This window comes from Xenopus laevis, chromosome 2L (genome assembly GCF_017654675.1).
Source record: "Xenopus laevis strain J_2021 chromosome 2L, Xenopus_laevis_v10.1, whole genome shotgun sequence".
NCBI classification, from domain to species: Eukaryota; Metazoa; Chordata; class Amphibia; order Anura; family Pipidae; genus Xenopus; species Xenopus laevis.
Genome location: NC_054373.1, coordinates 188,122,873 through 188,267,051, shown reverse-complemented (window position 1 = coordinate 188,267,051; position 144,179 = coordinate 188,122,873). Strand labels below are relative to the sequence as shown.

The following is a 144,179-nucleotide window of genomic DNA, read 5'->3' as shown; positions in this document are numbered from 1 at the left end:
TAGAAGAGTGATTGGCATTGTTGTGAGCGAATTCCGCCCACAGGAGTAGATCTGACCAGTCGTCTTGGCAGAGGGAAACATGGTTTCTCAGAAATTGTTCAAGAGCTTGATTCACTCACTCCGCTGCCCCATTAGTCTGAGGGAACTGAACTGAATAGAAACTCCCAAAGACTTACATAGGGAACACCAAAATCTGGAGACAAACTGGGATCCCCTATCGGAGACAATTTCCACAGGGAAGCCATGTAGACGGAATATATGCTGTATGAACAGACAGTTCCACAGCAGAGGGGAGTTTCTTTAAGGGAATGAAGTGTGCCATCTTGCTGAAGCAGTCTATTACCACCCAAATGACAAGTGTTTCCACAAGAGGGCGGCAACTCCACAATGAAGTCCATACCCAAATGAGTCCATGGACGAGAGGGTACTGGTAGTGGTTGTAGAAGACCGCAGGGTAGAGAGTGGCTAGCCTTAGTGGTGGCACAAACAGTACAAGCTGCGACAAAGTCTCTGACATCCTTGCGGATGGTCGGCCACCAAACTAGGCGCCGAAGGAGCTCAAGAGTCTTTTCTGAACCAGGGTGACCGTTTTGTTTGCAGCTATGAGTCTGCTGGAGGATGGGAAGGCGTAACTCAGGGGACACAAACGCCATTCCAATGGGGGTATCTGGAGGAGCGGCAGACTGGCAAGACATGATTTGTTCAGCGAATTGGGGTAAAACAGCAGCGATGATCCTGGATGGAGGGATGATAGGATCTTGCTCTATAGGAAGGCGGTCCTCTGGGGAGAAACTTCGAGACAGGGCATCTGCCTTCCGGTTCTTGGTCCCAGGATGATACGTCAGGACAAAATTGAAACGAGAGAAGAATAGAGACCATCTCGCCTGACGGGGGTTTAGTCTCTTGAGGGATTGTATAAACTCTAAGTTCTTATGGTCAGTGTAAATCGTGACCGGATGAGGTGCACCCTCCAAGAGATGACGCCATTCCACGAGGGCGAGTTTGATAGCCAGAAGTTCACGATTCCCAATGTCGTAATTCTGCTCGGCGGAGGAAAACTTCTTGGAGAAGTATGCACACGGATGGAGCTTACCATGTGCAGAATGTTTCTGGGAAAGGATAGCACCTGCCCCGACATCAGAGGCGTCATCTTCAATGAAGAAGGGTAGGTGAGGCTCAGGGTGCCGAAGAACTGAGGCAGAAATGAAGGCATCCTTCAGGGACTGAAAGGCTTCAAGGGCCACAGGAGGCCAACAATTGGGCTTCCCTCATTTGCGGATGAGGGAGTGGATAGGAGCGATGCGGGAAGAAAAGCCTTTAATGAATTGGCGGTAATAATTCGCAAAGCCTATGAACCTCTGGATCGCCATGGTACTCTGGGGGAGTGGCCATTTCTGGATAGCTGATACCTTGGCAGGATCCATCTCGAAGCCCTCAGACGAAATGATGTAGCCAAGGAAGGAGATCTTAGGAACTTCGAAGGTACACTTCTCCAGCTTGGCGAAGAGGGAATTCTCCCTAAGACGAGAAAGAGCCTCTTTGACTTGGGAGCAATGGGTTTCCAAATCTTGAGAGAAGATGAGGATGTCATCCAGATACACAACAACCGACTTCCCCAGGAGGTCCCGAAAGACATCATTAACGAACTCCTGGAAGACGGCAGGGGCGTTGCAGAGGCCGAAGGGCATCACAAGGTACTCATAATGCCCATCACGAGTATTGAAAGCTGTCTTCCATTCATCGCCCTCTCGGATCCTGATGAGGTTGTAAGCCCCGCGGAGATCCAACTTGGAGAAAACCTTGGCCCCTTTAAGCTGTTCGAAATGTTCAGAAATAAGGGGTAAGGGGTATCTGTTCTTGACAGTTATCTTATTGAGACCCCTATAGTCAATACAGGGGCGGAGACCACCGTCCTTCTTTTCCACGAAGAAGAAACCAGCTCCGCTGGGGATGTGGAAGGACGAATGAAACCTCGCTGGAGATTCTCTGAGATATATTCCTTCATGGCAGTAGTCTCCGCAGGAGACAAAGGGTAAGTCCGCCCACGGGGAGGCATGGTTCCAGGAAGGAGGTCAATGGGGCAGTCATACTGCCGATGCGGGGGGGAGGAATTCTGCTGACTTTTTGCAGAAAACATCGGAGTAGTCCCTGTAGACAGAGGGCAAGGAGGATAAATTCGTTGAAGAAACTGTAACCCGTTGGATGGGCTGAGAAATTAAACAATGTCCTTGGCAATGTAGACTCCAACGGGAGATTTGACCGGAGGACCAGTCTATGGAAGGGTTATGTAGTCGGAGCCATGGTAAACCCAGCACGACCGGAGTGGAGGGACAAGGGATGATCAGGAAGGACATCTTCTCCCGATGTAGTGCTCCAGTCTGAACAGATTCTTCACCAGTAGACAGAGTGATGGTGTCAGTGGAGAGGGGTCTGCCATCAATGGGAGGAGACACGGAGGATAGAGGAGCTCCAATCTTTTTAGCAAAAGCCAAGTCCATAAAGTTTCCTGCAGCACCGGAGTCAAGGAAGGCCGAAACAGGAATTGACTTGGAGGTTAGCAGGATCTGCAAAGGAACACGAAACTGATGAGAGTTTTCAGAGGACTTGGAACAAACACCACTGATAAAAGAAATTCCAGTCTTACTCTGAGTAGGAACATTCTTCAACTTTACAGGACAGGAGACAGCTAAGTGGGATTGCCCACCACAGTAGAGACAAAGTCCAGCCGTACGTCTACGGAGCCTTTCTTGTTCAGAGAGACGAGCCCTTCCAACTTGCATCGGTTCCTCCGGAGGAGAAGTAGAAGCTTGAGTAGCTGGAGTATACAAGAGAGGCCTTTGGAAGCGGGGTGCCAACAAGGGTTGAAATCTTTTACAATGCTCCTTCTCTACTTGATGCTCTCTGAGACGAGTGTCCACCTTAATGGATAGTGCAATCAGATCTTCTAGCAGGTCAGGGAACTCCCTGGAGACAAGATCATCTTTAATGCGGATAGACAGTCCTTGATAGAATACGGCCTTAAAGGCATCGTCATTCCAGGAAGTCTCAGCCATCAAAGTTCTAAAGTCAATAGCATAGTCACTGACACTGCGGTTTCCCTGCTGGAGTTGCAGAAGATGAGAAGGGGCATTAGTGACCCGACCCGGGGCATCAAACACAGTACGAAATGCTTGAAGAAAAGCCTTAGCATCAAAAGTCAGTGGAGAATTCTTCTCCCAAAGAGATGTTGCCCACTCAAGCGGTTTGCCCATCAAACGAGACATTACATAGCCCACCTTGGAGAAGTGCGAGGGTTGAAACTCAAACTGGATCTGGCACTGTGTAGCGAAACCTCTGCAGGCCTGTGGGTCCCCACTGAAGCGAGGAGGAGGTGGAATACGAGGCTCAACAGACGAGAAACCTGCGTTGGACGAGGCGACTGCCATGGGAGGATTTACTGCAGCTTGGGAAGCAGGGGGCGCTGGAGGCACACGAGAGAGAAGTATCGAGTGCCTGCCCTATGCGGTACTGCTGGGCTTCATATTCCTCCATGCGGGATGCCAGTCCGCGGGGCGCACGTCCGACATCAGGCGTAGCTTCCTCAGTAGGATCCATGGCCCGAGTATAATATCAGTGGGGGCCTGCGGCACCCACAGGGGGGTGTAGTAAGGATCAAGGAGGAAGTCCTTTTCCAGTGAGTCCAGGCAAAGTACAATTCAAGGGAAATCTAGTCCAGGCAAGGGTTTGAGATGTCAGGCAGCAAGGTTCAAATGTCAGGAAATAGGCAGAAGATCAATAACAGGAAAAACAGGCAACCAGGGAGACCCAGGAACACAATATAATATTGAGCTATACTCGGGCATCGAACCCAGGTTTCCGGCGTCCTTTTAAGTTTGAATTTGGCGCCACGGCGCGTGACGTCACCGCTCCGGCACCGGCGTCCTTGCGCCCACGTGTAGTCCTGGGCGTCGCCATCTTGGATCCGCCGCGCCGGGAGTAAGGTAGGGAGCGCCGAGCGCTCATCGTGTCAGTCGGTCAGGATTCATCCAAAAAAGGCAGGTAACAGATAACATCTACAGACTAATTAACATATGACACATAGCTAAAACTAAGGCTATACCCTCTATGCTCCCATCTTTAGATCTGGAGAAGGCTTTCGATACATTCTCATGGTTATATTTACTTAAAGCCCTCTTGCATTATGGTTTCCCAGAGCCCTTTCTCAATGTTATTTTGGCTCTCTATGATAATCCAACAGCGCAGGTTCAGCCCATTGTCCCCCCTCCTGTTTGCCCTAGCCATCGAACCCCTTGAATTCTCATGTAAGTCTAATTTGATTGGGAGAGCAGAACCACCAGAACTATCAAAAGTATGCTCAGCAGAAACCCTATTCATTGAGCTCACGTTAAAAAGGGGTTAAAGAGAGAATGTCTCTTTAACCAGAGGAAATTATTCTGCAAAATCAATTCAGTACCAATTAAAATAAACTCTCTCAGTAATATAATGTAATATTTGAGTAGGAAAAAATCTTTTCTTAACGAGATTAGTACCAATAATTTAAATTTAAACTTAAATACCCTGATAGTGAACAGATAATTTTTCTTGATCTCTTAATAATATCCCAAGGGGGCCAGTTGAGAAAGTAAAAATAAACTTAAAGAATTAAGATTCTGTAGGACATTAAAAGAGACTAGAAGGATATATCAAAGATAAAGGATATAACCAGAAGTTATAGACATAGGAAATGTGAAAGAGGATATAATATAAAAAAGGAGATATGTTAAAAGATAGAATAAAAGACAGAATGTGTAAATTGTTTTGAGACAGATTCACAATACATCTATTTATCAGGGGAGATAAGTGTATGGCGTGTAAAAGAATAAAAGTCGAATTAAAAAAGAAGTACACAGGGAGGGTTATTCACTAAAATGTAAATGTATCTCATTTTTAAAAAAAAAAACACAACAAACTCTCATTCACGATTTTACCTTATTTATTATTAAAAAAGCTTGATGTATCCCAAACCCAGAACAAACCCCAAGGTTTCCGGTCACGGCCAACACTTCTGCCTGAAAAAGACAGAATTTTATGTAATAATGTATGTTGGTTAATAGTTAGTTAGTTAAATTGGGTAGAAAATTTTTTAACTTGCCTGATAGATTTTCTGCATGATTTATTGGCCTCCTTGTACCTTATAAATGTTTCGGCTGTCCCAGCTACAGTAACTTGAAAACCTTAAAAGCAGGTCTTTTCTTACCCACCTCAACACCAACGCTTCTATTGCTTTGCTTCCTTGCTTACAAGGGGAATATACTGACATGTATATTTATTAAGCAGCATTTTAAAGACTTCCCATTTTATTTCTGTGTTTAACCCTGTAAAAAGCATTTCCCACTTAATATTTTGCAGAGATGCCCTTATACTGTCAAAGTTTGCACGTCTGAAATTTAATGTTTTTTTTTTTTTTAAAGGTTTTTACGAAATGTAATGTTTTAGTTGGTCCCTTATAGAATTGCTTCTGCAACAGAATCTCAAAGGAGACCATGTTATGATCACTATTCCCTAAATGCCCCTCACCCACACAAATGTTAGAGATGAGTTCAGTATTGTTAGTTATTACAGGTCCAAAAGAGAGTTATTCCTAGTAGGTTCTTGAACGAGCTGGAATAAAAAGTTGTCATTCAGCATATTTACAAACCTACTAGCTTTTTGTGTCTTAGCAACCCCATTACCCCAGTCAATGTCTGGATAATTGAAGTCACCCATAGTAACAACTTGACCCAGCTGTGAAGCCGCTTGTATGTGCAAGAGTAGCTGGGCTTCATACTCGACACTTACACCAGGTGGTTTATAACATACACCAATGATAATTCTTTTTGTTACCTTTTGCCCAGTCAAAATCTCTACCCAGAGGGATTCTACACCCTCACCAGTACCAGCTATTGTTATTTCTTTAGCGCATGGCTTTAATTCAGGCTTTACATACAAACACACTCCTTTAATCCCTCTGTCCCTCCTAAAAAGGGTGTAACCATTTAAATTCACAATCCAGTCACATGTTTCATCCCACCAGGTCTCAGTGATACCAAATATATCAGAATGTTTAGAGCAATTAATTCCAGGTCTCCCATTTTACCTGACAAACTCCGTGCATTTGCAGCATACAGCGGAGGTTACTACTTTTACTTTTTAAATTTGCATTACTTAGTGGAGAATTATATGTTAAGTTAGTATTATTCTGTTTTCCTTGTAACAGAGGGACCTCCTTAGCTGGTAAACTGTATGCCCCCCTCACTCCTCCCCCATGACCCCTTACTAACCCCACTGCCCTGTCTACCCTAGCTTCCCCATAATTCTTTATCTCACCCCCCCCCTTGCCTAGTTTAAACACTCCTCCAACCTCTTAGCCATTCTTTCCCCTAGCACCGTGGACCCCCTTTCATTAAGGTGCAAACCATCACGACTGTATAGGTTGTACCCCAAGGAAAAATCAGCCCAGTGCTCTAGGAACCCAAACCCTTCCTTCCTACACCAATGGGCAAATTCACAAAGCCGCGAAGCGCCGAACGCTAGTGTTAATTTGCTAGCGTTTGGCATTTTCGCTACTGTGCAAATTCATTAACGAACGCTGGCGTAGTTTCGCTAGTGTTACTTCGCAACCTTACGCCAGGCGAAGTTTCGCTAGCGACGTAACTACGCAAATTCACTAACTTGCGCAGTGTACTGAACGCTACCTTTTACGCTAGACTTCCTTCGCCACCTCAGACCTGGCGAAGCGCAATAGAGTAGATAGGGATTGTTTTAAAAAAAGTAAATTTTCTTTCTAAGTCCTAAAAAAACGCTGGCGTGTTTTCTGCATGATGGGTGATAGGCTGAAAAAGATCGAAAAATTTTTTGGGGCTCCCCTCCTTCCCCCCTACATTTCCTGACTCATGGCAACTTAACTATACAGTGGGCACATGTGTAGGGCAAAATACAATTTTTATTTGCTGATTTGAAGGTTTTCTAGGCATTTGTAGTGCTGATACGTATTCCTCCATTGAAATTTGAATTTCGCGCCGTATGCAAATTAGCCTTCGCTAGCGTAACTTCGCTTTATATAGCGAATCAACGCTAGCGCAACTTCGCAACCTTACGCTACCCCTGTGCGGAACTTCGGATTTTAGTGAATTTGCGGAGCCCTGGCGAAACTATGCCTGGCGAAGTGCAGCGAAGTTGCGCCTGGCGCAACTTCGCATCTTAGTGAATTTGCCCCCAAAGACTCAATAACTAAATAACTCAAAACACCATAAATAAAAAAAATGAAAATCAATTGCAAATTGTCTTGGAGTTCCATTCTCTATATGATACTAAAAGTTAACTCTAAGTTGAAAAACTCTTTAAGTTATATGCAACTCAATTGTGTATAATTGTGACTCAAAAGAGCTTTGTGGTTATTGCTGGTGCACACACGTTAATATATCACTTTAATATTCAGTTGAGTTTTCATGTAAGTCTATCGCAAACTTCTCTGCTATGTCAACTGTGATCGGGAAAGCAGAACCACCAGGTCAATTTTAATTAAGAAAAAAATCAAAGTTGATAGTTTGTCACATCGTTTTGCCCTAAATCAATTACCATGTCTAACGTTATCCCTTTCATCCCTCTGATACCATGAGAAGGACCAGATTGGGTTTCATCAAAGTCACTCATAGATCAATAGAAATGTCAGGAATATCTTGCTGCTAACATGAGTTGGGCCGTTGGTTACATCAACATCGCCCACAGATAAACGGCACATTGCATTCGAATTTGAAAGCCACAAGCGATGTCTAAAGTGAGTGTTCTTAGCAGGCTGTCGCATATAATACTTACACCCAGTGCTTATGTTGTTCTCATGTGTTTTTGTGAATCACAGTTTAAAGACATTATCAGACAGATAATTACACTTTGCTGTTCTTTATCTTTGCACTTTCAGGAGTCATTTTGGTTTCAGGCCAGAAACACATTAGAGTGAATTTAATATATCCCAGAAAGGGTGTGAACACTTCTTGTAATTCTTGTAAATACTGTATAAAAGCATGACATATGTTTGGATTCATGGAACATTATTGTGATCTAAAGAGGGGGGGCAAAAGGGAGGCTTATCCCAAAAAATCTGAAAACCACTGACTTCCCAACCATAAATACAGAAGGACCGATTTCAATGCACCACCAGTGTGCAATGTGCAAAATAATGGCCACAATCAGGTATTGTTTTGTACTTTGCCCACTGGGAGGGGCATTGTGCAAAAATCCATAGGCTAGATACATATAGACTGATACATTAGATAGGTATAAGGAAGGGTCGGATGCTTTATTCACCAGTAGCTCCTCCCAGCAGACAGGAGGGAGCCAATGAGATTAGAGGAGGGAAAGGGGTGTTACAGGGAGAGCTGGGAAGTGAATCAGGGGTACAGGCTGATACATTAGATAGGTACAAGGAAGGGTCGGATGCTTTATTCACCAGTAGCTCCTCCCAGCAGACAGGAGGGAGCCAATGAGATTAGAGGAGGGAAAGGGGTGTTACAGGGAGAGCTGGGAAGTGAATCAGGGGTACAGGCTGATACATTAGATAGGTATAAGAAGGGGTTGGATGGTGTTTAGCAAGTGAGGGAATACAGGGATATGGGAGAGAGCTCATAGTACAAGTTGATCCAGGGACTGGTCCCATTGCCATTTTGGAGTCAGGAAGGAATTTCTCTCCCTCTGAGGCAAATTGGAGAGGCTTCAGATGGTTTTTTTTGCTTCCTCTGGATCAACTGGCAGACAACTGGCAGATGTCTAATTAGATGTCTATTTAGATGGGGACGAATTGTGCAATGATCTCAGGGGAGGGTGAGAGGGACCAGTTTCGAACCTCAACCACTACCCATACGGCAATTTTTTTGACCACCCTATTTTTGTGACCACACGGCCCAAATACCATGTACATTTTGCAAAATTTGGAAGGTTATGAAAGTTTGAATATATTTCTATGTTTTTTTTCCCAGTTATTACAGTTTTGCTAATGAAGGTGAATTGCCCTTTAAGCTGTGAGTCTAAGTTCTCCCAAAGGACCTGTTATCTTATTATGTTACAATTACTTATTTGCTTATCTGAATTTGTTACAAAAGTATCTTATCTGTTGTTGTTGGGCCCTCTGCCAAAAGCCAATTAAGTTAGAAACTTTGTTTATTTTTCTGACTGTTCAGTGCAGAGAAAAAAATTTTTTTAAATACATGCTGGCTATCCAAGAAATGCATAAAGCTTGCTGATTTTTAAATTTTTGGTCTTATTTTAAATTTTTAGCAAATTTACAACAAATATTCAATGATTTTAATCTCTTTACTGCAGTTACTACTTAGCAGCTTTAGGTCAACATTCAAGGCATTGTGGGAGCTGGGTAGGGGTAGTTCACCTTTAAATTACCTTTTAGTATGTTACAGAGTGGCTAATTCTAAGTATCTTTTCAATTGGTCTTTAATAATTTATTTATTTTATAGTTTTTTATTTATTTGCCCTCTTCTTCTGACTCTTTTCAGCTTTCAAATGCTCTGTAATGCTACACATGTATTGTACTTTTTATTACTCATCTTTCTATACTCCTCTTCATAGTCCAGTCTTTTATTCAGGGCTGCTAGGGTAAATTTGACCCTAGCAACCAGATTGCTGAAATCACAAACTGAAGAGCTGCTGAATAAAAACCACAAATAATAAAAATTGAAAAATAATTGCAAATTGTCTCAGAATATGGCTCTCTACATCATACTAAAATATCAATTAAATTATCTTATCTTTCATTGTGCAAACTTGTTATGCCTTTCTGTTTTGAAGGACTTTTATGTGGCTGCATCACCCAAATTGTTATTGTTTTTTTTTAACAGATTTTCTTTATTGCATTTTAAACATCCAGTTACAAAGAAAAAGAAAGAGAAAGAGTCAAGAGAAATAGAGCCTCGGGGCAAACCGAGGAAAAGGAAGAGTAAAGAGGGGAAGGGTCACCCGCGTTCGGCTCAGAGTGTTACTAAAGTGGGCATGTCGAACTAGGCATCCCACCACGAGTAAAAGTGCAGAAGTCAGTTTCAGTCCGTATATATCGATAGGCCTCGGTCACATTTCACATGTTGCCTTTAGTAGAGAAAAGTTAGACGACCTTCAAACATTCTGGCCCACCCCCAACCAGGCATGCCATATCTTCCCAAATTTTCCTGGGCAGCCTCTTGCCATATATGTCAACTTTTGACTGGGAAGAACACCGTCGATTAGTTTTTTCCAGAAATTCAAAGTCGGAGGTGCCGTTGCCTTCCAAGTCATCAGGATGGCTTTTTTGGCGAAGTGCAGTAGCTGCAAAAGGCAGATCCGTTCGCTGGTGCTCAGAGCGAGACCTTCAGTTACACCCAGTCCAAATTGTTATTGTTACTTGCATTCCAACCTGTAGGAAGATTATTACATGTTTCTAATCGTTTAGTAAAAAATTCATCACATACTGCATCCAAAAACATCATAGACAACTATAGGATTTTGAAAGTTCATATCTTTGGCTGCCCATTGTAAAACATACCCTTGTTGTAATAGATGAGGATGTCACCTTGGGGTTCTCCAGTCTATATATAAGCACTTGGCCTGTGGATCTGTGTGGGTTAAACATGCACTTTTTTAATTCCTTTTGATTCACCATTCTGGTCCCTCTGATGAAGCAACAAATAGATCAACATTAGGCTGTTTACAAAATAACATGTGCAAAAGCCTTTTTTTGGCTCATAAAACACCTGTTTTTTAACAGATGTTCAGACTGTACCAATCCAAAGCTCTAATTTATTTTATATAATGCCTTCTGATGAGCATATTCCAATTTCTTTCATATGGCAATATTAATTATGATTCGGTAGTTAATATAATAGTAATCTCTCCCAGAGATGAACCCATTTGTTTCCCATTGTTATTATATCTGAAGAATAACACAAATCAAAGCTTTCCTGTATAACCAGAGTAAATAAGCAACAAACAGACCATTTTTCCCAACATAATCAAAGTTGAAAATACTTCAAAATACGACCATCGAATTTGAATACTTTGAATTCGAATATCGGATTCAAAGTTTTTTCATCAAATTTGGCGATGGTTCGATCGAATTAAAATCGTTCGATCGAATGATTAAATCCTTCGAATCGAACGATTCAAAGGATTTCAGCGATCAATCGAAGGATGCCCAGCTTGAAGTCCACTTAAGAGGAGAATGGCCATTTATTCCCCTCAATACACCTTAAAGCCCAACTTGACAGCAAGTTAGAGTGAGACTTGGGGTGAAAATCTATTTGCTGTCTCAAATATTACTGGAATTATTCATTAACATCCCTGAAGTATCCATCATAGCTAACAATTCCACTATCACCCCCTCTCCCCAGGCCCGGTGCCTTGGGGTTATCCTAGATTCTGCCCTGTCATTCACTCCTCATATCCAATCACTTATTAAATCATGTCACTTCCACCTAAGGAACATATGCAAAATACCATCATTTATCACCCAAGATGCTGCCAAATTCTTATTCACTCTCTCATCATATCACTTCTAGACTACTGTAACTCTTTTGTAATTGGCCTTCCCCTGCAGAGACTGTCACCTCTCCAGTCCATAATGAACACTGCTGCGAGGCTCATACACCTCAGCAACCGCTCCTCCTCTGCCTCGCCATTCTGCACTGGCTTCCGTTACCTTTCAGAATCAAATTCAAATTAATGACCCTGACATTCAAAGCACTTCATAACTCTGCTCCTTCCTACATCTCTGATCTCATCTCTATATGCTCACCTCCTTATTCAAGGCTTTGCAAGGGATGCACCCCTGCTCTGGAATTCTCTCCCACGGTCTGTCCGACTTTCTCCCAACCTTTCTGCTTTCAAGAAATCTCTTCTTTAGAGAAGCCTCCCCTCACTCTGCTTAACTACCAAATACAATACCACATACAGTACCACAACTCTCACCCACTTAATTCTAATCTTGCCCACTCCCACACCTTGTTTATTACTCCCTTCCCTTTAGATTGTAAGCTTTTTTGCACAGGGCCTTCCTCACCCTTTGTGCTGGTATTGGTTGTGATGTATGTAACTCCATATGTTCTATGTATGTAATTAATGCGATTTAGTTGTGTAAACACATTTACTTTACAGCGCTATGGAATATCCTGGTGCTAAATAAATAAATGTTAATAATAATTATGGCTGCATGCCAGTATTTAGTAATGAGCCAATCTGTCCTGCTTCACGTCACCAAAAAATATGCGAACTGTGTCAGTTTAAGTCAATGGGGTCAACATTTTTCCAACAGATTTTCTCATTTCAAATGCATTAAAGTCAATGGGCATTTTTAATTGTGGCAACTTTTTTTTTTCTTTGCGACTTTTTTGTCTAAATGCATTAAAGTCAATAGGCGTTTTTTCTTATGGCAACTTTTTTGTCTTGGTGACATTTTTGTCTTAGCGACTTTTTTGTTGCAGCAAATTTTTCCTCTAAATTTTTGACAAGGTTTCTCAGATGGCACAATATGGAATTTTGCATCAAATCCATGGCTGGTGAAAAAATTCACTCATCACTACCAGTGTTTTGTTAGATGAATGAAGTGGAACCTTTGGCCTTTGAGGTGGACCCTAACCAAATGTTGGACTATCAATGATGGCCAAAACTAAAAAGTTTGAGAATCACTGCTGTAAGGACACCTGAATAGTAGATAATTGCTCTCTAGGTGTGTCTGATCATATCACCTAGGCCAGAACAGTGGTCCTCAATTAGTGGTTCACAATCAACATGTTTCTCACCAACCCCTTGGATGTTGCTTCTGGTGGTCTCAAAGCAGGTACTTATTTTTGATTTCCTGGCTTTGAGGCAAGTTTTGGTTGCATAAAAAACAGGTTTATGCCCACAAAAGAGCCTCCTGTAGGCTTCCAGTCCGCATAGGGGCTACCAATATTATCCTTTATTTGGCATCCCCAGGAAATTTTTTCATGCTTGTTTTGCTCCCCAACTCTTTTTACATTTGAATGTGGCTTACAGGTAAAAAGTTTGGGGACCCCTGACCTAGAAAATGCTTTCCAGAGCACAACCTGGTGCCCCTGTTGATCTAGTATGTCTTTCAGAGAACAGGGGTAACAACCCCCTGACATGCCAAAAAATCACATGGCATTCCAATAAAAATATCAGCCTGCATTACAAAAATGTACAAATCTATCTACATTCTGCTCAAGTCTTTGACAGGCTGTCAATTCAATCACTGGGACTGTTTATCAGAGTAAAGAAGCATGAGTCATGTAAGAAGCTTTAGCATATCAATAATACATAACATTTAACTAAATAAAACTCAATCGATATTTCCTATTGACGAGAGGTGAGTAATTTCTTCATTTTGATTTTACATTATACATTTCCATCGGCCAATTTTGATAAGTTCTCTCTTATTCTAAATGTTTAATCATTTCTTCTCACTCTTTAATCTCACCGGTCATCTGTCCTTTTGTCAAATTACATAATATTTTCCTAAAATAAATTTACTGCACTTGATTGCTAGCAAAAAGCATACCGACAAGAGACCACTGGTACAAGTATTATTCAGCACAATGGTATTTTCGGCTGAATGCAATTTGCATATAAATTGATATGAAATAACCATTACTTTTACTGGCTACAATAAGGTTATATCCCAGCGTGGTCCTTAATAACATTTGTCTGGACACAGTTTCAATGACTCTAGAATTCTAGAAAAGGCTTTCATTTTAGCTTAAATGAATAGCCAGTCTGTTACGCTCAACCAGCCCAAGAACCAAATGATCTATTACGGCGATATGAAAATGCCTCTGTGAATTGGGAGGGCAGTTTTCAAAGAATCAGAAATATATCATCAATCATACTGTACGAATATAATTTACAGTTCCCATTTGAATAAAGCACAAGTGTACCAATTATTCCAAAGCCTGGCATGATATTCAATAAAAAGAATGTTGTATTGTGTTTATCAGAGCAGAATGACTCATTTACTTACAGTAAATGGGTGCTACATTGCACCAATGAAGTTGGAGAATGAAAGTATAGCTCTCATTGGTTGTTTTGGGTAATTGAAGTGATGGAGTTTATTTACACCTAAACAAATTATCCCTAAAACAGTTAAAACCCAGTATTGTATCTACTGCTTGGATTATAAAGTAGTCTTTTCATTCATATGTAACCCAAACATTGCATTGGAATGACATGTTTTGTATTTAAATAGTACATCGATGGCAGTCTGCTTACAGAACACAGCAGCCCTCATGCTTTATGTTTAAGATTGCCTAGGTCCTGATTGGTGCTGCAGGGTTTCAGTTAACAAACCAGGAAGTGTCACCTGTCTTAGACACCATCTCATTGGCCAGAGAGGCTGGACAAAATCATGAAGCACTGCTGAGAAGCTAGAAGAACCCTGGAGTAACATTGATGTATCACCCAACTGAGCAGAGGGCAACCAGAAGAGCCTTTACATACGATCCTGTATCAAGAGTGAGAAACCATCAAGGGGAGCTGGTAAAAATATGGACCTGATGCTCTACAATGAGTGGTCTGGAACTTCTCACAGGAAGACTTGATCCAGAGCAAAAAGACAAACCCACTGCCTTCCAAACTACCTGGATGAAGACTAAAGCCACTGCTTAGAATGTCAGCACATGAAACCGTCTATAATAACCTGTTGGATGGCCTCAGAGAGTGCCCCCACTGTGAGTATGTTTTCAGCAGTACAATTATGTGATTCCTGCATTAGAATCCTTCAGGGACAGGTCTTGTGTTTGTACTTTCTACTCAGTTGCAGCTGCCTTTTTCTGAACATAGTTGTTTTTACACAGATAGAGCTACCTGTTGACTGATACGTTCTCTAGAAATACTGATTGAATTTGAAAATTCAAATTTGTACACTGTAGTTTAAGAGGTTTTTTTGCAACCATGACTAAACTCTGTTGATAATTTTATTGCTATGACCTCGTTATATGGAAGGCAAAACATCGAGATAAGGCTATTTCAAATGGAATGAGGTTTATTGAATTTTTAATGGTTTTGCCTTGGGAAAATGATCATGTTACACCGAAGTGTCCCATGAGCATTTTGCCAAAGACAATCCACTTTTCACAGGCTTTTATAGATTGAAATGGGAGTACACATACATACGTTATATAACTTGAACCCTCCCAAAATGTTGGAAGAGGACTGAATGTTCTTAGCTACAGATATTGCACTGAAAATAGTTTCCTGCTTACAACTGTCCCTCAGCAGTTCTTTATCAGTTAAAATCAGACACAGGGAGGAACTCAGCAAATGAAGAAAGCACTTCCGTACAAAGGGGCCTCATCTAGTATTTGCTGACACTCTGAATTCTGTCAGTAACTTACAAAGTGACCTCTCATCACTGGGTGTCATTAATAAGAGAATAAATAAATAGGGAACATCACCCCTCCCTTCACCTTTCCTGCCTTGGGCATTTGGTTATTGTAGCATCAGAATGATAGGGGCATTTATTGTTAGATTTTATTATTCTTACACTCTGACACATAACCATTTGTCCGTCATTGGAATAGGCTGTTCTCATATAAATGTGGTCATATTAAAAATATATTATCAACTCAGATAAAAAAATAACACAAATGTCCTCTTATGTATTAAAAGAGCCGAATTAAAAAAAAAAAAAAACACAGAACAAATCCAAATAAGAATATGAGAACCTAAAAATCTTTAAATTTTACAAGCGAAAAAAACCTCAATAAATTCACAAACTTAGAAATAACTAATCATTTTAAAATTTGGAAAGGGCAGCTTCCCTTGATTTCTACATGCCCATGGAAGCTTTTAGATAGCATACTGTTACATTGGAGTTTTGCATTTTTTTTTACACTCTAAAATGTTTGAATTGAGAAAAAAATACAAGCAGTAATAAAACGGCCCCTGACCTTAAGTGCTGCCATTCAAGTGACCTTGCAACTTTTTGGCCAAGCACAAATCTTCTTCTTTATTAGTTTATGTTTGTAGCAAGAGTTTTGTAGGCTTTTGGGATCAGGGAACTATATTAACAGTGTTTACACTGAATGATAGGGAGGAAAAAGTTGCATAAACATCTACTGTATATAGACATTGGATATTTACAATTACAAAATCACACTATATGGGGTATAATGTCACTTCACCCCCCAAAAAATAACTGCATCATTTTCTTATTACAGGTATGGGACCTGTTATATAGAATGCTCAGGTTTAGGGCGTTTCTGGATAACAAATTATTTCGTAATTTGGATCTTCATACCTTAAGTCTACTAGAAAATCATTTAAACATTAAATAAACCCAATAGGCTGGTTTTGCTTCCAATAAGGATTATTTATATCTATATCTATATTATTATATCTATATGTAATTATATCATAGAAAAAGGAAATCGTTTTTAAATATCACGATTATTTGGATAAAATGGAGTCTATGGTGGACAACCTTACCTTAATTTGGAGCTTGGATAACAGGTTTCCAGATAACGGATCCCATGCCTGTTTTAAAGCTTTTGAAGCCACAATTAAACTCTATTTCTCTAAAACCATGAATGCCATGAAAGTTATTATAATATCTCAATATAAAAAGTATGAATGGAAAAAAGTGCTGAAAGATTTGAAAAAATACAAATATCTCTAAAACCTTGTGTTTTCAGTTAATTATGAGCAAAAAAAATTGAAAACCTCTGAATGGTTAAAAAAAAAGATCGGTGCAGCTTCGATTGACTTCTATGGGATCTAAACTACTTTTACTTGGAGAAGTTTTTTATTAGAGTTTTTTTTGTGATGTTTATACTTAATAAGTCGCAAAATTTTCAAATAATTTTTAAAGAAATTTCTGAAAACCACAATTTTTTTGAGAAAAAGTTAATGAAAAAAATGAAATCCAAATCTTATAAATAGGTTAGTGGGCTGCGGTGTATTCATTTTTTTAATGTATTTATAAGTACCAGGTTTCCCATTGTCTCTGACCTATATTGGCTAGAGCAGTTGTAATTTCATTGTAAAGGTATGGGACCTGTTATCCAGAATACTCAGGACCTGGGGTTTTCTGGGTAATGGATCTTTGGTTCTTCATATCTTAAGTCTACTAGAAAATCATGAAACATTTAATAAACCCAATAGGCTGGTTTTTCATCCAATAAGGATTAATTATATCTTAGTTGGGATCAAGTACAAACTACTGTTTTATTATTACAGAGAAAAAGGGAAATCGTTTTTTTTTTTTAAAAAAAAATTGGTTTATATAAAATTGAGTCTATGGGAGACAGCCTTTTATAATTTGGGGCTTTCTGAATACTGGACTTCCAGATAACAGATCCCATTTACTTTTAATAGCCTTAGAGTGCTCACACAGTCTGCTTTTTTGTGTATTCCTACCACCTGATCAGTATCATGTAATCACCAGAACAAAATCTACCTTAGAATAAAGCACCAGGAAAGGGTAACAGAACCTTACATAGGGGGCCCATAGAAATCTGATTACCACAATGCAGAGAATTCTGAAGGATGCCCCTGCCCTTTAGAGTATACATTCCATGAATTCTCGCTTAATGAGCCTCCAACTGTGTTGAGCTCCATCAACCATTGTCATTAAGAGTCAACTTGAGTGTGAATGACGTGCCCGTTTTTCCTTTCCTAGGATTAAATTACCATTCTGGCCTGGTTTTCAATGTTTAATGAATTCTGCAGTCAAAAACTAAAACTGTACTGATTAAAACATTAATTCAGGGGACTTTAGCAACATTAACTAGCCTCAAAATAAATCAGAATCACTACAATTACATTTCTGACAAGTGATGCCATTTTTTCTTTAATACCAACCAACCTCTTTGGCTTTCGCTGGTTTGATTTGAAGGGCACAAAAGGTCACTTTCCGAAGCAGAAGGAGGGGTTCAGCTGCTGCCATACATCTACAGTATAAAGAAAACTAATACAACTAAGGCAAAACTGCTGTTTACCTAAGCTGAAATATTGATTTCTAGGCATACACTGAATGCAAATTTCTGCATTAATCATTTTTTTCTGCCTGAATATTCAGACTAGCGCAGCACATGTTTCGATGGATTAATATATCATTGTTATACCAATATTAGAGCATTTAACTGTGGTGGAATGCAAATAATTCAAAGCAATGCAGCAGCTCATTTGCAATAATTGCAATTTAAACTCTATGAAAGCCGTTTAGGTGATAGCTGCAAATGGATAGTTAAAGCAAAGCAAAACAGGCCTCATATACAACTCATTGCTATTCAGGGGATGTTGGAAGTAAAGAATGCACAAGGGTTTACTGCTGAATTCATTGCTTATCTTAAATTGCTCATAGCTATATACGTGGAAAGGAAGGGGCACAGTGTGATTAATCCACATAGTTCAATATAGTAAGTAACAAATGGAAGGAGGACTTGGTATAGATTGACATTACAGAAATTAATAAATGGCCCTCACTCCTATTTTGCACAGTTGGCCTTCAGAAGGGTCTAGATCAATTTACAGTATCTTGAAAAGTTACACTTTTCTACAGGGTACTTCATTCTTGAGCCATTGTTCTAATGCTAATGCCAAGGACCCTGGTCTCGGCTTGGCTTCACCAGTAGTGTGACCACCTTTGGGCTTCTGGAGGAGCCCTCAGCTTAATTGGGTGCCACCTGGACTTAACGAGGGGTACAAGGCGAGGTGTTCTGGCTGGCAAAGGGGCACGACCGGATAGCAAGAGTCTTTGGGCAGAAGGTCAAGGACAAGGCCGGATCAGGACAGGCAAATAACAGAATTGTCAGGCAAGGGGTCAAAACCAGATAATCAGACAGACTGGATAAGGCAGAAGGATGGTCGGACAGGCTGGGTCGAGGCAGGCGGATAACAGAATCGTCAGGCAGGCAAGGGTCAATCGAGGGGTTAAGCAGGAAGAGTGGTCGCAGGCAGGCAAGGGTCAGGATACAGAATGCAGGTCAGGAACAGGCAGGGTCAAACACGGATAATCAGTCAGGAAAGAAAATTCAGGAACAGGTAGCACAAAGCTCAGGAAACCACAGGATATGATCCCATAACGGGCACTGGCTACAGGTCTGAATGGGCCTTAAATGTGGATCCAATTGGCGCCAAAATGTGCGCAAATTCGTGCCGTTGCGCGCTGGTGCAATGATGCCATCGTGCCTGCGCCTTTAAGAGACGCGCAGGTGCCCCGTGCACCCTAGGAATCCAAGATGGCACCGGCAAGGGCAGGACAAGAGTGGCGCATTGGGCGCCCATGCCAAGGATGCTGCCCACTAGACCACCAGGGCAAGTTTCTTACAGGTACAATTGGTGGGTTACATGTTATATTACACTTACTGCTAATGGTGGGGATGTTCTCATATAGAGACTAACGAGCAGTGGCAGAATATGGTGTCTACTGAAGATAAGAGATTGATTTTAAAAAGGGTATATCGTTCTACAGAAGTATGGTAGAATTTATGGTGGCCCCTATGATGATGTATTTGCTGGAATCCTGCGCAGCTTTATGTGATAGGATTCTGTGACTCTTTAGGAGTGTAAAGGGATTGGGGGTAACTGGTGTAAAGCTCTTGGATCACCCTCATAGAAGATGCAAAACGTGAAACCAGAGCCCTTTCTACAAGGTCCCGGAGAATGGGGCCTATCAGTGATAATGCTAATTGTCCTGTTCCAAGTGTTGTAAACACATCTGAGAGAACGGAGTCTTGTACAGTGGAATAATATTTGAAAATTCTCAAACTACAATGTCCAGATGTCTACGCTTGCCCTATCTCACAAAAAGATAAAGCGACTCATTTGATCTCATCTACGTCCATTGCTGCTGCAGTATCAAGTGGAAAATAGATAACCAGGGCCTGACAGGAGATAAGGTTAACCCCTAAACATTTCTCTATAATAATAATGTCTAGTGGCTGCTATTTAGTCCCGAAACTCATTTGATTACAGATCACAAAGTGTTTAACTCCACAAGGGCCTGTTTGCAGCGAGCTCTGGACCCTGTTGACCTTCACAATGAAACTAATTATTGCTTATCACAAAATAAAGAACAGTGTTTATGCAGGCAAGGTCTGGAGTGGAAGGAAACTGGCAATTTATATGAGAAGAGATTCATCTCTTGACAGTGTCACCTCTAGCTCTTACATTAAAATATATATATATATAACCCTTAACCTACATTACAGAAGGTCTTTTATGAAACCTGATAATCCAGTTTTTGAGAAATCTTTTGCTGTAACATATTAATCATGGGCTTACAGAGTACTTATTGTAACATGTTACCAAGAGCAACACTTAAGCTGCATCCAGTACATCATTGACAGGAACATTATCATCATATAAACATTATCTTTATCTTATATTTTTCCCCAAACAGATGTCTAGCAGAGCTCTTTCAAGTATACATAAGTGCCATCATAGCCGTATAGTGAATCTTCCAAGCAAGTTGTCTGATACACTGTGAGACCTATTTACCATGCCGGGTAAAATCACTTACAGTATGTTGGAAAAAGTAGCATAAACTAAATGGCAAATCTGTAAATCTGTGTTTTCTTTAATGCTCTCCCATCACCATATTTTATGTCATAACATAACCCATTATAGTCAAGAAAAAAAAAATATGGGGCAAGTACATTTCTGCAATAAAAAAGTTGAATTTTTTTGCTCAAGAATTGTTGTTTGACACAGTATTTTCTAGCAACTGCTTTTTTGCTGGAATTTTATCCCAAATGTATTGCGAGAATACCTTGTAGTCCAGTGGGCTGGAGGGGATACCCGCCACACCCCTTGTGAGGATGCCCGCAGCTCTAGTCTTCTGTGCGCTTGTTCCAATTTTGACGTGTGTGTAGTGATGGGCGAATTTATTTGCCAGGCTCGAATTCATGATGAATTCCAGCGATTCGCCGCCGGCAAATAAACTCGAGAAACCAGCGCGAAAATTCGATGGCGGCAAAAAAAAGTGGATGCCGGCATCCGTTTTTTTGGACGCTGGTGCAATTTCACCGGCGTCCACCGTTTTGCAAAATTTTCGCCGTTTTGTAAATTACACAGGATATTTGCGAATTTTCTGGGGAAGCGAAACGCCCCAAATTCACTCATCACTACGTGTGTGTCCTTTCTCTTTGGCTCACCTCCTGGTGTCATTGCGGTTGGGGTGAAATGTGAATATTTAAAGGTACCATGGACAATAACTCTTTGCCAATGTAGGTCTATTTTTAATAGTTCCAGGGTGTGATTACTAGGTTTTCTGATCTGTTCCTGACTCTGCCTGCCCCTGATCTTGTCTAGTCCACTGCCTGTCCTGACTATTCTTTTGGATCCTGCTTTGTACTGCCATATGCGTTTGGTGTTTTTGACACAGCCTGTGATCTAAACTACTCTCATGTCTCTTCTTCATGTCTCATTTTGTTTCTACAGAAAAAATTATATATCTTGTGCAGGAAAAAAATTTCATTGCCTTCAAGGCATTTGGCATGAGTAAATATTCACATTGACCCAATGCATTTGGTGCAAGAAAAAATGGCCATTGGCTCCAATGCATTTGGCAAAACTTTGCAAAGCTTTCCGAAGTGGTGCAATTTTGCTCATCACTAGTTCCAACACCTAATGAAAACCTTGCTAGAAGGGTAGAGAATGTTGGTGCAGAAGCAGCAGCATGGGAGGGCCAACTTCATGTTAATCATTGGGAATTAGACGTTGAACAGGTAAATGTCTTATAACCTTATAGTGTATTTCAGTGGGATACTCAAGTCAATAGTTATTTCCATCAATAGCTGTTACATACAATGCTACCTATCACCAGAGAAGGCAAAAATGTTCCATAGAATAACACCAATAATTCAGATCTTTTTCCCAGTTCTATGCCCAGTAGTAAGAAGTTCTTTATATTGGTTTCAACCTTGACTGAAATTTTCTAATACTACAAACATTTTCAATTTAACAACACTTTGTAATTCATTTTAGTATTCAACAATGTAGCTTTAATAATGGGATATGTACAAAACTTGTTCGACAAATGTCAGGCAAAAATACACACACAACAAAGCAACAATCCCAACTGCAATCTCTGCCATTGTTTTGATCCATTTCTCACCATGTACAAGTTGCTCAATCATTGAAAACAAATGAAGATTGAGGTCATTGTGCAGATCTGCTTCACTGTCTCATATGAATTTTAGAATTTATTTCTACATATTTACATTTTATAATATAAGAATGGCATGTTGGGGGGTTGGGTTACTGAACATTCACCAGAAAGGAACAATCAGTTCTTGCTTTCAGCACCTTCTATTTCTGGAGAGGATTATAGCATTTTATCTTGATCAGTGCCATTCTCCTCTTCAGAATGTTTTGATTGGACTTTTTTTTTATGATATCAAGAAAAACTGAGCTGTTGTGGACCGTAAAGGCCAGTAGTTATCTGCCCGCAGGTTTGAGACAATTGTAAACAACTAGAATAAATTAGGGGTGTATAGGGCAAGTACTTAAGTTCAACGGCACCTCCCTCTATAATAGAACCCAAATGCAAACCAGTTCAGGCAATGTCACCAAGTGTCTTATGGAATAACACAATAACGTACTGCATTAAAACTTTACCTTTAATGTTAAATATTAAAAACACTACAAATCACTGGGCCAAGCCCACACTGCAAACACCACATTCCCTTAACCAGACCCACTGTGACACACTATGTGTGCACAGTGCAGGACAGTTGCCTTAAAAAACATAAAAGGATAAAAACTATTAGCACGGTGGATGGTGAGGATAGTAATAAGCCTCTAAAAAAATTGGTGCTATTTCAAAAGGAGAGAATCTCCTTCAAAAAGTAGCCTATGGTTAGTGTATGGCACTACCCCCCTCCCTTTCCAATTCCGTTCCCTTAGGCCCAAATTCTGCCTGTCTACATGGAGAGCGGATGAGAGCTAGGTCTCCCACCATCCACCTATGCTGCCCTAAGCGTTTCGCCGTGAACACGGCTTCCTCAGGAGCACTATACATGTATGGACATTGATATTCTGTATAGAGATAAGACACATAGGTCACGTATCTTTATAGGGTGACCCATGTAACTTTACAAGTTTATAGATCATACAGAAAGTGAAATGCTAATTAGTAGAAATGTCTTCACATACAGGGAAGAAGGGAGCAGGGTGCAGAGTAATGGCTACAATCTCATAGTGTTTAAACAAGTTTATATGATGTTTTAAGGGTCTTTTGTAAATCTGTAGGGTTCCCTTTAATAAAAGCCATTGGTTTCAAGAAACAAACTTCAGGCAAGTATGGAAAACAGAAGTCTGCATCACAAAGTATATTTGTCAAAGTCAGCCCTGCAGCCTGAGAGCTTTATATGTTTTAATAAGAATAGTACAAGATACCTTAAATGTTCATGTTTTCCCCTATGCAGAATAAGGCCATTAAGTGATCATAGATACACAGCCGAGACCCTCCTCCCCAATCACACAGACCAGACACCCAGGAATGTTCGAGCTTCACTATACCTGACTTGTCTGAGCAGCTCTACCATTTGAATTTGGTGACCACCATATTTGGATGCATCACTGCTGGTTCCTGATACTGATGATCAACCAGAATCATATGTATTAGAAGCAAGGACCTGATCACCTTCCAGTGTTCATGCTTCATGCCAGTGATGAGCACCAGGGACCAGAAGTGATGCCACCAGGAATGGAGGTAGTGCCTTTTGCAGTAAGGTACAGGGGAGGAGGGATGTTCCTCAGAAGTTTCTAGGGGAAGAAGTGCTTGTGCAGGGAGACAATGTTTAAAAATGACTTTACTTCCTTCAAATGTGGGTTTAAATTCTTAAATACACAAAAGTGTTACCGAGTATAATAACTATATTTGTGTAGCCAACAAATATATTGTATGCCAGGTTGTCGTGGACCCAAAATGTACCCCTAGCCATTTGCTAGGATAACTGAAGCACTAGCATTAAATTCAGTTTAGATTTCAAACTGGCAAGCTGCAAAACAACAACAAAAGAGCTCAACTGCAAATTGCTGTAGGAAAGCCACAAACCATACTCCATAGTCATAGCAAATAGTTACGTAACTGCATGAAGGGCCTTAAGCTGGTGCAAATGAAACAGCATCTCGTCACATTGGACCATGTTCTCCAGAAGAATTTGCTGCTTCGCATTAATCAGACATAACAATTGTTCCCTCTCTGATGGATCACATGGGAGGATAAATACAGTGTCAAATCCATGTTTAAAATCCCAGAACACACAACAAGATAAACACAGTTCCAATTCAATGTATAATACCCAAGAACATGTTGTAGGATGAACACAGTGCCCATTGCACTTATAATAACCCAGATCACATGTCAGGATAAATACATGGCCACTTCCATGTAAAATACCCCAGAAAACACAGCAGGACAAATACAGTGCCAATTCCATGCATAATAACCCAAATCACAAGGCAAGATAAATAAAGTGCCAACTTCATGTATAATACCCTAGAACACACAGCAGATAAATACAGTGCCAATTCCATGTATAATACCCCAGAACACACAGCAGGATAAATACAGGGCCAATTCCATATATAATACCCCAGAACCCACAGCAGATAAATACAGAGCCAATTCCATGTATAATACCCCAGAACACACAGCAGGATAAATACAGAGCCAATTCCATGTATAATATCCCAGAACACACAGCAGATAAATACAGTGCCAATTCCATGTATAATACCCCAGAACACACAGCAGATAAATACAGTGCCAATTCCATGTATAATACCCCAGAACCCACAGCAGATAAATACAGAGCCAATTCCATGTATAATACCCCAGAACACACAGCAGGATAAATACAGTGCCAATTCCATGTATAATACCCCAGAACACACAGCAGATAAATACAGTGCCAATTCCATGTATAATACCCCAGAACACACAGCAGATAAATACAGTGCCAATTCCATGTATAATACCCCAGAACACACAGCAGATAAATACAGTGCCAATTCCATGTATAATACCCCAGAACCCACAGCAGATAAATACAGAGCCAATTCCATGTATAATACCCCAGAACACACAGCAGGATAAATACAGTGCCAATTCCATGTATAATACCCCAGAACACACAGCAGATAAATACAGGACCAATTCCATGTATAATACCCCAGAACACACAGCAGATAAATACAGTGCCAATTCCATGTATAATACCCCAGAACACACAGCAGATAAATACAGTGCCAATTCCATGTATAATACCCCAGAACACACAGCAGGATAAATACAGTGCCAATTCCATGTATAATACCCAGAACACACAGCAGATAAATACAGGACCAATTCCATATATAATACCCCAGAACACACAGCAGATAAATACAGTGCCAATTCCATGTATAATACCCCAGAACACACAGCAGATAAATACAGTGCCAATTCCATGTATAATACCCCAGAACACACAGCAGGATAAATACAGTGCCAACTTCATGTATAATACCAAGAACACATGAAAGGATAAATACAGTGCCAACACCATGTAAAATACCTCCGCCCTGTCTTTTGTAGGAAATAAATACTATTGTATTGTTAGAAAAAAAACCTCATCGTGTTTAGGGATATATAAAGATATCAGAAATATATTACGTACACTTACTAACCAGAGGCTCACTAGGAAGCTGCGCCGAGTCTCTCCCTGTTCTGCTCAATTCTGGCTCCATCTGAAAAAGGAAAGAAATCATGAAAAGTGAATAAAACGGCCAAACAGAATCCTGCTCCTTGACCCTAAAAAATTCCAGCAAACACAAAATATAACAGCAGGTAGAAAATCAAGAATGAAAAAAAGGGTTATTTTACAGAATAAAAGTTTTAGACAAAGTCATACTAGTGCAGAGATTGATGAGGATGGGGAACACCATCAGGCAACTGCTAGTTAAGATACAATTTCCGTTGCTGTCTGCCACCTCCCCCAGCTTTTATCATTAACTCTTAAAATGTGATCATTTCATTTATCAAGCCATCAGCCAAACAGCTTCAGTCCCACTACTTAAAGTTTAATGGGGTTAAAAGCTTTGTTTACCCCCAATAACTTATTAAATTGTCTGAACTTTTTATTTACTCTGCTTAAAATGTTGGGAGAAAGCAATTTTGCCAGTTTTAACTCCATGTTTTTTTTTATTGCAACTATGTCATTTTCTTCCGGGTCTTGCACAGGGTTTTGTGATTTCTAAAAAAAAAAAATTGAGCTGGAGGGAAAGAAATACTAGAGTTGCCACCTTACCCTTTAAAAGGTAATAGTCTTGCTGGGCCCACATGGGTACTAATAAGAAAGTTGCTCTTGTGTTTAACCCTTTCCCTTTGGCCATCTTTGACTTTTCCCAGTGTCCAGAGAGCTCACTTTGCTGCAGGGATCAAACACAGAGCAGCAGGAAAAATACTTGATTTCTTAGAATCTATGGCACCAGCAATCAGGGGTTTGACAGACAGTGACATTGATCCTACAGCCTGTGATCACACTGGTCAGGAAGTAGTTAACTAATATTATACAGGAATGGGACCTGTTATTCAGTACCTGGGGTTTTCTGAAGGGATCTTTCCATAATTTGGATCTCCATACCTTTGGACCGCTAAAAATCATAAAATAAAAAAAATAAACCCAATAGGCTGGTTTTGCCTCCAATAAGGATTAATTATATCTTAGTTGGGATCAAGTACAAGCGACTGTTTTATTAGTACACAGAAAAAGGAAATTATTTTGAAACATTTAAATTATAATGAAGTCTTAGGGTCATGCTCTTCCCATAATTCGGAGCTTTCTGGATAATGGATCCCATACCTGTATATATATAATCAATCAATAAAACTTTTTATGTTGAATTTGTTGACAAAAATGAACAGCTTGCAATAAAAATGAGTTGGCCTCTCACCTGTGACATAGGTAGAAGACTCCAGAGAAAAAGCTGCCTATGATCCTCTAAATAAAGAGCATGGTTCAGCCAGACCAGTAGCTAATTCACAAAATAAAGAACTAATATCACATTACAGCCCCCTCCAACTCCCTATATAATCCAGAAGCTACAGAACTGCTCAGTAATACATATATATGCACACTGCAGATTTTTGCATTTGTATCAGTGGTAATAGATGAATTGGAACAAGTAACTAATGGACTAACCTTACATTGCATATTAATGTAGAGGCTGAAGTCAGAGGCAGCTGTTGCTTAATTACTCAGATTACTCAGTAACCTTTTTCCAGGCATTTGAATTTAGCTAAATAGAATTCCTCATAGTCCCATGTAATAGAGTACTATCCCAAGCACCAAACAACGGGAGAGTTTTGTTATTGGTTAAATATAATTGTGTTTGTTTGCTATGGTGATAGCTTATGAGGTCTGTGTGGCCTGCCTCATAGAAAGCAATGGGACCTATTTTTAAATTTAAAGTTACAAGTCATTATTGTTTTGCTGATCTCAATCAGTTGTTTTTAACAGCATATGGCATTGCCAGGTTACACAGGAAGGTATTTTTGAATTGTGATGCATCCTGATGTGCAATGGTAGGGGGTTAAGCGTTCAGGCATTTATGTAAATGTAGGTTTAAATGCACCAAAACACGCTAAATCATTCTGTATAAGTGCTCCAGAGAACCTTGGGATGGAAAATGAAATGGACAAGAATCAGCAGTTTACATACAGTGATGGGCGAATTTCTCTTGTTTTGCCGAAAAATTTGTGAATTTTGCATGAGATTCTGGAAACTGTGAAAAATGTGTGATACTTGAAAATTGATGCCCTTTTTGGAATTGGAATTTCTGAAAAGTCACTCAGGTCAATTTCGACACCGGCGTTAAAGTCAATGGGTGTCTGAATAGTGTTGAAGCGCTGCAATTTTGACGCAAGCAACTTTTCAGACTCGCTTCCAAACATTTTGACGCTGGCAAATTTTTGCGGGAGATTCGCAAAATTTATTTGCCAGCGCTGAAATGTGGAGGTTCGATATTCGACTCCATGCAAATTTATTTATACACCATATCTTTCCTTAATTAAAGGGGTGACCTGCTAAGCATATGGCATCTGTTTCCAAAGGTTTGGGGGAGAGCTAAACTCCCATTGGCTAGCTACAGCAAAATAGTTATTTGACAGAGTACAAAGTGCAGCACCCTGTATAGGTTACATTTTATGGGGTGTCCCAAATACATTCTGTATACAAAACTATCCCTAATACACAGAATGAATGTTACAAAAAAATATACAAAAGACTTATTTCTATTAAAGAATGAGAAGAAAATCTGGTTAGTGCACAAAAGGATGTCATTATATCACAAACTCCATTCTGTACAGTTTAACAAGCAATCTGTCTCATAAATGTATAACCTCCATGTAACGGAAACACTTATGTGCAAAGTTACTTACAGAATGAATTATGTAAAAAAAACGTGGACATAATATATAATAGTGTAAGTAACTAGTGCTTGTCAAGCTAGATTTGAATGACAAAATTGATATTTGTAACAGAAAGCAAGATTTTATAGTACAGGATTCATTCTTTCCACAAAATGACAGTTTTGTTTCACAAAACAGATGAAATAACCATTCTGTGAAGCAACACTGTCAGTCACATTCCTGAACCAATAAGAACAAAGCGTATTGCCATATAACAAACAAGATGAGAAGTTGCCAGCTCTGCTCCACGTGGCTGCATCATCCCTTAAAAGAGCTGCTGTTAAACACTACAGGTTCATAATTGGAAGTTCTTACAACTGGCAGAGAAATATAATGCTGCACTTATTATGATTGCAGAGAAAGAAAAGTATGAAAAACATAAATATAATCATTTTAGGTGATATGACTATTCTTATTGTAGTAACCTGCTTGTGTGGCCATTTTGGTTAAGGGCATTGTCTTATGATTCATTCCTGTTCCTGTTTCCCTCTTCCTGTCTAAGCTGAGAGCAATAATGGGACAGGCCACACCTACCTGCCATGTTGTAATAAATGTACCAGAAGTTCCTGTGCTTGTCTGACTGTTTTGCCTGAACTAACGCAGCAGAATCCTTTAATCCACTACCAGCCAGTTTGGAATAATTTATCGAAGTCTGCCCTATGTGTCTGTCCTCAAGGGAGCAGGCATATTTATCAAACACATTCTTTAATTCTAGCTCACAACATCTTTTGCAAAGAAAGCATCTTTGTCCCTGGCCTGGAGCATCCAATGAGCAAGGTCAGTAATCCAAGAGCAAAGATTTAAAGACGCATAACGTCGGGCCATGCAACAACTCATTAACTGAAGTACTGTGAAACATATTTTTCATATTGCTTTGTTATAGAACTATGACAATAATGTTGCAGTTGTGATGCATTAGGGGTCTAGGGAATTACATTTATTAAAATGGTTTTCTATTTGGATATTTCAAACTCCTTGTTTTTTTTGTTTTTTTATGTTTCCGTAACCATTTGGGCATTTGTTGCCGTATCCGCTGGCATTTCTCAAGTGCTAATAAATTCGACACAGACCATTCAATTTGCATATTTTAGATTTTGAACAGCATTTTATATAATATGATAGACCTTAATAGCATCCGAAGGAATCAAGTGCAATATGTGATTGCAAATCTTTCATTTTTATGGTATTTTTATCCAAATAATGTAATTTAAAAAAAAACAACCTTATGTGGTAGCATGGGCCTAGTGATAAAGAAATTATTTTGCATAGGCCAACAGTTTTTCTTTTATGATCCATATATCTTTTCAATACCCTCTTTAAAGAAACCCTTCTATTTTTGATTCAAATACATCTTTTCATAAACACTGATAAAAACAAATAGAAACATGTCAATTTCTGTGAGAAAATCATACCAAAATATCATGATAGTATTACACAAATGTCATTATAGTAAATATTGCTCAGGAGTGGGGTTTATTATTTGGAAGCCCCTTATCCAGAAAGCTCAGAAAAGTAAATTGTGCTGTTTATAGCTTATCTGATGGCATTGTAATGTTAGGTTGTATGCATTAGTATTGGTTTAGCTGTTATGTGCTGCCACCTAGTGGACCATTTTAGGATAGCTGCCCACATGTTAATTAGACTTGTCATTCAAGGTTAAGCCTTCCCACTAAAGTTCACAGGAAGTAGAGGAGTATCCATTTTGAGCACACACAGACTGCTCACAAGCAGAGGGACAGAACTCCTTAGGATCTTTCACTTTTACACAGACCCCTGGTTACATAACCGTCTGTAAGTAAGATGATATGTTTCCTGTATGTGTTTACATGTGTGTATATGCTGTACAGGTTGTGATGCAATGTTATTATGTTTTACAGTTTTACAAAATAAATAAGAACCCATATAAGGATAAAGCATTCAAGTTTATTCAACTCACAGAGCATTCTGAGTATTCTTTGCTGAGTCTTATGTGGAGTGTGTTAAGCTGGCTGGTTAACCTATATTACGCAAAGGCACAGTATAGTGTGGAAACAGTACAGTAAAAAGACGGTTGCAGCAGACCTGCATACAGAAGTGACTGCGTTCCAAACATGAGTCTGAGATCAGGGAAGAAGTATATGCCTGAGGATGGGCCCCCCATGAGACAGCATGGCAGGGAGAAAGCTAGCGCCCAGCAAGATGAGTTATCGTCACATGCGTCAAAATCATCTAGGTCTAGCAAGATGTCTTCAGCAAGTTCCCTAGCACTCAAAGCACGAGCGAAGGCAGAGGCCGCACGTGTACAGCTAGCCTTTGCAGAAAAAGAAGCTAGTGTGAAAAGAGAAATGGCAGAAGCAGAAGCAGAACTGCATATTCTGCAGTGTCAGAGAGAAGCCGCCGCAGCAGTAGCTGAAGCCGCGGCCTACCTAGAAACATATTCATCAGAGAGTGAGGGTACCCATGAAGGTCCAGAAGTGCCAGGAAAACCTCTTTCCTCCGCAGAACGTGCAAGCGAGTATGTTCAGTGGTTTACTAGTATGCCAACTACTGAACGATCGATTAAAACTGAGCCAGCGGAAGTATACAGGCCTAAGCCAGCAGAAGCATACGCAACTAAGCCAGCAGCAGTTACAAGTACACCAAAGCAGCGCTACAGTGCCAGTGACATCAAACCAGCTAGAAAATATCCAGCAGAATACCCTAGAGACAGAATTCAGAGATTCCCATTGCCTCAGCCTAAAGATTGTGCACCTGAGCAACAATGCATACAAGATATCACTAAATATCTGCTACGCAAAGAAGCCGTTAACTCAAGCTTCATCAAGTTTGATGACTCCCCTGAAAATTACTGGGCTTGGAAGTCCTCCTTCCTGAATGCAACCAGAGATTTGAACCTTTCAGCCTCAGAGATGCTTGACCTGATGATAAAATGGCTAGGTACTGAGTCGGCCGAACATGCAAAAAGTATGCGCAGGGTGCATTTGTTTAACCCTTCAACAGGACTTGATATGGCTTGGCAGAGACTAGAGAAAAAATATGGCTCACCTGAAGTAATTCAGCAAACATTACAAAAAAGGTTAGAGGCCTTCCCCAAGCTGACCAGCAAAGATACCAAAAAACTAGAACAATTGGGAGACCTTCTCCTGGAGATAGAGTGTGCTAAAGAAGAAGGATATCTGAGAGGTCTAACATACTTGGACAATGCTATTGGTCTTAATCCCATAGTGGAGAAACTACCATACCACATGCAATTAAAGTGGGCATCTGTTGGAACTAAGTATAAAACAGAAGATTTTCCCCCTTTCTTTGTGTTTTCCAGGTTTGTGCAGCAGCAAGCACAGATGAAGAACGACCCCAGCTTTGCCTTTTACAGCAACAGTGATCAACCGCCTAAACCTGAAAGGCCTTCCAGATACCACGGTAAGACCTCTGTGTCCACACACAAAACATTCGTCCCTATGGGAAGCTCACACTCTCAAACCTGCAGCAAGGAGGGCAGTATAGAGAGCCCTGATAGACAATGTCCAATTCATCGAAAGCCCCATCCTTTAAAAAAGTGCAAAGGATTCAGAGGCAAACCTATTGGTGAAAGAATGTATTTTCTCAGACAGAACGGCATCTGCTTCAAGTGCTGTGAATCCACCAAACACATAGCCAGAGACTGTAAAATATCAGTGAAGTGCTCAGAATGTGGCAGTGAGAAACACATTGCAGCCTTACACCCTGACTCACCTGCGCCACCAGCAGAGACTGTACAAGCAGAGACAGATCACGGCAGGGAGCCTAGTGACAGCTCATCTCCTCCAGTAATGTCTAAGTGCACTGAAATCTGTGGCGCAGGTAAGAGCTTTCGATCATGCTCTAAAATATGTTTAGTGACTGTTTTCCCCTCTGGACAAAGAGAGCGAGCAGTGAAAATGTACGCAGTTCTCGATGAGCAAAGCAACCGATCTCTTGCAAAGTCAGACTTTTTCAACATCTTCAACATTAAAACTACTGTAGCTCCATACACTTTAAAGACTTGTGCAGGCGTTACAGAAACTGCAGGCAGAAGAGCCACAAACTTTATTGTTGAATCCTTTGACCGAAAAACACAGCTCCCTTTACCCGCATTAATAGAATGTGACATGTTACCAGATGACAAGGAAGAAATCCCTTCTCCAGAAGTAGCTTATTACCATCTCCATCTCCGTTCAATTGCTAACCTCATACCAGCTATTGATCCTGAAGCCTCCATACTTTTACTCTTAGGAAGAGACATTTTACAAGCACACAAGGTGCATGAGAAAATCAATGGTCCCTTTAATGCCCCTTATGCACAGAGACTTGAATTAGGATGGGTAATAGTAGGAAAAGTTTGCCTGGGATCTACACACCAGACTAATAGCGTCAGTACTTTAAGAACGTCTGTGTTACCGAATGGGCGTACCACCTCATTGAACCCATGTCAGAACAGGCTCATAGTCAAAGAAAGTTTTAATAACCTAACACATTTCAGTGACTCTTACTTGTGCAACCAAGAAGACATCAGCTTCAATCCAGAAACTGATAAGCTGGGGACAACAGTGTTTCAAAAATCAAAAGATGATGACAAGCAAGCTCTATCCATAGAAGATCAAGCATTTCTTCAAATCATGGACAAAGACACCCATCAAGATGACAGCCACAGCTGGGTCGCTCCATTGCCTTTTCGTACACCCAGATGTAAATTGCCTTCCAACAGAGAGCAAGCCATGATACGTATCGCCTCTCTTCGCAGAACTCTGCATGGTAAGCCAAGAATGAAAAGAGACTTCACAGAATTCATTAAGAAGATGCTGGACAATGACCATGCTGAGATTGCAAGACCACTGGAACAAGGTAAAGAACACTGGTATCTGCCGATGTTTGGCGTTTACCATCCACACAAACCTGATCAAATAAGAGTTGTATTTGACTCCAGTGCAGAGTGTGAAGGTGTCTCTTTAAACAATGTACTGTTAAGTGGCCCTGACCTAAACAACACATTGTTAGGGGTTCTCATACGCTTTAGGAAAGAACCTATTGCCTTTACAGCAGATGTGCAACAGATGTTTTACTGTTTCTTGGTGAGAGAAGACCACCGAGATTATTTACGTTTTCTGTGGTACAAGGACCATGACATAGACAAAGAAGTAGTTGAATACAGAATGAGGGTCCATGTCTTTGGAAACAGTCCCTCTCCTGCTGTTGCTATATACTGCATGCGTAAAGCAGCTCTGACAAGTGCAGAACAATTTGGACAAGATGCCAAACACTTTGTGTTGAGACACTTCTATGTAGACGATGGACTTGCATCTGCTAGCACCCCTGAGATAGCGATTGACATTCTAAACAAGACAAAACAGATGCTGGCAGAGTCTAATCTGAGACTTCATAAAATTGCATCAAATAGCACACAGGTCATGAATGCCTTTCCTGCTGATGACAGAGCTAAAGACCTCAAGGACCTTTGCCTGGGTACAGACACCCTGCCCCTTCAGAAAAGTTTGGGACTGAGCTGGGACCTAGAAAGAGACTCTTTTGTTTTTCAGGTATCTTCAGAAGAAAAACCTTTCACTAGAAGAGGAATCTTGTCTACAGTGAACAGCCTTTACGATCCTCTCGGGTTTGTAGCACCTGTAACTATAAAAGGTAAGGCCTTAGTACGTGAACTGTCATCTAAGAAATGCGATTGGGACGCATTACTCCCACAAGAAAAACTACATGAGTGGCTTCAATGGAAGGAATCCTTGCAAGCTTTGGAACACTTAGAGATACCCAGGTGTTATGTGTCTATTCCCCTGTCAGCAGCAAGTAGAAAAGAACTGTATGTATTTGCAGATGCATCCAACACAGCGATAGGTGCTGTAGCCTACTTGAAAACAATTGATGTTTGCAATGAGTGTTCGGTTGGATTTGTTATGGGGAAGTCTAAATTAAGCCCAAAACCAGCCCACACAATTCTACGTCTAGAACTATGTGCTGCTGTTCTAGCAGTAGAGTTGTATGAGCTCATCAGAGATGAAATAGATATAGATTTAGATGCTGTGCGATTCTTTACAGATAGCAAAACTGTATTAGGATATATCTGCAACACCTCCAGAAGGTTTTTCCTGTATGTTGCCAACCGAGTGAATAGAATTAGGCAAGTAACCCACCCTGATCAGTGGATTTATGTGCCCACAGAACAAAATCCTGCAGACTATGCCTTAAGACCCACACAAACTGTTCATCTGCAGAATTCTATATGGTTCTCAGGCCCTTCCTTCCTCTACCACACAGACAGAGAGGAGTTAGGCAATTCAGCAGAAAAACACCCACTTATAGAGCCTGAAGCTGATCCTGAAATTAAACCTACAGTTGCAAGCTTCAACACCAAAGCTTCTGACACTTTCCTCCATTCACATATCTTTGAGAGATTTTCTAACTGGGTGTCACTGTGTAAGACTATTGCCAGACTTATCCATGTAGCTAAGAGTTTCCAGAAAGAGCCAAGCAAAGTACAATGTAGAGGTTGGAAATGTTTCCCAGAGAAAGTCAACTCAGAAGAGATCTCACAGTCAAAAGCTACAATAATCTCTTCTGTTCAGCACGAATATTTTAAAAAAGAGTATACCTGTTTAAGTGAGCATAAAGCACTTCCGAAACAAAGTCGGCTTAATAAACTTAGTCCTGTTATAGATAGAGATGGACTAATGAGAGTGGGCGGCCGATTGTCCTTTGCTGCACTGACTGATCAAGAGAAGCAGCCTGTCCTTATACCTCATGATCATCACATTGCCAAATTGATTGTGAAACATTATCACAATAAAGTGGCTCACCAAGGGCGTCACATAACAGAAGGTGCAATCAGAGCTGAAGGTTTCTGGATCCTTGGCGGCAAGCGTCTGATATCTGCAGTGATCTACAAGTGTGTCATCTGCCGCAAATTGAGAGGGAGATTAGAAAGTCAAAAGATGGCAGACTTGCCTGAAGACAGAGTGACTCCTGAACCACAATTTACTAGTGTAGGCATTGATGTTTTTGGTCCATGGTCAGTGGTGACCCACCGCACAAGAGGAGGTAGTGCTGACAACAAACGCTGGGCGGTTCTCTTTACATGTCTGTCAACAAGAGCTGTACACATTGAACTGATCGAAACTATGTCAGCTTCCAGCTTCATCAATTCCTTAAGAAGATTCTTCTCAATTTGTGGCCCAGCAAAGTTGCTCCGCTCTGACAGGGGAACAAACTTTGTAGGAGCTTGTAAAGAATTAGACATTTGCATAGCTGATTCAGGAGTACAAGACTATCTCCAAAATAGAGGATGCACATGGGTTTTCAACCCTCCACATTCATCTCACATGGGAGGTGCCTGGGAAAGACTGATAGGTGTAGCCAGGCGTATTTTGGATGCGATGTTACTCCAAGATAAGTGTACGCGTCTGACCCATGAGACTTTGAGTACCTTTATGGCAGAAGTTATGGCCATTATGAACGCTAGACCTCTGGTACCAGTCTCTTCAGACCCCGATAACCCTATGGTTCTTACTCCAGCAATGCTTCTGACTCAGAAAGTGAACTCTTTGTCAGCCCCTTCTGGTAATTTTGAAACCGCAGGACTTCATGTAAAACAATGGAAGCAAGTTCAAAATCTGGCTGACACTTTCTGGAAAAGATGGAAAAGAGAGTACTTGTCTAACTTACAAAGTCGTAGAAAGTGGACCCAAAATCGTCCAAACATCCAAGTGGGTGATGTTGTGTTAGTGAAAGACAGTCAAGAAAGCAGGAATGAATGGCCTGTGGGACTCATCATCAACACTCTTCCAAGTAGAGATGGAAGAGTCAGGAAAGTAGAAGTAAAGATTGTCAAACAAGGGACTGCCAAAACGTATATGAGGCCAGTTTCAGACATTGTTGTTCTTGTTTCTGATAATACTTGAATTGTATTCTGCATAGCAGTAAGTTATATAGTGACATATTGAAATATGACAGGCAGGGAGTGTGCTGTTTATACCTTATCTGATGGCATTGTAATGTTAGGTTGTATGCATTAGTATTGGTTTAGCTGTTATGTGCTGCCACCTAGTGGACCATTTTAGGATAGCTGCCCACATGTTAATTAGACTTGTCATTCAAGGTTAAGCCTTCCCACTAAAGTTCACAGGAAGTAGAGGAGTATCCATTTTGAGCACACACAGACTGCTCACAAGCAGAGGGACAGAACTCCTTAGGATCTTTCACTTTTACACAGACCCCTGGTTACATAACCGTCTGTAAGTAAGATGATATGTTTCCTGTATGTGTTTACATGTGTGTATATGCTGTACAGGTTGTGATGCAATGTTATTATGTTTTACAGTTTTACAAAATAAATAAGAACCCATATAAGGATAAAGCATTCAAGTTTATTCAACTCACAGAGCATTCTGAGTATTCTTTGCTGAGTCTTATGTGGAGTGTGTTAAGCTGGCTGGTTAACCTATATTACGCAAAGGCACAGTATAGTGTGGAAACAGTACATAAATAAATACAATATCCCATAGGGGCAAATTCAATTCGCTAGCGTTTGGCATTTTCGCTACTGCGCAAATTCACTAACGAACGATGGCGTAGTTTCGCTAGTGTTACTTCGCAACCTTACGCCAGGCGAATCTTCGCTAGCGACGAAACTACGCAAATTCACTAACTTGTGGAGTGTACTGAACGCTACCTTTTACGCTAGACTTCCTTCGCCACCTCAGACCTGGCGAAGCGCAATAGAGTAGATAGGGATTGTTTAAAAAAAAAGTCAAAATTTTTTCTAAGTCCCAAAAAACGCTGGCGTGTTTTGTACATGATGGCTGATAGGCTGAAAAAGATCGAAAATTTTTTGGGGCTCCCCTTCCTCCCCCTTACATTTCCTGACTCATGGCAACTTACCTAGACAGTGGGCACATGTGTAGGGCAATATAAAATTTTTATTTGCAGATTTGAAGGTTTTCTAGGCATTTGTAGTGCAGATACGTGTTCCTCCATTGAAATTTGAATTTCGCGCCATATGCAAATTAGCCTTCGCTAGCGCAACTTCGCTTTATATAGCGAAACAACGCTAGCGCAACTCCGCAACCTTACGCTACCCCTGTGCTTCGGATTTTAGTGAATTTGCGAAGCGCTGGCGAAACTATGCCTGGCGAAGTGCGGCGAAGTTGCGCCTGGCGCAACTTCGCATCTTAGTGAATTTGTCCCATAGTGTCCGGGTGGTACCAGAAAGTACTTATCTGGTCAAATGAAAGAATGACTTACCAAATGAACATAAATATCATAACCTACCTATAAAATAGCAGCAGGGTCAGACTGGGCCAGTTGGACACTGGGGGAAAAAACCTGGTGGGCCCTGGACTTTTATGGCCCCTGCCAGCTGTTGGAGGGGAGTTGTGCCTGGAGTGGGGGGCCCTGGACCCCCAGTTTGATGCTGAATATCAGGGTAACCCTTAAGATCAAAGCAGCAGTAGTTCCAGGATAATGTCAATAGATGTGCTGCATACAATTCACAAATTTGATGGGGCAAACCAAGTTCAACCATTTGGAAGTGCCTTCTGACACATGTACCCTAAAGGAATGGGCCAGATTTTATACTAGAACTGCAGCAACTGCAACTTGGGTGACCGCAACTGCACTATGTGGCAGTAAACAACCCATAATGTTCACAATGCTTACACTGAATTATAGGAAATGGAGGAAAAAGTGACATAAATATCTACATTGAATATTTATTATTACAAAACCACACTATATGGGGTATAATGCCACCCACCCCCAAAATACAGCTGTGTCATTTTCTTATTACAGGTATGGGACCTGTTATCTAGAATGCTCAGTGCCTGGGGGTTTCCAGATAATGGGAAAAAAGGGCCTTTATAAGAGCCAGTAGAACTCTACAAGAGGCACTTTTTTGAGAAATACAAAAGACAAGATGCTTCCTGCAATTATATTAATAACAAAATTACTTTTAACTTTTAACATATAGTCCCCGATATAATGAAATCACTAATATAATTAAGAGAAATCTGACGATTCTAAAAACTGATCCGATGTTAGAAGTAATACTCCAAAGAGTGTGTTATTTTGTACCACGGAAATCAAAAACCCTAAAGAATATTCTATCCCTAACATCAAACATGAGAATGTGACGTGGTTAAATACGATGGGTTGTTTCAAATGTGGAGCACAGAGATGTGTTACCTGTCAATACATCACAATCAGGGACACCTTCCATTCAAACACTATGCAACGCATATATAAAATAAAGCTGTATAAAAATTGTAATACCAAGAATGTAATATATGTTATTTCATGTAAGAAATGCGGGAAACAATATGTGGGACAGACGAGTAGGTGTTTTAAAGAGAGTGCAAGAGAACATATTAATAATAAAGTGCAAAAAGCTGAAACCAATGTAACAAGACACATTTAGAATTTGCTTCCAGCAATCTAAACTATCTTTCAATACAAGACATTGAGAAAGTTGTTTTGCAAAAAAGAGGCGGAGATCAAAGCAAAACAATCCTACATCAAGAAACAGAATGGATTTTTACCATGGGCACAAGATTCCCAAAGGGAATGATTAATGAACATGATATATCATGTTATTTCTAATTAAGTGATTAAAAAAGGCAGGTTTATAAGTGTGATATAAAAAAATACCCATAAATAGGCCCAAAATCAAAAAATATTCTCTTTGTTAATGTAAATAAGATAAAGAAATACTATGTTTTTAAAGTTGTTTTTTCTTTGGTGCTTTTGTTAATATGTGACACTGTTCATAAAGTTGTTTTTGTTAAATCCTCACTTCACAAGGGGAGTACCAAGACGGAGACAAGGAGCAAGTCATGTGATAAATTAAATCACAGAAGGCCAGGCTTGTCCTTTCTCCTTTTTCCCTCCCCTTTTTAATGCAAGATCCAGTCAGATTGGTAGAAATTTGACTATGCCGCTGATTGGTTAATTACAATATGAATGTAATTGGTGGATATAAGTTTAAATACTGTGCATGAGTAATCTGTCAGTAGCCTATGATTAATTGTTGTCAGAACACAAAACTCCAGTGTGACTGCCTCTGAAAGCACCCCAGTGAGTGAGCCATCCAATGGAGGATATTGGCAAGAATACAAGTGTGGGGCCCTAGTTTGAGGACAGGTCTTGTGTGTTCGCTGCGGATTTCCAAAGGGAGAGGTACTTTTGGGAAAGGTATTGCTACCTGGGGCATAAGAACTCTTGGAAAGGGACCTTCCATTTGAAATTAACTGTGTGGTCATTAAACCCTTCCAGAGTGATTGGGACTGTGATAATAAAAATGACTGTGTTGGAGAGACAGAGTGATACCTTATAGTGAGTTAGGTAGGTCCCATGTATCCCCAGTGCAGGAGTGCATCTGTATTAGATTTCCCAAGTTATTTGATTACAGTTTTACAAAAAGTTTATATTTGTTATACTGCAAATGTGTGTTTTATTTTTCCTAGTGGAACTCCCCTGATGTGTGCTACTCAGTGTCCACTAGGTGGAGGCACTGCACTGTAAATCCCAGTTCCCAGTACTTTTCATACGCAAAAGGGATTCAGGGCCCTGAATTGCAAATGGTTAATTGCTACTAAAAGAGACAGTAACCAAATTAGGGTTACAGACATTTGTCTGAAATTCCAGTGCGCTCTTACAAAAAAAGAATAAACTACAAGCAAACTGGAAACAACAATAATAAAACAGCACTTTATAACTTTGTAGATAAAATTATTTTTATATGAAAACTTGATAATTTGACAGAAAATTAAAAAGTTCCACAACCAAAGCAATATTAAAAGATAAAAGAAGAGAAATTTATTGGGGGGAAATAAAGGCAATACTTTAAGGTTAAGGACACTTTTTATACACAAGGCTATTTTCTCCAAATGCAATAAAGTCAATGGGCGTCCGAATAATTATGACACGTGACAATTTTTATGCGTGCAACAATTTTGACGTGTGACAATTTTTTTTCTGTTGTGGCAGATTTTTCGTTGGCTAATTTTCGGTGCAGTTTCGCAAAAACATTTGTGGTTGGTGAAACATGGAAATTCATCACAAATCCATGCCTGCCAAATTTATTCACCCATCATTATCTAGCAGGGCAAACAGGTATTGTCTCCATATCCTCTCCTAATTAGCCTTCAGTCTTTGGTTGCCCTAGAGTGATATATATATATATATATATATATATATATATATATATATATATATATATATATATATATATATATATATATATATATATATATATATATATATATATATATATGAATATCTACCAAGGAAATGCACTTAATTGTTCAGCTGTGTGATTCACATGCCAGCCTTACTGGGGAGAATAAAAGTAATGTGGAACATTAAGGAAATAGATCAAGTTCAGATGTCTGTAATGAATCTTGTCATCGAGTGCATTTTCCCGCTCTGACAAGTATGAAACTTACATGCAGTATCTTCCCCCTTTAAATAGAAAGCAAAGAGCAACAGAGAATATGACCACGTGAATGTGAGCTCAGTGCCACTTTGTGCTCATTGCAAACTGAGCCACATATTTAAGGACATTAAAATGTAACAATACACCTTAATAAATAAGAGCAGAAGCAAATATATTTTATAAGCCATCAGGTACCAAAAATTAGCCTTTCCAAAATTTTCCTCCAAAGATAAGAATCTTAAAATTGCATTTTAGCATAGAATAAGCAAGATCACTTGTAGTGTACCAATGATGAAATACGTAATTATGGGGGAAATTCTTTACACTCAGGCTGGGAATTATCCCCAATCCCCTGTGGTTCTTTGATCATGAACATTGCTTTAAAGCAGCATGACCAGAATCAAAGCAACTCTCAAACAAAAAACCATAAAAGGCTAAGGAATTCCAGGGCCCCCTGAACAATAGGGATTGAGATTTAGCATTATCAAAAGGAGAAATGGAAAAAAGCACCTCCAGACACACAGTTTAACAAATGCACTTCCCAATTTTCTAATTAAAGAGTCAAATATTGCAAAATCAAATAAATTACAAAAAGCTTGGAGGCAAGATCAAGAACACTTTCTACATCATTGGAAACCATAACTCAGATTGAGCTCTCTTCCCTGCTCCTTTTCAGACAAAAACAGGAAACTCATCAATAACAGGTTAAATATGCAACCGCTCTTTTGCGCCATGATCTCTGATTTTTTAGGAAAGGCTGCATTTTTTTTTCAACATACAGCTTAACAAAAGCGCTCCCCAACTTTCTCTTTCAAGAGTCAAATTTCAGGAACCGAAAAAGTTACCAAAAGCTCGGAGGCAAGACAACGAACACTTTCTCAATCGTTGGAAACCACCACTCAGATTGAGCTCTCTTCCCCTGCTCTTTTTCAGAAAAAGAACAGGAATCTCATTGATTACAGCCAACCACTGCCACACAGCAGAGTTGCCAGTACACATCACGATAAGAAGAGAACACTCAAGCACATCATCATGGTGAGCGAGTTTGGACACTTTCAAGCACATTTCGCCCTGCAAATCCTATAGAAATGATCCCTGAAAACATAGTCCTAACCAAATGCCGGGTCGACTTTTCTGCACTTTCTTTTAACCCATGTTTAACTATAGGGTGACAAGCTTTTTCTAATTGTAAGCCAAAAAATTCAATTGAAATTTTTAATTTTCTTTTTGTTTTTCCCCCCTCCAAACTAGTCTTCTTCCATACATTCCATGGTAATGAAACATGGAAATGCCAAGCAGGTGCAAAGGTGTCTTTGCTGACATGACAGGCCTAAAGTTCCACCTGACGGTGATGGAAATGAAGGCAATCTATGTTTAAAATTGTCTCCGTCCTTCTCTTGGGTGAATGTGCAACTGCTCTTTTGCGCCATGATCTCTGATAGAGTTTTAGGAAAGGCTGCATTTTTTTTTCAATATCTGCATCCTGTACATCATTCCCAAAAACTGTCTTGGCTGGTAAACGTAGCTTTCCTTGTGTCAGATGCATCATGATGAACATCAATGTAACAAAATCAACCAATGTGCAGAGATGTGCAGAGATTGTTGAAAAATGTAGGATTTTCAAAAAAAAGGAAAGACTGGCAAGAGGTAATTCAAGTTCCAGCACCATCGTTTTCAAAAGGAAAATACATTTTGAGCATGAAGTGTCGCTCTAGGGTAGAAGAAAAGGCATGGCCTTTATATTTGTTTCCATTCGCATGCCCTATGGAATGCCTTAAATTCTAGACTATCGAGGTTTAGCGAGATCAAACGAGGAGACAGAAAAAATAACCACCAGATGCAAAGGTGGACAAAAGCACTCGACAATTTTCTCACTCTAGAGTCGCAGTTTGCAAAATCGAAAAGATTACCAAAAGATTGGGGGAAAGACCAAAAACACTTTCTCCGTTTTTCGCCAATCTCTGCACACGACTTTGTTGATTTTGTTAAATTGATGTTCTTCATAATGCACCTGAGGTCATTCAAATTCCAGCGCCACCATTTTCAAAGGGAAAATACATTTTGAGCAGGAAGTGTCGCTCCGGGGCAGATGAAAAGACATGGCGTTTACAGTTCTTTTCATTTGCATCACCCGTGGAAAGCCTAAAAATGCTAGACTTTCGCGATATCAAAAGAAGAGATGGGGGAAAAAACACCACCGGACATACAGCTTAATGAAAGCGCTCCCCAACTTTCTCTTTCAAGAATCAAATTTCAGGAAGCGGAAAAGTTACCAAAAGCTCGGAGACAAGACAACGGACACTTTCTCCATCGTTGGAAACCACCACTCAGATTGAGCTCTCTTCCCCTGCTCTTTTTCAGAAAAAGAACAGGAATCTCATCGATTACAGCCAACCACTGCCACACAGCAGAGTTGCCAGTACACATCACGATAAGAAGAGAACACTCAAGCACATCATCATGGTGAGCGAGTTTGGACACTTTCAAGCACATTTCGCCCTGCAAATCCTATAGAAATGATCCCTGAAAATATAGTCCTAACCAAATGCCGGGTCGACTTTTCTGCACTTTCTTTTAACCCATGTTTAACTATAGGGTGACAAGCTTTTTCTAATTGTAAGCCAAAAAATTCAATTGAAATTTTTAATTTTCTTTTTGTTTTTTCCCCCCCTCCAAACTAGTCTTCTTCCATACATTCCATGGTAATGAAACATGGAAATGCCAAGCAGGTGCAAAGGTGTCTTTGCTGACATGACAGGCCTAAAGTTCCACCTGACGGTGATGGAAATGAAGGCAATCTATGTTTAAAATTGTCTCCGTCCTTCTCTTGGGTGAATGTGCAACTGCTCTTTTGCGCCATGATCTCTGATAGAGTTTTAGGAAAGGCTGCATTTTTTTTCAATATCTGCATCCTGTACATCATTCCCAAAAACTGTCTTGGCTGGTAAACGTAGCTTTCCTTGTGTCAGATGCATCATGATGAACATCAATGTAACAAAATCAACCAATGTGCAGAGATGTGCAGAGATTGTTGAAAAATGTAGGATTTTCAAAAAAAAGGAAAGACTGGCAAGAGGTAATTCAAGTTCCAGCACCATCGTTTTCAAAAGGAAAATACATTTTGAGCATGAAGTGTCGCTCTAGGGTAGAAGAAAAGGCATGGCCTTTATATTTGTTTCCATTCGCATGCCCTATGGAATGCCTTAAATTCTAGACTATCGAGGTTTAGCGAGATCAAACGAGGAGACAGAAAAAATAACCACCAGATGCAAAGGTGGACAAAAGCACTCGACAATTTTCTCACTCTAGAGTCGCAGTTTGCAAAATCGAAAAGATTACCAAAAGATTGGGGGAAAGACCAAAAACACTTTCTCCGTTTTTCGCCAATCTCTGCACACGACTTTGTTGATTTTGTTAAATTGATGTTCTTCATAATGCACCTGAGGTCATTCAAATTCCAGCGCCACCATTTTCAAAGGGAAAATACATTTTGAGCAGGAAGTGTCGCTCCGGGGCAGATGAAAAGACATGGCGTTTACAGTTCTTTTCATTTGCATCACCCGTGGAAAGCCTAAAAATGCTAGACTTTCGCGATATCAAAAGAAGAGATGGGGGAAAAAACACCACCGGACATACAGCTTAATGAAAGCGCTCCCCAACTTTCTCTTTCAAGAGTCAAATTTCAGGAAGCGGAAAAGTTACCAAAAGCTCGGAGACAAGACAACGGACACTTTCTCCATCGTTGGAAACCACCACTCAGATTGAGCTCTCTTCCCCTGCTCTTTTTCAGAAAAAGAACAGGAATCTCATCGATTACAGCCAACCACTGCCACACAGCAGAGTTGCCAGTACACATCACGATAAGAAGAGAACACTCAAGCACATCATCATGGTGAGCGAGTTTGGACACTTTCAAGCACATTTCGCCCTGCAAATCCTATAGAAATGATCCCTGAAAATATAGTCCTAACCAAATGCCGGGTCGACTTTTCTGCACTTTCTTTTAACCCATGTTTAACTATAGGGTGACAAGCTTTTTCTAATTGTAAGCCAAAAAATTCAATTGAAATTTTTAATTTTCTTTTTGTTTTTCTCCCCCCTCCAAACTAGTCTTCTTCCATACATTCCATGGTAATGAAACATGGAAATGCCAAGCAGGTGCAAAGGTGTCTTTGCTGACATGACAGGCCTAAAGTTCCACCTGACGGTGATGGAAATGAAGGCAATCTATGTTTAAAATTGTCTCCGTCCTTCTCTTGGGTGAATGTGCAACTGCTCTTTTGCGCCATGATCTCTGATAGAGTTTTAGGAAAGGCTGCATTTTTTTTTCAATATCTGCATCCTGTACATCATTCCCAAAAACTGTCTTGGCTGGTAAACGTAGCTTTCCTTGTGTCAGATGCATCATGATGAACATCAATGTAACAAAATCAACCAATGTGCAGAGATGTGCAGAGATTGTTGAAAAATGTAGGATTTTCAAAAAAAAGGAAAGACTGGCAAGAGGTAATTCAAGTTCCAGCACCATCGTTTTCAAAAGGAAAATACATTTTGAGCATGAAGTGTCGCTCTAGGGTAGAAGAAAAGGCATGGCCTTTATATTTGTTTCCATTCGCATGCCCTATGGAATGCCTTAAATTCTAGACTATCGAGGTTTAGCGAGATCAAACGAGGAGACAGAAAAAATAACCACCAGATGCAAAGGTGGACAAAAGCACTCGACAATTTTCTCACTCTAGAGTCGCAGTTTGCAAAATCGAAAAGATTACCAAAAGATTGGGGGAAAGACCAAAAACACTTTCTCCGTTTTTCGCCAATCTCTGCACACGACTTTGTTGATTTTGTTAAATTGATGTTCTTCATAATGCACCTGAGGTCATTCAAATTCCAGCGCCACCATTTTCAAAGGGAAAATACATTTTGAGCAGGAAGTGTCGCTCCGGGGCAGATGAAAAGACATGGCGTTTACAGTTCTTTTCATTTGCATCACCCGTGGAAAGCCTAAAAATGCTAGACTTTCGCGATATCAAAAGAAGAGATGGGGGAAAAAACACCACCGGACATACAGCTTAATGAAAGCGCTCCCCAACTTTCTCTTTCAAGAGTCAAATTTCAGGAAGCGGAAAAGTTACCAAAAGCTCGGAGACAAGACAACGGACACTTTCTCCATCGTTGGAAACCACCACTCAGATTGAGCTCTCTTCCCCTGCTCTTTTTCAGAAAAAGAACAGGAATCTCATCGATTACAGCCAACCACTGCCACACAGCAGAGTTGCCAGTACACATCACGATAAGAAGAGAACACTCAAGCACATCATCATGGTGAGCGAGTTTGGACACTTTCAAGCACATTTCGCCCTGCAAATCCTATAGAAATGATCCCTGAAAATATAGTCCTAACCAAATGCCGGGTCGACTTTTCTGCACTTTCTTTTAACCCATGTTTAACTATAGGGTGACAAGCTTTTTCTAATTGTAAGCCAAAAAATTCAATTGAAATTTTTAATTTTCTTTTTGTTTTTCTCCCCCCTCCAAACTAGTCTTCTTCCATACATTCCATGGTAATGAAACATGGAAATGCCAAGCAGGTGCAAAGGTGTCTTTGCTGACATGACAGGCCTAAAGTTCCACCTGACGGTGATGGAAATGAAGGCAATCTATGTTTAAAATTGTCTCCGTCCTTCTCTTGGGTGAATGTGCAACTGCTCTTTTGCGCCATGATCTCTGATAGAGTTTTAGGAAAGGCTGCATTTTTTTTTCAATATCTGCATCCTGTACATCATTCCCAAAAACTGTCTTGGCTGGTAAACGTAGCTTTCCTTGTGTCAGATGCATCATGATGAACATCAATGTAACAAAATCAACCAATGTGCAGAGATGTGCAGAGATTGTTGAAAAATGTAGGATTTTCAAAAAAAAGGAAAGACTGGCAAGAGGTAATTCAAGTTCCAGCACCATCGTTTTCAAAAGGAAAATACATTTTGAGCATGAAGTGTCGCTCTAGGGTAGAAGAAAAGGCATGGCCTTTATATTTGTTTCCATTCGCATGCCCTATGGAATGCCTTAAATTCTAGACTATCGAGGTTTAGCGAGATCAAACGAGGAGACAGAAAAAATAACCACCAGATGCAAAGGTGGACAAAAGCACTCGACAATTTTCTCACTCTAGAGTCGCAGTTTGCAAAATCGAAAAGATTACCAAAAGATTGGGGGAAAGACCAAAAACACTTTCTCCGTTTTTCGCCAATCTCTGCACACGACTTTGTTGATTTTGTTAAATTGATGTTCTTCATAATGCACCTGAGGTCATTCAAATTCCAGCGCCACCATTTTCAAAGGGAAAATACATTTTGAGCAGGAAGTGTCGCTCCGGGGCAGATGAAAAGACATGGCGTTTACAGTTCTTTTCATTTGCATCACCCGTGGAAAGCCTAAAAATGCTAGACTTTCGCGATATCAAAAGAAGAGATGGGGGAAAAAACACCACCGGACATACAGCTTAATGAAAGCGCTCCCCAACTTTCTCTTTCAAGAATCAAATTTCAGGAAGCGGAAAAGTTACCAAAAGCTCGGAGACAAGACAACGGACACTTTCTCCATCGTTGGAAACCACCACTCAGATTGAGCTCTCTTCCCCTGCTCTTTTTCAGAAAAAGAACAGGAATCTCATCGATTACAGCCAACCACTGCCACACAGCAGAGTTGCCAGTACACATCACGATAAGAAGAGAACACTCAAGCACATCATCATGGTGAGCGAGTTTGGACACTTTCAAGCACATTTCGCCCTGCAAATCCTATAGAAATGATCCCTGAAAATATAGTCCTAACCAAATGCCGGGTCGACTTTTCTGCACTTTCTTTTAACCCATGTTTAACTATAGGGTGACAAGCTTTTTCTAATTGTAAGCCAAAAAATTCAATTGAAATTTTTAATTTTCTTTTTGTTTTTCTCCCCCTCCAAACTAGTCTTCTTCCATACATTCCATGGTAATGAAACATGGAAATGCCAAGCAGGTGCAAAGGTGTCTTTGCTGACATGACAGGCCTAAAGTTCCACCTGACGGTGATGGAAATGAAGGCAATCTATGTTTAAAATTGTCTCCGTCCTTCTCTTGGGTGAATGTGCAACTGCTCTTTTGCGCCATGATCTCTGATAGAGTTTTAGGAAAGGCTGCATTTTTTTTCAATATCTGCATCCTGTACATCATTCCCAAAAACTGTCTTGGCTGGTAAACGTAGCTTTCCTTGTGTCAGATGCATCATGATGAACATCAATGTAACAAAATCAACCAATGTGCAGAGATGTGCAGAGATTGTTGAAAAATGTAGGATTTTCAAAAAAAAGGAAAGACTGGCAAGAGGTAATTCAAGTTCCAGCACCATCGTTTTCAAAAGGAAAATACATTTTGAGCATGAAGTGTCGCTCTAGGGTAGAAGAAAAGGCATGGCCTTGATATTTGTTTCCATTCGCATGCCCTATGGAATGCCTTAAATTCTAGACTATCGAGGTTTAGCGAGATCAAACGAGGAGACAGAAAAAATAACCACCAGATGCAAAGGTGGACAAAAGCACTCGACAATTTTCTCACTCTAGAGTCGCAGTTTGCAAAATCGAAAAGATTACCAAAAGATTGGGGGAAAGACCAAAAACACTTTCTCCGTTTTTCGCCAATCTCTGCACACGACTTTGTTGATTTTGTTAAATTGATGTTCTTCATAATGCACCTGAGGTCATTCAAATTCCAGCGCCACCATTTTCAAAGGGAAAATACATTTTGAGCAGGAAGTGTCGCTCCGGGGCAGATGAAAAGACATGGCGTTTACAGTTCTTTTCATTTGCATCACCCGTGGAAAGCCTAAAAATGCTAGACTTTCGCGATATCAAAAGAAGAGATGGGGGAAAAAACACCACCGGACATACAGCTTAATGAAAGCGCTCCCCAACTTTCTCTTTCAAGAATCAAATTTCAGGAAGCGGAAAAGTTACCAAAAGCTCGGAGACAAGACAACGGACACTTTCTCCATCGTTGGAAACCACCACTCAGATTGAGCTCTCTTCCCCTGCTCTTTTTCAGAAAAAGAACAGGAATCTCATCGATTACAGCCAACCACTGCCACACAGCAGAGTTGCCAGTACACATCACGATAAGAAGAGAACACTCAAGCACATCATCATGGTGAGCGAGTTTGGACACTTTCAAGCACATTTCGCCCTGCAAATCCTATAGAAATGATCCCTGAAAATATAGTCCTAACCAAATGCCGGGTCGACTTTTCTGCACTTTCTTTTAACCCATGTTTAACTATAGGGTGACAAGCTTTTTCTAATTGTAAGCCAAAAAATTCAATTGAAATTTTTAATTTTCTTTTTGTTTTTCTCCCCCTCCAAACTAGTCTTCTTCCATACATTCCATGGTAATGAAACATGGAAATGCCAAGCAGGTGCAAAGGTGTCTTTGCTGACATGACAGGCCTAAAGTTCCACCTGACGGTGATGGAAATGAAGGCAATCTATGTTTAAAATTGTCTCCGTCCTTCTCTTGGGTGAATGTGCAACTGCTCTTTTGCGCCATGATCTCTGATAGAGTTTTAGGAAAGGCTGCATTTTTTTTTCAATATCTGCATCCTGTACATCATTCCCAAAAACTGTCTTGGCTGGTAAACGTAGCTTTCCTTGTGTCAGATGCATCATGATGAACATCAATGTAACAAAATCAACCAATGTGCAGAGATGTGCAGAGATTGTTGAAAAATGTAGGATTTTCAAAAAAAAGGAAAGACTGGCAAGAGGTAATTCAAGTTCCAGCACCATCGTTTTCAAAAGGAAAATACATTTTGAGCATGAAGTGTCGCTCTAGGGTAGAAGAAAAGGCATGGCCTTTATATTTGTTTCCATTCGCATGCCCTATGGAATGCCTTAAATTCTAGACTATCGAGGTTTAGCGAGATCAAACGAGGAGACAGAAAAAATAACCACCAGATGCAAAGGTGGACAAAAGCACTCGACAATTTTCTCACTCTAGAGTCGCAGTTTGCAAAATCGAAAAGATTACCAAAAGATTGGGGGAAAGACCAAAAACACTTTCTCCGTTTTTCGCCAATCTCTGCACACGACTTTGTTGATTTTGTTAAATTGATGTTCTTCATAATGCACCTGAGGTCATTCAAATTCCAGCGCCACCATTTTCAAAGGGAAAATACATTTTGAGCAGGAAGTGTCGCTCCGGGGCAGATGAAAAGACATGGCGTTTACAGTTCTTTTCATTTGCATCACCCGTGGAAAGCCTAAAAATGCTAGACTTTCGCGATATCAAAAGAAGAGATGGGGGAAAAAACACCACCGGACATACAGCTTAATGAAAGCGCTCCCCAACTTTCTCTTTCAAGAGTCAAATTTCAGGAAGCGGAAAAGTTACCAAAAGCTCGGAGACAAGACAACGGACACTTTCTCCATCGTTGGAAACCACCACTCAGATTGAGCTCTCTTCCCCTGCTCTTTTTCAGAAAAAGAACAGGAATCTCATCGATTACAGCCAACCACTGCCACACAGCAGAGTTGCCAGTACACATCACGATAAGAAGAGAACACTCAAGCACATCATCATGGTGAGCGAGTTTGGACACTTTCAAGCACATTTCGCCCTGCAAATCCTATAGAAATGATCCCTGAAAATATAGTCCTAACCAAATGCCGGGTCGACTTTTCTGCACTTTCTTTTAACCCATGTTTAACTATAGGGTGACAAGCTTTTTCTAATTGTAAGCCAAAAAATTCAATTGAAATTTTTAATTTTCTTTTTGTTTTTCTCCCCCCTCCAAACTAGTCTTCTTCCATACATTCCATGGTAATGAAACATGGAAATGCCAAGCAGGTGCAAAGGTGTCTTTGCTGACATGACAGGCCTAAAGTTCCACCTGACGGTGATGGAAATGAAGGCAATCTATGTTTAAAATTGTCTCCGTCCTTCTCTTGGGTGAATGTGCAACTGCTCTTTTGCGCCATGATCTCTGATAGAGTTTTAGGAAAGGCTGCATTTTTTTTCAATATCTGCATCCTGTACATCATTCCCAAAAACTGTCTTGGCTGGTAAACGTAGCTTTCCTTGTGTCAGATGCATCATGATGAACATCAATGTAACAAAATCAACCAATGTGCAGAGATGTGCAGAGATTGTTGAAAAATGTAGGATTTTCAAAAAAAAGGAAAGACTGGCAAGAGGTAATTCAAGTTCCAGCACCATCGTTTTCAAAAGGAAAATACATTTTGAGCATGAAGTGTCGCTCTAGGGTAGAAGAAAAGGCATGGCCTTTATATTTGTTTCCATTCGCATGCCCTATGGAATGCCTTAAATTCTAGACTATCGAGGTTTAGCGAGATCAAACGAGGAGACAGAAAAAATAACCACCAGATGCAAAGGTGGACAAAAGCACTCGACAATTTTCTCACTCTAGAGTCGCAGTTTGCAAAATCGAAAAGATTACCAAAAGATTGGGGGAAAGACCAAAAACACTTTCTCCGTTTTTCGCCAATCTCTGCACACGACTTTGTTGATTTTGTTAAATTGATGTTCTTCATAATGCACCTGAGGTCATTCAAATTCCAGCGCCACCATTTTCAAAGGGAAAATACATTTTGAGCAGGAAGTGTCGCTCCGGGGCAGATGAAAAGACATGGCGTTTACAGTTCTTTTCATTTGCATCACCCGTGGAAAGCCTAAAAATGCTAGACTTTCGCGATATCAAAAGAAGAGATGGGGGAAAAAACACCACCGGACATACAGCTTAATGAAAGCGCTCCCCAACTTTCTCTTTCAAGAGTCAAATTTCAGGAAGCGGAAAAGTTACCAAAAGCTCGGAGACAAGACAACGGACACTTTCTCCATCGTTGGAAACCACCACTCAGATTGAGCTCTCTTCCCCTGCTCTTTTTCAGAAAAAGAACAGGAATCTCATCGATTACAGCCAACCACTGCCACACAGCAGAGTTGCCAGTACACATCACGATAAGAAGAGAACACTCAAGCACATCATCATGGTGAGCGAGTTTGGACACTTTCAAGCACATTTCGCCCTGCAAATCCTATAGAAATGATCCCTGAAAATATAGTCCTAACCAAATGCCGGGTCGACTTTTCTGCACTTTCTTTTAACCCATGTTTAACTATAGGGTGACAAGCTTTTTCTAATTGTAAGCCAAAAAATTCAATTGAAATTTTTAATTTTCTTTTTGTTTTTCCCCCCCTCCAAACTAGTCTTCTTCCATACATTCCATGGTAATGAAACATGGAAATGCCAAGCAGGTGCAAAGGTGTCTTTGCTGACATGACAGGCCTAAAGTTCCACCTGACGGTGATGGAAATGAAGGCAATCTATGTTTAAAATTGTCTCCGTCCTTCTCTTGGGTGAATGTGCAACTGCTCTTTTGCGCCATGATCTCTGATAGAGTTTTAGGAAAGGCTGCATTTTTTTTCAATATCTGCATCCTGTACATCATTCCCAAAAACTGTCTTGGCTGGTAAACGTAGCTTTCCTTGTGTCAGATGCATCATGATGAACATCAATGTAACAAAATCAACCAATGTGCAGAGATGTGCAGAGATTGTTGAAAAATGTAGGATTTTCAAAAAAAAGGAAAGACTGGCAAGAGGTAATTCAAGTTCCAGCACCATCGTTTTCAAAAGGAAAATACATTTTGAGCATGAAGTGTCGCTCTAGGGTAGAAGAAAAGGCATGGCCTTTATATTTGTTTCCATTCGCATGCCCTATGGAATGCCTTAAATTCTAGACTATCGAGGTTTAGCGAGATCAAACGAGGAGACAGAAAAAATAACCACCAGATGCAAAGGTGGACAAAAGCACTCGACAATTTTCTCACTCTAGAGTCGCAGTTTGCAAAATCGAAAAGATTACCAAAAGATTGGGGGAAAGACCAAAAACACTTTCTCCGTTTTTCGCCAATCTCTGCACACGACTTTGTTGATTTTGTTAAATTGATGTTCTTCATAATGCACCTGAGGTCATTCAAATTCCAGCGCCACCATTTTCAAAGGGAAAATACATTTTGAGCAGGAAGTGTCGCTCCGGGGCAGATGAAAAGACATGGCGTTTACAGTTCTTTTCATTTGCATCACCCGTGGAAAGCCTAAAAATGCTAGACTTTCGCGATATCAAAAGAAGAGATGGGGGAAAAAACACCACCGGACATACAGCTTAATGAAAGCGCTCCCCAACTTTCTCTTTCAAGAGTCAAATTTCAGGAAGCGGAAAAGTTACCAAAAGCTCGGAGACAAGACAACGGACACTTTCTCCATCGTTGGAAACCACCACTCAGATTGAGCTCTCTTCCCCTGCTCTTTTTCAGAAAAAGAACAGGAATCTCATCGATTACAGCCAACCACTGCCACACAGCAGAGTTGCCAGTACACATCACGATAAGAAGAGAACACTCAAGCACATCATCATGGTGAGCGAGTTTGGACACTTTCAAGCACATTTCGCCCTGCAAATCCTATAGAAATGATCCCTGAAAATATAGTCCTAACCAAATGCCGGGTCGACTTTTCTGCACTTTCTTTTAACCCATGTTTAACTATAGGGTGACAAGCTTTTTCTAATTGTAAGCCAAAAAATTCAATTGAAATTTTTAATTTTCTTTTTGTTTTTTCCCCCCTCCAAACTAGTCTTCTTCCATACATTCCATGGTAATGAAACATGGAAATGCCAAGCAGGTGCAAAGGTGTCTTTGCTGACATGACAGGCCTAAAGTTCCACCTGACGGTGATGGAAATGAAGGCAATCTATGTTTAAAATTGTCTCCGTCCTTCTCTTGGGTGAATGTGCAACTGCTCTTTTGCGCCATGATCTCTGATAGAGTTTTAGGAAAGGCTGCATTTTTTTTCAATATCTGCATCCTGTACATCATTCCCAAAAACTGTCTTGGCTGGTAAACGTAGCTTTCCTTGTGTCAGATGCATCATGATGAACATCAATGTAACAAAATCAACCAATGTGCAGAGATGTGCAGAGATTGTTGAAAAATGTAGGATTTTCAAAAAAAAGGAAAGACTGGCAAGAGGTAATTCAAGTTCCAGCACCATCGTTTTCAAAAGGAAAATACATTTTGAGCATGAAGTGTCGCTCTAGGGTAGAAGAAAAGGCATGGCCTTTATATTTGTTTCCATTCGCATGCCCTATGGAATGCCTTAAATTCTAGACTATCGAGGTTTAGCGAGATCAAACGAGGAGACAGAAAAAATAACCACCAGATGCAAAGGTGGACAAAAGCACTCGACAATTTTCTCACTCTAGAGTCGCAGTTTGCAAAATCGAAAAGATTACCAAAAGATTGGGGGAAAGACCAAAAACACTTTCTCCGTTTTTCGCCAATCTCTGCACACGACTTTGTTGATTTTGTTAAATTGATGTTCTTCATAATGCACCTGAGGTCATTCAAATTCCAGCGCCACCATTTTCAAAGGGAAAATACATTTTGAGCAGGAAGTGTCGCTCCGGGGCAGATGAAAAGACATGGCGTTTACAGTTCTTTTCATTTGCATCACCCGTGGAAAGCCTAAAAATGCTAGACTTTCGCGATATCAAAAGAAGAGATGGGGGAAAAAACACCACCGGACATACAGCTTAATGAAAGCGCTCCCCAACTTTCTCTTTCAAGAATCAAATTTCAGGAAGCGGAAAAGTTACCAAAAGCTCGGAGACAAGACAACGGACACTTTCTCCATCGTTGGAAACCACCACTCAGATTGAGCTCTCTTCCCCTGCTCTTTTTCAGAAAAAGAACAGGAATCTCATCGATTACAGCCAACCACTGCCACACAGCAGAGTTGCCAGTACACATCACGATAAGAAGAGAACACTCAAGCACATCATCATGGTGAGCGAGTTTGGACACTTTCAAGCACATTTCGCCCTGCAAATCCTATAGAAATGATCCCTGAAAATATAGTCCTAACCAAATGCCGGGTCGACTTTTCTGCACTTTCTTTTAACCCATGTTTAACTATAGGGTGACAAGCTTTTTCTAATTGTAAGCCAAAAAATTCAATTGAAATTTTTAATTTTCTTTTTGTTTTTCTCCCCCCTCCAAACTAGTCTTCTTCCATACATTCCATGGTAATGAAACATGGAAATGCCAAGCAGGTGCAAAGGTGTCTTTGCTGACATGACAGGCCTAAAGTTCCACCTGACGGTGATGGAAATGAAGGCAATCTATGTTTAAAATTGTCTCCGTCCTTCTCTTGGGTGAATGTGCAACTGCTCTTTTGCGCCATGATCTCTGATAGAGTTTTAGGAAAGGCTGCATTTTTTTTTCAATATCTGCATCCTGTACATCATTCCCAAAAACTGTCTTGGCTGGTAAACGTAGCTTTCCTTGTGTCAGATGCATCATGATGAACATCAATGTAACAAAATCAACCAATGTGCAGAGATGTGCAGAGATTGTTGAAAAATGTAGGATTTTCAAAAAAAAGGAAAGACTGGCAAGAGGTAATTCAAGTTCCAGCACCATCGTTTTCAAAAGGAAAATACATTTTGAGCATGAAGTGTCGCTCTAGGGTAGAAGAAAAGGCATGGCCTTTATATTTGTTTCCATTCGCATGCCCTATGGAATGCCTTAAATTCTAGACTATCGAGGTTTAGCGAGATCAAACGAGGAGACAGAAAAAATAACCACCAGATGCAAAGGTGGACAAAAGCACTCGACAATTTTCTCACTCTAGAGTCGCAGTTTGCAAAATCGAAAAGATTACCAAAAGATTGGGGGAAAGACCAAAAACACTTTCTCCGTTTTTCGCCAATCTCTGCACACGACTTTGTTGATTTTGTTAAATTGATGTTCTTCATAATGCACCTGAGGTCATTCAAATTCCAGCGCCACCATTTTCAAAGGGAAAATACATTTTGAGCAGGAAGTGTCGCTCCGGGGCAGATGAAAAGACATGGCGTTTACAGTTCTTTTCATTTGCATCACCCGTGGAAAGCCTAAAAATGCTAGACTTTCGCGATATCAAAAGAAGAGATGGGGGAAAAAACACCACCGGACATACAGCTTAATGAAAGCGCTCCCCAACTTTCTCTTTCAAGAATCAAATTTCAGGAAGCGGAAAAGTTACCAAAAGCTCGGAGACAAGACAACGGACACTTTCTCCATCGTTGGAAACCACCACTCAGATTGAGCTCTCTTCCCCTGCTCTTTTTCAGAAAAAGAACAGGAATCTCATCGATTACAGCCAACCACTGCCACACAGCAGAGTTGCCAGTACACATCACGATAAGAAGAGAACACTCAAGCACATCATCATGGTGAGCGAGTTTGGACACTTTCAAGCACATTTCGCCCTGCAAATCCTATAGAAATGATCCCTGAAAATATAGTCCTAACCAAATGCCGGGTCGACTTTTCTGCACTTTCTTTTAACCCATGTTTAACTATAGGGTGACAAGCTTTTTCTAATTGTAAGCCAAAAAATTCAATTGAAATTTTTAATTTTCTTTTTGTTTTTCTCCCCCTCCAAACTAGTCTTCTTCCATACATTCCATGGTAATGAAACATGGAAATGCCAAGCAGGTGCAAAGGTGTCTTTGCTGACATGACAGGCCTAAAGTTCCACCTGACGGTGATGGAAATGAAGGCAATCTATGTTTAAAATTGTCTCCGTCCTTCTCTTGGGTGAATGTGCAACTGCTCTTTTGCGCCATGATCTCTGATAGAGTTTTAGGAAAGGCTGCATTTTTTTTTCAATATCTGCATCCTGTACATCATTCCCAAAAACTGTCTTGGCTGGTAAACGTAGCTTTCCTTGTGTCAGATGCATCATGATGAACATCAATGTAACAAAATCAACCAATGTGCAGAGATGTGCAGAGATTGTTGAAAAATGTAGGATTTTCAAAAAAAAGGAAAGACTGGCAAGAGGTAATTCAAGTTCCAGCACCATCGTTTTCAAAAGGAAAATACATTTTGAGCATGAAGTGTCGCTCTAGGGTAGAAGAAAAGGCATGGCCTTTATATTTGTTTCCATTCGCATGCCCTATGGAATGCCTTAAATTCTAGACTATCGAGGTTTAGCGAGATCAAACGAGGAGACAGAAAAAATAACCACCAGATGCAAAGGTGGACAAAAGCACTCGACAATTTTCTCACTCTAGAGTCGCAGTTTGCAAAATCGAAAAGATTACCAAAAGATTGGGGGAAAGACCAAAAACACTTTCTCCGTTTTTCGCCAATCTCTGCACACGACTTTGTTGATTTTGTTAAATTGATGTTCTTCATAATGCACCTGAGGTCATTCAAATTCCAGCGCCACCATTTTCAAAGGGAAAATACATTTTGAGCAGGAAGTGTCGCTCCGGGGCAGATGAAAAGACATGGCGTTTACAGTTCTTTTCATTTGCATCACCCGTGGAAAGCCTAAAAATGCTAGACTTTCGCGATATCAAAAGAAGAGATGGGGGAAAAAACACCACCGGACATACAGCTTAATGAAAGCGCTCCCCAACTTTCTCTTTCAAGAATCAAATTTCAGGAAGCGGAAAAGTTACCAAAAGCTCGGAGACAAGACAACGGACACTTTCTCCATCGTTGGAAACCACCACTCAGATTGAGCTCTCTTCCCCTGCTCTTTTTCAGAAAAAGAACAGGAATCTCATCGATTACAGCCAACCACTGCCACACAGCAGAGTTGCCAGTACACATCACGATAAGAAGAGAACACTCAAGCACATCATCATGGTGAGCGAGTTTGGACACTTTCAAGCACATTTCGCCCTGCAAATCCTATAGAAATGATCCCTGAAAATATAGTCCTAACCAAATGCCGGGTCGACTTTTCTGCACTTTCTTTTAACCCATGTTTAACTATAGGGTGACAAGCTTTTTCTAATTGTAAGCCAAAAAATTCAATTGAAATTTTTAATTTTCTTTTTGTTTTTCTCCCCCTCCAAACTAGTCTTCTTCCATACATTCCATGGTAATGAAACATGGAAATGCCAAGCAGGTGCAAAGGTGTCTTTGCTGACATGACAGGCCTAAAGTTCCACCTGACGGTGATGGAAATGAAGGCAATCTATGTTTAAAATTGTCTCCGTCCTTCTCTTGGGTGAATGTGCAACTGCTCTTTTGCGCCATGATCTCTGATAGAGTTTTAGGAAAGGCTGCATTTTTTTTTCAATATCTGCATCCTGTACATCATTCCCAAAAACTGTCTTGGCTGGTAAACGTAGCTTTCCTTGTGTCAGATGCATCATGATGAACATCAATGTAACAAAATCAACCAATGTGCAGAGATGTGCAGAGATTGTTGAAAAATGTAGGATTTTCAAAAAAAAGGAAAGACTGGCAAGAGGTAATTCAAGTTCCAGCACCATCGTTTTCAAAAGGAAAATACATTTTGAGCATGAAGTGTCGCTCTAGGGTAGAAGAAAAGGCATGGCCTTTATATTTGTTTCCATTCGCATGCCCTATGGAATGCCTTAAATTCTAGACTATCGAGGTTTAGCGAGATCAAACGAGGAGACAGAAAAAATAACCACCAGATGCAAAGGTGGACAAAAGCACTCGACAATTTTCTCACTCTAGAGTCGCAGTTTGCAAAATCGAAAAGATTACCAAAAGATTGGGGGAAAGACCAAAAACACTTTCTCCGTTTTTCGCCAATCTCTGCACACGACTTTGTTGATTTTGTTAAATTGATGTTCTTCATAATGCACCTGAGGTCATTCAAATTCCAGCGCCACCATTTTCAAAGGGAAAATACATTTTGAGCAGGAAGTGTCGCTCCGGGGCAGATGAAAAGACATGGCGTTTACAGTTCTTTTCATTTGCATCACCCGTGGAAAGCCTAAAAATGCTAGACTTTCGCGATATCAAAAGAAGAGATGGGGGAAAAAACACCACCGGACATACAGCTTAATGAAAGCGCTCCCCAACTTTCTCTTTCAAGAGTCAAATTTCAGGAAGCGGAAAAGTTACCAAAAGCTCGGAGACAAGACAACGGACACTTTCTCCATCGTTGGAAACCACCACTCAGATTGAGCTCTCTTCCCCTGCTCTTTTTCAGAAAAAGAACAGGAATCTCATCGATTACAGCCAACCACTGCCACACAGCAGAGTTGCCAGTACACATCACGATAAGAAGAGAACACTCAAGCACATCATCATGGTGAGCGAGTTTGGACACTTTCAAGCACATTTCGCCCTGCAAATCCTATAGAAATGATCCCTGAAAATATAGTCCTAACCAAATGCCGGGTCGACTTTTCTGCACTTTCTTTTAACCCATGTTTAACTATAGGGTGACAAGCTTTTTCTAATTGTAAGCCAAAAAATTCAATTGAAATTTTTAATTTTCTTTTTGTTTTTCTCCCCCTCCAAACTAGTCTTCTTCCATACATTCCATGGTAATGAAACATGGAAATGCCAAGCAGGTGCAAAGGTGTCTTTGCTGACATGACAGGCCTAAAGTTCCACCTGACGGTGATGGAAATGAAGGCAATCTATGTTTAAAATTGTCTCCGTCCTTCTCTTGGGTGAATGTGCAACTGCTCTTTTGCGCCATGATCTCTGATAGAGTTTTAGGAAAGGCTGCATTTTTTTTTCAATATCTGCATCCTGTACATCATTCCCAAAAACTGTCTTGGCTGGTAAACGTAGCTTTCCTTGTGTCAGATGCATCATGATGAACATCAATGTAACAAAATCAACCAATGTGCAGAGATGTGCAGAGATTGTTGAAAAATGTAGGATTTTCAAAAAAAAGGAAAGACTGGCAAGAGGTAATTCAAGTTCCAGCACCATCGTTTTCAAAAGGAAAATACATTTTGAGCATGAAGTGTCGCTCTAGGGTAGAAGAAAAGGCATGGCCTTTATATTTGTTTCCATTCGCATGCCCTATGGAATGCCTTAAATTCTAGACTATCGAGGTTTAGCGAGATCAAACGAGGAGACAGAAAAAATAACCACCAGATGCAAAGGTGGACAAAAGCACTCGACAATTTTCTCACTCTAGAGTCGCAGTTTGCAAAATCGAAAAGATTACCAAAAGATTGGGGGAAAGACCAAAAACACTTTCTCCGTTTTTCGCCAATCTCTGCACACGACTTTGTTGATTTTGTTAAATTGATGTTCTTCATAATGCACCTGAGGTCATTCAAATTCCAGCGCCACCATTTTCAAAGGGAAAATACATTTTGAGCAGGAAGTGTCGCTCCGGGGCAGATGAAAAGACATGGCGTTTACAGTTCTTTTCATTTGCATCACCCGTGGAAAGCCTAAAAATGCTAGACTTTCGCGATATCAAAAGAAGAGATGGGGGAAAAAACACCACCGGACATACAGCTTAATGAAAGCGCTCCCCAACTTTCTCTTTCAAGAGTCAAATTTCAGGAAGCGGAAAAGTTACCAAAAGCTCGGAGACAAGACAACGGACACTTTCTCCATCGTTGGAAACCACCACTCAGATTGAGCTCTCTTCCCCTGCTCTTTTTCAGAAAAAGAACAGGAATCTCATCGATTACAGCCAACCACTGCCACACAGCAGAGTTGCCAGTACACATCACGATAAGAAGAGAACACTCAAGCACATCATCATGGTGAGCGAGTTTGGACACTTTCAAGCACATTTCGCCCTGCAAATCCTATAGAAATGATCCCTGAAAATATAGTCCTAACCAAATGCCGGGTCGACTTTTCTGCACTTTCTTTTAACCCATGTTTAACTATAGGGTGACAAGCTTTTTCTAATTGTAAGCCAAAAAATTCAATTGAAATTTTTAATTTTCTTTTTGTTTTTTCCCCCCTCCAAACTAGTCTTCTTCCATACATTCCATGGTAATGAAACATGGAAATGCCAAGCAGGTGCAAAGGTGTCTTTGCTGACATGACAGGCCTAAAGTTCCACCTGACGGTGATGGAAATGAAGGCAATCTATGTTTAAAATTGTCTCCGTCCTTCTCTTGGGTGAATGTGCAACTGCTCTTTTGCGCCATGATCTCTGATAGAGTTTTAGGAAAGGCTGCATTTTTTTTCAATATCTGCATCCTGTACATCATTCCCAAAAACTGTCTTGGCTGGTAAACGTAGCTTTCCTTGTGTCAGATGCATCATGATGAACATCAATGTAACAAAATCAACCAATGTGCAGAGATGTGCAGAGATTGTTGAAAAATGTAGGATTTTCAAAAAAAAGGAAAGACTGGCAAGAGGTAATTCAAGTTCCAGCACCATCGTTTTCAAAAGGAAAATACATTTTGAGCATGAAGTGTCGCTCTAGGGTAGAAGAAAAGGCATGGCCTTTATATTTGTTTCCATTCGCATGCCCTATGGAATGCCTTAAATTCTAGACTATCGAGGTTTAGCGAGATCAAACGAGGAGACAGAAAAAATAACCACCAGATGCAAAGGTGGACAAAAGCACTCGACAATTTTCTCACTCTAGAGTCGCAGTTTGCAAAATCGAAAAGATTACCAAAAGATTGGGGGAAAGACCAAAAACACTTTCTCCGTTTTTCGCCAATCTCTGCACACGACTTTGTTGATTTTGTTAAATTGATGTTCTTCATAATGCACCTGAGGTCATTCAAATTCCAGCGCCACCATTTTCAAAGGGAAAATACATTTTGAGCAGGAAGTGTCGCTCCGGGGCAGATGAAAAGACATGGCGTTTACAGTTCTTTTCATTTGCATCACCCGTGGAAAGCCTAAAAATGCTAGACTTTCGCGATATCAAAAGAAGAGATGGGGGAAAAAACACCACCGGACATACAGCTTAATGAAAGCGCTCCCCAACTTTCTCTTTCAAGAGTCAAATTTCAGGAAGCGGAAAAGTTACCAAAAGCTCGGAGACAAGACAACGGACACTTTCTCCATCGTTGGAAACCACCACTCAGATTGAGCTCTCTTCCCCTGCTCTTTTTCAGAAAAAGAACAGGAATCTCATCGATTACAGCCAACCACTGCCACACAGCAGAGTTGCCAGTACACATCACGATAAGAAGAGAACACTCAAGCACATCATCATGGTGAGCGAGTTTGGACACTTTCAAGCACATTTCGCCCTGCAAATCCTATAGAAATGATCCCTGAAAATATAGTCCTAACCAAATGCCGGGTCGACTTTTCTGCACTTTCTTTTAACCCATGTTTAACTATAGGGTGACAAGCTTTTTCTAATTGTAAGCCAAAAAATTCAATTGAAATTTTTAATTTTCTTTTTGTTTTTTCCCCCCTCCAAACTAGTCTTCTTCCATACATTCCATGGTAATGAAACATGGAAATGCCAAGCAGGTGCAAAGGTGTCTTTGCTGACATGACAGGCCTAAAGTTCCACCTGACGGTGATGGAAATGAAGGCAATCTATGTTTAAAATTGTCTCCGTCCTTCTCTTGGGTGAATGTGCAACTGCTCTTTTGCGCCATGATCTCTGATAGAGTTTTAGGAAAGGCTGCATTTTTTTTTCAATATCTGCATCCTGTACATCATTCCCAAAAACTGTCTTGGCTGGTAAACGTAGCTTTCCTTGTGTCAGATGCATCATGATGAACATCAATGTAACAAAATCAACCAATGTGCAGAGATGTGCAGAGATTGTTGAAAAATGTAGGATTTTCAAAAAAAAGGAAAGACTGGCAAGAGGTAATTCAAGTTCCAGCACCATCGTTTTCAAAAGGAAAATACATTTTGAGCATGAAGTGTCGCTCTAGGGTAGAAGAAAAGGCATGGCCTTTATATTTGTTTCCATTCGCATGCCCTATGGAATGCCTTAAATTCTAGACTATCGAGGTTTAGCGAGATCAAACGAGGAGACAGAAAAAATAACCACCAGATGCAAAGGTGGACAAAAGCACTCGACAATTTTCTCACTCTAGAGTCGCAGTTTGCAAAATCGAAAAGATTACCAAAAGATTGGGGGAAAGACCAAAAACACTTTCTCCGTTTTTCGCCAATCTCTGCACACGACTTTGTTGATTTTGTTAAATTGATGTTCTTCATAATGCACCTGAGGTCATTCAAATTCCAGCGCCACCATTTTCAAAGGGAAAATACATTTTGAGCAGGAAGTGTCGCTCCGGGGCAGATGAAAAGACATGGCGTTTACAGTTCTTTTCATTTGCATCACCCGTGGAAAGCCTAAAAATGCTAGACTTTCGCGATATCAAAAGAAGAGATGGGGGAAAAAACACCACCGGACATACAGCTTAATGAAAGCGCTCCCCAACTTTCTCTTTCAAGAGTCAAATTTCAGGAAGCGGAAAAGTTACCAAAAGCTCGGAGACAAGACAACGGACACTTTCTCCATCGTTGGAAACCACCACTCAGATTGAGCTCTCTTCCCCTGCTCTTTTTCAGAAAAAGAACAGGAATCTCATCGATTACAGCCAACCACTGCCACACAGCAGAGTTGCCAGTACACATCACGATAAGAAGAGAACACTCAAGCACATCATCATGGTGAGCGAGTTTGGACACTTTCAAGCACATTTCACCCTGCAAATCCTATAGAAATGATCCCTGAAAATATAGTCCTAACCAAATGCCGGGTCGACTTTTCTGCACTTTCTTTTAACCCATGTTTAACTATAGGGTGACAAGCTTTTTCTAATTGTAAGCCAAAAAATTCAATTGAAATTTTTAATTTTCTTTTTGTTTTTTCCCCCCCTCCAAACTAGTCTTCTTCCATACATTCCATGGTAATGAAACATGGAAATGCCAAGCAGGTGCAAAGGTGTCTTTGCTGACATGACAGGCCTAAAGTTCCACCTGACGGTGATGGAAATGAAGGCAATCTATGTTTAAAATTGTCTCCGTCCTTCTCTTGGGTGAATGTGCAACTGCTCTTTTGCGCCATGATCTCTGATAGAGTTTTAGGAAAGGCTGCATTTTTTTTCAATATCTGCATCCTGTACATCATTCCCAAAAACTGTCTTGGCTGGTAAACGTAGCTTTCCTTGTGTCAGATGCATCATGATGAACATCAATGTAACAAAATCAACCAATGTGCAGAGATGTGCAGAGATTGTTGAAAAATGTAGGATTTTCAAAAAAAAGGAAAGACTGGCAAGAGGTAATTCAAGTTCCAGCACCATCGTTTTCAAAAGGAAAATACATTTTGAGCATGAAGTGTCGCTCTAGGGTAGAAGAAAAGGCATGGCCTTTATATTTGTTTCCATTCGCATGCCCTATGGAATGCCTTAAATTCTAGACTATCGAGGTTTAGCGAGATCAAACGAGGAGACAGAAAAAATAACCACCAGATGCAAAGGTGGACAAAAGCACTCGACAATTTTCTCACTCTAGAGTCGCAGTTTGCAAAATCGAAAAGATTACCAAAAGATTGGGGGAAAGACCAAAAACACTTTCTCCGTTTTTCGCCAATCTCTGCACATGACTTTGTTGATTTTGTTAAATTGATGTTCTTCATAATGCACCTGAGGTCATTCAAATTCCAGCGCCACCATTTTCAAAGGGAAAATACATTTTGAGCAGGAAGTGTCGCTCCGGGGCAGATGAAAAGACATGGCGTTTACAGTTCTTTTCATTTGCATCACCCGTGGAAAGCCTAAAAATGCTAGACTTTCGCGATATCAAAAGAAGAGATGGGGGAAAAAACACCACCGGACATACAGCTTAATGAAAGCGCTCCCCAACTTTCTCTTTCAAGAGTCAAATTTCAGGAAGCGGAAAAGTTACCAAAAGCTCGGAGACAAGACAACGGACACTTTCTCCATCGTTGGAAACCACCACTCAGATTGAGCTCTCTTCCCCTGCTCTTTTTCAGAAAAAGAACAGGAATCTCATCGATTACAGCCAACCACTGCCACACAGCAGAGTTGCCAGTACACATCACGATAAGAAGAGAACACTCAAGCACATCATCATGGTGAGCGAGTTTGGACACTTTCAAGCACATTTCGCCCTGCAAATCCTATAGAAATGATCCCTGAAAATATAGTCCTAACCAAATGCCGGGTCGACTTTTCTGCACTTTCTTTTAACCCATGTTTAACTATAGGGTGACAAGCTTTTTCTAATTGTAAGCCAAAAAATTCAATTGAAATTTTTAATTTTCTTTTTGTTTTTTCCCCCCCTCCAAACTAGTCTTCTTCCATACATTCCATGGTAATGAAACATGGAAATGCCAAGCAGGTGCAAAGGTGTCTTTGCTGACATGACAGGCCTAAAGTTCCACCTGACGGTGATGGAAATGAAGGCAATCTATGTTTAAAATTGTCTCCGTCCTTCTCTTGGGTGAATGTGCAACTGCTCTTTTGCGCCATGATCTCTGATAGAGTTTTAGGAAAGGCTGCATTTTTTTTTCAATATCTGCATCCTGTACATCATTCCCAAAAACTGTCTTGGCTGGTAAACGTAGCTTTCCTTGTGTCAGATGCATCATGATGAACATCAATGTAACAAAATCAACCAATGTGCAGAGATGTGCAGAGATTGTTGAAAAATGTAGGATTTTCAAAAAAAAGGAAAGACTGGCAAGAGGTAATTCAAGTTCCAGCACCATCGTTTTCAAAAGGAAAATACATTTTGAGCATGAAGTGTCGCTCTAGGGTAGAAGAAAAGGCATGGCCTTTATATTTGTTTCCATTCGCATGCCCTATGGAATGCCTTAAATTCTAGACTATCGAGGTTTAGCGAGATCAAACGAGGAGACAGAAAAAATAACCACCAGATGCAAAGGTGGACAAAAGCACTCGACAATTTTCTCACTCTAGAGTCGCAGTTTGCAAAATCGAAAAGATTACCAAAAGATTGGGGGAAAGACCAAAAACACTTTCTCCGTTTTTCGCCAATCTCTGCACATGACTTTGTTGATTTTGTTAAATTGATGTTCTTCATAATGCACCTGAGGTCATTCAAATTCCAGCGCCACCATTTTCAAAGGGAAAATACATTTTGAGCAGGAAGTGTCGCTCCGGGGCAGATGAAAAGACATGGCGTTTACAGTTCTTTTCATTTGCATCACCCGTGGAAAGCCTAAAAATGCTAGACTTTCGCGATATCAAAAGAAGAGATGGGGGAAAAAACACCACCGGACATACAGCTTAATGAAAGCGCTCCCCAACTTTCTCTTTCAAGAGTCAAATTTCAGGAAGCGGAAAAGTTACCAAAAGCTCGGAGACAAGACAACGGACACTTTCTCCATCGTTGGAAACCACCACTCAGATTGAGCTCTCTTCCCCTGCTCTTTTTCAGAAAAAGAACAGGAATCTCATCGATTACAGCCAACCACTGCCACACAGCAGAGTTGCCAGTACACATCACGATAAGAAGAGAACACTCAAGCACATCATCATGGTGAGCGAGTTTGGACACTTTCAAGCACATTTCACCCTGCAAATCCTATAGAAATGATCCCTGAAAATATAGTCCTAACCAAATGCCGGGTCGACTTTTCTGCACTTTCTTTTAACCCATGTTTAACTATAGGGTGACAAGCTTTTTCTAATTGTAAGCCAAAAAATTCAATTGAAATTTTTAATTTTCTTTTTGTTTTTTCCCCCCCTCCAAACTAGTCTTCTTCCATACATTCCATGGTAATGAAACATGGAAATGCCAAGCAGGTGCAAAGGTGTCTTTGCTGACATGACAGGCCTAAAGTTCCACCTGACGGTGATGGAAATGAAGGCAATCTATGTTTAAAATTGTCTCCGTCCTTCTCTTGGGTGAATGTGCAACTGCTCTTTTGCGCCATGATCTCTGATAGAGTTTTAGGAAAGGCTGCATTTTTTTTTCAATATCTGCATCCTGTACATCATTCCCAAAAACTGTCTTGGCTGGTAAACGTAGCTTTCCTTGTGTCAGATGCATCATGATGAACATCAATGTAACAAAATCAACCAATGTGCAGAGATGTGCAGAGATTGTTGAAAAATGTAGGATTTTCAAAAAAAAGGAAAGACTGGCAAGAGGTAATTCAAGTTCCAGCACCATCGTTTTCAAAAGGAAAATACATTTTGAGCATGAAGTGTCGCTCTAGGGTAGAAGAAAAGGCATGGCCTTTATATTTGTTTCCATTCGCATGCCCTATGGAATGCCTTAAATTCTAGACTATCGAGGTTTAGCGAGATCAAACGAGGAGACAGAAAAAATAACCACCAGATGCAAAGGTGGACAAAAGCACTCGACAATTTTCTCACTCTAGAGTCGCAGTTTGCAAAATCGAAAAGATTACCAAAAGATTGGGGGAAAGACCAAAAACACTTTCTCCGTTTTTCGCCAATCTCTGCACACGACTTTGTTGATTTTGTTAAATTGATGTTCTTCATAATGCACCTGAGGTCATTCAAATTCCAGCGCCACCATTTTCAAAGGGAAAATACATTTTGAGCAGGAAGTGTCGCTCCGGGGCAGATGAAAAGACATGGCGTTTACAGTTCTTTTCATTTGCATCACCCGTGGAAAGCCTAAAAATTCTAGACTTTCGCGATATCAAAAGAAGAGATGGGGGAAAAAACACCACCGGACATACAGCTTAATGAAAGCGCTCCCCAACTTTCTCTTTCAAGAGACAAATTTCAGGAAGCTGAAAAGTTACCAAAAGCTCGGAGACAAGACAACGGACACTTTCTCCATCGTTGGAAACCACCACTCAGATTGAGCTCTCTTCCCCTGCTCTTTTTCAGAAAAAGAACAGGAATCTCATCGATTACAGCCAACCACTGCCACACAGCAGAGTTGCCAGTACACATCACGATAAGAAGAAAACACTCAAGCACATCATCATGATGAGCAAGTTTGGACACTTTCAAGCACATTTCGCCCTGCAAATCCTATAGAAATGATCCCTGAAAATATAGTCCTAACCAAATGCCGGGTCGACTTTTTTGCACTTTCTGTTAACCATGTTTAACTATAGGGTGACAAGCTTTTTCTAATTGTAAGCCAAAAAATTAAATTTGAAATTTTTAATTTTCTTCTTGTTTCCCCCCCCCTCCAAACTAGTCTTCTTCCATACATTCCATGGTAATGAAACATGGAAATGCCAAGCAGGTGCAAAGGTATCTTTGCTGACATGACAGGCCTTAAGTTCCATCTGAAGGTGATGAAAATGAAGGTTTAAAATTTTGTCCGTCCATCTCTTTTGTGAATGTGCAACCACTCTTTTGAGCTCTTTTGCTCCGCAAAGTCACCCTAGGGGAGTTATACAGCAATCAAACCATGGCTATGAACAGTACTTTGTTCCCAATTTGCAGGCTGCCAGTACCTGCCATAGATAGGGCCATTCAACAGTATACTCCCCATGTTGTCACTTGGGTCCGTTAGTTAGAGGCACCTGGTGTTCAAGGCAGGGGTCTTTGTCAGTATGAACCCCATCTGATCTCGGTTAACTAATTGGGTTATAACTTTGCCCAGCCTTTGCCCAGCCTTCAGGCTATTATTATAGACCTTTACATTTGCAGTTAGGAGTGAGATTAGTCTGAAGGATTTGCAAAGATGTGGGTCTTTGCCAGGCTTTGGCAAAACGACAATGGCTGTCTCATAGAGCGATTACGTGAATTGGCCCTGTTGATTTGCTTCCTGGAATTGTTGTAAAAGTATTGGCGTTAAAGTCATGGAGTGCCTATTATAGATTTCACTTGGAATGCCATCTTAACCAGCTGCTTTTTCCTTAGGGAAGGATTCAATTGCCCTCTGTATTTCTATGCCAATGAAGTCTGCTTCCATAAAGTCACTAAGCTCTTGGGAGGGCCAATGGGGCCACAAATGCATTTATTTTTCTATATGTTGCTCTTAATTTGAAGGCATACAGGTCTAAATAAAACTTGACCAGTAACTCCTTTACTTTGTCAGGATCTGTGTGGAGTGTACCTTGGGGGTCTTTCATGGCAGGTATGGTTGGAGGGGAAGTATGGGCTATAGCTACTGTAGGTGATCTAATAAGTGACCAGCCTTTACACCATGTTCATATATATTTATTTTTAAAAAAGGATTGTTTGTGCTGCACCTTTTGGCTAAGGTGTTGTGATTAGGTTTCTTGTGCTTCTCACAGCCTTTTAAAGACTTTTGGTGTTAGGTTGGTGGCCACCTATGTATCTAGTTGGGAGATCTGTTCTTCTAGCACCTGCTCTGGTAGGTGGGTTTGTTTTTTATGCATGGTTATTTCGGCTGTGATAGAATCACGTAGGTAGGATTTTAGGTCTGAGTTCTGGTTTAGGTTCATGAATTCTTTAATATAGCCTTCTACAGAAGGTAGAAGTTGTCAAGTGGTTGTCAAGTATATTCAGCCGTACTGGGTTGACTGAAGGTCTTGGACATGCTAAGTTACTGTATATGGGAGTTGCAGTTGTATTGGAGCGTTGTCTGAGATAATCCTAGGCAAATAGATGACTTTACTTGTGAAGGGTACCATAGCAGCATTAATAAACACGGTATATTATTATTATTATTATTAACATGTATTTATATAGTGCCAACATATTGCGTAGCACTGTAAAGTAAATGTGATTATACAACTACATCACATGAATTACATATATAGAATATATGGAGTAACAAACATCACAATCAATACAGGTACAGAGAGGTGAAGAAGGCCCTATGCAAAGGCATACAGTCTAAAGGGAAGGGAGTAATACACAAGGTGTGGGAGTGGGCAAAATCGAAGTAAGTAGGTGAGAAATGTGGTACTGTATGTGGTGTTGCGTTTGGTAGTTAAGCAGAGTGAGGGTAGGCTTCTCGAAAGAAGTGCGTTTTCAGAGATTTTTTGAAAGCAGAAAGGTTGGGAGAAAGTCGGACAGACCGTGGGAGAGCGTTCCAGAGGAGGGGTGCAGCCCTTCCAAAGTCTTGAATGCGAGCATGTGAGGAGGTAAGTATATAGAGATGAGTTCAGAGATGTAGGGTGGAGCAGAGTTGTGAAGTGCTTTGAAAGTCAGTGTCATTAATTTGAATTTGATTCTGAAAGGTAACGGAAGCCAGTGCAGGGATTGACAGAATGGCGAGGCAGAGGAGGAGCGGTTGCTGAGGTGTATGAGCCTCGCAGCAGTGTTCATTATGGACTGGAGAGGTGACAGTCTCTGGAGGGGGAGGCCAATTAAAAGAGAGTTGCAGTAGTCTAGACGCGATATGATGAGAGAGTGAATAAGAATTTTGGCAGCGTCTTGGGTGATAAATGATCGTATTTTGGATATGTTCCTTAGGTGGAAGTGACATGATTTAATAAGTGATTGGATATGAGGAGTGAATGACAGGGCAGAATCTAGGATAACCCCAAGGCACCGGGCCTGGGGAGAGGGGGTGATTGTGGAATTGTTAACTATGATGGATACTTCGGGGATGCTACTGGTGTTAATTGGAGGAAAGAGAACCATTTCAGTTTTAGAGAGGTTTAATTTAAGGTAGCGTTGCGACATCCAGGTAGAGATAGCGGACAGGCAGGAGGAGACGCGAGTTAGGAGTTCTGGGTTGAGATCAGGAGATGAGAGATAGATCTGAGTATCGTCAGCATAGAGGTGGTAGTGGAAACCATACGAATTTATTAATTTGCCAAGGGAGGAAGTATAGAGGGAGAATAGTAATGGTCCCAGGACAGAGCCTTGAGGAACTCCAACAGAAAGAGGTAGGGGAGAAGATGATACTCCATTGTAGGAGACACTGAAGGAACGATTGGTGATGTAAGAAGAGAACCAGGACAGGGCTGTGTCACGAAGGCCAAGCGACTGGAGGGACTGGAGGAGGAGAGGGTGATCTACAGTGTCAAATGCGTCTGAGAGGTCAAGCAGTATTAGTAGTGAGAAATGATTGTTGGCTTTAGCGGTTAAAAGGTCATTAGTTAGTCGATTCAGGGCAGTTTCCGTGGAGTGTTGTGGCTTAAAACCAGATTGTAGGGGGTCCAGCAGGTTATTGTCAGAGAGGAATGAGGTAAGTCGGTTGTAGACTAGGCGCTCAAGTAGTTTAGAGATAAAAGGTAGCAGAGAGATAGGTCGGAGGTTGTCAAGATTGGAGGGATCAAGAGAGGATTTTTTCAGAATGAGAATATAGCATGAGAATTGGTGTGTATCTGGATTGGCTTGTCTCCACGGGTCTTTGAGAGCTAGTGATGGTGATGGAGATGGCATAAGTCATGCCAGCCGGGTTGTACTAGGTGGGGGGTCTGCCTGGGCATCTCTGGAACCTACGTGCGGGGATAGGACTTTGTTAAAGTCGCCTCCAATAACTACCAGGGCATGTGGATACTGAGTCAGCTGGTCCACTAATACAGTCTGGCTCAAATTGAGGTGGGATGTAAATGTTGACCGGAAATATCTTACATGATTGAAATAGCAGTGAAGCAACACATACCTTCCCTTACTATCGCATTTGAGGTTGCCAAATCGAAAGGGGACCGTTTTACCATCAAAATAGAGACTCCTGAGGCGTGGTAAGTGGAGTAAGTGGTGTGGTACACAGAGGGGCAAATTCACTAACCTCCAATAATTCGGCAGCGACAGCTTCACTCGCATTGCAACACTTCGCCAGGTGTAGATTCGCTAATTCACTAAAATCCGAAGTTGTGTCCAGGGCGCCAAATGCTGGCGAAGTTGCACTACCGTTTCTGTGGCAAGCAAACATAGTTACACTAGCTTAGCCTAAATTTACATACGGCGGGAAGTTAAAGTTGAATGGACGTATATGTTGCAGCAAATACATTACATTACACAACTCCAGGGAACCTTAATAAAGTGAAAGGAAAACTTTCTTTTTGTACAAACTGATGGGGAGAGGGGTCTATCCCGCCGGGCCAGTCTGACACTGTAGAGTTGTTATATTGCCCTACACATGAGCCCAGTGTATAGTTTATATGCCATACTGTATGTTAGGAAATGTAGGGGGGAGCCAGGGTACCCCAGAATAAACGTGTAACATTAATCAATAATGTAACTTAACTTTTCCCTGTAACCTTCCCCCCACCCCTTCTGCCCTTTCCCCAACAGGGGGCAGAATTTGTCCCTGTGATACAAATGTGATGTGTGTGTCTATGACTGACTAATTGATAGCCAGAATAGAAAGGACTGGGGTCAATACAATGAAGCATAGGCAATAGATATAATGATTAAGGCTCCTGTAGGTTACTAAAAGGCAAAAGAACAATTCATATAAACATGTTGTTGCAAGCGTGAATCATAGTCATGAGACTGATATTTGCTGCCAAATTCAATAGTTCCTGTAGGTTACTAAAAGTCAGACTCGCCTGATGTTGTTGTGCAACATCAGGCCCAATCAGTAATTGCCTTGTGGGATCAACCCCACGAATGAAGTATAAGGCTTGAGATTTTCTCATAATATCTAGGGACTTTGCCACTGCTGACGAGCTGTGTGATGTTGTTATGGTTTGCTGCCTCCAAAATGCCGCGTCCCCCGGTTGGAGTGATGATATAATATCTAGGTAACGTATTAATTCATTAACCCTGTATATATTAACTCTTTTCACTGATAAGTGTAAGTAATAAAAAGTGTTGCATGACAATTGATTTCCTGTTTTAACACAGTGAGGTGTGGGTGGGGTAGGTTAAGCTACCAATCATAGCAATACATTTAGTGGCGCTGCGAGCAGGGTAACTTAATCTTTGTCCGATATGTTTCGGAAAAAGGAGAAAGTTATCCACGAATCTGCAGAGGCATGGGAAAAGAGTTTACAAAATGCAGAACCAGTGAATGTAGTACGGACCTTAGAGAAGTTTCCCTGTAAATCAGGTGATGTAGTTACCCTAGCTCGTAGGAGTTGGGTGTTGGCTTCAGCATACCGTATTGTGCACACACGGCTATGTGAGGCAATCGAGGGAAAAAAAACAGCTTCAACGGAAAACGTTGAAAGCAGAAGGAAAGTGTTTAACTTTGGAATGTAATGTCAAAATCTTGCGAGATAAATTGGAACACTACCAGCACATAGCTGAAAAGACTTCTGTGTTGGTGGCTTAGCATAAATATAAAAAGCGTAAGGGAAAAATAGATAAACAAAAAGTCAGGAGATTTATTGCTAAAGCATCCGTAGATTGGGACCCTGAAAAATGGGATGGGGACGTATGGAAAACGTCTTCATCTGAGGAGGAGGAGTCGGATGATTGTCCCGGAGGATCTCATTGCCCCGACCCAGAGATAGATCCTCCATATAATAAGTCTTTCAAACCAATTATGCGACGGAAACAGAATGTTATATATGGACCTGATGAAAGAGACAGGGCTGATGGGGCCGGTCAAGAACCGGTACCCCATGTACAATTCAAGGAAACGATGGAGGATTTTAGTCAGGCAGAAGTAGATGATATCTTGGCCAGATTTAGACAAAAGCAAGAAGAAAGTGATATGAAGTGGTTGGTCAGGTTACATGAAACGGGTGCAGATGGGATTTCTACTTTAAAAAACATACATTTTCTTAAAGTATAAATATAAATTTTGTTGGCATTTTGCCAAAGTACTTAGAACTTTGCCAAGAGGCATAAAATTTGTTGGCACTGTGCCAAAAATATTTGGCGTTTTGCCAAATTTTTTGGCAGTTTGCCAAATAACAGAAAAAGAGAAGAATAATGTTTGGAAAAAGGGAGAAATCCAAAATTGTGAAAAAGAACCCCAAGATATACCCGGCTGGACCGAGTCACCTTATTGTATAGTGGCACAAGAATTATGTACACATGGGTAAGCAGAACAATGGGATGAGAAAGTAGAAGAGATAAACCCTCTAGATGTTGTAAATACTCTAGAGAAGATTCCCTGTAAATCAGGTGATGTAGTAGCACTAGGAAAAAGAGTTCCATTAAGATTCTGGAATAGAAAATTATCTGATGTAGGTGAAAAATATACGCCTTTTGAAAAACAGCTATTGGCATGTAATTGGGCATTGGTTGATACTGAACAACTAACCTTAGGACATGAAGTACTTTTAAGACCACAAATACCAATTATGCAGTGGATAATGTCTAATCCTAAATCAAATAGGATAGGACATGCTCAGGAACAGAGTATAATAAAATGGAAATGGTACATTTCCGAAAGGGCAAAAAAGGGAGGAGGACTCAGAATAGGGAGTTAGCCAAGCCTCCATATGGGTGAAACATGATTTTCGCCCATACGTCGATTTATCCATACATAGGAAGGGGGGGAATGTTCAAAAAGACATGTGTACCTTTTTGCAAAATACTGTTGTAACTGTATTTCATGTGGATGCTCATGTTACTCTTGACTCATTGGAACGTTTGTTTAATTCTCAAGCAGATGCTGAAGCAGCTATTTACAACATCCAACAAAGAAATCATTGAAAAAGAAACATAATGGTTCTCATTTCACTGGAAAACAAGTAAAGGATTATGCAACTGACAATAATATAGAATGGGTATATCATATTCCCTACTATCCCAAAGCAGCAGGGTTAGTCGAAAGAATGAATGGTATTCTGAAAGCAACCCTAAAGAAATTATCAATAATAGGCCTATAACTGATTCCACTACTCCATTGATGAGAATGTTAAATCCTAATTTAGTAGTATCAGCTGCAAAAATTGATAGTATGATCTATTGGAAATTACATAAGGATGCCCAAGCACCTTACCGAGGAACACCAGCATCGGCTGGACTAGATTTATGTTCTGTTGATACTATAATAATTGCACTTGGACAATTAAAAATGATTCCTACTGGTCTGGAATGCAAAATTCCTGATGGTCATTATGGCCAAATAACAACCAGATCTAGTTTTGCGCTAAAAAGAACCATAGTAGTAGGAGGAGTAATTGATTCAGATTATCAGGGAGAAATAAAGATACTAATGATGAATCTAGGATTAGATTCAGTAATTGTGTCCAAAGGAGAAAGAACCGCTCAACTTTTACTGATACCTATTTATTTATCAGAAATAAAGGAAGGTGAGCCACCAACAGAATTAACAGTACGAGGAGATAAAGGGTTTGGGTCCACTAATACTGTAAATGTAGGAGCTAAAATATGCGTACAAAATATACAAGGACCGCCCTCTCCCACCGAAGTTATAGCTCTTGGAAAGGATAGAACATTGTTAATCATGAAGCCTGGACAAGAAAGATGGGAATATGTCCCACAGGAAAAATGTTATCTATGAGAATGATTGATATTTGTTTATAATTACAGATAAAGAACCATTGGTCTTTCCTTGGAATCCTTGGAATCTGGTGTTTGGCATCAAACGGAAGCGCATGGACTCCGGGGATACGAGTGATTAATACCCACAATTCCGCTCGCAATTGGGGATGGAAAAATGATACTTCTAATCGAACAGAATATATGTACCAGTAAAGAAAAATGGGTATACAAAACGTAACTGGACAATATAATTGGACTTTTACTGCCAATAGTAAATGGATAATATGTGCAAATGCTACTAACATTGCTGGAAGAAGAGTACCTTGGCAATCTTTATTGCATGTCTGGAATATAGATTCTGCTACTCAAAACCTCGGACATATTAAAAGATTGACGGCTACCTGTATACCTGTTGCTACAATAGGACAAAAAATTATATTGCATATTAATATTGTATTTCCTGCCAAGAGATCATGTCATAATGCGAGACGTAAAAGAGCATGGTATGATACCCTTTTAGGGGGATATGGTACATTGGCAGGAACGTTAAATAGTTTTGACATAGAAACTTTAGCTAATAGAATGCACAAGGCAGGAGGCTTAACTAATGATGCTGTAGTGTGGCAAGCTAAATGGATGCCAACTATTTGGGCCCCATTACAACAACAAGTTGAAATTGATAAAAATATCAATAATATGGAATTGGAAGTTAATAATTTCAGTTTGAATTTTGATACTAACATGAAAAAATTTGTTAACTGGACAGTATGTACATTGCAGACTATTTATGAACAACAACAAAAAGATAATATGAAAACTTTATTAATGACGGGTAATGAACAAGTATGGAGAACCGTGTTTAATAGAACACAAGAATGGATACAAATATATCCACATCAAATGGTCTGCAATGACACCATATGTAAAGGAACTGTGATATTGTTTAATATAACACGTCCGACTATTATGTGTAAGGATATAGTAATGCCTTTAATTATCTCTGGATATTTTTGGCAGCCTCTATTTGTAGGAGCATATATAGATAACAAAAATAGAACACACAATTTAGAAAATTGTGAAGATACATATAATGGGAAAGTTTGTAAATTACAATCATCAGTATATGAACCATGTTTATTACAAAATTCTATTAATCAGTGTTTGTGGACTGTCCTTCCACTATCTTATGAATGGATGTTAGAAATCAGTCCACAAGTGATATGTGTAGTCACTAATCAATCTGTAATACCTAAAATGCAGACCCCTTTTGTTGGTTGCATACACAATGTTTCAGCATTTACATGGCAAAATCAAACATTTTTATTATCTCCAAATGAGATGATTAATATTACCCATATTTGGACCCCTCACGTACTAGATCCACCCAATTGGAATTTGTCTTTACATCGCTTAGAGCGAATTATGAATTCTTCGAACGAAGTACGTGATGTTATTGTACGATTGAATAACAGTTTGGCAGCTCACCAATTATATACTACCATAGTAGCTCAAAAAATTGTAAAGTTAGGTTCAACCATTGCAGATGCTACATCTCACCATTGGTATGATGTTTTCACTGGGTATAGCCCTTCTGCTGAACACATGTTCTCTGTCTTGATTCATCCCTTGCTCATCATCATGATATGTATGTGTATTCTAACTATTTGGAATTGTTATGTCTTCTATGGCATGTGTTGTAAACCAACAACACAACAAATTAAAATGGTAACCTACGGTCGCATTAATCATTAGGGGCCGAATGTGATACAAATGTGATGTGTGTGTCTATGACTGACTAATTGATAGCCAGAATAGAAAGGACTGGGGTCAATACAATGAAGCATAGGCAATAGATATAATGATTAAGGCTCCTGTAGGTTACTAAAAGGCAAAAGAACAATTCATATAAACATGTTGTTGCAAGCGTGAATCATAGTCATGAGACTGATATTTGCTGCCAAATTCAATAGTTCCTGTAGGTTACTAAAAGTCAGACTCGCCTGATGTTGTTGTGCAACATCAGGCCCAATCAGTAATTGCCTTGTGGGATCAACCCCACGAATGAAGTATAAGGCTTGAGATTTTCTCATAATATCTAGGGACTTTGCCACTGCTGACGAGCTGTGTGATGTTGTTATGGTTTGCTGCCTCCAAAATGCCGCGTCCCCCGGTTGGAGTGATGATATAATATCTAGGTAACGTATTAATTCATTAACCCTGTATATATTAACTCTTTTCACTGATAAGTGTAAGTAATAAAAAGTGTTGCATGACAATTGATTTCCTGTTTTAATACAGTGAGGTGTGGGTGGGGTAGGTTAAGCTACCAATCATAGCAATACAGTCCCTTAACAGTCACTGAGTAACATAATTGAACCCTTGTAATGGGGTTTCTGTGAAGTGCCCTTTGGGCTGTACCTGTGTTTGATAACTTTGGGGCCGTCAGTGTCCCCTGTGACCCGCTGTTGTCTGCAGCATTGGGTGCAAATAATTGTGACCCTTGTTAAACTGCTCACACTGGTACACCTTTTGCATCCAACCAGAAGTTCAGCTCCTGAGGTGATGTAAAGAAGTGTGAGCCTGTACCCGCAGTGTAGCATTGCGTATGTTAGCCCAGCAGATCGCTGACAATTCTTGCCTCTCTGGAAGACTGCTATCTGTCGTTGGATTTCCATTGAGTAGTCTGCAAAGATGGTGATGCTGGTAGCGTATTGGGCCTTGTGTTCTAGCTAGCAATAAGATTTTGTCCCAGTCTCTGGCATTCAATAGTCTGGCGATCAGAGGCCTAGGAGGGGCCCCTGGGGGAGATTGCCTCATAGGAATTCTGTATGCTCTTTCAATGGTGGAACATGCTGGAGAGATGCACTGCACTGAATGTATCCTATAGCTAGGATTCAAGGGCCTTACCTTCAGACAGTTCAGGGAATCCCACAAATCTTAAGTTATTCTGACACAGCTGGTTTTCAAGATCATCTGACTTCTGTTGGCAATCTGTGACTAGCTTGCGCATCATGCGGTATTGGTCCGGGAGGTCACGGCACAAGTCTTCCAGGCTGCTCACCTATGTTTCCACCTCAGTTGTCTGCTCTCTCAGCTTCTGGAGGTCACCTTTGATGATTAAAAGGTTGGTCTTAATTTCCTCAGTTTTGTTTTAGTGTATTAGGGCCGAGCACTTGGTGTTAGCAGCTCTTATCTCTGCCATTATATCTCGTAGCTTGGTTCCATGAGAGCTTGAGGGTCGTGCAGTGCACTTATAGTTGGGCCCTCTCCCAGTAGGCCAGTGGGAGAGCTGGGGCTACTTGCGACCTTCTCTGCTGCGACTCCATATTGGGAGGCTTCCCAGACAAATTTCTCCAGATGAGACCAGGCTTCAGACATTCTTTTTTGCGCTCTGATGTGCCCCATGATTTATCTCTGGGGTAAAGATTGCCAGGCAGAGTCTTCTGGCTCCATAGTTTAGGTTTAAATGCTGCTAAATCAGGATAATAGCGGGATCTCTGGAGGAGCTCCTGAGAAAGTGTGCTCTCACATCAGTGGTCAGACCACGCCCTCCCATGAGCATTTGATTTTTAGATGGGGTCAGTGACTCCCATTTGAAATTTGGAAGAATCAGAAGAAGAAGGCAAATAGTTTAAAAACTATAAAAAAAAAAAAAGAAAAAAATCAGGGCCACCTGAAAAGTTGTTTAGAATTAGCCTATAACATACTAAAAGTTAACTTAAAGGTGAACTAACCCTTCAATTACTTTTGTTGAGAGCTTAGGGGTGGTTCTAAATGTATCTCCCTGTATACAGTATGCATGCTTTTCCAAGGAGTAGAATTGCAGGGGGCCATTAGTCTGGGTGTCGGGTTAAAAAAAAAACAATTAATCATACCACAATATTTACTACAAGTAAATATAGGGGGTTGCTATGGGTATTTTGATACTCAAGACACATTACCAGTTTAAGATATTTTGAGTGACATTATGGGATTCTTCTATTTTTAGGGGGGTATTTTTCTTATTTTTTTCTCTCCCACAATTACATTTTTTGAGGTAAAAACCATGAATTTGAATAATAGTCTTAAAACACAAAAAGTAACGCTAATGTAAAACTTCATCATCTGAAGGCTTGCAAGGTCATGTAGAAGTCAATGTGAGCTGTCCAAGTCAAAATGTAAACTATTTATTCAAATACATTTTTCTTTTTTCTTTTTTTTTTTTGTCAACCCATTATAAATTCTGAATAAAAAAATGAATTTGAATATTCATGTTTTTCCCAGTTTTATTGGGCCACATTTTTTTGTTTTTTGTATTGTTTTAAATTGTAAGTTTTTTCGAGATTGGAAAAAACCTCCAAAATAACACAAATTTGAATTTTTTTATAACTAGGCAATTTTTTTTAATAAATCGTCACAGTTTATGTGGATTTTTCCATTCTTACTAATAAGTTCTACTGTAAAAATGATTTACTAGGAGTGACTCTTGTTGGTGGGATAGTACAAGGATATTAATAACAATAAATATAATAAACAATCATGCTCTACCTACATTTTTCTTTCCTACTTAAATTGCTGAGGAAATGGCATTTAAGGACAATGGTTTTTGTGGAGAGACATGTTGTATTGGGCAGTAATAACTGAATTATTGCTATCGAGGGACTTTATGTTTTATAGATTCTTTCCCAGGGCTTAGTACCTTCATAAGAACAATTTGTTGGGGAACAATTTATTTAATGTACTTATAAGGAATTTTTCTTTGCTCACAGCACTGAACTCTAGATTCCAAAAGACTGGAGTCTGTGTTCTTCTTTTTATTGCCATTGGATAAGCGCTTGAGCCAGAAACCACATTTATAAAAAAAAAAGTTTCTAAGAGAAAAGATTTCCATGTGTATAAAGTGAAAGAGGTATATTTCATGTGGAAATAATGAGAACTTTTTCAACTGCCAAACAATATAAAATGTATTTTCCAAAACACTTACGTTTGGTACAAAAGCATTCAATTATACTTGACTCCCAGGACAGGATTGTGTGTAGCAGATTGGGGTAGTGTATGACAAGTCAGAGAATGTTGTTTATTCAAGTGCTCTATATACACAGGGTTTCATTTTCCAATGGAGACAAAGTGCAAATAAACGTTCAATCCACCATGTTTTTTTTCCCGTAATGTAGCAGGTTACCCTTAAAGGGGACCCATCACCCAAAAAAATAATTCCAAATACTATTTTATCACATCAGTCAAGCAAAATGAACTTTAATTACACTGTTAAACTATTTGAATCTTGTTTCCTTCAGTCTGGGAATTCATTATTATATCAAGGAGGCAGGAGCCATTTTGTGGACACTGTTATTAAGACAAGCCTTGTATCATCTCAGAATCTTGTTTGTGCACCAGAATGGGGGACCTGATGTCCATCCCCATGTCCTGGCTACACAATTAAATGGTTAAAAGAACGAGGAAATATTGGGAGAGCAGTGACATCTAGGAAGTGCTGAATGGAAAGTGAAAGTAATTGTCTGCCCCACCTCTATGCCTCTAAGGCAATATTTGATTGACAGCTGAGATTTTTAAACAAGTTTACAACAGCTATGAATGCTTAAATTAAAAAAAATTATTTGGGTTTCATGTTTAATTTGAAAAGGACATTTTTTATATAGCATTTTTTATGTCTGGGTGACAGGTCTACTTTAAGAGGGTTCAATAGTCATTTGGGCATGCCAACACCCTGACAATTCACATTGAAATGGTAAACCTATGCTTGGTTCAACAAACATCTAGATCTTATCTTCACAGGCTGTAGCAAAATGCATTGCCTATGGGTCTGGTCTACTATCATTTAAAAACTTTGCATCTTTTAAGGCAAATGGGTTGCCAATTTTCCCCCCTCCAAACAAAAATGCCCATAGGTTCTATTGTATACTAAAAGAAAAAAGTAATGATGTATGAAAGATGTTGTAGGGTTTGAAAAAAGTAGCGTCCATTGACTTCAATCAGTTTCTCAAATTTTTGGTGTTGCTAAATGGACCAGATTCCCCCATCACTAGTTGCCAAGCAATTAATAATTTATTATAGTAACGCATTCTATGGTCCAATTTCTAGAGGAATTCCTTGACTCCACTCACCTGCATATTCAGGGATAGCCTAAGATAATACAAACTGTTTTAAGGTGGCCATACACTATAAGATCCGCACCTTTGGCAAAGTCTCCAAATGAGCGGATCTTAACCCGATATGCCCACTAACGGCTGGGCAATATTGGATGAATCTGAATGTTCGGCCCTAGGGCTGAAAGATCAGATTACAATACTACAAATGGGCTCTGACGGGTTTCAGGACCGCATCAACTAGCTGATTCGGTCCTGGATCATACAAAAAATCATACTTGACCGATCATTATCTGGCCGATTTTTGGTCTGATATAGATCGGGAGGACCCGTTGGGAGCCCCCACACATGGGCAGATAAGATGCGGAATCAGTCTAAAGGAGCAACACACTGCTCACCAACCCCTGGATGTTGCTCCCAGTGGCCTCAAAGCAGGTGATTATTTTTGAGTTCCAGGCTTGAAGGCAAGTTTTGGTTGAAGAAAGACCAGGTGCACTGCCAAACAGAGCCTCTTTTAGACTGCCAGAGGCTACCAAATAGCTAACCACAGATCTTATTTGGCACTCCCTGGAACTATTTTAATACTGTGTTGCTCCCCGACTCTTTTTACATTTAAATGTGGCTCATGGGTAAAAAAAAGTTGTGGACCCCTGCTTTAAGCCAATGTAGGAAACAAATTGAGGTAACATTACTCAGAGTGTTCTTCTAAGCTGGTTTCTAGTGATGGGCGATTTCATTCTCCAGGTGCAAATTCGCTGTAAATTTCCACGTATCGCTGACAGCGAATACATTTGTGAAATTGCGTGAAATTTTTTTTGGTGCTGGCGACAATTCTGATGCATCGACAATTAAAGGCACCCATTGACTTTAATGCGCAGCGGAATTGTTGATGGCATCATAAAAAAAAATTACGGCAAACTCGCAAATTTATTCGCCAGTGGTGAAACGTGCGAATTCGAGCCTGGAGAATAAATTTGCCAATCACTAGAAATGCCGGCGTAAAAATTCACATTTTACGAATTTTTGGATGTTTCGCGAATTTTGTGGGAAATTCACAAATTTTTCAGTGAAGCGAAACGGGAGAAATTCGCCCATCACTACTGGTTTACAATTTGCATTATGTTGTCTTTTACACTGCTAATGAATTGTACAGCACTGCCTGGTGTGTAACTACAGTTGGCTGAAAAATAATTTTATGAGAAAATGAATGCCTTGTAATGTTGCTGTGATTAAAACTGAGAAAGCTCAGATGACTCTTCTCTGCTCGATTATTTAAAGGTGTTTTTATCACAAAATGAACAGCAGGTGGTGCTGTTGTTTCAAATGGATTATACTTGTAATTTTAAAAAACTGCTATCTTGAAAACTAGAAAAACGAATCAATGTAAATTGAAAAAATACTTAGAAAAGTGCTCTATTTATTTTCAGGGTTTCTTTCTTTAAAACTACTAAAAATACTTTTAAAAACCAATAGGATTTAATTGTCCATTGGTGCGAATTTATGCCAGCTGAGTTAACGTAAAGCACACAGTACTGTTCTTACGATCACAGAAATAAAGTGAGGTGTGCTACAGGTATGGGATCCGTTATCTGGAAAGTTTACAGAAAGGCTGTCACCCATAGACTCCATTTTATCCAAATAATCCAATTTGTTTCTCTGTAGTAATAAATCAGTAACTTGTACTTGATCCCAACTAAGATATAATTAATCCTTATTGGAAGCAAAACCAGCCTATTGGGTTTATTTAATGTTTATATGATTTTCTAGTAGACTTAAGGTATGAAGATCCAAATCACTAGAAAGATCCAATCCCATGTCCTGATCATTCTGGATAACAGGTCCCATACCTGTAATAAATTAAAAAATTAAGTATTATTCGCTTATATAGGACACTATGGGAAATGGTATTTCCATTTTTCTTTTCACTCAGTGCCTTCACCTGTCAATGATGTCATCAGATAGTGAGCTCAAATTGAAATGTGGCGTGTATTGTCCCTTTAAGCAAACTATAATATAAAAAGGATACATTGGGGCTCATTTATCAACACCGGGCAAATTTGCCCATGGGCGGTAAACCATAGCAACCAATCAGTGCTTGGCTCTTTTCAGGCAGCTGTAGGTAGAACAATGAATAGTGACAGGTGAATAAATTTGCAATGAATTTCCGTGTTTTGCCGTCAACAAATAAATTTGCAAAACTGTTGCGAAAATTCATCAGTGAAAAATCCACTGCGTGGATTATGCCGCTCTTCGTGCATAATAATTGTCGCACATCAAAATGATTCAGATGCCCATTGGCTTTAATGCATTTGGACAAAATAGGTGCGCTAATAAAAATTGTTGTAGGTGTTGAAATTGATGCACGTCAAAATTATTTTCACGCCCGTCGACTTCAATGCGTTTCACTAATGTTTCAGCCTTTCGCGACAGTGAATTCACTAACAATGAATACAACAATTTAAATGGTTGCCATGGGTAACTGTCCACTGCCAAATTTGCCCAGTGTTGATAAATGACCCCACAATGTAAAATTAAAGTAAATTTTAAAATGAATAAACACCCCCTCCTTTATTCCTACCAACCCCACTGCAATATCCCCTCTGTAATCATCTCATAGGAAACATATTCTACAAATTGTTAATTGCACATAGTCTGGTATTCAAGTTAGGGCTCTTACAGATGAGCGTTTTCACCTACGCTTTCCTGCGTTCCAGTTTCATGCGTTCAACCGTAGAGAAGCGCAGGAGTAGAAGCACTGAATTCTTTTCAATGGGGCTGTACTCACACAGACGTATGTAAGCGCCAAACGCAGGTTGGGACGCAGCATGTTGCATTTTACCTGCGCTTGGCGCTTACATACGTCTGTGTGAGTACAGCCCCATTGAAAAGAATTCAGTGCTTCTACTCCTGCGCTTCTCTATGGCTTAACGCATGAAACTGGAAAGCAGGGAAGCGCAGATAAAACCGGTCCTCTGTAAGAGCCCTTAGAATTCTTAAGTTAGAATTTTGCACTTTTTAAAACAGAAAGTTTATGTCAAGAAGTAGCAAGATAAAAATGTTTGCATATTTCATTTTCCTCCTTGAATTAAGTGTGATAGCTCTCGAGCAATGACATCAACTGAAAAGGACATTACATTAATAGGCAATTGGAATTTCTTCTAATCTACTCACAAATGGCCTTTTCCTACAACACCCTCTTATCTAATCAGTGTTTCATTAAAACAGGGAAGCATTGTATTACGAGATCATCGTGAGACATGTCAGCCGAGGACCTAATCTGATATTGCATTAAAAAAAAAAAATTAAAGCCATTGGTTCTTTGTTAATATGAATCTCAGTGAACGTTGTACTGCAAGGATCAGGTGTCAATCAAAATGAATGAGAGAGTTATGGATATTGTCTATAAACATTAGAGCAGATAAAAATAAACAACAGGATTTAACATGGAAAAAAAGGCTTAAGGTGGCCATAGACATAAAAATTACATTCTTTCCATGAAAGATCGTTCATTTCAATACACACTTGTAGAGCTGCTCTGCTCTGTCATTCACTCCTCATATCCAGTCACTTATTAAATCATGTCAATTCCACCTAAGGAACATATACAAAATACGATCGTTTATCACCCAAGATGCTGCCAAAATTCTTATTCACTTTCTCATCTTATCGCGTCTAGACTACTGTAACTCTCTTTTAATTGGCCTCCCCCTCCAGAGACTGTCAGCTCTCCAGTCCATAATGAACACTGCTGCGAGGTTCATACACCTCAGCAACCGCTCCTCCTCTGCCTCGCCATTCTGTCAATCCCTGCACTGGCTTCCGTTACCTTTCAGAATCAAATTCAAATTAATGACACTGACATTCAAAGCACTTCATAACTCTGCCCCACCCTACATCTCTGAACTCATCTCTATATACTCACCCAACTACGCTCCTCTACTGACCTGCTCCTCAACTCTTCTCTCATTACCTCCTCACATGCTCACATTCAAGACTTTGCAAGGGCTGCACCCCTCCTCTGGAACTCTCTCCCACGGTCTGTCTGACTTTCTCCCAACCTTTCTGCTTTCAAGAAATCTCTTAAAACGCACTTCTTCCGAGAAGGCTCCCCTCACTCTGCTTAACTACCAAACGCAACACCACATACAGTACCACATTTCTCACCCATTTAATTCGATCTTGCCCACTCCCACACCTTGTGTATTACTCCCCTCCCTTTAGACTGTATGCCTATGCATAGGGCTTTTCCTCACTTTTTTGTACCTGTATTGATTGTGATGTATGTAACTCCATATGTTCTATGTATATAATTCATGTGATTTAGTTGTATAATCACATTTACTTTACAGTGCTACGCAATATGTTGGTGCTATATACATACATGTTATTAATAATAATAATAAAATAGAGCTAAATTGGTCAGATAAACAGACAGAAATAATAGAATTCTACCTGTATCTGATGATTCAGCATTAACAATGGCCAATGTTCAGGTGCCTTCAAAGTTGCCTGATCAAAATATTCTGGCCAGCCCAACTGACAAGTCAACCGATATCCAAGTCTTCTGCTGAAATTGGTCAGCTCGTCTCCCACCATACACACACCAAATATCATATGAAAATGTGTCATCTATGGCCACCTTTATTGTTGGTGCTTAAAGATGGTTATATGCTCCAACATTTCAGCTAGACCACCTAGACATACAATATATGTATCTTGTGGTTACAGAAGTTCTACCAGAGATTTCTTGTGCTGACGAGAAAGACAAATCAAACAAACAATGCACGTGGCATGGCCTTGTGTGTCAGTTATTATACAGGTTATTTATCAATGTATGGATGCATTCTACGTTGGTCAGTGAAAGATGCAGTTGCATCTCATAAAAATGCTAAAGTGAATTTATTTATCTAACACACTCATTTCCAATTCAAATATTTCAGGGTAAAAAATCATTAGAACTTTTTGTGGTTTTTACACAAGTATGTAGAGAAATTTAAAAACACGTTTTTAGAGAAAAACTTTGACTTTTGAAATAAATTGAATTTGAAGTGTACTTTTAGTTAAATTTAAGTATGTTATATAATGGATGATTCTAAGCAACTTTGCAATTGGTCTTCATTATTTATTCTGTAATAATATCTTTTTGCCTTCTTCTTCTGACTCTCTACAGCTTTCAAATGGGGGTCACTGACCCCATCTAAAAACAAATGCCTTGAAAGGCTATATATGTATTGTTATTGTTACTTTTTATTACTCACCGTTCTAGTCAGGCCTCTCCTATTAATATTCCAGTCTCTTATTCATATCAGTTCATGGTTGCTAGGGTAATTTGGACCCTAGCAACCAGATTGCTGAAATTTCAAACTGAAGAGCTGCTGAATAAAAAGCTTAATGACTCACAAATAATAATAAAAAAATGAAAACCAATTGCAAATTGTCTCAGAACATCACACTCTACATCAGTGATCCCCAACCAGTAGCTCGTGAGCAATATGTTGCTCTCCAACCCTTTGGATGTTGCTCCCAGTGGCCTCAAAGTAGGTGCTTATTTTTAAATTCCTGGCTTGGAGGCAAGTTTTGGTTGTATGAAATCCAGGTGTACTGCCAAACAGAGCCTCAATGTAGGTTGACACTCCACATAGGGGCTGCAAAATGGCCAATCACAGCACTTATTTGGCAAATCCCACTTTAAATATGGTCTTGAAAGGGGTCATCAAGACATTATTAAATAAACTATGTCCATATACCAAATGTAGCTAAATACAAATGATACCTTGATATATTTTTATATCAAGAAAAAAGTGATTTTGAAAAGTAGGACCAGAGGTACAGTAAATGTGAAATTTACCTGAGGGGGTATGGTGGTGTCACAGACGGCACCCTAAATTCTAGGCTCCCTGGTCTCGGCTCTGCCTCTGCCTTTAACAGCCGCTTTTCACTTCGGGAGGAGCCCTCAGCTACTTAGATGCCACCAGGTCTTAGTAAGAGAGGAGCCAAGCAAGAGTTCTGGACTAGCAAAGGGGCACTGTCATTATCAAGGTTTTGGACGGAAGGTACAGTTCAAGGAATAGACAAAAAGCGTAGTCAGACAGGCCAGGGTCGTGCGAGTTGAGTTCAAGCAATGTCAGACAGGCAAGGGTCAATACCGGTAGAATCGTCAGGCAGGCAGAAGTCAGGATTAGCTGAGTTCAGACAGGCAGGGAAATCAAAACTGGAATTCAAACACACAGAAATCACACCCAGGAAATTAGCAAGTAGACCTAACAACAAGCAATGAGTTTGAGCTCAAAGCCCCTTTAAATATTTGAATTGAATATCGCGCCACTCAGTGCATAAAACCCAGAAGTACGGGCAGCACATTCCCTAGTGATAATGACATCAGGCAGAACAAGTACCACATGGTGGTTGTCCCTGCCAGTCCACTAGACCACCAGGGTGAGTATTCCTTACAGGTGGCCTACCAATTTTCTCATCATAACTTTGCAAATAAAAACCCCTGTTTTTGAAATTATATGCACTTGCACGGATATTAAATTAATGAAACGGGGGGCCAGGGAAAATGCATTTAACAATCCCTGCTCTTTTGTATGTTTGTAGTTCATTTGACCAGATCAGTTGCACTTTCATTGTGTTTGTATATTTTGTTTCAGAGTGCTCCCACCACTAGGGTTGCCACCTTTTTGCTTTGTGGAGACGGGGAGGGGACGGGCCATGATGTGGAGGAGGACTGTGATACAGCTGGGCGGGTCGTGATGTCAGGGGCGGTGCTATGATGTGGCGAATGGTGATTGGCCGATCATCGTGTCGATCATGGGGAATTCTGCTCAGGTTTCCTAATTTGGAAAACCGGGCAGGAAGTTTTGTCAGGCAAACCTACCCACCACCCTCCTTTTTGTATATTTTTATTCTTGCAAGTCTAGGGCTATGTAATTGTTCAATACATAGACCAACAGATAACCCTTTAGATATGCTAATATACAGTAAGCATGATAATTAAAACATTTAAAAGTATACACCATCATAGAACCCAAAAGACACTCCTACATACTAGTATAGCCAAATGGGCAATAGCATTCCAGATATTACCACAAAACAAAGCCATAAGCCCTAATCATTGCTCCCCAACTCTTTTTACATCTAAATGTGGCTCATGTGTAAAAAAAAAGGTTGTGGCGTTAGAACATGCATTATGATTCTATCCCGGCCTGGAATGAGGATGAATGTACAAAACTAGAACAAAGACTTTTAAAATGTCACAATAGCCTTTAAAAATGGCAAAATACTTCCCCCTTACCCAAGAATGCACAGTCCTGGCAACAATTGCTATAGGTCATACCAGAGATGCTTTATCAATGCATATAAAACAATCTTAAATTAATAATAATAACTACATTAAATATAATATATTTGACAGTGAGGACCATTTCAAGTTGACCTATTACTTTATGAAGGGTTGGACCATTTCTCCATTCATCCTTGAAGAAGTGGTAGCAGAAGATACACTTTTCAATCTGGAAAGACATATTTCAAACAAGAAGGGTCACATAACAAGCTGTCAAGCCCAGTCTATCCCAAGGTGTTGATATTTGAGTACTTAGCTCATAATCAAACAAACTATCCAACCAAATCTAAGTATCTAAAACTAATGAAAGTAGAAACCTGGTCTGGTCTCAATAGGTTTCTTCTTGTTAAAGAAATTATAAATAAATAATAAATCTTGGTTTGCCACTTCCCATTCAACCATATTATACATTTATTTTAATCTTAAGTAATTTCTTCTAAATTTGGTGTAGGGATATCATAGTTACTGACAAACCCGACTCCAAAGTTTATAAAGACAAATTGTCATTGACATGAGTTGAATTGTCGGAAGCTTTCGCCTGCTTTAATAAACACTTGTAATGATTGAGAGAAGTTTAATTCTTTGTAGAGTTCCAGCACAGGATCTATCATGTCATATTGATTTTATGACAGACATCTTTATGGAGGCTGTTGCTTCATGGAGCAAATCTTGGTGAAATAATCACTTCTTAATTGATGAGCGAGTCTCTGTTTGGGAAATGATTGATATTGCTTTAAAATGATATTGTAAGGTATTAATGAAATAGAATATGAATTTGTACAATGAAAATTAAAAGTATTTGACACAAACAACAAACAAAATGATTCTGCCATCTGTACGTCTTTGACTAAAAAATGTAAAACAGGTAACCTGGATTTGATTTCAAATAAAATCAGAATGACACTTATCTAAAATGTTGACATATCTTTACAGTATATTACAGATTATCGACTACTTCAACTGCAATACACTAATGAGCCCCAACAAGGCCAAACTGATTGTCCTTGGCTTTAATTTAAGTATTATTGGTCAGGAATGCCATGATAATGAACTACGGAATAACATGTTCTTTTTTTCACCCAAATTCCTACTGTTTTTAATACAGACAGTGAGGGGCTTTGATTATTATTTGTGTTATACATTGGGAGGCTCTTTTTTTACACAACTAAAATCGTTTCACAAGGTCATAATTTTTATGTACAAAAACTGATCTAAACGGTCATATAAAAATCAGTGTTTATTGTGAGTAACAAGTTTTTTTCCTGTAGAAAGAATGTTCAAATATTGCAGTTTATTGCCCGAACGTTTAGCCATTATGGAAACTAGGATATTTATTATACTTGGCCAATACTTCCTAAGTCAGTTATTTCGTTTGCTTGACAAAATCCTTCATTCTTATTCACATTCTTCATTCATCTTTCTAACTGAAGCAATTACATATGAGCAGTTTCCTTACGATGACTGATGATATGAAAATATTTCCTCAGAGAGAATAATCATTTCTTATACACCACATTCTATCATCTTATAGTTCCTTTCTGGAACATTTACATCCATCTTCCCCACCCTCCCAATCCATTTGTCAGCTGTCTTGGAAGGAGAAGCATATATTAACTATGTATGAATTTATTCAGATAATTTACAGCATTACAAATTTTATTGTGTTGAAGGAACAGTAATATATATATATATATATATATATATATATATATATATATATATATATATATATATATATATATATATATATATATACATTTATATGAACCTATGTTCAGGAAAAGAAGGATATTTCCATGGGGTAGAAGTTGTGGGAGCCCTGCGAATGATGAAATATTGTGTATGAAAGTGGCCATTGTTTCATGTGATAGACTAGACAACCTTTTAATACAGTATATAAAAAGAGGAGGGAACTAGCTACCTCTCTTGGTTCTTCATGTGGCTAAAGGGTAAATCTGTAAAATTTGCGAAACAGCAAAAAAAATTGCGAAATGGCGAAAAATTGTCAGTACGACAATTTTGACACGAGTGACAATTTTTATATGCATTACTCTTACGCTAAACCATTAGTGGCCGGCGAAATGCAGATATTCACCCATCACTAGTGGATGTATATTCCTGAGCCTGGATTAGTGTAGACTCAAGAAGTCTACATTGTGGTCAAGGATTAGGCAGAGTACTCAATGTTGAGCTTCTCTTGATTGTATATGGTGGATGTATATGCCAGAACCTGAATTAGTGTGGTTCCCAGAAGTCTTCACTGCAGTTGGGGACCACCAAGGATTAGGTAGAGTGCTTCAAGATCCCAATGTTGAGATTCTCAATAAGCAAAAGGGATTTAGGATTGAGAAGACAAGCAGCCATGCTCCATTGTGGATTTTCACTACAGTATATAAGAAAGTGGAGTTACATAGTTACATAGTTACATAGTTAAATCGGGTTGAAAAAAGACAAAGTCCATCAAGTCCAACCCCTCCAAATGAAAACCCAGCATCCATACACACACCCCTCCCTACTGTCACATAAATTCTATATACCCATATCTATACTAACTATAGAGTTTAGTATCACAATAGCCTTTGATATTATGTCTGTCCAAGAAATCATCCAAGCCACTCTTAAAGGAACAGTAACACCAAAAAATGAAAGTGCTTTAAAGTAATGAAAATATCATGTACTGTTGTGCTGCACTGGTATAACTGATGTGTTTGCTTCAGACAAATACAAGAGTCCTCTGCACTCAACCCATTATCCATCGCAGGTAAAACTTAGTCCCTTTGTAAAATGTATAATGAAGCAATAGAATTCTTAATGAATCAGATGGACAAACAACCCCTGTTTTGTTTAAAGGGGAAGGCATTATAAGTAGCAGTATGCATTTTGTAGTCAAAGCCTCATTGCACCCCCGCCTAATTAGTGGTGAGCACAACTTTCCCTTGTGTGTTTGCTTCAGAAACACTACTATAGTTCTACTAAACACTACTATAGTTCATATAAACAAGCTGCTGAGTAGCGATGGTGGAAATTGAAAAAATGCTATATGGCACAGGATAACAATTTATTTTTTGATGTTACTGGTCCTTTAAAGGCATTAAAAGAATCAGCCAGCACAAAATCACCTGGCAGTGCATTCTACAACCTCACTGACCTCACTGTAAAGAACCACCTATGTTGCTTCAAATGAAAGTTCTAGTAACCTTGCTAGCCCTCTTGGATCCTCATGTGGCTAAAGGGTAGATGTATATTCTAGAGCCTGGATAAGTGTAGTCCAGACAAGTCTACTTTGGGGTAGGGGCTCAACATGGTCAAGGATTAAGTAGAGTACTCCTGTATCCCAATGCTGAGCTTCTCTAGAAGCTATACGATTGACGGATATTCAAGATCCTCAATTAGTGTAGTCCCCAGAAGTTTGTGTTAGGGTTGCAAACCACCATGGACAAGTATTCGGTAGAGTGCTTCAAGTTTCCAATGTTAAGCTTCTCTATAAGCAAAAGGAACTTAGGGTTGAGTAGACAAGCAGCCCCCAGCTCCATCATGGATTGTCAGTTGGGTTTTTACCATGGTGGTCAAGCAAGCAGTACTGTACAGTATGTCTATAGAATGTAATTCTATTGTTGCATTTGAGTTTATTTTGCCAATATTAGCATATTAGTGTATGTTGCCAATATTGCAGTGAAAAACAGTTTTTTCCCAAAGTCTAATGCAACTGCATAATCAGATGCAAGTGGCTAATATTTTGACAATCGGAATTGTGTCAATTCTATTGCTTGTCATTAAAATGATTTTTGGGGTGTTGCATACCCATTGATGCAGCCCACAGTGATAACCCTGGAATTCCTGCTACATTTAAGGGGATGGTAGCCCCAAGGTTCTCTTTTGTCAACAAGCACAATTGTACATGATTCGGCAGAAGAGGCAGGATGGACATAATAGCACTTGGTGCTACTTCACCAATGTGCAATGAACATGTTTAGATGTATGCACATTTAATGAATAGTGTTTATACATTTAATGATTGTGTCTATTTTAGCTGAGTTTGTAAAGCCCTATGGTCAGGCATGTTGTGTTGAGAAAGAATAAGACAATGGCAGCTTGGGGGACAGAAACTCCAATATGATCCAGTAATGGCCTTATATAAACGTGGGAAAATCACTATTTATTCACCTTTCAATAATTTCAGCAAATTAACATGGTAGACTGGTTATATATAACAATGATATATATTTATCATTGTTACAGAATGCTATTAGTTTTGTTTCCTTTTAAACCAAAATTTCCTTTATACAGCTTGAAACATAAAACCAGTATCCTTATTTCCCAGACAATGACCTCATAAACAAAACACTGAAATTTGACTTTTCCCATTAAAATAGGAAGATGCATCCTCGGTTGAGAAGACCTTTAAAAAGATTCACTTTTATTATTTTTGCTGCTTTGAGCTTATTCCATATTTGCAAAATGGTGTAGTTGCCAAAGCTCATAAAATATTAAGATAAACTGTGTTTACTGACCTGGAAGCAAAATGTTATGCAGTAGACAAAAAAACTTCTCACTCTGCACACTGATAAAAAATAATATTAAGTGCGGGTATATTTGAAGAGTCAGTTAATGCAAGCACTTCCAGTAAGTAAAAATAACCTATACATCTTGGTACTGTACATATATCAGATGTCCAAAAGGACAAAACAGAAGGGAGGATTCAATTATGAAGCACAATCGCCAAAGTTAGGCGGTCTCTTTTCAACTGGGATTACTAGAAATGCTACTTTACTGGAGTTGCCGCAACAGAAGTGTAAGCTGCAGGTCTACAAAGGAATGTTTTGGGGTGAATGTTTGGGTGGGCTATGCAAAGGACTATACAATGTGTTGCTATTAGCATACTGTATATTTTCTTTCTGGAATGTGCCAGTATTATATGAGTCATTGTACCTAGGTGTAACTCAGGATTTACCCATAACCATTTATGTCAACTGCCCAGTGCATGCTAAGTGCCCGCTTAGCCTCTGTAGAATGGCAGCTGCATAATTACTGATCAGATAGTTCTTTTGTTAAAGATGTTGTTGGTGGTACAGGTATGGGACCTGTTATTCAGAATGCTTGGGACCTGGGGTTTTACGGATAATGGATATCTTAAGTCTACTCGAAAATCACTGAAACATTAAATAAACCAAATAGGCTGGTTTTGCTTCCAATAATGATTAATTTTTAAAATTGAGTCTACGCCTTTCTGTAATTCAGAGCACTCTGAATAACAGGTTTCCAGATAACAGATCCCTTACCTCTACCACAGTACCTTAAAAATTTGATTTGTCTGCCAGTGCTCATTGCAGGGTGAAAATAATTTCTACTGTAGGTCATTTGATAAATGTATTTCCAACACATTCAGTGACTAGTTTTATCTTACCTTTTCTAGATCTGCTGTCCTCACTTACAGATGGCTTGAATGTATAAACCGGGGCATCATTTACAAAAATGGAGGCAGGTGGAAGGTGCATATTGTTCCAATTCATTTTGAATGTTGCACTCTGAGGTGCAAGTAATTTTTCTACTAGAATTGAAAACAAAACATTGTACTTATCTTTGACATTCTCCAGGTGTGTCATCAGTTCTTAGACTTAAAGGTGCATGTGGTATATTCTCCACTGGAAGCAAAAACACTGATCCGATCCTTACCGCCTGGTAAGAAGCACTGGCCTGAAACCATTCAATTGTTGAGGAAAGGGGTAGATTGGTATTTCTACCACAGTTTTCTCCCTGACAAAGTAAAGCCATTTTGCCATTGGCATATACATATATAAGATCTTTGTACTACTTGCATTGCCACAATGGGTACCAATACCCTATAAATCCTGATCTTAGAGCGTCTTAGCTACCTAACCCTAATGCCAATGCTCCTAGAGCAACTCAACTGTGAATCTAGCTCTGTACTGCAAAATCCGCATTCAAATCCTCAGAGACCACTGACCTGATTTATAACTCAATGACGTTTCCTGGTCAGTCTCTAGACATGTCTAGATCTATGTCAGTCCTGGGAATAATCCAAAAGAAAGGTCTAGAAGGTGCATGGTTATTCTAAATCTCCCAACTCTTCTACCCTTGCTCCCTACCCCTAATGTTTAAGGCTCCTAGAGGATCAAGCTCTGAACTGCAAAATCCTCATTTAAATTCTCAGAGGCAACCAACTTGATTTATTACTCAATATATTTACGCTCAGTCCTGAGAATAATACAAAAGAAAGGTTTAGAATGGCTTCCTATGGTGGTCCTGTTTGGCAAGCTGAGAATAACATGTATGGTAAGGCATGCTAGGGTTTGGCCACATCTTTCTCACATTCCTCCAATGTGTCACCCCTACAATAAACAATGTTGCTATGCACAGGCAGCATCATATAAAGAGACAAAATGCCTTACCACAATGTCAGTCCCCAAACACCCACCAATCATCCCTGCTCATCATTTTGGTTTGGCATCACCCATGCACCCTGTTTGCCACCTAAGTTTGGCATCCATTGCTGAGCTGGACTTACAGAAGGGCCAAAACTAAAGGAAGGCGGACAGAAGTGGTATGTGCTTAGCACCCCCATCCACTGCTGTGCCCTTCTGCCTTAAAATAACATTCTGGAACACAATTATAACCCAAAACATACTGCTTTCCCTTATATCTTAAAAATCCTTAGTGAATGAGCCCTCATGAATGCAGAAGTTTAAATCTGGGAACTTCAATAATTATTATAAAAGATTTAAAACCATAAACGTATTACCTTTTCTGTTCAATTGCCTTTGAATTCTTATCTCTGATGGTAGATGTTCAGAATCAATGGGCTCCGTCTTCACTTTGTGTTAAATTTGCTGATTATGGCAAACTTCAATCAGGATTGAAATTAGAAAGGTTAAAGTTGAGTAAGTCAGTGCTCCAGGGAAGTACGGCGGCATTATGATTACCATCATCATTGGATATAATTATTCAAAGGCAATGAGCATCACAAGAGATTAAAGTAATTTTCCCCGAACTGTGCACAGTGGATGTAGGGAGGGAATTTCAGATCAAAATCATCAAAAGAGAGCAATTACCAGCCAAAGTGTATAAGGACCTTACATTCAGGCACTTGTCTCTTTTTGGACTGGCTTTTGAAGTGTAGCATTTAACTGCATATTTTTTTTAAAAAAAAATATATATCTTTTCACATCTTTCATTATTTTTCTATCATGTCTCATTATGAGGAATAATGCTCAGGATTCTTAACTTGACCTTCTGTTACTCTCTTGAAAGCTATATAGGGGATGCAAAATCCTAATAACCCCTATTTAAGTTGTCAGCTACCATCATGTACTGTATATTGTAGACTATTGTTATCTACTTTATTTTCTCTCTGTACGATACAGAAGAGGCTGTGAAGTATTGTCAAAGACCAGTTTCCAATTCCCTTATATTTTAAAGAAGGTGATTTATTCCCATAATATTCACTGGGTCATGTGACACAAGAAACTAAATGCCAGGTTAGAGAAAAAAAATCCCCAAACCAATTCTAATTAAAACGGTAGCCAAATCTAAATTATAACAGCCCTACTGATGTACAGAATTTCAACCTATATTCTTAAATCTATATTAATTACATTCAGGGGGTTATCAACAGTTGAGTTTGTAAGGTTTTATATACAGTACCTCAAACAACTGAAATGTTTTCAGATTCATGAAAAAATTTGAATCAGTGTATTTGGGATGAAAACCCCAAATACTAAAATGTATCGAGTTTTTGCAGAAAAAAACTGAACTTGCTCAAATGTATTGAGTTTTCTTGCAAAACCCACCAAGAAAACCCCAAACATCATGAAGGCAACAAACATCTTCAAATGGTTCAAAGGACCTCTGCCATTCACTTCTAAATGACCTCGACAGGATTTAGCTGGATTCAAGCAACTTCCAGTATTGGGGCATAATAAATATTCTATTTCCCCAAAAATATGAGTTTTTACTGAAAATGATTGCTACAAAAAGTGAGCACACAATTACTTAAATAACCACTAAATAACCGGTAGTTTGCAAGTTAGCTAATAATATCTAGAATATTTGTACCAAAATTGAAACAGAGCAGAGTAAGACGTATTAAAATCACATCTTAATCTTATAGTTTCCGGAAACCAGTTCAGTCAGTGGTTATGATAGTATAACTAAAACATAGCTTTTAATCACCAATTAAAACATGCCGCCCATATTAAGACTCACTGCAATGGAACCTCAGTGCAGTGTCGGACCGTGACCTTAAAGGGATACTGTCATGGGAAAAAATGTTTTTTTTCAAAATTAATCAGTTAATAGTGCTACTCCAGCAGAATTCTGCACTGAAAGAGCAAACAGATTTTTTTATATTCAATTTTAAAATCTGACATGGGGCTAGATATTTTGTCAATTTCCCAGCTGCCCCCAGTCATGTGACTTGTGCCTGCACTTTAGGAGAGAAATGCTTTCTTGCTGCTGTTTTTCCTTCTCATTGTAACTGAATGTGTCTCAGTGAGACATGGGTTTTTACTATTGAGTGTTGTTCTTAGATCTACCAGGCAGCTGTTATCTTGTGTTAGGGAGCTGCTATCTGGTTACCTTCCCATTGTTCTGTTGTTTGGCTGCTGGGGGGGGAAGGGAGGGGGTTGCAGTACAGCAGAAAAGAGTGATTGAAGTTTATCAGAGCACAAGTCACATGACTGGAGGCAGCTGGGAAATTGACAATATGTCTAGCCCCATGTCAGATTTCAAAATTGAACATAAAAAAATCTGTTTGCTCTTTTGAGAAATGGATTTCAGTGCAGAATTCTGCTGGAGCAGCTCTATTAACTGATTCATTTTGAAAAAATTTTTTTTCCCATGACAGTATCCCTTTTAAAATACATATAGATGCATAAGGTGGAACGGTGGTGCCAAAATAGCCATACAATGTGATCCCTTCCCTTTTTTTCTTTCATGCAGAAACCTGCCTATCTACATTGGGAATCAGTGGGAGCTACTCACGACATGGTCCGCCTATGCCGGCTGCCCTATGTGTTTCGCTTATAATTCAGCTTCATCAGGGGCATAACTGATAGGCGTGTTTGAGAGTTTAAATAGGCATCTGCCGGTGTCTTCAGTTGCCGCGAGGTTCTGGGTTCCTCCCCCAACGTCACATCCGGTCGCAATGACTCAAACTACTTCCATGTACCAGAAGTGGACTACTTGCTCCTAATTGCATCTGTGCATGCTCTGCCCATACTATAGTAGCCTTATTAATTCATATGCTACTGTAATTGGAGTTTTATTGATAATTTAATGAATTGTATCCACATAAAGATTAAAATTAATTCATAGTGGCATCAACAATTAATTGTATTTACCCAGAGCCTTAATTTATTATCTTTGGATTAGTTTATCTTTTTAATTAAGTATATGTCTTATTGTGTTACTCATAATTATTATGTATATTAACATTGCCTTTTTACTTTATGTTGATGGTAATAATTGAGTAGTATTCAGCTGGTACAAAGAGTATAAATCCCACTTTGTAAATCATTTTTGATTTGATGTGCCTTTGTGCTTGTGGAGATACTCTTTTGGTAAATTCCGGCTTAGGTATTTTGATTTAATCATCATGCCTATTAAACCCATTAAATACTGGGAAAACTGCTGACTCATTTTTTAAAAATATAAACACATGTAATAATATAGTGTAATCTGGTAATGCATGCGACAATTGAATGACACTAACTGCTACTTATGACTTAAAAATGATCCTACAAAAACTTTTCAGTTAGAATTATTCGAAATATTGAAAAGGAATTTTGCTAATCAATTATTATCAAGATGAACTTGAATTTATGATGGTCAAGTCTCCAGTCATACCGACCTATCTATACTATTCCCAAAATACATAAAAACCCACAGTCACTGAACCATCAAGCATCTACATTGATGAAATCCTGAAACCATTAGTTTCTATTGTAACACTATCTTGGGCTATACCGGCCAACGGGGTTAATCACAAGCTATTGAACTAGACTCTAGAGCATTGGTTACATGTGACTCTAACACCTCAGACTAGGGCTTTCTGCTAAATGGAAGAATACAGGTGTGGTGTAGTGTAACTACAACAGGAAAATAATTGGTGACAGGAGGTTCTTGCAGTCAAACAGAATAAACTTGTATTTGTCAGAGACAAATGATTCACAGGTTACTTACATCAGTACAGAGGCATTTGCCGAATACATGTAGGTACACATATAGCTCATGCAGAGCTTCTGAGGCAGATGCAGGTGCATTCCCTGAGGCAATACAGCACCTCCAGGCAGAAATACCTCACACGTGGTCTAGATCTCACCCAGTGGAGGGGTCAGGGGGGAAAACCTAAAGCCTGACACCCTATCCACTGTGTCCCTTCATTGTAGGAAAATCTTACAGCCTGGGAAGCTCCTCCCTGTTACACTTCCTTGATGGAGCACAAAACTACTCTTTCTATCTTCCCTCTCTGCCTTACTCTACATAGTTAGTTACATGGTTAAATCGGGTTGAAAAAGGACAAAGTCCATCAAGTTCAACCCAAAGGAAAACCCAGCATCCATACACACACCCCTCCCTACTGTCACATAAATGATATATACCCATATCTATACTAACTATAGAGTTTAGTATCACAATAGCCTTTGTATTATGTCTGTCCAAGAAATCATCCAAGTCCCTCTTATAGTCATTAACTGAATCATCACCCGGCAGTGCATTCCCCAACCTCACTGTCCTCACTGTGATGAACCCCCTACTCTGTTCCTTTAAATGAAACTTCTTTTCCTCTAGTACGTGATTCTCTTTATGGGTAAAAAGGTCCCCTGCTATTTGTCTATAATGTCCTCTAATGTACTTGTAAAGTCTAATCATGTCCCCTCACAAGCGCCTTTTTTCCCCCAGAGAAAACAACCCCAAACTTGTCAGTCTCCCCTCATAATTTAACTCTTCCCTCCCTCTAACCAGTTTAGTTGCACTTAGTCTCTGCACTCTCTCCAGCTCATTTATATCCCTCTTAAGGACTGGAGTCCAAAACTGCCACCATACTCCAGATGAGGCCTCACCAGGGACCTATAAAGAGACACAATTATGTTTCATCCCTTGAGTTAATGCCCTTTTTTATACAAAAATCTCCAAGATCCTTCTCATTTAAGGAAACTCCCAACACACTGCCATTTAGTGTATAACTTGCATTTATATTATTTTTGCCAAAGTGCATAACCTGCATTTATCAACATTGAACCTCATTTTCCAGTTTGCTGCCCAGTTTTCCAGTTTAGACAAATCACTGTGCAAAGTGGCAGCATCCTGCATGGAACCTATAGTTCTGCACAATTTAGTCTCATCTGCAAAAATAGAAACAGTACTTTCAATGGCCACCTCCAGGTCATTAATAAACAAGTTGAAAAGCAAGGGACCTAGTACAGAGCCCTGCGCTACTCCACTAACAACACTGGTCCAATTAGAAAATGTTCCATTTACCACCACTCTTTGTAGTCTATCTTTTAGCCAGTTCTCTATCCAGGTACAAATACTATGTTCCAGGCCAACATTCCTTAATTTAACCAGTAACCTTCTGTGTGACACTGTATCAAATGCTTTAGCAAAGCCTAAGTAAAGTATCATTTGGTTTCCCTTCTTCCATTTGCATCCAAATTACTAGAAAGGCTTGTTTACAAACGCCTGATCCAGCATCTCACTCACAACTCCCTTCTTGACCCCCTGCAATCTGGCTTCTGCCCAACACACTCAACTGCAACTGCACTTACCAAAGTAACCAATGATCTTCTACTGACAAAGTCTAAAGGTCACTATTCCATAATAATCCTTCTAGATCTCTCTGTAGCCTTTGACACAGTCGATCAAACACTCCTCCTAGACATTCTACACTCAGCTGGTATTCATGACACTGCTCTTTCATGTTTTACATCTTATCTGTCTGACCGTTCCTTTAAAGTTGCCTTCTCTAACTCTACTTCTACTACGTTCCCTCTCTCTGTCGGAGTTCCCCAAGGCTCTGTTCTAGGCCCTCTGCTGTTCTCTCTCTATACAACTTCACAAGGAACGTGTAAATACTTCGAAAGAAAGGAAAGAATGATCCATTCAATTGCACTCCCCCCCCCCCAAAGTCAGATATTCCCACAGTGTGAACATGGTTAAAACATAACCTTTAATGATCAAAATCCTTTAATATTTACCCAGAAAATAGCAAGGTTGAAATAAAAATTAGGAGGGTAGTTATTAAGATCCAAAAGAGAGTTATTCCTAGTAGGTTCTTGAACGAGCTGTAATAAAAAGTTGTCATTCAGCATATTTACAAACCTACTAGCTTTTTCTGTCTTAGCAACCCCATTACCCCAGTCAAAGTCGGGATAATTGAAGTCACCCATAGTAATAACTTGACCTAGTTGTGGTTTATAGCATACACCAGGAGTGCCTATAGTTTAGTAACGCGGGGTCTACTTTTAGCGATGCTGTCCCATTATGATCTACATCCATAATATCACTATTAGCATTCTGTTCCATGGGAAATATTACTTAATTATTATATTGATTTACAACAGAATTTATATTACTATATTAAAAAAAACAACTATTTCTTGTGTAGCTTTAACAGAATAAATATCTGAATGAAAAGAATGAAACAGAAGGGTGATTTAGTTAAGCAGTTTGTTGACCATGCCTTGAGATCTACTGATCACCAACTAAACTAATGATAGATCCCGATCTACCTTTTGTGCAACCCTGGAATACACCAATGATAATTTTCTTTGTAACCTTTTGCTCAATAAAAATCTCTACGAAGAGGAATTCAATACCCTCACCAGTGCCAGCAATGGTTATTTCTTTAGCGGATGGCTTTAATTCAGGCTTTACATACAAACACACTCCTCCAGACTTTTTAATCCCTCTATCCCCCCTAAAAAGGGTGTAACCATTTAAATTCACAGTCCAGTCACATGTTTCATCCCACCAGTTCTGAGTGATACCAATTATATCATAATTTTTAGAGCTTGCAATCAATTCTAGGTCTCAATTCTAGGTCTAGGTCTAACTGACAAACTCTGTGCATAGCATACAGCTGAGGTTACTACTTTTACTTTTGAAATTTACTTAGTGGAGAAGTATATGTTAAGTTAGTATTAGCTGGTAAACTGTATGCCCCCCATACTCATCCCCCATGACCCCTTACTAACCCCACTGCCCTGTCTACCCTAGCTTACCCATAATTCTTTATCTCACCCACCCCCCTTGCCTAGTTTAAACACTCCTCCAACCTCTTGGCCATTCTTTCCCCTAGCACCGTGGACCCCCATCCATTGAGGTGCAATCCGTAATGACTATAAAGGTTGTACCCAAAGGAAAAATCAGCCCAGTGCTCTACGAACCCAAACCCTTCCTTCTTACACCAAGACTTGAGCTATGCATTTAGCTCCCTAAGCTCCCGCTGTCTTCCTAAACTTGCACGTGGCACAGGCAAAATTTCAGAAAAAGACATTGGAAGATCTTCCCTTAATCTTAGAGCCTAAATCCCTGAAATCACTCTTTAAAGTCTTCCATCTACCATTTATTTTGCCATTAGTACCAACATGTACTAAGACAGTTGGGTCATGCCCAGCCCCACCCAATAATTTGTCTATCCGATCAACCACATGCCGAACCCTGGCACCAGGTAGACAGCAAACTGTTTGGTTGTAGCGATAGGGACGACAAATTACCCTATCCACTTTCCTAATAATTGAATCCCCTACAACCACAAACTGTTTAGGCCTGACTCTACTCTCCTCCCCACCACTACTAGAGAAACTGGTCTCCCAGGTGTTGAGAGATCAGCCCCATCTTGAATTGCCAATCCAGAGTTCACACTCGAATCTTCTTCACAAAATCTGGTGAATCTGATGGGATGCATAATCCCCGGATCAGCCTCCATTTTCCTTTTGCCCACCTTAGATTTTCTGTCACCCAGCTAGCTGCCTCAATGTCCTGCTGCTGTTCTGTTCCCCCCAAACTATTTGACCCCGCTAGGTCCTGCTCAGTGAGCAAGAAACTCCTTTCAAGATTGTCAATCGACCGCAGTGTTGCAATTTGTTGCTCTAGTGCTCTAACTCAAACCTCCAAAGTGGCAATTTGCTCACAACCACCACAGAGGTAAGTATTGTGGATCTCTTGTTCCAAATCTGCATACATATGTCAGACTGTGCACTGAGTCAGACCTTCAATCTTGCTAGTGCTCATTATCCCAGTTACAGATCAAAACAGGAAGAAAAAAAATGAGGGTATAGAGCAAACCTATTGAAAAGCTCCTGACCTAGTTTAAACCTCCTTTAGTTTGAAATGCCGGTGTTTGTAATTCCACTTACAGATCTCCCACTTAACTCCTGTGCTTGTAATTCCACTTACAGATCCCCCACTTAAAGAGCAGACACTTAAGCGCAGCTAAACACTAGAGCAAGTTCCACTGGAGTCCACCAGGGGTTCTACTTATACAGTCTGTTCAGGTGCAACTAATCAAACCCCACCCCCTCAAACAGAGGGAAAACTGACTGCAAAGTAAAGCAGGTTGTGAAAAACTTGCTGTACGCACAAAAGCACCCAAACTTTGCTATTTAGCACCCAAGACAGAAAAAAAGACTCTCTCTTAAAGAGTCTATAACATTATATTCCTTCCAATCATTGGCCTCATTCACGGGGGCCCTGCTCCCCGACTTATCTCTCTCTAGATGTTTTCTCTAGGGCCTTTCTCTACCCAGGCTCTCCTTTGCACACCCAGCTGGATCAGCATCCAGAAGCCAAAGAAGAAGATCCACCCCTTCTCTCTCACTATACCAAAGTATGACAGGAAGTGGTCACAGCACCTCCTGGCCAAAAATACAACTATGCAAATTATATATAGATACATGGGCCTCTGCCCAGCAACTAGGGAGATCATGAAGTGTAGGGAATTAAAGCCATGGGGACACATTAACCCAATGGGTCCCTTCACTAATCTTCCCTCATTTGTTCAAGACTCTATAGGGTATATTTATCAAAAAGTAAAGTTAGAGATCACCACAGTCTGCTTGAGCGAAATACCGCCTCTCTCCATTCATTTCTATAGAATTTTTAAAGGCGCATTTATCAAAGGGTGAACTTTCATTTTCCACTTTTGATTAAATACGACTTTCAAAATCCCATAGAAATTAATGAAGAGAGGAGGTATTTCACTTTAGTGGACTGTGCTGATCTTTAACTTCACTTTTTGATAAATATATGCCTAACGATGCACTTAGACACTTAAAAAGGTATTACTCTAAAAAATAATGATAATTTCTTAGCCTGTTTGGATGTCAAATCGTTATACCCAAGCATTCTACATGAAGTGGGGCTGGTAGCAGTAGAAGACACTTGAAACAAAGGGGTCAGCAATTTTCAGAACATAATACATATGTGGTAGAACTGTTGTGGTTCATATTAAAACACAATTACTTTACATTTGATGGAAAGTACTATTACCAAATTAGAGGAACTGTAATGGGAATTACTTGCGCCCCCACCTATGCAAACATCTATTAAGGATGGTGGGAAAGTTATTTTGTATCTGGTGATAGTCTTATGGAATACACAGTGTATCCCATTATGGTTAGGGTACATCGATGATGTCATACTAATATGGTCTGAAACCCAGGAGAAGTTCTATGAGTTTGTTAACAAACTAAATGTAAATTACATTAACTTAAAAGTAACTGCAGACATTAACAAAGACACAGTTAATTTTCTGGACATTTGTATTTTTCGGGTGATTACAATAATATATTAACATCAATATATAGGAAAAAGACAGCCCCCAACAACCTATTACATGCTAAGAGTCAACATCCCCAGAATACAATCAAGGGCATACCATACTTGAAGATAAGAAGAATGTGCATCACCTTAGAAACATTTAAACATGAGGCTAAAAAACTATAAAGAGATTTAAACAAAGAGGCTACAGCCACAATTCCCACAAGAAAGCATACAAGAGAGCCTTGGAATCATATAAGAATAGTTTATTGATTAAACAAAAACATCTAATCTCCCATAACAAGGATAGACATATTAATGGCATTAGGTTAATTGGGTATACCTAGTTCAACTTTTTTTGAAAGTTCCCCAATCGCTTAAGAATCATGACAGCAGCAATAAGATTTATGTTAGAGAAGTGTCAGAGGGTATTTGCGTCTTCTCGGATTCTTCCTGTCAAATGATAGCATAAGGCTACGTGGTTACCATAGCAACGCGTACGAGCTAGGACCCGCGTTGTATGTATGGGCCAGCACGGGTGGTATGAAGTCTTGCGATAACTCCTCCTAATGACGCACCACACGGAAGTGATTTAAACCAGACGACAGGGGAGCTTTCTTATTATGCCTTGACAAAGCCAGTATTGCGAAACGCGCGTCTGCGTTTTGAGTCCTTTTAACCTATTTTTTAAAATACTACAAGTCTATTGAGTTTTCTACGGAATAGAAGGGGTGGGGAGGATTCAAACCTCAACCAGTGCGCGGTTCCTCACTTTTTTCTCTCTGATACTAAAGCTCACAAGAGCCCGTGGATTTGTGGTTTTTAGGGCTATATACAGTAGCTCTTTTCCAAGTCTAGGACTTAGATTAACAATCGAGACCACAGTCCCGGGTACTTTAAACTTTATGAATTAATTGTTAAGTTTTGAATTCATTTATACTGATTTACCAGTCATTATTAATTATTTAAAGCACTCGAGCACTTTAAAAGTATTGTAAATGAAATTGACTGGAGGGGGTTTATTAGTAACTTGTAGATTAACTGACCTTGGTGTATAAGGATACACATTAGTGTGAAATATAATTGATTGTAGCTACGATTATACTGTCACAAATTTTTTTTTAAAAAAACTCTATATACATCGAATGAACTATATCACATTTGTAAATATATTTAATTAAAATCAGTTTTTAAATAAATAAACTTTTTCTTAAATCCTTTGATTATCACTAATTAATTAGTAACTTTGCACTCAACTGAGGGTATATTTATTAGGTAGTTGGAAATTAACTTGAGACTGCTGAGCGAGTTTGAAACAAGTGGGGTACTCATTTATGTGTGTAGAAGTGGGGTTATCTAAAGAGGATCGGACTGGGCCAGTGTGATAATTAATAAACAAGTTGAAAAGCAAAGTGTAAGTCCGGTCACCCATCTCTTACCTTTAATTGCACTGACCGGCAGGTTTGGGTTGAGGTGCTTCTGGCGCACTCTCTTCCAGAGCCTCCCGAATAAGCGGTTTGTGTATTTTGTTCTGGCGCATGTGCACCTGGTGCATTCTTCTAAATAGAAACTGGAAGACGTTGATTGGTTATTTCCTCTGCTGATTGGTCCCCTTCTGCCTACTCATCTCCCATTGGTCTGTTTGCCTTTAAATAGCTTCTTCCCTTTTCCCTTCCCTTCAAACTTCTGTCTCTACCAATCGCCTTTTGCTTCAGGAGGAGCCTTTCGCTACTTGGATGCCGCCAGGTCATAAAGTGAGAGGACCAAGTGGGGAGGTCTGGGCAGGCAAGGGAACCATAACATACAGTATATCTATGTTGAACTCCACCTGCTGACCTGATTATCAATATAGCAAAAAAAAAACCCTTGCCAAGAAGTTGCACTTTGTAAATGATTAATAAATCTTAAGGTAGGCCACTTACAGCTAGCTCAATATGAGGATACAACGACTGATAATATCTTTCCATACACAATCTTTGGGCAAATTCCCAAGGATAAAGCAATTTTATTTAAAACAGTAATTATTTTTATAGCGCTGTATCAGCCAGAGTAGACCACATCATTGCAAATAATACTTACTTCAAAATAAAATAGATTCCATATCCCAAAGGGTAGATTGGATTACATCAACTTATTTAATGTATGTCTTCAGGATGCCCAGTCAAGAGGAAAGAGGCACAATAAAGCAAAGATCTGGTAGGCTGCAGCTGAGATACACATACTGTAGGTATAGGGAATTCTTTGTAAGTCTGAGTATGCTGGATATATTTTTTACTTTAATTGCTCACTCGGGATGATGATATACTCAACCACCAGCAGAGAGGATTGTTTAAATACCAGATGCCCGCAGAGAACTGAGCTTTCTTACATTCCTTGCCCTCCCAGGAAGGGGAAATCACTAACTTATTATGTTGTTTTACAAAACCCTATCCAGGAGCAAAGCTTTTAATAGCTTCTCTACTACAGATGTCTAACGTACATGAGAACCTCTCCCCTTTATGAAAACTGAAATGATATCAACATTCCACCTATCTGTCATCATACCATACAAGAGAAGTCAATACCTAAGAGATTCGCTGATCTGTATTCAATGCTCCATTCTTATTTGTGCAAATATCTTACATAAGCACCAAAAGTCATTACGTTGTTCTTGTGTGTATATACTGTACAGTTTCTACATAATATCAAGCCTGCTTAATGAACCCATATCTAATACAGGTATGACATCCATTATCCAGAACTTTTTTATTTAGAAAGCTCCAAATTACAGAAAGGCCATTTCCCATAGACTCAATTTTAACCAAATAATTCAGATTTTTAAAAAATATTTCCTTTTTCTCTCTAGTAATAAACCAGTAACTTTGTACTTGATCCCAACTAAAATATAATTAATTCTTATTGGGACAAAACAATCCTATTGGGTTTAATTAATGTTAAAATTATTTTTAAGTAGACTTAGGTGGTCATTTAATAACATAGAATTTTTAATTTTTCCATGCATCTCTAAAAAAAATTGTGGTTTTCTCATCTTCTCAAGTTTAAAAATCACAAAAAACACTAATACAAAACTTCACCAGGTAAAAGGTGTCAAGGTCCTACAGAAGTCAATGTGAGCTGAACTGATCTTTATTTGGACTGCTCTAAATCAATTAGGACGTTTAAAAGTTTTCAGATTTTTTTTGGAATTGTCTGAAAAGTTTTTTTTTTTTTTGATTTTTGAGGTATTCATATTTTTAGTGCATATTTCAGCAGAATTTTCTATTAATACTTTATTTATTCAAATTTGCTTGTGCGTTTAGTCATGGTTTTAAAAAAACACTGAAACCACAAAAATAAGACACAGGTTTTGAGATCCAAATTACAGAAAGACCACTGATCTGGAAAACCCCAGCAATTTAACTCTATCTTTGTATTATTAGAAGGCCAGAGAGACCTTATGTAAGAAACTTACCCTGGTGGTCTAGTGGGCAGCGGGGTCCACGCCGCGTCCCTGGCATGGACGCCTGCTGCGCCGCTCCTGTCCTTGCCGGCGACATTTTTGGATCCCTAGGGCGCGTGCGGCGCGCCTGTGCGTCTCTTAAATGCGCAGGCGCGCTGGCGTGATTGTGCCAGCGCGCAACAGTGCAAAATTGCGCACGTTTTGGCGCCAATTGGATCCCTATTTAAGGCCCATTCAGACCTGTAGCCAGTGCCCGTTATAGGATCTTATCCTGAGGTTTCCTGAGCTTTTTGCTACCTGTTCCTGAATTTGCTATCCTGACTGTTTATCTGTGTTTGACCCTGCCTGTTCCTGACTACTCTGCATTCTGTATCCTGACCCTTGCCTGCCTACGACAACGATTCCTGCTTAACCCTTTGATTGACAACCCGGTTTGACCCTTGCCTGCCTGACAATTCTGATATCCGCCTGCCTCGACCCAGCCTGTCTGACCATCCTTCTGGCTTATCCAGTCTGTCTGATTATCTGGTTTTGACCCCTTGCCTGCCTGACGATTCTATTATCTGCCTGTCCTGATCCGGTCTGTTCCGTTTCCACCTGACGCCTTGTCCTTGACCTTCTGCCCAAAGACTCTTGCTATCCGGTCGTGTCCCTTTGCCAGCCAGAACTCCTCACCTTGTACCCCTCGTTAAGTCCAGGTGGCACCCAATTAAGCTGAGGGCTCCTCCCGAAGCCCAAAGGTGGTCACACTACTGGTGAAGTCGAGCCGAGACCAGGGTCCTTGGCATTTGTTCTGGTATTGGGTGCCGGCCGTGACACCTTATACCCATGTCCATAGGAACCACAGCTCTCTTTTTATTTGATGCCAAGCTCCACCCACCAGTGGCATGATCTGGCCCTGTCACTGAGAGGGAAACAAATGATTAGGCGGAGAATAGCTGCCTAGACGATGCTGTGAAACCCAAGGGAATTTTGAGATGGAAGGAGGACATGGGAGAAGTCTGGTCTTCAAATGAGGCCAACACCACCAATGGTCTAATAACACGGTGCTGTACCACCCAAAAAAAAGGGGCCATGCACTCATTGTAACTACTTAACATGCCCCAACAGGTTTGCCTAATTGCCAGCAGGTAGGTACTCTGTGTATGCTGGAGTGTGATCTTGTTCTAGAAGGGTATACCAGAGAAAGGTTACATACTTAGATGGTGGTGATCTGGGTTTATTTATTCATATATTTTATTTTTCATTAATCACAATCTCACATTTTAAAACTGTCATTTTCTGTGGGTGGAAAATTGGTTCACAACTGAATCAGCCCATAGTTTTTGTTTCATAATTAAGCAAATGTGCATTAACTAATCACAGAGTTTATTTTACTATGCTAATTTTAAGAAAAGGATTATTTCCCCAATATTATTTTACATTTAGAAATGGCGAGTCATTTTCAGCACATGTAAACCTATATTAAATGGGGAGCTAAATGTGGATCTTACACTTCTTACATTTTAAACAAAATTAATAAATATAATATTAGTATAGTATTGTAAAACCACCCAACAATTTTTTTAAAGGTTTTAAAATATTATAAAAAAATAAATAAATAAAGAATTTGTTTTTGTGACCCACCTCTGGGTCTGGGACAAAACATCAGTTTAGAAAACAATACTTTTTGTGTGTTTTTATTTTTCTAAAAAATATATCATTTAAATAAACTTTTTTGGCACTGCAAAAATCTTCACTTATAAAATGTGCATTTTGAATTCTTTTTGAAAAATGAAGGGCATTTATGCCTTTCATGGCTAAGACTTGCCAGAGTTTATCTAGCAAAAAAATATTTTACAAATCATGTTAAATAAGCTTCTAAAAGTGGTGATTAAATATATATTGGGGCATCGCAGGAAAGAGGCTGAAATATTTCCCAGTTTTCCGATGACACAATCAGGTAGCATAGTGTGGGCTCTCGGGATTTCATGTTTTTTTAATCAGCTAATGTTGTGGCAGAATATGCACAGGTACAAAACTCAGAGGAAAGAGTTAGAAGAAGAAATGAAATTGATTCTGACAGTTTTGTGATGCTTCAATGTCAAAGGAACTTAAACTCCCATAAGTAAGACAGGAAAAAAAAAGACATAAAGAAAACAAATTCTTCTTTCCCTTAATGCCTCGATTGATGTTATAAATTGGGACTGATATTTTATAAAGCTCTTACATATGATAAGCTGGTATCAGGGGCCATTATTAAATTTGATCAAGTGAAATGCGCAATCACATGAGCACAACAATAAATAAGGAGTGTGTCATTACAAGATAAAAGGGGTATTTGAACAGGCCAATTTATTCATACGAAATGTTATTGTAAATGGGATTATCTTCAAAATAAATAAACACAAATGCTTTCGTGAGAGTAAAAAGGAATATACAAATGAAAAGTATGACAATTAGTGATGGGCAAATTTCCAGCGAAATTCGCGAAACGGCGAAAAATTTGTGAAAGGGCGCCGGCGTCCCGATTTTGATGCTGGTGCCCGTTTTTGACGCCGGCACCCGTTTTTTTTACGCAGGCGCCCGTTTTTGACGCCGGCGTCCGTTTTGGCGAAATTTTTTTTGATACCGGCGAATTTTTCCGGGCGAATTTTCACGGGCATTTCACAAACTTATTCGCTGGCAGCGAATTGCGCAAATTCGCCGCAAATTCGCGCCTGCCGAATAAATTCGCCCATTACCATGACAATCCAGGGGTCTAAAATGCCAAAAATAACAATGAAAACCTCACCAGATGTTCAGCTTGGACTTAAATTGACAAAAGAAGATCGCAGCAGCTGAAATGAAGATGGTTGAATGGAAAGTATCATTTAAAATAAATTGGAATTTGCTAAAATTATTGCACAAACCCCTCATTATTTCCCCCAATCGTCTTCTCAGTGACCACCACATGTTTTCATTATGTTCTCTGCTCTATTTGCCTAGAGCCTTAAAGCTTTCCATGTGGGCTTTGTCCCTTCTCAATGTAGATCTCTATAAATTCTTACCTGGGTGCTGGGGTCATTTTCTGTAGTAACCAGGAGAGGAAAACAAAGGAATGACAAAATAGGAAAAAAAAAAAAAAATCAGTCATAAAAAATTGTGTATCTAAATCTGTTTTCTGCTTTTCCAGTTGACCACACCACCCAAATTGAAATTCAAGATTCCCTTCGGAGAAAGATTAAATTAACTTTTTGCATGATGTAGAGAGACAATTTGTAACTGGTTTAATTTTTTGTTTGTGGTTTTTAAATTATTTCGATATTTTTATGCAGCAGCTCTCCAGTTTGCAATTTCAGCAATTTAGTTTCTAGGATCCATATTCCCCTAGCAACCATGCACTGATATGAATAAGAGACTGGAAAATTAATAGGAGAGGCCTGAATAGAAAGATGAGTAATGAAAAGTAGCAATAACAATACATTTGTAGCCTTAGAGAACATTTGTTTTTTAGATGGGGTCAGTGACCCCCCATTTGAAACCTGAAAAAAGTCAGAAGAAAAAGTAATATAAAAATAATTTAAAAAACATGAAAAATAAATAATGACAACCAATAGTAAAGTTGCTTAGAATGTTGTTCTATAACATACTAAGGGGTAGATTTATCAAGGGTCGAATTTCGAATTTGAAATAAAGACCAACCAAAACTAAATTGAAGGGTTTTTGTCCGAATAGGTCTGTTTTTGATCGAATTTGAATCGTATGAATCAAAATAATAACGCATTCAAATCGTATGATTCACAGTTTTTCCCAAAGAAAACCCTTTGATTTTTCAAAGTCCACCAATTAACTACAAAAAGGTTCTAAGAGGTCCTCCATAGACTAAAACAGCAATTTGGCAGGTTTTAGATGGCTAATGGTCGAAGTCTAATTTTTAAAGAGACAGTTCATGATAAATTTCTAAATTAGAATTTTTTGGGTTTTTTTCAAATTCAAATCAAATTTGGACTAGTCGAAGCCCTAGTCGAAGTCCACAAAAGAATAGCTTGAAATTCAAATTTTTGGAATTCGAAAATTCACCTCGACCTTTGATAAATCTGCCCCTTGAAGTTAACTTGAAGCCAAACCACCCCCTTAATGGAACTTATATACATTAATTACTGTAAATGTTTTTAATGAGTTTAAAGTAGAGAAAGAGTATTTGGAAATGTAATTGCCATTGAAAGCAGCGTCCTTCTTCCCCATGCCATTCTCTCCAGAGATTATAATAACTAAATGACACATTAGAAGACATTGTGGGTACTGGAGTGAGAACTTTTTCATAAGCTCTATCATTTAAACTACTGCCTGGTTGCTAGAGTAAATTGGATCTTAGCTGCTGAACCAAATTTAAATAAAAATGAAAAAATTAAAGCCACTGCCAAACAGTCTTAGAATATCCCTGTCTAAAGGTTAATTTTAAGGTCAACTGCACTTTTAATTTGATGTACATAAAATGTTGTAGTGATGGTGTCCATTTAATCAAACAGAATTGAAATGTATGTTAAATCTTTAATAAAGCTCAGATATGTGACCCTCTTCACTGGGTGATTAATAGAAAGATTCACACGGAATGAACAGAAAAGAGAGAAAAGTCTTGGACTAACGATTCGTTCCTGCATTGCTCACTTTCTGTGTTGGGAAGTTCAATACGTTGCTATACCCGAGCTCCCAAACTGGTCAATGGTAAAGTAAATGGAATAAAGTCTCTCTCATCAACTAAAGTGTTTGGGAAAAACGGTCTCTGTTTCAAATGAATGTTGTAAAATCAATAACAGCTCAAACCTTTCTATTCCAGTTGACTGCGAGTATTGATTCTCCGGAGGACAATAAGCACAATGTAAAATCAGAACTAATATGATCCATAGAAATTCCCACATAATAATGACCTTGACCTGAATATACATTATTCTGTTTGAAAACATAAATGGAAAATCAATGTTTCAATCTTTTTGCAACTCTTGTAGGCATAATAAGCTATACCACCCGCCAACCTCACTGGCAGGACTTTAATTAAAGGCCAAGTTGTTATGGTTGAGAAAACAAAATGAGGAGAATGTTCTGAAAGTACAGCACCCAGTGGGTTGGGAGGGGCGTTTTCTGTCTGTGAATTATGATTGAATGGACAGTACTTGTTGTGTTGGGTGAAATATTGAATGAAATTGCCTTCACAACACTTTTAACTTTTTGTTTTTCAAGAAAAGAGGTAATTAAACCTTACAGGCCTACACACAAGTAATCCACATTTGGGGTCAGATTTACATAGGGTCGAATATCGAGGGTTAATTAGCACTATTCCTATGATCGAATGATCGAAAGGATTTTAATCCATCGATCGAAGGATTTTCCTTCGATCGGAAAATTGTTAGGAAGCCTATCGGGACCTTCCCCATAGGCTAACATTGGCCTCGGAAGGTTTTAGGTGGCAAACTAGGGGGTCGAAGTATATTTTAAAGACACAGTCCTTCGACTATCGAATAGTCGAACAATTTTTAGTTAGAATCGTTCAATTCGAAGTCGAAGATCGAAGTCGAAGGTCGAAGTAGCCAAAAAAACCATTCAAAATTCAACGTTTTTTTCTATTTTCTCTATTCCTTCACTCGAGCTAAGTAAATGGGCCCCTATATATACACAAATATATATATATATATAGCCCACTATTCCTGATTGAGATGCTGAGAAAAAAATATTGGCTTACCCAGCTAGTAGAAAATGTAGTTGGGTGCCCTCCCTCTAGATAGGGATGGGCGAATTTCGTTTCGCCAAAAATTCGCCGCCAGCGAAATGTTGCAGACGCCCATCAAAGACTATAGGCGTCACTAAAAATTTTGTCGCGCGGTGAAATTGTTTTGACGCAAGTCTATGGGCGTCATTTTTTTGGCAAAACAAGGCGAAAAAAATTTGCCCATCCCTAAGTTCTACATCTATCCCCAATGTTATCCAATCTCTGTGTGGGGCAGGTTCCGACTGGGCCAATGGGACACTGGGTAAAAAAAACAGTGGGTCCTCGTGGGACCTGCCAGCCCAGACCCACTCCCCACAGGTATGTGCTCCCTAACCTCCCCCCATCCCGATTGATAAGTGAAAAGCAGGTACACAGGGGAGAGTTGCATCTGGGGTAAAGGGACGTAGAGGTTGGAAGTGTTGGAGGGGGGTTGGGGACCGGGGTGGGTTCAGGGGGTCAGGTTTAAATGATTGAATAAACCCAATGTACCAACTACCCACAAGTCCAAAAAGTATACAAAATGTATACATTGATAAATAGTAGGGATGCACTGAATCCATTATTTTGGACTCAGCCGAACCCCTGAATCCTTTGCGAAAGATTCGGACGAATCCGGAACCGAATCCGAATCCTTATTTGCATATGAAAATTAGGGATGAATAGGGGACATTTTATTTTTTATTTTCTTGTTTTTGTGACAAAAACTCATGTGATTTCCCTCCCTGCACATAATTTGCATATGCAAATTAGGATTCGGATTCGGTTTAGCCTGGCAGAAGGATACGACCGAATCCAAATCCTGCTGAAAAAGGCTGAATCCTGGCCAAATCTCAAACCAAATTATGGATTCAGTGCATCCCTAATAAATAGTGATTGGGTTGTTGACCCTTTAACTGTTGTAACTGTTCTGCAACAAAAAATGGATTCTTAGTAAATAAATTACAATTACAGGGACGAGTAATGCCTATAAAAGCATTAGGCCTGGTTGTATAAGGATAATGTAATTGGAGGCTATTTTATTGAAAGTTCTAGGATGCAAAGTAATTTCATCCTCATTGCCCTTCCAAGAGCTAAACACAACCTTTGCTACAGAATGCAGTAGTTGCAGCAGAAAAGTGGACCCAGATAAAAATCATCAGAAGACCCTCTCCTTATCTGAATGCAAAGCAGAGGCATTTTAATGGAACACCTTAGAGTGAAGTCCCAGCCTTAATTAATTGTGAACCACATTTGGGGGCAGATTTATCAAGGGTTGAAGTGAATTAGAGAGAATTTTCGAGGTAAAAAAATTAGATTTTGGATACTTCGACCATCTAATAGGATACTATGACTTCGAATTTACTTCGACTTCGAATCGAGGTAAAAGTACTGTCTCTTTAAAATAACTTCGACTTCAATACTTCACCAAATTAAACCTGCTGAAGTGCTATGTTAGCCTTTGGGGACCTTCTAAATTTTTATAAGTTTTCGAAGTCAAATTAAAAATCATTTGATCGTTCGATAAAATCGTTTGATTCAAAGGATTTAATCGATCGATTGTTTGATTTTACTTCGACGGCAGAATATCAAAATTCTATGAAAAAAATTTTGAATTCGATATTCGAATTTGAAGTATTTTAATTCGATGGTCGAATTTCAAAGTATTTTTAACTTCGAAATTCAACCCTTGATAAATTTGCTCGCTTAAATGTAGAAAGTGATAAGTAGTCAGACATGCATGAGGAAATTGTTAGGCTATGATTTGCTGTTTGATAGCCTATGAGGACTGGCACCTTGCAGGAGGCTTGTCATGGCACTACACTAGAGTCATTATGAATCCAAACTTGCCTCTTAGCCAGAAATTCAAAAATGAGCACCTATTTTGAGGCCTCTGGAAACAACATCAAAGGGGACCACTGCCCTGTAGGACGAAGCTTACATACATACAGTGGTGGCTCTACATATGATGACCCATCACTACAATAATGAGTCCCAATATTGGAAGAACTGGTCTACTGATCAACAACTGTTTTGGGTTTGCTTTAAGCCCCAGTAGATACAATTTAGCCTCTAGGGTTTTCCAGGAAAATCGAGTGTTATGGAGATCCTTCTTTGAACAACTAGAGGGTGACCCCACCTCTAATTTCAAGAGGTATAACTAGAAATAGGTTAGATTGACTGTTGCAGTAAGTAGAAGCCCCTACTTTCTTCTTAGGATGATGCCACAATCACCTCTTTAATAAGAGACAAAGCTCCTAAAAATTCCTTGTCATTGGGACATGTGGGAATTGCCATGGATAAAACATGCGACTAGTTTTATCTAGTAAAAAAGTAGCAACTTCTTATCTCCCATTTTCACATACAGTAATTAGCGTTATATCCTCTGTCAAACCAACCAATCCTGTTATACAGGTATGTGATCCATTATCGGTAAACCATTTATCCAGCAAGCTTCCAAATAAGCAAAGTCTATCTCCCATAGGGGCAAATTCACTAACATTCGTAGTTTCGCCAGGCGCAACTTCGCCGCGCTTCGCCGCACTTCGCCAGGCGTAGTCTCGCCAGCGCTCCGCAAATTCACTAAAATCCGAAGTTGCGCACAGGGGTAGCATAAGATTGCGAAGTTGCGCTAGCGTTGATTCGGTTACAAATGGCTAGAAAACCTACACATGTGCCCACTGTCTAGGTAAGTTGCCATGAGTCAGGAAATGTAGGGGGGAAGGAGGGGAGCCCCAAAAATTTTTTAGATCTTTTTCAGCCTATCACCCATAATGTAGAAAACACGCCAGCGTTTTTTGGGACTTAGAAAAAATTTTGACTTTTTTTGAAGCAATCCCTATCTACTCTATTGCGCTTCGCCTGGTCTGAGGTGGCGAAGGAAGTCTAGCGTAAAAGGTAGCGTTCAGTACAATGCGCGCGTTAGTGAATTTGCGTAGTTACGCCGCTAGCGAAACTTCGCCAGGCGTAAGGGTGCGAAGTAACACTAGCGAAACTACGCCAGCGTTCATTAGTGAATTTGCGCAGTAACGAAAATGCCAAACGCTAGCGAATTAACGCTAGTGTTCGGCGCTTCGGCGCTTAGTGAATTTGCCCCATAGACTCGATTTTAATTGATTTTATTATTTAATAAAATAATTTCCTTTTTCTGTGTAATAATAAAACAGTCGCTTGTACTTGATCCCAACTAAGATATAATTAATCCTTATTGGAAGCAAAACCAACCTATTGGGTTTATTTAATTAATATTTAATAATAATAATATTTAATTTACATGATTTTCTAGTAGACAAGTTATGGAGATCCAAATTAGAGAAAGATCCATTATACAGAAAAACCCAGGTCCCGAGCATTCTGGATAACAGGTCCCATACCTGTATACTATTATTACTAAATCATTTCCAACTTCGGATACATACATATCCACTATTAATTCTTCATTTTTGTTTGCTCTGTCATGAATTCCTAAAAAGTTACAGAGTAAAATAAGAAATGTATTTGCGAGAATCACAATTATTCTATAAATGATTAAAAAAAAAAGAAAAACAACTCCTATAAATCCATTTTAATGTGTGATAAGAATGCAATCAGATGTCAGAAATCTTCAATTTATCTGTTGATACCCAATACATTTGTTTATCCAATAACTCAATGTGCTGATTAATGTTTAATCAATCCCCTCTCTCTCCGACACAACCCATAAAATATTCTAATTTTCAAATTATAGAGAGAAAAACAGCCATGAATATTAATCTGCTGACTAAAAGGAAACAGATTTCTCTTTTAATAACGTATTTAAACCATAAAATCAATTTTCTATGTATTATCTCATGATAAAACGCCATAAAGAATTGCTCATGTTTATGACTATGAATATCTCAGATGGAGCTTTTTGACAGCTCTCACTGAGGCATAAGCCTTTCTGACAACCATGGTTGGGATATTTTTATATTTCTTCCATGGGGAACATGTAGTTACATTAACAGTATTTAAAATAAGGGATAATGCTAGGTTAATGTAGGTAATGTACATTTAAAAATTCTTGATTTTAATACTGTGATTTAAATAGTTTTCAGGTAAATTAATCAATACTAGTTTGGACCTACAGGTAGTCTAATGTATTATTATAAGGGATAATGTACCCCCTACTGTAAATGATAAGGATATTAGAAGTCACTGAGGGGTTGTTCTGTGACCATATAAAGGCACAAGGCTGCAGGCTGAGTTATACAGGGAACTCTGAGTATCACTCATGTATTATAAGGGATAATGTACCCCCTACTGTAAATGATAAGGATATTAGAAGTCACTGAGGGGTTGTTCTGTGACCATATAAAGACACAAGGCTGCAGGCTGAGTTATACAGGGAACTCTGAGTATCACTCATGTATTATAAGGGATAATGTACCCCCTACTGTAAATGATAAGGATATTAGAAGTCACCGAGGGGTTGTTCTGTGACCATATAAAGGCACAAGTCTGCAGGCTGAGTTATACAGGGAACTCTGAGTATCACTCATGTATTATAAGGGATAATGTACCCCCTACTGTAAATGATAAGGATATCAAAAGTCACTGAGGGGTTGTTCTGTGACCATATAAAGGCACAAGGCTGCAGGCTGAGTTATACAGGGAACTCTGAGTATCACTCATGTATTATAAGGGATAATGTACCCCCTACTGTAAATGATAAGGATATTAGAAGTCACTGAGGGGTTGTTCTGTGACCATATAAAGGCACAAGGCTGCAGGCTGAGTTATACAGGGAACTCTGAGTATCACTCATGTATTATAAGGGATAATGTACCCCCTACTGTAAATGATAAGGATATTAGAAGTCACTGAGGGGTTGTTCTGTGACCATATAAAGGCACAAGGCTGCAGGCTGAGTTATACAGGGAACTCTGAGTATCACTCATGTATTATAAGGGATAATGTACCCCCAACTGTAAATGATAAGGATATTAGAAGTCATATGAAAGCATCTCAAGGTACCTGATTGGTGCAGAAGACAGCAGGAATTAACCCTTATACTTGCTGGATGAGGCAACATCAGTATCCCTAACAGTATGAAAAAAAAACTCAGCACTATAAACGACAGTCTCAAGGGCAAGACAAACAAACAGGGGGTCATTGCAAAAATAAATATAAATAAGTACAAAAATACAATGCACAGAAATATAAAGTACAGTTACAGTACAGATTAAGTGCTTAGTGTCAAGGAGACAAAAGGATGGAGGTCCCTGCCCTGTAGAGCTTACATTCTAATTTGTCATTGTCACTAGTCTTTTATATAACCTAAGTAGTCATTTTGGACAAAGAGATTTTACAATATATATATTAAAATGTGGTATTTTTCTAAGAATTACAAACAACAGACACAAACTTACACAGAGGTAATAAGAACATTTACTTAGACCCAGTTCATCACTGACAGCAAGTTTTTCATAGTTTGGCTAAATTCTTATGTAGGGAAGTGTTATTTGCCCTTTCCCTAACTGCATAACCCTGTGACTTTAAATCTGGATCCACCAAAAGCATGGCTGCTGCTTGCACTGCAGTGAGACAGTTTTCAGCCACAGCCTGTCCAATCAGCAAGAAGGATTTGCTTCTGACCTTGTGACCTCTCTGAAAGAAGTTTGGAGCCAAAATGAAAGTGAGGCTTAGGTTAACCAGGAAGAAGAGAAGAGGAAAGCATGGACTAATACACTGAGAGCAGCCTGCAATCTCTCCTTCTCTCTTGTAAGTGTTCCTGCTGATTTATCTGAGTAGGAAGCCAGGGATTTCACCTATAGAACATTTACCCATATAGGGAATCCTATAGCCCGAGCACAGGGAGTTAGTTAACCCTTTCCAGTCAGCCATCATAGTGAGTGGAACTAGTGCAGCTGCCTGAGCTATTGCTGGGGAAGTGATCCCTGTAGGATAGATAGGACTTCAGCCCTGTAGTGAGTTGCCAGCGTGTACACCCGATCTGGACTGTGGATTTCCCATGAGCCTCTGTGACACGTACAGTGGATCCTCATGAATTCAGGAAGCCTTTCCCTACACCAGCATTCCAAGCTCAGTGTGGATTAAAGCTGCCAGACTGCTTCCCTGTATCTGCTCTGCCTCACAGGATCTTTATTCTTTCATTATCACTGGGAGTTGGTGAGACCTTCACTTTACACACCCCGGGGTGCATCAATCTAGTGTTGCAACACATACCTCTTCTATTACTACTTTGGTATATCCCCTCAGACCCCTAGTGTGCACACTCACCATTCTTAAAGTGACAGTAGACATTTTCATACAAAAGGGTGATACTTATATTGTCTAATATTCATCGTATTATTGTTATTTCACTGTTCTTATTGCATTTGCATATATTGCATTTCTAATATTACATATTACTGCATATCTGCCTATTGTGTGGTTTATTGTCTGCTACAATTGGTACCAAAATCACTGCTATTGCAGTTCCCAGGGAGTTGTATGCCACCAATATCTGGTTTTAGCCCTGGGTGGAGGCACTTAACTTATCCAAACCCCACAAATCTCCCACTTAGCGGAGGCTTGGGATCTATACTGTTAGCGCCACAGTGTGGCCCTGGATATTCCTGCCAAGAAAGGGTTACACTTACTATTCAGATAACTTTCCCCAAAGCACTTTATGTCATGTTCTGTTAAAGCTTTTTTCTTTACAAATGATGAATTCTGTATAATATTGGATCTAGAGACTTATCTTCCTTCTCCCACTCCGGGAGATGTCTGTTTACGCTAAGGCTGTTTTTTTCATGACACTTGTAATAAATCACTTTTAATAAATCATTATTTGTCTCATTAGGCCGTATTATGTACTTTAAGATGACATTAAATCAGAGCACTTAATTGGGTACATAATTCTATGTGCTACTTGGGATTCACTTTCCGTTATCTCATCAAGCCTTTGTAGCCATCTACATACATGGTCTAGCCTGGGGATCCCCAACTTGTTTTTACCTGTGAGTCACATTCAAATGGGAAAAAAAGTGAGGCGCAACAAAAGCATGAAAAATTTTCCTGAGGTGCCAAATAAGGGCTGTGATTGGCTATTTGGTAGCCCCTATGTGGACTTGTAGCCTATAGGACACTCTGTTTGGCAGTACACCTGGTTTTTATACAACAAAAATTTGCCTCCAAGTCAGAAATCCAAAATAATCACCTGCTTCGAGGCCTCTGGGAGCAACATCTAAGGGGTTGGGAGGCAACATGTTACTCACGAGCTACTGGATGAGGATCACTGCTCTACACCTTAGACTGAAGTTATAATAGAACAAAAGATAAATATAGCGACTGCACACTCAAAATTTAAAAAGGCAACATTTATTACATTTACAAAATTACACTCACATATTCAGCTATGGCCGAGTATTGGCCCTACGCGTTTCGACCACAAGAGTGGTCTTCATCAGGGGCAAAATCCATAAGTTATTACAAAAAGGATAAAGTTTTTGTAATAACTTATGGATTTTGCCCCCGATGAAGACCACTCTTGTGGTCGAAACACATGGGGCCAATACTGGGCCATAGCTGAATATGAGAGTGTAATTTTGTAAATGTAATAACATTTTGCCTTTTTACATTTTGAGTGTGCAGTCCCTATATTTATCTTTTGATTGTTTTATTTTGGAGACTCTACTTGGGGGGTCTTCATGGGACAAGCACCTCACTATTAAATTGAAATAGGGTTTGCGCCTTCTAAAAATCTAACTTGTTATGAAGTTATAATAGAGCAAGGACTAATGTCTATGTATAAATATTCTATGTAAAGCTCTGAATAACATGTCAGTCATTATATATAAAATTAATAAAATGATCTGGGAGAGGTGGACGTTCAATATATCAATAAGGCAGTACAACTAAAGGTCCATGACCATTTGTTTTGTCATCTTCCAACAATCATCAGGGTCAGTAGGCCATCCACACTTCAAAGCACATTGTTTGGGGATGAGAAAATCAAGTGGAGTCTTGACCAGACAATTTTGTAAGGTGTTCATTGCACTGCCATTGGATCTGATAGACAATTTCGGACTAGAGAGTGTGAGGTCCTTCTGGGGCTTCCTACACAGGGGCCCCTGTCTCTGCTCCGGGTTCCCCTGCCCCAGCTGCAGCTCCCCTCCCAGACCCCTGACACAGCCACAGCCTCTCCACCAGCCCCCCAGCCGCACTCCCCCCCCCTCCAGGCCCCTCACCAAAGCAGAAACCCTCCACACATACACACCTGTTCTCTTGATTGGGGCTGGGGGGCTGCCCAGCTGCAACCCCCCTCTGGACCCCTGTGCATATCTGTTCTCTCGATTGGGGCAGGGGGCAGTGCAGTGGACTACAGGCAGCAGACTAGTGTGGGTCTGAGTTTTTACCTGGTGTCCCACCAGCCCAGTCCGATCCTGTTGATAGAATATAATGGGCCAGATTTTATTCGGTGAGAAAAAAATGGAATTAAGTCCAATATCTGGTTTGAACAGTGAGTGAGTAATCCTATAATGAGCCAGATTTAATTATAAGAAAAAAGTATTCAAGATGTATCACCTGATGAGTCTATGGGGAAATTTGGAATTGAATTTCCCATTAAATTAAATTTAAACTTAATATGATGTAGATTACATGAAGTAGTACATAAAGACCCATAAAATAGTAATGTTTAATACTTTCATGCACTTCCATAGATGCTGTAAATTACTTTTTATAAAGCTGCAAAAGATGTCAAAGTTCCATGTAGTAATAAAAGTCAGGGTTAGTAACTAAGTGAAATAAGAAACATATAAGGAGTAATGTATGAGCAGAAAGGCAGTGTGCAAACTGCAAATCACAATCCATGCAATTTAGTGCTTTTGCCCTAGTAAATGCCCCATAGAGGGTAACACATAGGTGCCAAGATGACTTCAGGATCAGTAACCCATAGGAACCCATCAGATGTTTCAATTCAAATGGAAGGTGATAAAATGCTGCATTCTGATACATTGTTTAATTCTAAATTGTCTTCTGACACAGTAGTGACAATATTGTATAATGGTAGCTAAACAGTAACCTGAAATTAAATTCTAATCTAGATCCACCTAGATCCTTCAATAAAGAAACCCTCCTTATCAAGTCAGAACACATCTTCTATGAAATCCGTGTGCTGCAATGCACTGCTGGTGGGACCCTGCTTCTCTTGCTGGTGCTTATAATGGACCTGGTTTGTATGGATCAATCATTCCTACGATGTATCGTGTATGAATGGAATAACAGAATTTCATGATGAAGACAGCAACAGGTAGAGCGTCTTTCTTGATTCAGATAAGATGAATCTCAGGCTGTGGAAGCCAGACAGACATGAGCAAGCAAGGAATTACATGCATTACAGAATATTTGAAATGGAAAACAAATCTGAATTACTTCCAACATGAAAAATTAATATTATAATGTGGATAGCATTGATAATGATGGAAGTCAGCAAGATCAAGTATCTATCACACTGGGTTTATCAAACTCATCATGAGTAGCCTCGTTATTGCCAGGTATCTTCATGAGCAATAATCAAAGGGACAAATGGAGGGTATTTAGTGCATCCTCACCCATACAGAGCCACTCAAATTGCAAGACCAAGACCTCCCAGCTTTTTTCCTTTAGTTGTAGCTAAATGGACGGTAGCAAACCTGGTGAGTAAATGAGCCTCAAAGTGTTCAAGTAAATCTATAACATTGATGACTATGTAGGGGACCCATGGTGTTAATTACCCCTACTAGCTCAGGAATCCTAGTTACTATTATTCAATGATCCTGTAAGGAACGCTTACCCTGGTGGTCTAGTGGCCAGCGGGGATGCCAGCCACGTGGTTCTTTTCCTCTCTTGTGCCGGTTCCTCTATGGCATGTGTGGCATGTACTTCCGGGTTTTACACGCCGGACTGATGACTTCATCGCACCTTGGCTTGAAAGGTATTTAAAGGGCTTTGAATGGAAACTCATTGCCCTTTCTTAGGTCTATCTTGATTAGTTCCTGGTTGCTTATTCTTTGTGAATCCCATTGTGTATGGGCGGTTTAGTGAATTTATTCGCCTGGGGCGAATCGCGGGAATAAATTCGCCCATCACTAATAATCAGGATAGCTTAAAACATGCACCACTTGATACAGTGGAGTATGCCATACCAGGCCAAACCTTGCCTAAAGTGAAGGAACACTCAGTTGGAAAGGTACTCTGACTCCCTGAGAGCTTATTAAAATCCTAAAATTTGGATTATAGCTAATCGGAGGCATTCCAGATATATTCAGACTATACTTTCCAGCTGAGTGAACCTTTGGATGACCAAAGACATTCTATACTACACCGTAACAAAAATGTTATATGCAACCTTAAATTAATGTTACCTTATAACAAGACACCCCAAGATTCTGCTAGCAAGAACAGTAGATCTTTACTTGGTTGTGGAATTGACATATTTTAGAGAACTGATGAGATGAGTAGAGTTACCCCTAGCTGCAATTATTTTATCAAATACTGAATCTCCATCACTATCCAATGAGATCCATTCTAATTCTATGTTCTCTGATCCTCTACCTGCTGAAAAGACTCATCTCACAGGAATGTACAGGATTAATCCAGTACAAGCCCAGGGCTGCTCACTAGATAACAGCTGCCACACAAACAATAACGTTCATGCTTGGGATAGTTCATGAGTGATGCTACGATGTCTAGTACTAACCTCATACCAACCAGAAATCAGGTAACACTTACTGGTTTAAACCTTGAAAGCAGCAAGTAAGTTGCAGGTAAAATGTCTAATGAAGCAATAGAATTCTTAATGAATCCGTGTAGAACTGGTCATACTAGGGTCGACTTTGATTTAGTTGGGAATCTTAAATATATTGCAATATATGGACAAACAATCCCTGTTTTGTTTAAAGGCCATAGAAAAAAGAAAAGAAAGCAATTTACTGGAAAACAATGGGTAAAAACCTACGAGGATTGGGTTTTTACCCATTGTTTTCCAGTAAATTGGTTACTAACCCCATCCATGCCCTGCGGTTATCCCAAGACCTTATGATTGGTCTATTCTCTACCTCGCGTGTTGTATATATCGCGCAACTTAATTACTGTCCGTTTATCCCCCCTGTTCTTAACAATCATTTAAATTTTTTCTGGACTTTTGGTTTTTATCTAATTATTAATAAAAGTTACGTTTTAATTGGTTCTTTGAGTCATTGGATCCAACGATGGGGAGGTGCACCTTCTAGGGTTTGCTTTCTTTTCTTTTTTCCTATTACAATTTACAATTTAACCCTGCACACCATCTTACTGTCTCTTGAGTGTGATTGATAGTGCTCCCTTAACCTGTATTTATTTTTATTGTTTAAAGGCCATTTTTTAGTAGCTTAAGACCCAACATGTCTCAATGTCCTAAATATATTGATAATGGGTTGAGTGCAGAGGACTCTTGTATTTGTCTATATGTATTTTGTGGTCACAGCCTCATTGCACCCCCGCCTAATGGTTTTTAAAAAATAGTGGTGAGCACAACTTTCCCTTGTTTGTTATAGTTATACAGGAGCAGTGACCAACTCCATGTTGTAGCTCCAACTCTTTCCAGCTATAATCAGGTGATCCCAGTGCTGGCCAATAAAAGGGCAGCCAAGTTTGGGAGTTTTAACCTCGAAAACAGCAAGTAAGTTGCAGGTAAAACTTGTCCCTGTGTAAAATGTATAATGAAAGTTGAGTGTAGGACTGGCCATACCAGGGATGACTTTGACATAGTTGGCTATTATAATGATGATTATTATGATAATATGCAAGACATACATGGAAACAATTTGAGGTTATTATGAATAAGAAAAGTAAGAAAAGTCCCACTCTTCCCTGTACAGATTTGCTCAGCTTCATTGGTAATCTCAGAGCCACCATACGCATAGCCCAGAGAGAGAAACTGTACAAGAGCGATAAATAGCAAATTTACTGTACTTAGATCTCAGCTATTATAGATATTTATATATCGGATAAACCAACAACGACTTCATCTGAAACTTGTGGCCGCTTACTATGCTTCTCCTACATTACAAATTTAATATCTATTTGTTATACATTTTGTAAAACAGAATTAATAAAACATGATTTGGATTTCATATAAGATGATGTTTTTATTTTAAAACTGAATTTGTCTCCGAGGGTTTCAGGTTTCATTTCCTGCTGTCTGCTGACATCTACTGGCTGGACTCTCCTTTAGACTGGTCATGGGCTAACAAGTATTGCAGAGGAAACACAATATGTATCATTTTGGTTATATGGTTGATATGGAAGAGTGCTGGTGCCGGCAGAAAAAAAATGGGGGTTCTGAATTTGAACTTTTTGAGGCCCATTAATCAACATTCTCTGTTTAGTGGTTTTAGAGGTCCTTGAAACTATAAATAAAGTCATTTTCTCTAAAACAAATGCCATATTATTTATTTATTAAAATATATAAAAAGGGCAAATGAAAAAAAAATGCAGAATAATTGCCCAAAACTCAGAAAAACTCTAATAACTTGAGTTTTTCAGACAATTACTATAAAAAAAAATCTGAAAACCACTAAATGTCCAAAGAGCTGAAGAAAAGAGCTAATAGGATTAGTGTGGTAGCTCTCATTGAAGGAACAGAGGGCTTTTTATGTCTTTCCGCCTTTTCTGGGTAGGGGGCTAAATATTTATTCAACTATCCATTAAAAATGAAATTCTTACACTGTTCTGTAGACCTTTGTAATGGATAAGCAGGGTCAGACCTGGCTGGTAGGACACAGGGAAAACCTTTGTGGACTCTGCCAACCCAGACCCACTCCCTGCGCTTCTCCCTGCCCTCCCCTAGTCGGCCCAGCATGCTACATCTAGGAGAATTAAAGGTACATGCAGGGTGGAGGCTGGTGGAGGGGGGATACGGCTATGGCAGAAGGGAGGAGGTAATTGCACCTGGGACTTAAAGGAGAAGGAAATTCCCTGGGCGCAAAAAACCCTCCCCTGTGTTGCCCCCCCTCCCTCCTCCCCCCTGGCCTACCTGTCCCACCGGGCAAATGCCCCTAACTTGTTACTCACCCCTCTGCGCAGGTCCTGTCCACGGAGCTCACAGGCGCCATCTTCTCCCAAGCGGTCTTCTTCCTGCTTTGATCTGCGTTTTTGGCGCATGCGCAGTAGGAGCATTTACCGGTACGGATCTACTGCACATGATCCAAAAGTCACAAAGTTTTCCGATTTCACTTCGTGACATTCGGCGCATGCGCAGTAGATCCGTACCGGTAAATGCTCCTACTGCGCATGCGCCAGAAGATGCAGATGAAAGCAGGAATAAGACGGCTTGGGAGAAGATGGCGCCCAGGGCTGGATTTACATAGTGGGCGCCCCTAGGCCCACTACCGTTCGTCGCCCCTGTCCCCTCCAGGGGGACTGGAGCAATGGGGATTGGAGCAATGGGGATTGATGCATGGGAAATTAAAAAAATTATTGTATCTCCAGTGTTTTTGAACCAATGTGGGTGTGGTTGGGCAGCCTGCCACCCCCCTAAGATCCTGCCGCCCTAGGCCCGGGCCTAGGTGGCCTTTCCACAAATCCGGGCCTGATGGCGCCTGTGAGCTCCGTGGACAGGACCTGCGCAGAGGGTGAGTAATAAGTTAGGGGCATTTGCCCGGGAGGACAGGTAAGCCAGGGGGAGGAGGGGGGGCCAACACAGGGTAGGGGAGAGGGATTTTTGCACCCAGGGGGTTTCCTTCTTCTTTAAGGCCAGGAAGAGTAGGGAGGCACCTGGACCCCTAGTCTGACTCTGTAGTTAAGATATCAGGTCCAAATAAAACAGAGAATGCAGTTTTATCAGGGTAAACTGAGGAGGAAGAGGTTGCAACTGTTGGGGGGGGCAGGCAACTGGTCCGTTCTAAGCGTAGCAACGTAACAAGACTCTCCTTTGCTCAACCAGCTCAAATGAACAGCAGGTGATGCTATGATTTCAACTTCAAAGCAGTTTAAAAACAGCTAACATATTAAAAACTATAAAAAGAAATAATAAAATAGTGCAATATGAATTTGTTTTGAGGATGTGACAATGGATTCTGTTACTGCAAATTTATCAAGGGTCAAATTGAAAATTCACGTGTAACCTCATGGATGAGATTCAATTTGAGGAGACAAAACTTTTCTCCTAATTCAGTTCCAGTTTTTTATTAGTATTCAATGGAGTTTTCACGCGGTCAACTGTTTTTCTGAATTGAATTGCATCTCTAATTGAATCTCGTCCATAAGTTCCCACGTGTTCAACCTTTTTCTCACTGAACTGAATCTGGCCCATAATCAGGGGCCCAGATCTGAGACTTTTGAATTCCCTATATCTATAAGAATTATCTATGAATCTAAACATAGAATAGTTGTAAAAAAGTGGGTCAGTAAAGACTTAATGCTTGTGTTACTGCTCCAAATTAGCCAATATTAGAAATAACTTCACTGTCACTTCACTGTCAATTAAATGAAACTTGATTAATGTATTGTCCATAACTCGTGATGGGTGAATTTGTCCCGCAAAAATTTGCGTTAAAGTCAATGGGTGTCCGAATAATGTTGACACGCGACAGATTTGACGCGAATGACTTTTCCGACACACGTTGAAATTTGATGTGAATTTGCGCCTGCCAAATTTATTCACTTTCCATAGCAATTCTATTTAACTTCACATAGACAGTATACTGTATATTACTTTATCCTAGATGTTCTCCCCGTGTGTCCTCCTTCTTATCAGTATTCACTTTCTCTCAGCTTTTTACCTCCCTGCCTTCTCTTTTCTTTCCCTAGACTCATAAATTTCCCCTGTCACAGGAGCAGTGGACAGTGCCTGGATATCAAGCTCTAAATCACAGCCCATTTACTTGTTTTGCTGAATTCATTGTAAATCACAGAAACGTGTTCCAAATCGTGTCGCTTTTCATTTATCAAAGTGTCTGGCTTTTTGGGGGACATTTGGCAGTTGGTTCTGGCATGTGGGTTTTTATAATAACGAAATGCAAATACGTTGCTCCCAGAATCCTCAGCAGCTGGAATGGAACACTGACTGCATTTACTGTACATTAGACTTGCAGTATTATTAAACACATTGGCTGAGAATACTGATAATGTTCTTTCTATTCTCCCCCATGATATGTTCCTCTAATTTATGACAGCATAAGATATTTTGAAATACAGGTATGGTTATCCTGAACCTGTTATAAGAAAGCTCCAAATTACCGTAAGGCCATCTCCCATAGACGCCATTTTAATAAAATATTTCAAATTCACTTTAATAATAAAAGAGTACCTTGTACTTGATCCCATTAGTGATGGGCAAATAAATTCACCAGGCGAGAATTCGCGGGCAATTTCCATGTTTCACCGCCGGTGAATAAATTCACGAAACGCCAGTGAAAATTCTTGTTTGTTGGAATGGTCAATGGCGTCAAAACTGTGACACATCAACATCATTCGGACGCCCATTGACTTTAATGCGGCGGTAAAACTTGACGTGAGCATTAAAATTGACGCGAAATGTGGCGGGTGTCAAAATTGGCGCCAGCTTCAAAATTTTCTTTTGGTGAATGTTTCCCCAATTTTTCACTGTTTGCCAAATTTCGGAGGAAATTTTTTGGCAAAGCAAAACGGGACAAATTCCCCATCACATCTAACATATAATTCTTGCTTCTTGGAGGCAAAAGAAATCCTATTGGGTTTTTTAATGTTTAAATGACTTTTTAGAAGACACAAGGTATGAAGATCCAAATTATGGAAAGACTTCTTAGAAGACATAAGATATGGAGTTACATATACAGATATACTTCTTATCCAGAAACCACAGGTCCAGAGCATTCTGGATAACAGGTTCCATACCTGTATATGGAACAATTTGTATCTGTTATCAATGCTCTGCACCAGGGCCGGAACTAGGGGTAGGCAGAGTAGCGATATTGTTTTGTTTACATTTACAGCAAACTGTGTGTTTTATTTTTCCTAGTGAAACCCCCCTGAGGTGTGTTCCTGTAGGAGAATCTACTAAAAAACTGTTACTGGTGAGATACAGTTACCCTTATTTTTCACTTGCTCCTCAGTATTTCCTAGGTGGAGGCACTGTGCTGTAAATCCCAGTTCCCAGTACTTTTTATATGCAAAAGGGACTCAGGGCCCTGGATTGGCAAGGGTTAATTGCTATTTAAAGAGACAGTAACCAAATTACACTTATGCAAATACAGTATGTACCCTAGAAATACATTTCTAGGATAACTGCGGTGATACTGAATAATTTTGTTTTTAATGGTCACTCACCTCAGATCTTTTCTAAACTATTTTGTTTGATATAGTGACTAATGGCCGGTCTTTGTTATTTGTTAACTTACACTGTTAACGTAATATTAAGGCAAGGGTCCCCAATCTATATTACCCGTGAGCCACACTCAAATTGTAAATGAGTTGGGAGCTATACAAGTGTAGCGCTATAATAAATTGAGTGGCACTGTCTCTATTATGAGCTTACTTTCCAATATATTTGTGCCACGGATGAGACCTTTCTCTCAGGTGCAAGCCCTCGCAACAGTGTGGAGGCAGGGTATAGTGCAACTGTAACAATGTGCTTGTGCACAAAAACTGGGCGCCAGTGGTTCTTTTATGCTTAACCAGGAACTGAGTTTATTTACCGAACAATCCACATGGGAGTACATTGGACATATAGCATAGAGGATTAGTTTATACTCACAGTACCAAGGAATACAGCTTGATCTCTGCAGGCAAGGGAACCGTTACAGCAGTAGTTAAGCAGCAGTAGAGAAGGTACCCCAGCTGCCAGCCTGTGCCCTAAGTGGAACCTAGGGGAAATTCTACCATCCCTAAGTCTATGCACTTAGTACCTGGGATCACAAGTGCAGAGCAATGACACAAGTGTCCATTAGGACCCATTTATGTGTCTATAATACTGAGGATGTGCCTGCCAATATAATGTGAGGGTCTTTATATTTTCACATCCCTACACAAGCATAAATAAAGTCCCTGGGGATGTCAAATAAGGCTGTGGTTGGCTATTTGGACTGGCAGTCTACAGAAGACTCTGTTTGGCAGTGTACCTGGTTTTTATGCAACCAAAACTTGCCTCCAAGCCTGGAATTCAAAAATAATCACCTGTTTTGATGCCACTTGGAACAACATCCAAGGGTTTGATGAGCAACATGTTGCTCGTGAGCCACTGGTAGGGGATCACTCATAGTTCTTACATTTCATCTTCGGTTGCCAATTGCTTCATCCTTTTTCAGCAAAGACCGGAACCAAACCTTCAATCAGATGAAAACCTACCTGCATATACTATGAGCAATGCACTTTATTTGTTCTAATGCAGCTGTCATCTTTCTTAATAAACAAATATACAGGATAAACTTGTGCCAAGTGGGTCTAAAGCTACCTACTGTACATAGTTGACTTATGCCATGGAATGGAAAGGACTACAGTGTGTGAGACATGTTTTTTCCCATAACTGATGGGTCTGAGAGAACTTTTGCTTTTACAGTTTCCATGGAAAGTTGTGAGGTTTGTAGCAATAGATAAAGTCAATAATGTCAATATAGAAAAAAGGAGAATATAATTTAATTCTGATCTAGAGATTCCCCTTGGCCTATACGGAGAAGCAACATCAGTGACAGATTATGGCTCATTGTTGATACAGGTAATGGATCCATTATTTGAAAACCTGTTATCCAGAAAGCTCCATATTACAGGAAGTCTGTCTTCCATAAACTCAATTTTAAACAAATAATTCATTTTTTTTAAATGATTTCCTTTTTCTCTGTAATCAGGACCGCATTTGTGGAGAGGCCACCAAGGCCCGGGCCTAGGGCAGCAGGATTTTAGGGGATGGGATACTGCACACCCGCATTGGTTCAGATGAGCAGTAGATACAATAGTTTATCAAATATCCTGTGCGCCAATCCCCATTGCTCCGGTCTCAATGATGAAAATTTGAGCGAATAAAAGGGTGGGGACAGGGGTGAAGAACAACAGTGGGCATAGGGGCGCCTGGTAGGTAAATCCGGCCCTGTCTGTAATAATAAAACAGTACCTTGTACTTAATAACAACTCAAATATAATTAATCCTTATCGGAAGCAAAACAATCCTATTGGTTTCATTTCATGTTTAAATTATTTTTTAGCAGACTTAAGGCATGGAGATCCAAATTATGGAAAGACCCCTTGTTCGAAATACCCCAGGTCCTGAGCATTCTGGATAACAGGTCCCAAACCTGTACTGAATTGATATTTGCTGCTAGGACAGAGTAAGAGTAAGAGAAGTTGTGGGCCCTGTTGATGCAGAGAGACTTGAGCCCCATCTGGGGTGCAAAATTTACATAAATTCGTAACATTCAGCCAGTGCTCTTTCAATGGTTGTTGAACTTTCAGACTCTCCTTAAAGGAACAGTAACGTCAAAAAATAAAAGTGTTTTAAAGTAATGAAAATATAATGTAAAGTTGTCCTGCACTGGTATAACTGGTGTGTTTGCTTAAGAAACACTACTATAGTTTATATAAACAAGCTGCTGTGTAGCCATGGGGGCAGCCATTCAAGCACAGGATACACAGTAGATAACAGATAAGTACTACTATAGTTTATATAAATAAGCTGCTGTGTAGCAATGGGGGCAGCCATTCAAGCACAGGATACACAGTAGATAACAGATAAGTACTACTATAGTTTATATAAACAAACTGCTGTGTAGCCATGGGGGGGGAGCCATTCAAGCACAGGATACACAGTAGGTAACAGATAAGTACTACTATAGTTTATATAAACAAGCTGCTGTGTAGCCATGGGGGCAGCCATTCAAGCACAGGATACACAGTAGATAACAGATAAGTACTACTATAGTTTATATAAACAAGCTGCTGTGTAGCCATGGGGGCAGCCATTCAAGCACAGGATACACAGTAGATAACAGATAAGTACTACTATAGTTTATATAAACAAGCTGCTGTGTAGCCATGGGGGCAGCCATTCAAGCACAGGATACACAGTAGATAACAGATAAGTACTACTATAGTTTATATAAACAAGCTGCTGTGTAGCCATGGGGGCAGCCATTCAAAGGAGAAAAGGCTCAGGTTACACAGCCGATAGCAAATAAGCTCTGTCTGTCTAATGGTGTTATCTGTTATCCATTAGTTATCCCGTGCCATATAGCCGTTTTTTCAATTTCCACCATTGCTCCACAGCAGCTTGTTTATATGAACTATAGTAGTGTTTCTGAAGCACACACATCAGTTTTACCAGTGCGGGGCAACAGAACATGATATTTTCATTACTTTAAAACACTTACATATTTTGGTGTTACTGTTCCTTTAAATCTTTCTATGGGGGGTGGGTTTCAGTTCCACGCTGAGGTTAAAGGACAAGGACACATTTGAACAACAAACTTGTATAACAGGTGGGAATCTGCTGGGTCACTGCTAACACTAATGTAACACCCTGACAGTGGAACTCAGATTTAATCAGCCTTTGCAAGAAATTGAATTTCACTGTCAGTCCCTCTGACAAATCCTTTAATCATTCCCTACTTGCAATAACAATGCTAAAGTGTTGTCTCTGCAGGTCAGGAGACACTTGATTGAGCTGCCCTTTCCTATTAGGCAGAAATAAGAACATTTGGTTTCATTTCTGGCAGAGAAAAGGTTAAAAAAATAAAAGGCTGAAGTTTGTAGTACAGGTTCTTCAATAAAGGAATAAATGCCGTAAAATACAAGAGATATACAGTCAGGATAACAAGCTCATAGAAGGGTTTACTTCCCCTTTTCTATGTATATTTTTACTAGGGGTATGGGACCTGTTATCCAGAATGCTTGAGACCTGGGGGTTTTCAGATAATGGATCTTGTAATTTGGTTCTTCATACCTTAAGTCTACTAGAAAACCATATAAACATTAAATAAACCCAATAGGCTGGTTTTGCCTCCAATAAGGATTAATTATATATAAGTTGAGATCAAGTACAAGGTACAGGTATGGGACCTATTATCCAGAATGATCGGGACCTGGGGTTTTCCGAATAACGGGTCTTTCCGTAATTTGGATCTTTACACCTTAAGACTACTATAAAATCATGTAAACATTAAATAAACCCAATAAGATGGTTCCTCTTTCAGTAGGGATTAATTTTATTTTAGTTGGGATCAAGTACAAAGTACTGTTTTATTATTACAGAGAAAAAAGAAATAATTTTTAAATATTTGGATTAATTGATTATAATGGAGTCTAAGGGAGACGGCCTTTCCGTAATTCGGAACTTTCTGGATAACGGATCCCATGCCGGTACTGTTTTATTATTACAGAGAAAAAGGAAAACACTAACGGATCATATGCCTGTATTTATATACAGGGCTGCAGATATTGTTGCCAGATATGAAATGTATTGAGACATTTGCAGAATATACAACTATGGCTTAGGTATGTGTGCAGAAGAACAGAAAGTAAGGGCGTCAATACTGGAAGCTTTATATTTACTATGTGTAATTGTTTTTGTAATAATCATCCCATATTGGGTCACGTGAATGGACAACAGGTGGATATGCAATTAGTGAAAGCACCTGGTCCAATTTTTTCAGTGGGCCTGATGTTTGTCCAAGTGTTTTTCTCATAAAAAACATTCTGCATAGGGATAGCGGCAATCTTGATGTATCAAACATTCACAAGGAAGCACGGACAGCAACATTATACCAATTGGACCACAACTTGCGCAGGATGAGGAGATAGTGGGGGAAAGCGATGTGCACGATGGAGGGGACTCAGGGGAGGAGATCGACGGAGGGGAAAGGGGCAGAGCAACAGAGGGAAGGGGGTAGAGAGCAGCGGATGGGAGGGGGAAACCAAAGAGAGCTGTGATAACGAAATAGGGGTAGGCAGAAGTTTAATAGGTACCTGCCCATCGCTGGTTGTTGCACCCTAGGCAGGTGCCTCTTCTGCCTACCCCTGGTTTCAACCCTGTCTACGACCATGCTGCCTGCTCCCCCATACTTTCTGAACCGGTTGCCTGCCCTGGAACTGTCTCCTTGGTCCTCTAACATTAAGACCTGGTTGCATCCAGGTAGCGGAGGGCTCCTCCCAAAGAGAAAGGCGTCTGTTATAGGCAGAAGAGTGAGCCGTAACCAGGATCTTGGAGTTAGTGCTGGGTTAGGGATACCATACATTACAGAGGGGGTGTGTGACTTACCAGGACATCTTGGGGCACATTTACTTAGCTCGAGTGAAGGATTAGAATGAAAAATATTTCCAATTTCGAAGTTATTTTTTGGCTACTTCGACCTTCGACTACGACTTTGAATCGAACGATTCAAACTAAAAATCGTTCGACTATTCGACCATTCGATATTCGAAGTAATGTCTCTTTCACTACCTACTTCACCACCTAAGACCTACCGAGCACCAATGTTAGCCTATGGGAACCTTCCCCATAGGCTTTCTAAGTAATTTCTGATCGAAAGAAAATCGTTCTATCGATGGATTAAAATCCTTCGAATCATTCGATTCGAAGGTTTTAATCGTACGATCGAACGATTTTTCCTTCGATCGTTCGATCAAACTAAATGCGGTAAATCCTTCGACTTCGATATTCGAAGTCGAAGGATTTTAGTTTGATGGTCGAATATCGAGGGTTAATTAACCCTCGATATTCGACCCATAGTAAATGTGCCCCCTTATCTATGACACAGTATGACCGTATGTATCTCTACAAGACATGGATTGCACCATTCTCCTTGCACAGCACATGTACAAGAGATCATACATATAGGCTTTATTGGGTTAGCAATGGTTCATCAGCACAATTTAGTTGAGACGCTTAGTTTGCTATAAGTGGTTACAGGGTTTTCCTGAAGATCATTAAACATCTTTATTTGTCGAGGGTGATGAAGTAGGTACGTTAATGCGTTGCCTCTTATATATGTTTTAAAAATAAGCAATGACCCTACTGGCATAGTGTATAATTTTCTAATTTGTGATAAGATTCATAAATCGTAGGGAATATCTAAGCATGCCTCAAGGTCAAAAGCACCATAATAAAGTGTTGATTATGTTTTTCTTTCCGTATATCCATTATGAGAACAAATCAGAGCTTGACCTTTTAAGTTACACTGATTCAATAAAACTTACATTATCCCGAATTTCAGGAACATTAGTCTAATGTGATTTAAAAGATCACCTTCCACGCGCAGTATTATAAGTAGCATGAAGAGCATAAAGCATATAATATATAAATAATGAAGCCTGGCCTTTAATGAACTGGCTTGAATTTATAAACAGAGGGGCACCACATATTTATACTAGTCAGAAATAATCTCCCTGGAATTCCAGATACACGTGTATTGGGTATGAAGTATCTATTAATTTATATGATAAATACATATAGATGGAATAGCTTTTATTGCTTTCGGCGCACCAGTAACACCCTTTTCCATTAAAATGTTAAATTTATCCATTAACAATGATGGCTTCATCTGTTGCTCGATAAAGTAAATTATCTTTGTGGAGGCAATAGTGATTACTTGGTAGAAGGGCCTTTGACTATATTGTGATTGAAACCTTAATTCTCAAGTATTATAGAGAAGACTGTTTTATTATTCTGTCGGCTCAAAATGATGTCCAGATTGGACTGATCTGATTGTCTGAAGCTGGGAATCAATCAGTTGGATCAGTATATACCTGACTTGCAAGGTTATCATGACCAGGAAGTATGGGCTTAGAAGAAAGCTGGATAACTGGGATGGTGAAAACAAGTCCAACAAATCAAAATCCAAAAGTCAACAACATCTCAGGTCAGCAGTCGATAGATAGGAACAGGCCATGAGCCAAATAATTCTGGCAGTCAAGTTAAAATGCACTCAACAACTCACATAACATAGACCTACAATAAGACAACAGTGGCAAGGCTCAAACTGAAGTCCAGACAGGACTGATCTGATAGGTTGAAGCTGATTGGCTGAGCTGTTGGACCAGGGTAGTCCTGGTATGCAAGGTCATCATGATCAAGAAGTAAGGGTTTAGGAGAAAGCTGGGTACTTGGGATGGTAAAAACAAGTCCAACAAATCAAAATCCAGAAGTCAAACAGGGAAACAATAGTTAAGAACAGGCCGTTTGTAGCGATGAGCAATTTTTCACAGTTTTACGAACGGGGCAGATTCAGATTCATCACTAGTCATAGTCAATAAACCACTCAGTGAAGGTAAAATGCACTTAACGTGGCAATAAACACGTAGGGCTTTGCCCGCATGCATTGAGCTCTGAGTGCCAGTCTTCTTCTTGTAACGGGTTTCATCAAGGGTTGCCGATCCCTTTCAACTGTGCACCGGGCCAGCTTGTACCGGAGAGGTCAGGGAGTGCTGGTGGGTTTTGGAACTTGGAAAATGCAACACATGGCTCGATTGGTTAGCAGTTTCTCAACACAATTGTATAATCACTGCACCTCTGAATAACATTGAAGTGCTCTTAACTGTTTACCATGTTGCTTGGTTACTAGATGCAGTTAGAGCATGCCATAATCATTTCTGGTTCTTGATGACTGCATCATACCAAACACCATGCATTCTTAAATTGAAAATATACATTTTTCACACACTTCTACAAATCCCCCTCACGGTCATTAGGTAAAATGCCTGACGATGAAGGATCGGTACACGTGTCCCCAAATTCTAAATTAATGCTATTTCCTGTTTTTAAAGGGATACTGTCATGGGAAAAACATGTTTTTTTTTTCAAGATGCATCAGTTAATAGTGCTGCTCCAGCAGACTTCTGTACTAAAATCCATTTTCCAAAAGAGATTTTCTTTTATTTAGTCTTGAAATCTGACATGGGGCTAGACATATTGTCAGTTTCCCAGGTGACTTCAGCCATATGACTTGTACTCTGATAAACTTTGGTTACCCTTTACTGCTGCACTGCAAGTTGGAGTGATATCACTCATCTCCCTTTCCCCCACAATATCCTATCAGAACAATGGGTATGTAAGAAGATAACAGCTTAATATAATATCTCCTTGTCAGATATTAGACTAGCGCTCAATAGTGAAAATCCAAGTCCCACTGCGGTTACATTGAGTAGGAAAAACAATAGCTTATCTGAAAGCAGTTCCATCATGAAGTGTTTGATCTTTTTGAAACACTGAATCAGGCACAATGACCTGAGATGGCTACATACACACCAATTTTACAACTGTAGGTTCAAAAATAAAATGTTATATGGTAGAGAATTATTTGTAGTCTAAACAGATTAATTTAGAAATAAAAACTACAACATAAGAATCATGACAGAATACTTTTTAACAGTTTTTTTGAGAGATTTTGTTTTTTAATTCTGTTAATGACAAGCAGGTCTCAAGCATTATGTCATGGAATCTGCCATGTTTTACATTTACAACTCGGCACCTAAAAAGCCATTAAGCAACTTTGCCATTTAGAAATCAATGCACTGAATTGACAAGGAATGAGGGAGGGAAGCACAAGGTGCTAAATGGATGTTTTTTAAGTATGTATTTTGACAGATGGATCAGAAACATTGAACTGAACAAGGCTCTGCACCCTAGTTGTAGTCTCTGTTTGTCTCTAGCCATAGGGCGACTGCTCTCTACAATGGCAGTGGATGCCGGTTACCAACCATTTGTATCACCCCCCATCGTATGTCCCTTCACCATATGTGGGAGACAGATAAAAACAATTATGCGGAAGTGGCATCAATAAATGAAGAGGCTAGATATAGTTAAACAATGGAGAAAAATCCAGAATGTTTAATTACCGGTTTTTAAGTATTCATGCTAATGTGTTCCTAAATTGTTTCTATTTGTGCCGCGATTCAGTGAAACCACGCTTCCCTACTTTCAGATGATTTCATGCTGTTTCCCTCATCAAGCTATCTCATCTGGAACACAACACATGTACGGCTCTACTAATTAAGGCTAAGTACTTTGTGCTTTTTATTTAATCCAATCTGCTTGCACTCAGCACAAGTGACCCATTGACGACTAGCGTATAATCAGTTTCCATGCAACATGGCACAGCTACAGGCACTTATTTACTCACTATTGAGATTTTAAACCGGGTGGGGGGGGGGGCAAACTGAAAAAAACATGTGTTTTGCAAAATGCGGGTCAGATGAAGATACAGTGATGCGTTGAACTTGATGGACAGTTGTCTTCTTCTAAATCCTATTAACTATAGTGAATTTACCTCTGTATGTTATGCCCTGCACTGCTCATCCTGACTACATGTACCCAGTCTCGGACTGGCCCACCAGGAGTGTCAGTACGCCCTCCTGCTGTGGCAACTATATGACCTTGTAAGGCTATCTCATGGACGTTCCTATTTCTGTATGAGAACAAAGAAGAGAAAAGCAGGGAAGGTTAGGTGATAAGATGAAAGACAAGAGACTAGGAAATAAAGTTTGTAGAGTAGGCTGGTGGCTCAGGTTTTTCTGGAGGGCTCCTGACTCCCCAGTCCCACACTGCACGTACCACTGAAACAATAATGCATTAGTCGGCTTCTCTTCAGGCATGACTCCAGCTCCCAGAATGTCTTGCATGTTTTATGATGAAGAAGACTGTGAGGAAGGAGAACTGGAGGAATGGTGCCTTGGCTGGAGAAGAGCTGAATGGTTGGTCTGGTTAAGCTGTGTAGAGAATCGCTAAGGACAGACAAATAATGAAGTAGCTTAGCATTACACATTCTTTCATCAGTCAACATGTCATTGGGATGTGTTCCCCTTAAAACCAAAACAGGATTCAAAAATATTTCATTTATATCATGAATCGGGGCAACGTATATGGAGATGGCGTCACTTCAGGTACTAAATTTCATTCTGCATTAATTGTGGTGTTAGGTGCAATATGCTCGTTACTTATCAATTTCAAATATTGGCTCAACTTGCCCTAGAATTATCAGACACATGCCTAAGCTCCTGCACAGTTTCCATTATTAAATACAGGATAATCATCATTTTTAATAGAATCAGAGAGCAGAAGGCCAAAATGCATTGAATTAAGATGTGCCAATGGTGCTTTGACCAAAATGCATTGAACTAGGACGAGCCATTGGTGCCATGGTCCTAGGCACAGGTATCTCCAAGTCAAGACTTTCAGATAAAGGATGACTGATCTAGCATTGTCTTATGGGATATGGTCTCTGAACCTGCCAGTAAAACAAAGATATATAGTGAAGTAAAGCTTTTTAATTGTTGATAAAAGAGCCCCCAACTGAGTATACTCACAAGATCCGAAATTAAAACAGCATTGAACTAATGTTTAGTCCAAGTCCACGACATTAATTCCTCTACACGTTTCACGTGGTGCACCACACTTCCTCAGGAGGATATATAAAGTGCCTGCTGTAAAGCAAGACAGGACTGCTGTCCTGAATCACATGACTATCAGAAAATGGGTTCCTCCATGCAGAATGTTAGAGTTGCAAGACTGGAGCTACAAATTGGTAAGCCCATATATATACATGCCATAAATATGTACTAGTCGATTAGTGAATATGTTCTCACAAATTTTGAACATTATACAAGAAGAACAGTAAAGAAATGAAATTAGACTGTAGAGGATAACTGGGAGGAGGTTCCATTAGCATCAGATACAGAGATATATTGATCAGAACAGATGGAAGATGGAAGCCAAGGTGCTGCTTGATAACAAATATCAAGGGAATGTAGTAAGTAGTAAGGTTGACAGTATTGACAGCAGAGAGTAAGTGCTGGGATTTACAATACACTAGCTGCCTCAGTAGAGTTGCTGGATAAAATGAGTCCAAAGGATTATTTGCATATATCCCACCCCCACTAAACATCGTGTCACTCATTATATAAAGTATACTATTAGAAATTCAACAAAACCCACCTAGAGGAACCTTACTAAAAGTATTGGAGCAATTTGAAGCTTTATTCAATACAACATTCTTTCCCTGACCCAAGAGGGACCAACTAGAGTAGTGGATGTTATAAACAGATAGATGGGGAGCCCATCCAGGATATCAGTGGACCTATAGGCAAAAAGCAGAAAACTCTTGGCAAACATGACCAGCAGGGGACTATTTTACTTAAATATATACGATATTAGCAGTGTAAAAAGAGGTAATATCTAGAAGAAAATATAATTAATCTAAATTGCAAAAGTGCTTAAAAGAGCAATTTTCTATGAATGTGTTCTGGGGGTTTACATTACCATTAACCTTATGGGCATTGGAGCACAGGGAGATTTTATGAGTTTTGCTGTCTGCTATTTTGGGGGGTAAGCAAGTGTGGAAATGTGGCATTTGGTCCCCACATCTCAAACAACTAAAATTCTTGGGTGCCAATAATTAGGAACCCCCTTATATATAAATATGGGTAAAAAAGCGGGTACCCTGTGGGTTGTAGGATTTTCAGGTGCCAGCATAGATGGGGGTCTGTTGAAATGTCGGGAGATATGTTCACCCACTTCTACTTATGTCACTTCCAGTCTGCAGGAACAGCACTTTCTGTTTAATTGTGATCAGAGGCTTATGGATTGAGTTGCAGATTAAGCAGATGTGGGTTTGGTAGTGGATCCAAGCAGGTAAAAAAATGCAGATTGCGGGTCGAGGTTGTGTCCGGGTTTCAAAAATTGGTTCCCCACAGGACTCTAAACTATGGCCATTAATTTGCAAATCTGGATTGGTTCATGGCTGACTCCCAGACCTGTCTGTGGTCCTTCTCTTTACTTTGCGTAATGATGTTGGCACCGCTCGTCGCTGGGTTGTAATGTCAGTGAAAGTGAAAACATTTTACAATAAAATCCCAATTCTGTTTTTTCATTGCCCAAGCTGGCTCAGTTTTTCCTAATTCTTGTTTAAGCATTCTAAGGGGCAAATTCACTAAGATTCGTAGTTGCGCCAGGCACAACTTCGCCGCGCTTTGTCGCACTTCGCCAGGCGTAGTTTTGCCAGCGCTCCGCAAATTCACTGAAATCCAAAGTTGCGCACAGGGGTAGCGTAAGGTTGCGAAGTTGTGCTAGCGTTGATTCGCGAAGGTTAATTTGCATACGGCACCAAATTCAAATTTCAGTGCAGGAATACGTAGAATCACTACAAATGCCTGGGAAACCTTCAAAAAATCAAATAAAATGTGTATTTTGCCCTACACATGTGCCCACTGTATAGTTAAGTTGCCATGAGTTAGGAAATGTAGGGGGGAAGGAGGGGAGCCCCAAAAAAATTCTTGATCTTTTTCAGCCTATCACCCATAATGTAGAAAACACGCCAGCGTTTTTTGGGACTTAGAAAAAATTTGAACTTTTTTGGAAGCAATCCCTATCTACTCTATTGCACTTCGCCTGGTCTGAGGTGGCGAAGGAAGTCTAGCGTAAAAGGTAGCGTTCAGTACAATGCGCGCGTTAGTGAATTTGCGTAGTTACGTCCATAGCGAAAATTCGCCAGGCGTAAGGGTGCGAAGTAACACTAGCGAATCTACGCCAGCTTTCTTTAGTGAATTTGCAAAGTAACGAAAATGCCCAACGCTAGCGAATTGACGCTAGCGTTAGGCGCTTCGGCGCTTAGTGAATTTGCCCCTAAATGTTTTGAACTCTGGATTTTGACCTTTTGCCTGATCCTGACTTTTGAACCTTGCTGCCTGACCAAGGCCCTTTGCCTGAACCTTGACTACACTTTGCCTGAACCTTGCCCGCAATTTTTGTAACAACCACTGGTGTGAGTTAAGGAAAGACTGGCCAAATTGGGGATGTTCACGCTGGAGAAGAGGCGCTTAAGGGGAGATATGATAACTATGTATAAATATATAAGGGGATCATATAATAATCTCTCTAATGATTTATTTACCAGTAGGTCTTTCCATCTGACACAAGGTCACCCATTCCGATTAGAAGAAAAGAGGTTCCGCCTAAATATTGGGAAGGGGTTTGTTACAGTGAGAATTTTTCCCCCTCTGAGGCAAATTGGAGAAGCTTCAGATGAGGTTTTTCACCTTCCTCTGGATCAACTGGCAGATAGGCAGGTTATATATAGACTTAAGGTTGGACTTGATGGACGTGTGTCTTTTTTCAACCTCACTTACTATGTTACTATGTTACTATGTTACTATGTTACTATGTTACTATGTTACTATGTTACTATGTTACTATGTTACTATGAGTAAGATCACCATCAGTCCCGCAGCAGAAAGTTTTGGGGACCCAAAAGGACATTGGTGAAAAATGGGGTTGGAGGGGCTCTTCTCCTTCACTAAAGGGGTCGTAAGTAGCAGCCCACAGGCTTCCTCAATAATAGTCCATGACACGTGTTTGCTCTAGATTTGAAAATTTGTATCATGTTCACCAAGCTGAGTCTGGCGCACCCAGCAACCGTCCACTTGTTGGCATAGAGCAAGTAACCATAAGATCGGTGTAAGACCTAGGAGCACTTTCTCAGTCTCAAAAGGGCATATAGGGATATAAGGGGTCAAGAACAGGCCCAGCACCTACATTCAAGGTATAGGTCTCTCTGGGCTGGAAAAAGAAGACAGTAGGAGTCAATTACCTTTTAATTACCATTCAAATAGCCCTTCAATCTCAAGAAGTGCAACATAAATGTTACCAGGAATCAGTAGAAAACATTACCACAGGTATGGGACCTGTTATCCACAGGATTTCTGTTTTAACTTCCCCTAGGCCAGAAACTCCCTCCGCCCTTTCGGAGCGTGTCCACCTCACAAGCACGCGCATTCGCAGTCTGCCTCCTCGACACTAGCGAAGTGCGGCTGAGCAACCTTTAGGGTGAAACTCCCCCCCTCTCCTCACGAGCGCGCCCACCTCCCCTCGTGCACATGCAGTCTGCCTCCCGGACACTGGTGGAGTGTGATCCCCAGTTCTTTCAATAAATATAAGAATGTGGCTTGGCGGCATGTTGACCCTAAAATATTGCCGCCACAAATCAGGGCCTGGTTATCCAGAATGTTTGGGACTTGGGATACGGGGTCTTTATGTATTTGGTTTTCCATACTTTAAAGCTACAAAAAACATTTCAGCATTAACTAAACCCAATAGGCTGGATTTTCTTCCACTAAATTGTGCATCTGAATAAAGTTAGTGGGCACATATGGGGACAGTGTCGGAACCAGATCTTCTCCCCAGACTCGCCCATAAAGAAATGAACTGCAATGCCGCTTGGTGCGACGTGTTCATGCATGTGCACAGCACAACGTATACGGGCAGCAGGCCATGGAATTGGACCTCTGGAGGGGGCTCCCGGGGACTGCCAGGAGGGCCCTTTCTTTCCAGCTCTGGTGGGCCCCCAAGGCTACAGTCTGACACTGGATGGGGGAAAATACCAAGGTGCCACCTCCCTCCCACCACTCATGAAAACAGCTCAGCTCAATACAGGTGTCTGTGCAAAGTACAAACAAATGGCAGATCGCACTTGCTATTGACACTATTGCCTTCCCAGTCCTAATTTCTCTTGTTTTTTTCCCCTTTTGGAAGTCCAGTAATTTCCCCAAATCATCTTACAAGTGACAGGTGCCACAGCTTCTGTCCTAAACTGTTTTAGCCCTATCCCTTTGCCCAAGATTAATGCCGTGAGAAATAAGTGATGATGATTAATTCTGGCAAATATGCCGACTCGGCACAATCCAGGGGCTGCGTATTGCTCACTGTGCATCGGAGAAGGCAAATAAATAAGCCACAAAGCAGAACGTTCATTATTAATAGGGTTGCAAGCTTTGGGCTGCATTATTTAAAAGGGTAAAAAACATAAAGTCTGTGAAGCTGAACATCGCCTAATTAAACTATTTTATGTTTAAAATGATTGATGTGTTAATTTGTATCATTCTAAGCAGGTTTCTTTTTATGTCTTCACACTCGGCACTGTGTTTAGCAATACTCAGAATTAGAGATGCTTTTCCCCCAGCT

General features: G+C 39.8%; 1 protein-coding gene, 1 long non-coding RNA gene and 19 other non-coding genes across 28 annotated transcripts; 1 reads left to right on the top strand and 20 right to left on the bottom strand.

Moving 5' to 3' along the window:
* Positions 1-10,309: 10,309 nt before the first annotated feature.
* LOC108708805 lies at positions 10,310-27,147 on the bottom strand. Of its 4 annotated transcripts, none has more exons than XR_005965555.1 (4): positions 26,932-27,147; positions 25,656-25,725; positions 10,541-10,667; positions 10,310-10,411 (listed from the first exon to the last, which is right to left on the bottom strand). It is a non-coding gene; the product is annotated as an uncharacterized LOC108708805 (long non-coding RNA). The 4 variants fall into 4 exon arrangements; XR_001934545.2 differs by having other exon boundaries at positions 25,666-25,725; XR_001934544.2 differs by having other exon boundaries at positions 10,541-10,610; positions 25,666-25,725.
* Positions 27,148-41,771: 14,624 nt separating this feature from the next.
* Positions 41,772-41,988, bottom strand: LOC121400159. Its single transcript, XR_005965576.1, has one exon. It is a non-coding gene; the product is annotated as a small nucleolar RNA U3 (small nucleolar RNA).
* A 1,211-nt stretch (positions 41,989-43,199) lies between these two features.
* Positions 43,200-43,416, bottom strand: LOC121400157. The gene has a single exon (XR_005965575.1). It is a non-coding gene; the product is annotated as a small nucleolar RNA U3 (small nucleolar RNA).
* A 1,212-nt stretch (positions 43,417-44,628) lies between these two features.
* LOC121400156 lies at positions 44,629-44,845 on the bottom strand. Its single transcript, XR_005965574.1, has one exon. It is a non-coding gene; the product is annotated as a small nucleolar RNA U3 (small nucleolar RNA).
* A 1,213-nt stretch (positions 44,846-46,058) lies between these two features.
* On the bottom strand, positions 46,059-46,275 carry LOC121400155. The gene has a single exon (XR_005965573.1). It is a non-coding gene; the product is annotated as a small nucleolar RNA U3 (small nucleolar RNA).
* Positions 46,276-47,488: 1,213 nt separating this feature from the next.
* On the bottom strand, positions 47,489-47,705 carry LOC121400154. The gene has a single exon (XR_005965572.1). It is a non-coding gene; the product is annotated as a small nucleolar RNA U3 (small nucleolar RNA).
* A 1,211-nt stretch (positions 47,706-48,916) lies between these two features.
* Positions 48,917-49,133, bottom strand: LOC121400153. Its single transcript, XR_005965571.1, has one exon. It is a non-coding gene; the product is annotated as a small nucleolar RNA U3 (small nucleolar RNA).
* Positions 49,134-50,345: 1,212 nt separating this feature from the next.
* Positions 50,346-50,562, bottom strand: LOC121400152. Its single transcript, XR_005965570.1, has one exon. It is a non-coding gene; the product is annotated as a small nucleolar RNA U3 (small nucleolar RNA).
* Positions 50,563-51,774: 1,212 nt separating this feature from the next.
* LOC121400151 lies at positions 51,775-51,991 on the bottom strand. Its single transcript, XR_005965569.1, has one exon. It is a non-coding gene; the product is annotated as a small nucleolar RNA U3 (small nucleolar RNA).
* A 1,211-nt stretch (positions 51,992-53,202) lies between these two features.
* Positions 53,203-53,419, bottom strand: LOC121400150. Its single transcript, XR_005965568.1, has one exon. It is a non-coding gene; the product is annotated as a small nucleolar RNA U3 (small nucleolar RNA).
* Positions 53,420-54,630: 1,211 nt separating this feature from the next.
* LOC121400149 lies at positions 54,631-54,847 on the bottom strand. Its single transcript, XR_005965567.1, has one exon. It is a non-coding gene; the product is annotated as a small nucleolar RNA U3 (small nucleolar RNA).
* A 1,213-nt stretch (positions 54,848-56,060) lies between these two features.
* Positions 56,061-56,277, bottom strand: LOC121400148. Its single transcript, XR_005965566.1, has one exon. It is a non-coding gene; the product is annotated as a small nucleolar RNA U3 (small nucleolar RNA).
* A 1,212-nt stretch (positions 56,278-57,489) lies between these two features.
* LOC121400146 lies at positions 57,490-57,706 on the bottom strand. The gene has a single exon (XR_005965565.1). It is a non-coding gene; the product is annotated as a small nucleolar RNA U3 (small nucleolar RNA).
* Positions 57,707-58,918: 1,212 nt separating this feature from the next.
* Positions 58,919-59,135, bottom strand: LOC121400145. Its single transcript, XR_005965564.1, has one exon. It is a non-coding gene; the product is annotated as a small nucleolar RNA U3 (small nucleolar RNA).
* A 1,212-nt stretch (positions 59,136-60,347) lies between these two features.
* Positions 60,348-60,564, bottom strand: LOC121400144. Its single transcript, XR_005965563.1, has one exon. It is a non-coding gene; the product is annotated as a small nucleolar RNA U3 (small nucleolar RNA).
* A 1,211-nt stretch (positions 60,565-61,775) lies between these two features.
* On the bottom strand, positions 61,776-61,992 carry LOC121400143. The gene has a single exon (XR_005965562.1). It is a non-coding gene; the product is annotated as a small nucleolar RNA U3 (small nucleolar RNA).
* Positions 61,993-63,204: 1,212 nt separating this feature from the next.
* Positions 63,205-63,421, bottom strand: LOC121400141. Its single transcript, XR_005965560.1, has one exon. It is a non-coding gene; the product is annotated as a small nucleolar RNA U3 (small nucleolar RNA).
* A 1,212-nt stretch (positions 63,422-64,633) lies between these two features.
* On the bottom strand, positions 64,634-64,850 carry LOC121400142. The gene has a single exon (XR_005965561.1). It is a non-coding gene; the product is annotated as a small nucleolar RNA U3 (small nucleolar RNA).
* A 1,213-nt stretch (positions 64,851-66,063) lies between these two features.
* On the bottom strand, positions 66,064-66,280 carry LOC121400140. Its single transcript, XR_005965559.1, has one exon. It is a non-coding gene; the product is annotated as a small nucleolar RNA U3 (small nucleolar RNA).
* A 1,213-nt stretch (positions 66,281-67,493) lies between these two features.
* LOC121400160 lies at positions 67,494-67,710 on the bottom strand. The gene has a single exon (XR_005965577.1). It is a non-coding gene; the product is annotated as a small nucleolar RNA U3 (small nucleolar RNA).
* A 4,132-nt stretch (positions 67,711-71,842) lies between these two features.
* LOC121400092 lies at positions 71,843-97,710 on the top strand. 5 transcript variants are annotated; one of them, XR_005965553.1, is made up of 3 exons: positions 71,843-77,128; positions 93,775-93,850; positions 97,320-97,710. XR_005965553.1 is itself a non-coding variant. In XM_041582863.1 (2 exons), exon 2 carries the CDS (start codon positions 75,153-75,155, stop codon positions 76,683-76,685), a length of 1,533 nt encoding a protein of 510 aa, XP_041438797.1. In that variant the 5' UTR covers positions 71,843-72,271; positions 74,982-75,152; the 3' UTR covers positions 76,686-77,209. The 5 variants fall into 5 exon arrangements, 3 of the variants coding, with proteins under 3 accessions (XP_041438797.1, XP_041438796.1, XP_041438795.1); XR_005965554.1 differs by lacking the exon at positions 93,775-93,850; XM_041582863.1 differs by lacking the exons at positions 93,775-93,850; positions 97,320-97,710 and having other exon boundaries at positions 71,843-72,271; positions 74,982-77,209.
* The last annotated feature ends 46,469 nt before the right edge of the window (positions 97,711-144,179 follow it).

Excerpts from the sequence above, each read along its gene's own strand:
- LOC121400092 (XM_041582863.1), top strand. The coding sequence starts at position 75,153 with ATGGGTATACAAAACGTAACTGGACAATATAATTGGACTTTTACTGCC.